General features: G+C 40.8%; 3 protein-coding genes and 1 pseudogene across 6 annotated transcripts in view; 2 read left to right on the plus strand and 2 right to left on the minus strand.

The window, feature by feature from the left end:
• The first annotated feature begins 31,219 nt into the window (after positions 1-31,219).
• KDM3A (lysine demethylase 3A) lies at positions 31,220-84,315 on the plus strand. 2 transcript variants are annotated; one of them, XM_082642177.1, is made up of 26 exons: positions 31,220-31,341; positions 31,881-32,095; positions 39,949-40,104; positions 41,548-41,658; positions 44,559-44,661; positions 45,357-45,481; positions 46,118-46,190; positions 46,295-46,383; positions 52,632-52,795; positions 54,567-55,078; positions 58,432-58,636; positions 64,335-64,549; positions 67,470-67,622; positions 67,761-67,856; positions 68,242-68,369; positions 70,100-70,295; positions 71,578-71,750; positions 72,146-72,382; positions 73,868-74,039; positions 76,441-76,528; positions 77,514-77,644; positions 81,071-81,190; positions 81,273-81,412; positions 82,673-82,849; positions 82,931-83,065; positions 83,628-84,315. In XM_082642177.1, the coding sequence occupies exons 2-26, from the start codon at positions 31,910-31,912 to the stop codon at positions 83,706-83,708; spliced, it is 3,966 nt and encodes a 1,321-aa protein (XP_082498303.1). In that variant the 5' UTR covers positions 31,220-31,341; positions 31,881-31,909; the 3' UTR covers positions 83,709-84,315. The 2 variants fall into 2 exon arrangements, with proteins under 2 accessions (XP_082498303.1, XP_082498304.1); XM_082642178.1 differs by having other exon boundaries at positions 81,276-81,412.
• Positions 84,316-97,411: 13,096 nt separating this feature from the next.
• CHMP3 (charged multivesicular body protein 3) overlaps positions 97,412-144,179 on the minus strand; it is a 65,256-nt gene continuing 18,488 nt past the window's right edge. For both annotated transcript variants that reach the window (XM_082642469.1, XM_082642468.1), the window contains exons 2-6: positions 134,654-134,714; positions 108,262-108,441; positions 101,581-101,702; positions 98,289-98,403; positions 97,412-97,939 (exon numbers count right to left, since the gene is read on the minus strand). In XM_082642469.1, coding sequence (XP_082498595.1) covers positions 97,797-97,939; positions 98,289-98,403; positions 101,581-101,702; positions 108,262-108,441; positions 134,654-134,714 — 621 coding nt within the window. In that variant the 3' untranslated portion in view covers positions 97,412-97,796. The remainder of the gene's footprint in view (positions 97,940-98,288; positions 98,404-101,580; positions 101,703-108,261; positions 108,442-134,653; positions 134,715-144,179) is intronic.
• Positions 106,079-106,538, plus strand: LOC309815698 (UPF0729 protein C18orf32 homolog; annotated as a pseudogene). Its single transcript has one exon. The product of its transcript is annotated as a UPF0729 protein C18orf32 homolog (transcript).
• Positions 115,655-119,757, minus strand: LOC309815572 (BCL-6 corepressor-like). Its single transcript, XM_082642466.1, has 2 exons — positions 118,611-119,757; positions 115,655-118,493 (listed from the first exon to the last, which is right to left on the minus strand). Exons 1-2 carry the CDS (start codon positions 119,499-119,501, stop codon positions 117,690-117,692), a joined length of 1,695 nt encoding a protein of 564 aa, XP_082498592.1. The 5' UTR covers positions 119,502-119,757; the 3' UTR covers positions 115,655-117,689.

The following is a 144,179-nucleotide window of genomic DNA, read 5'->3' on the forward strand; positions in this document are numbered from 1 at the left end:
GTTGGAGACTTCAATACTCCACTTACGATTATGGATAGAACAACTAACTAGAAGATCAAGAAGGAAAGAGAAGACCTGAACAACACTAGAAACCTAACAGGCATTTATGTTATACTCCACCCAACAACACAAGAATATACATTCTCCACAAGAGCACATGGAACATTCTCCAGGAGAGACCTTATACTAGGCCATAAAACAAAATAAATTAAAAAGTATAGAAACCATACAAAGTATGTTCTCCCACCACAGTGGAATGACATTAGAAATCAAAAACAAAGAAATTTGGGAAACTCACAAATATGTGGAAATTAAAGAACACATTCTTAAATAACCAATGGGTCAAAGAAGAAATCAAAAGGGCAATTAGACAATACTTTGAGATGAATGAAAATGAAGACACGATATTTCAAAACTTATAGAATGAAGCCAAAGTAGTGCTTAGAGGGAAATTTATAGTTGTAAAGAAGGTCATCCTCAAATCGTAACCTCATCTTCCATCTTAAGACACTGGAAAAGGAAGATCAAACTAAACTTAAAGTAAGCAGAAGGAAGGGAATATTGAAGATTAGAGCAGAACTTAATGAAATACAGAATAGAAAAACAATACAGAAAATTAAGTCAAAAGTTGTTTCTGTAAAAGCTCAAAAAAGTTGACAAATCTTTAGTAAATATTAGATTTACAGAGAAAAAAGAGAGAAGACAAATTGCTAGAATCCAAAATTAAAGAGGGGACATTGTAACTCACCATACAGAAATGAAAAGGATTATAATAGAACATTATGGGGCTTCCCTGGTCGTGCAGTCATTAAGAATCTGCCTGCAAATGCAGGGGACACAGTTTCGAGCCCTGGCCCGGGAAGATCCCACATGCCGCGGAGCAATTAAGTCCATGTGCCACAACTACCAAGCTTGTGCTCAGTAATTAGAGAAGCTCTGCACTAGAGAAGCCACTGCAATGAGAAGCCTGTGCACCACAACAAAGAGTAGCCCCTGCTCACTGCAACGAAGAGTAGCCCCTGCTTTTTCACAGCAACAAAGACCCAACACAGCCCCCCACAAATTTAATTAATTAATTAATTAATTAATTAAATTAATTTAAAAAAGAATATTATGAACAATTGTATGCCAATAAATTAGATGATTTGGATGAAATGGACAAATCCCTAGAAAGATACAAACTACCAAAACTGACTCTAGAAGTAATAGACAACCTGAATAGGCCTAAAACAAGTAAAGAGATGGAATTCATAATAAAAAAACTACACAACAAGGAAAAGCCCAGATAGCATCTCTGTTGAATTCTACCAAACATTTAAAAGGGAAGTAATATCAATTCCCCACAAACTCTTCCAAAAAACTAGACCAGGAGAGTACACTTCCCAACTCATTCTATGAGGCCAGTAATAACCAGACACCAAAGCCAGACAAAGACATCACAGCAAAAGAAAACTATAGACCAATATCTCTAATGAACATGGACACAAAATTTCTCAATAAAATATTACCAAAGAGAGTCATCAACATATAAAAAGAATTATACACCATGACCAAGTGGGATTTATTCCAAGAATGAAAGGTTGGTTTAACATCCAAAATCAATTAAAGTAATATACCATATTAATAGAAAAAAACAAAAAACCCATGATTGTCTCAATATGCACAGAAAAATTATTTGACAAAAATCCAGCAACCTTTAATGGTAAAATACTAGATAAACTAGGAGTAGAAGGAACTTCTTCAATTTGATAAAACTTATCTGGGCTTCCCTGGTGGTACAGTGGTTAAGAATATGCCTGCCAGTGCAGGGGACATGGGTTTGATCCCTGGTCCGGGAAGATCTCACATGCCGTGGAGCAACTAAGCCTGTGCACCACAACTACTGAGCCTGTGCTCTAGAGCCTGCGAGCCACAACTACTGAAGCCTGTGTGCCTAGAGCCTGTGCTCTGCGACAATAAGCCACTGCAGTGAGAAGCTCCCGCACCGCAATGAAGAGTAGCCCCCACTCGCCGCAACTAGAGAAAGCCTGTGCACAGCAATGAAGACCCAGTGCAGCCAAAAATAAATAAATAAATAAATTTTAAAAACAAATAAATAAATAAATAAAATAAAGCGTATCTACCTAAAAACCCACTGATGACATCATACTTAATAGTGAAAGACTGGATGCTTTCCCCTTACGATAAGGAGTGAGATAAGGATGCCTGCTTTCACTATTCCTAGTCAATGTTGTATTGGATGTTCTAGTCAGGACAATTAGGCAAGAAAAAGAAATAAAAGGCATCCAGATTGTAAAGGAGGAATCAAAACTATCTCTATCTACAAATGACATGATCTTGTAGGTACAAAATTCTAAGGAGTCCACTTAAAAAACTATTAGAACTAATAAATAAATTCAGCACAGTTGCAGGACATAAAGTCAATATAAAAAATTAATGATAGGGCCTCCCTGGTGGCGCAAGTGGTTGAGAGTCCGCCTGCCGATGCAGGGGATACGGGTTCGTGCCCCGGTCTGGGAGGATCCCATATGCCGCGGAGCGGCTGGGCCCGTGAGCCATGGCCGCTGGGCCTGCGCATCCGGAGCCTGTGCTCCGCAACGGGGGAGGCCACAACAGTGAGAGGCCCGCATACCGCAAAAAGAAAAAAAAAAAAAAAAAAAAAAAAAAAAAAAAAATTAATGATATTTCTATATTCTTACAATAAACAATCCAAAAAAGGAAATTAAGAAAACAATTCCACTTAAATGATAGCATTAAAAAGAATAAAACACTTGGGGTAAATTTAACAAAAGAAATGCAAATTTTATACTCTGAAAACTGTAAAAAATTGTTGAAGGAAATTAAAGGTCTAAATAAATGGAAAAACATCTATGTTCATGGGTTGGAAAACTTAATATTGTTAAGATGGTTAAACTTCTCAAATTTATCTATAGGTTCAATGCAATTTCTGTCAGAATCCCAGTGGAATTCTTTGTAGAAATTGACAAGCTGATTCTAAAATTTATATAAAATTGCAAGAGACTCAGAATAGCCAAAATAATCTTGAAAAAGAAGACACAAGTAGGAAGACTCAAATTCCCCAATTTCAAAACTTACAAAGCAGCAATAATACAGACAGTGTGGAACTGGCATATAGATAGACATAAAGTCATTATTGCTGCTTTGTAAGTTTTGAAATTGGGAAGTTTGAGTCTTCCTACTTGTTTCTTCTTTTTCAAGATTTTTTATTGTGCAAATCAAAACTACAATGAGGTATCACCTCACACTGGTCAGAATGGCCACTATCAAAAAATCTAGAAACAAAAAATGCTGGAAAGGCTGTGGTGAAAAGGGAAGCCTCCTGCACTGTTGGTGGGAATGTAAATTGATACAGCCACTATGGAGAACAGTATGGAGGTTCCTTAAAAAACTGAAAATAGAATTACCATATGACCCAGCAATCCCACTACTGGGCATATACCCTGAGAAAACCATAATTCAAAAAGAGTCATGGACCACAATGTTCATTGCAGCACTATTTACAATAGCCAGGACATGGAAGCAACCTAAGTGTCCATCGACAGATGAATGGATGAAGATGTGGCACATATATACAATGGAATATTACTCAGCCATAAAAAGAAACAAAATTGAGTTATTTGTAGTGAGGTGGGTGGACCTATAGTCTGTCATATGGACTGAAGTAAGTCAGAAAGAAAAAAACAAATACCACATGCTAACACATATATATGGAATCTAAAATTTAAAAATGGTTCTGAAGAACCTAGTGGCAGGACAGGAATAGAGATGCAGACGTAGAGAATGGACTTGAGGATATGGGGAGGGGGAAGGGTATGCTGGGACAAAGTGAGAGAGTGGCATGGTCATGTATACACTACCAAAAGTAAAACAGGTATCTAGTGGGAAGCAGCTGCCTAGCACAGGGAGATCAGCTCGGTGCTTTGTGACCACCTAGAGGGGTGGGATAGGGAGGGTGAGAAGGAGGCTCAAGAGGGAGGGATTATGGGGATATATGTATGCATATGGATGATTCACTTTGTTGTACAACAGAAACTAACACAGCATTGTGAAGCAATTATACTCCAATAAAGATGTATTTAAAAAAAAATTAATGGAATAGAATTGAGTCCAGAAACAAAACCATGTGTCTATTGTCAACTGATTTTTGAAGAATACCAAGATCATTCAATGGGAAAGGAATAGTCATTTCAACCAATGGTACCAAGAAAACTGTAGAGCCACACGCAAAAGATAAAGTTTCATCCTAACCTTAACACCACAGTCTCACATATCAAAATTAACTCAAAATAGATCAAAGACCTAAATGTAAGAGCTAAACACTAGAAGAAAACGTAGAAGTAAGTCTTCATGATCTTGAATTTGGCAATGAATGAATTCTTAGTTATGGCACCAAAATTGTGAGCAATAAAACATAGATAAATTGGACTTCATTAGAATCTAAAAGTTTTGTGCTACAAAGGACACCATTAGGAACTTCCCTGGTGGCGCAGTGGTTAAGAATCCACCTGCTGGGCTTCCCTGGTGGCACAGTGGTTGAGAGTCTGCCTGCCGATGCAGGGGACACGGGTTCGTGCCCCGGTCCGGGAAGATCCCACATGCCACGGAGCAACTAAGTCTGTGTGCCACAACTACTGAGCCTGTGCTCTACAGCCTGCAAGCCACAACTATTGAGCCTGAGTGCCACAACTGCTGAGCCCATGCACCACAACTACTGAAGCCCACATGTCTAGAGCCCGTGCTCTGCAACAAGAGAAGCCACCGCAATGAGAAGCCCATGCATCACAATGAAGAGTAGCCCCCACTCGCTCCAATTAGAGAATAAGCCTGCATGCAGCAACAAAGATCCAACGCAGCCAAAAATAAATTAAAAAACAAAAACAAAAACAAAGGACACCCTTATCAACTGAAAAGAAAACCCACAGAATGGGGGGAAATATTTGCAAATCATGTATCTGATAAGTGACATACTAGAACCTATAAAGAATTCATACAACTCAACAGTAAGAAGGCAAATAATCCAGTTATAAAATGGGCAATGGATCTGACTCCAAAAGATACACAAATGGCCAATGAGCACTTGGAAACACTAACATCATTAGTCATTGGGAAAATCAAAATCAAAATCACAGTAAAATACCACTTCATACCCAGTAGGATGGCTAGAATCAAACGGTCAAAGGATACCAAGTGTTGTCAAGGATCCTGGAAAATTAGAACCCTCATACACCAGTAGCAGGAACGTACACTGGTACAGCTACTTTAGAAGAGAGTCTGGCAGTTCCTCAGAAGATTGTGCAGAGGTTTACTTTAGTACCCAGCAAGTTCATGTCTAGGTATATATCCAAGAGAAATGAAACATGGACAAAAACTTGCATAGAAATGGTCATAGGAGCATTATTTGTAATAGACAAAAGGTATACACAACCCAAATGTCTATCAACTGGCGAATAGATGAAATATGGTATATCCAAACAATGGAGTGTTATTCACTTATAAAAAAAGAATGAAGTACTGATACATGCTACAACATGCATGAATCATGAAAACATTATGCTAAGTGAAAGAAGTCAGTCACAAAAGACCAAAAGACATTGTCTGATTCCACGACGGAAAAGACATTGTCTGATTCCACTCATGTGAAATGTTCACAATAAGGAAATGTAGAGAGAAAGTAGATTAGTGGTTGCTTAAGGCATGTGATGTGGGGATGGAGCATAGGGAGGTGATAACTAAAGGGCAATGGATATAGCCATTGAATTGTACCCTTTAACTGGGTGAATTGTATGGTATGTGAAATTATATCTCAATAAAGCTGTTTTTTTAAAAAGACCAGCTCCCTGCCTCAAAGTAGGACCAGGACTGAGGTACAATTTGTGCTTTTGGGGCCCCTGTGTGATCACACTGCTCAGGCTGACACTACATCCTTGCTGAGCTCCTTCCCCTGTAGCATCTAGCTTCCCTCACTCCCTCTCTTCTGAGAGCATACCCTCAATAAATTAGATGCACATGCATCCCTGTCTCAGGCTAAACTTCCAGGGAAATTGACATCAGATGATTGGTATCAAAATTGGTTCTAGGAAGCAGATTCTAAGGATGGTAATAGCTGATACATTCACTTGGGGTGAACTAGGTTGGGATATGCAGATGGAATGCACTAGCTCATACAACCTCTCTAGCATTTGAGAATACAGCTGTGTAACAAATCACCCCAAACTTAATGACTTAAAACAATAATTCATTATTTCTGACAATTCTTCATAAATTGTTGTGATGATTGTCATGGTATGCGTTGGCTGGGTGGTTTTTCTGTTCCATACAATATTGGCTGAGATAGGTGATGGGCTGGTGGGTCAGCTGGGGGCTGGGCTCAGTGGGGGTAGTCGGCTGGTGTATCTTGGATATTCTCCATGTGATCTTTTCAGGTGGATAGCTTGGGCTTCCTCAGAGCACAGTGGACTCAAGGCAGCATTCCATTGAAAACAAAAGTGGCAGTGCCCCTAAAACCTGACCTTGGAAGCCACACTGTATCACTTCCACAGCATTCAAAGCATTCAAAGTCAAACAAGTCACAGGGCCAGAGAAGTGTTTTCCTTTCTGGGTACATATTCCAATGGCTGAAGCTCTTCTTGGGCTCTGGAAGTGTCCAATCATCGTGACACCAGAATAATTTGCAAGTTGAGACACTGAGACCCAATCTCTCTCCTATTCTTGATTCTTAGGAGGCATTGAGAAATATGGGAAAATTGTTTTTTCATTTTTGTTTCTGTTTTGCACTGAAATGTGAATTTTATGTCATTTTCATATGTCATAGAAGGTTATTCTTCCTTTGATTTAAAAAATATTTACTGATTGATTGATTTTTGGCTGCATTGGGTCTTAGTTGTGGTGTGAGGGGCTTAGTTGCCCTGCAGCATGTGGGATCTTAGTTCCCCCACCAGGGATTGAACTCTCATCCCCTGAATTGGAAGGTGGATTCTTTACCACTGGACCATCAGGGAAGTCCCTCTTCCTTTGATTTTTTTCAGCCACGTAAAACTGTATAAGCCACTCTTGGCTCATGGGCCTTGTGTTTACTATGTATGTACCAGGCACTGTCTGAACACTTCGTGTCTTGTACTTACAACAAACAAACCTATCTTTTAGATAGATACCATTATTATTCCCATTTTACAAGTGAGAAAATATCGGCATAGAGATATTAAGTAACTTGCTTTCCCTTCTTGCTCTGGAGTAGAACCAGAAGTAACCCACATGTCTGCCATGAATTCTACCAGGAAGGGAAATTAATGGGCATAAACAAGGGCTTTGAAGAAATTTCAAATGAGAGAAGGGTCATCCCTAAACCCAAAAAGACTGTGGGGGAGAAGAGTGATGAGATGGAATAGTAATGGCCAGGGAGGGAGAGAACCTGTGGGTCTTGGAGGAATGGGTATCCTGTCTTTTTGTCAGCCTCAAAAAGATGCCCCTTCTTTAGCAGGTGTGGAGCAGGAGAGTGGCAGAGCCCCAGCTCAGATCACTGATGACCAGACAGACTCCAGGCATGCCCATTTCTTGGACCAGAGTAAGGCCCTCAAACCATGACACAACCTTGTGGTTGGGGACCCCAGCCAGGACTCAAGATCTTCTGCTAGGCTGGACATGGAATTTAAGGTGAGTTATAAAAAGTAAAGAAGCTTCCATTTCTTACATACCTGTATCTATAGACTGAGATTCACACCTACTCGCTTGCTGAAGACATTTGTTTCAGGAGCGTAAGGACCAAGAACATGAACATCAGTTCAAAATAATCCCTGGTGCACGCCTGCCGCTTGAATACGTGTGTAGTTCTGGTACTGCCTTGGTGGCTGTATGGGAGTACGCTGCTCCCCAAGCTCAAGGAAGGTGTCTGTTAAATCCATGCCCCTCAGCTGATGCACAGCAAGCTCTCCACGGCCAGAAAGGCGTTCATTTCAGGAGGGGTGATTTGTTTCTCTTACTGTTATTTTTTAAATCTTTTGAGTAGTGCAGGAGCATATGAAATCTATTAAGAGAAGCCAGAGGGACCTCTGTAGCCAGAGCCGAAAAGAAATCTCGCCAGTTTATGGTGAGAGTTTTTGCAGAAGCTTTCACCCTCCCAGCAACTTCTTGATGACCATTATGAAAAGAAACAGTAAAAAGTAGAAGTTAAGAAAAGAAGAAATAGATACAACTATTAAGATGAAGTTATCTTTTTTAAGGGAATAAAGAAATGAAATGAAAAGGAGGGGGAAAGAATCATGATTCAAATTCATGAAACAAATTCAAAACAAGGCAGAAGCTTAATAATTCATCTGGTGAAATCAATGGCACAGTTTAAATATAAAATTATTTTTAAAGGAATTTAAAATAATATAAAATATGAAAATAAATATCAAAAAAACCCCAAATAATCTTTAAATAAATCCCAAAGCTAATATAATGTGTTCAGATAAAAAGGAGACAAGGAGCTTGAGAATAGAAATTATAAAATAAATCAAAACAAGGAAGCCAATTAATTTAAAATGTAAAGAATTGGAAAAAAAATCATATATTGAAACAAGTAAAACCAGAAGATCAAAAATGTTGAAGATAAAATAGTGACTGCTAAAGGATAGCAGGGCAAAAAAAGAAAAAGATTAAAAGGAGAAAAACAGCAACAAAAAGATTAAAAATCAAACACAATGTTAGGAAAGCTATATATTTTAAAAATTGCATACAAAATAAAAGTTTAAAAAGAAACATTTTAAAGCAAAACAAATATGAAAAGATTAAAAAGATAAAATTAGAAAACTGATAAAGACTTGAGAGGTGAAAAAATAAGAGAATACCATTTAAAATAAGTCAGAGGGGCTTCCCTGGTGGTGCAGTGGTTAAGAATCCACCTGCCAATGCAGGGGACACGGGTTCGAGCCGTGGTCCGGGAAGACCCCATATGCTGCGGACCAACTAAGCCCGTGCGCCACAACTACTGAGCCTGCGCTCTAGAGCCCATGAGCCACAACTACTGAGCCCGCGGGCCGAGAGCCCGTGCTCTGCAACAAGAGAAGCCACTGCAGGGAGAAGCCCGTGCACCACAATGAAGAGTAGCCCCTGCTTGCCGCAACTAAAGAAACCTGCACACAGCAACAAAGACCCAACACAGCCAAAAATAAAATAAGTAAAATAAATTTATAAAAATAAAATAAAATAAATCAGAGCAACATAAATCAGAATTTAAAAACAAAGTAAGACAATACAAAAGTACAAAGGTAAAACTATTTCAGACTACTAAACCCTTAAAAAGGAAAGATATACTCATGAAAAACAGTCAAGGGTGAGTGTTTAAGAAGGAATCTAGGGCTGAAGCAGCCCCATAGGGAGGAATCTGGGTGGGGGGGGGCATAGAGCAAGAGAGCAGGACCCCTGTCCTCTGGCCCCAGTCCCCTGTGGGAGCCCCTTGCAGGCTGCTCTTTGGGAAAAACCACACTGCAATAGTAGGCAGCTGTCAGCTAAATCTGTCAAACCAGCTGGGCTGCCAGGAGGCCCCTCTCAGCCCCTTGCGCACATGAAGTCACAGCTGCAGCAGTCAATAATGGTCTATGGCAGAGGTCAGACACATTTTAACACCCCGGCTCACAAATAGTATAAGACTGGGGTAAAGACACACCAGCTTTGAAGACAGACCAACTCACCCTTCTTAGCTACATGCTCTTAGGCAAGCTTTCTAACCTTTCAAAGGCTCAAGTTTCTCCTGAGAAAAGTAAGAATGATACACCTACCTTATAAAGCTATCTTGAAGATTCTACAAGATAAAGCTTACAAATTATGTGATAAGCAATCAACAAAGGATAGCCTTCATTATTCACTCATTAGGAGAAAAGAGTTCATTTTCATGACAGCTGTATAGGAAAGAAAAGCATTTTTAAGGTATTGGGATTTTCTTGAGGGAGAAAAAGAAAAGGTTCAACCATGCCACTTTTTTGTTGTCTGTTTCTTTAAAACATAACTTTATTGTCTTACAGTTCTGAAGCTCAGAAGTCCTAAAATCAAGGTGTCAGCTGAGCTAAATTCTTTCTAGAGGTTATAGGGAAGTATCCATTTCCTTGCCTTTTCCAGCTTCTAGAAACCTCCTGCATTCCTTGGTTTACGGGCCCTTCCTTCTCCATCTTCAAAGTGATCAGAATAGCATCTTCAAAACTCTCTCTTTCTGTCTTTCTCATTTCTGCCATCACATCTCCTTCTCGGATCCTCCTGCCCCCTCTTATATAAGGACAATTGTGGATTACATCAAACCCACTTGGATAATCCAGGATAATCTCATCTCAATATCCTTAATTTAGTCATACCTACAAAGTCCCTTTGCCATGTGAGGTGACATATTTGCAGGTTTTGAGGATTAGGCCCTGGACATATTTAGGTGGTCATTATTCTATTTACCATATCCCCCTGTAAGGATTAACCTAGTGTCCATGCTAAGGTGTCCTAGCTCTTTAAGACCTAACTCTTACTAGGAACAAATTATTCAGATCTGCCTCGGAGGACCATCTAACACATCAAAACCCTGCTGTTGAGAATGCTGTCCCTGACTTCTGACGTATCATCACTCAGTCCAATAGCAAACAGAGACCCTTCCCTAAAAAGGGGTTGGAGGAGTGGGGTCTAGTTGTTCGTGATGAAAGCCAAGGAGACACTGTGCCCTGGACACGTTATTGTCCCAGCTCTCCAGGAAGTCACAGGAGAGGTAAAACAGGGAGAAAAGCCCATTGGAGCGAGGAAGAAAATTCAACCAGTTTTATACTTTTCAACCAGTCTATACTTTCTCAGTTCCAGTTACAGAGTTGTGTGTGTGTGTGTGTGTGTGTGTGTGTGTGTGTGAGAGAGAGAGAGAGAGAGAGAGAGTATGATAAAATTCACATAACATAAAATTCACCATCTCAGCCATCTTAAAGTGTACAATTCAGTGGCATTAGCACATTGACAATGCTGTTCAACACCACCACGATCTAGTTCCAGGACATTTTCATCACTGCAAAAGGATACCCAATTAGCAGTGACACTCCATTTCCCCCTCGTCCAAGCGCTGGCAACCACTAATCTACTTTGTGTCTATACAATATTATATTCTAGATGTTTCATATGAATGGAAAACAATATGTCATATTTTATGCCTGGCTTCTTTCACTTAGCCTGTTTTCAAGGTCCATTCATATTGTAGCATGTATTTCATTACTTTTTGTTGCCAGATAATATTCCACTGTACTTGTTCATCCATTCATCAGTTGATGGGTATTTGGATTGTTTCCAGCTTTTGGCTATTGTGAATAATGCTGCTACGTCCATATACAAACTTTTGTTTGAATACCTGTTTTTAATTATGTTGGGTATATACCTAGGAGTGGAATTGCAGGGTCATATGGTAATAATACGTTTAATGGGCCATCTTTTAAAAATACAACATAAATAGAACAAGTAAATTTAACAAAAACCATTATAATACTCCATTAGGAAGTAAAAGCTCTCAAGGAAAAGATGATGAAAGAGAGGAAAGAAGGAGGAGAAATGAAAGAGAAAAAATATAGAAGAAAAAACATGCATTAGTCAAGATACAGGTTTAGTTACTGTAAAAGAAGCCAAAATAACAATAGCCTGAAAAAAGTTTGTTTTTCAATTATGTAAGAGTCATGGAGCCAGAAATCCAAGCTCCTCTGTCTTTAACAGATTTCAAAATGGCTGCTCCAGTCTCTACCATCACATCCACATTTAGGGTGACCAACATGTCCCAGTTTACCTGAGACTCTCCCAGTTTTAGCTCAGAAAGTCCTGCATCTCAGGAATCTGTATAAACAGGGGCCATTGGTCACCCTATAATACTCCATCCAGCAGGAAGGGGAGAGGAAGCATGGAGGTCACACCTTCCCTTTAAAGGCATGACCTGAAGATGCACCTCATTTATTGTTTCTGCTCATATCCCATTAGCCAGCACTTAGTCACATGGCCACATCTAGTTATAGAGCAGGCTCAGTAATGTAATCTTGAGCTGGATGACTAAAACTTGGGGATTCATTACTAAAAGAGAGGATGATGGATATGCAGAGACAACTAGCTGTCTCTGCCAACATACTCAACAAAGGGTGGTGTGTTACATTACAGGGACACAATGTAAGCAGAGCTGTGCAGAGAAAAAGGGGAATGTGTCATTGGGTTTGCTGAGATTTGTAAGTTTGATTGTTAAGAGATTTTCTCATCTTTGGATACATTATGATCCTACCAATTGGCACTAGTACCAGATTGACAGTTTCCTCCCTCCCTCCCTCCCTCCCTCCTTCCCTTCCTTCTTTTTAATAAGGAACATCACTTTATCAGTCAGGATCCTGGCAGCAAATAGCACACTCAAGTAAGAAAACCAAGAAGTGCGTAATGAAGGCACTGTATTTACAGGGTCAGGGCAGGGTTAAAGTTAACCACAAGGACGGTGCAATACTCCAAGGCTAGCAACAAGGTGGAGGCATCACCACCCATTACCTCAAGGGGCAAGAAGAGGAAGGGGTCACTGGGGCCCAGAAGGAGAGGCTATGGTTGTAGGAGAGAGCCACCCAGCAGGAGATGTGACCTTCACTAAAGGAATGCAGTTAACCCAGGGTCCAGCAGGGAAAGAAGAGCCTGGGGAATACACATGCCAACTTCTCCCTCTCCCACCGTCCAATCTCTTACTGAATAGGAGGGTCAGCCTCCTGGGGCACAGAGACAAGAGATGGGCAGATCTGGAAGGGCAGATACAAAGCAGCTAGCCAATCAGCTTTTCATTAAAACAGCTCAAGTATACAGAGTTAATAAGAATTATTTAAGCAAATTAATAAACATTAAATAGAAGTAGTTACTTTACCTTTTAAATTCACCTTAATATTATTAATTGTAGCTTCATCTAATCCTGGTCTCATAAGGAGACTTCTATTCACAATTCCCTTTGGAACTCACCTTGAATCTTATTTTGAACCCTGATCTAGGACTTTGGCTTACCTACCTGACTCACTTATAGGTTGCTGTCTGTTTTCAGTAGGATTTTTTTTACCATATTGTGAAAAGCATTTTGTTGACCCCTGTAATCTTCCCCTTGACATGGCTTATTAACTAGGCATGCACTCCCCCCTCCAATAAAGACAAACAGGGACTTCCCTCATGGTCCACTGGTTAAGAATCCGCCTTCTAATGCAGGGGATGTGGGTTCAATCCCTGGTCGGGGAACTAAGATCCCACATGCTGCAGGGCAACTAAGCCCCGTGCCGCAACTGCTGAGCACACGGGCCACAGCTACAGAGCTCACGGGCTCTGGAGCCCGCGGGCCACAAGAGAGGCCCACACGCCACAGGGAAGATCCTGTGTGCCACAACTAAGACCCAATGCAGTCAAAAATAAAATACATAAATAAATATTTTTAAAAAGTTTAAAGACAAACAAACAAAACAAACCATGTGAGCACGTCTTTATTCTGGGCTTCCAGTAGGATATTTTAAAATAGATTTCAAGCTCCCAGTAAGTTACTGATCTTCAAAATTCTACCTTTCATTATAAAGAAGGCATATAGATCAGTAAGACAAGAACTAACTCCCTAACTCATCAATGGACAAATGATGTGAATAAACAATGTTTAGAAAGAGGATAAGAAATATTCAGACTTACTAGTAATCAAAGAAAAGCAGATTTGAAATAACCAGATTCAAATTTGGTTACTAGAAAATTAGCAAAAACAAAACTTGTAAATCTTCTCCAATATTATCAAGAGTGCAGGGAAAGACGTAAGTTGTCCATTTTTTTGGAAAGCATTTTGACAATATGTATCGAGACTCTTTATAACGTTAATAATATTTCCACAATTGAGCCTTTCCACACACTAAGCCCTTTTCCGGCAGGGTTTTTAGTCAGGTTTTCTGCAGTTAACAAGACATACAACAATTCTTCTCTTTCTGGTGGGTGAAAGAGGGTGAAGACGGATCATAAACAGGTAAATAAATAAATCAACAGGATAGTTTCAGGTATGATAAGTTTCAAAAATAAGATAAGTGTGTTAGTAGTGGGCAGGGCTGGGTAGGGAAAGCGGAGGCAATGCAGCGAGGGGCTTGCCAGGGAGGGCCCTTTAAAAGAAAGAAATGCTGAGTTGAAAACCAGCATGAGTAGGAGAAGCCAGTCTTAGGAATATCTGGGTGAAGAAAGCTCCAGGCTTGACTGCCAGTGGCATGGTCCTAGGTGGGGACCAGTCTAGGAAGTGGCTGAAGCCTTGTGTGGATGGGCCAGGAGGTTGGAGAGGAGACCAAAGGGGTGGCAGGGCCACAGCAGGAAGATGTCCATGTCATGGTAAGGGTTTGGGGTTTATTCTGAACAAAAAGGAGGTCATTGGAAAAGTGTAAACAGGGGAGTGGTGCAAATTAGGAAGATCATTCTGTAAACCTGTATCTACTAACTTAAAATTATGTCCGTGGTATAGTGTAGACCCAACCCTGCCCTGAAGTTTCTAGCCCCTCATGAAGTAGAGGCTTGAAGCAGAAGTGAGGCTGAATTCTTGCAATAGTTACGACCTATTGCTTACCTGAGCTGCTGTGGGCTGCAACTTTTGTGTTTGTACAAAGAGACAGTGTTACATATGGTGACCAATCAATAACTGTGGCCAGACTGTCTAGGTATGAGCCCCAGGAGCCCAGCAACCCTGCTTATTGTGACATGTCCTTAGGTGAGTCTATCAGTCAGGATAGGCTAGATGATGCTGTGGGAACAAACGACCCCCAAATCTCAATTGTTTACAGCAGCAAAGGATTTTGTTTGTTTGTTTTTGTTTTCTGGGTTTTTGTGTTCTCCCTTGGACTACATGTTTAATGAAGAGTAAGCTGTGTCTCTATTCCATGTTGTTTTCACTTCTGGACCCGTGCTGATGGGGCAGTCTCTGTATGGAATATTGTCAGTCATTGTGGCCAAGGGAGAGGAAGTGTGGAGAATCACGGGCTAGCTCTTAAAGCTTTGATTTCAAAGGGACCCACTTCACTTTTGCCAACAAATGTTACTCCTGAGTTCAACAGGGTGGGAGGGGGGCTTTCAGAGAGGAGAGAGAAAGGGGAAAATTTAGGGAGAATCAAAGAATTAAGTATTTCAAAACATCATTCAGCGTAAGAACAGAAAGCATGTGCTTCTTGAGGGTCATGGGAAGAGGATACAGAACATGGATCAATTATTCTGTGGTGACGTTAAAGACACCATAATGGGCACCATCAAGCTCAACTTTTCATGGAAATAGACTTTGTGGTGAACCACAGAAGTCAGCGCAGTCACTTAGAGAACGCCTCTCATGAAGTGCATCAGTGAGCGAGGCCACCGTGTGAAAACGAGGCAGTGTATCAGGATGGTTGCATCCCTGACTCTCCCCTTTCTCACACGCCTCACATTCAATCATTTAGCAGAGCCTTCAGAATACATCTACAACCTGACTGCCTCTCACCACCTCCACTGCTACCCCCATCTCCCACCTGGACCACAGCAATAGCCTCCTAACTGGACCCCCAACTTCCATTCTTGCCCCAAGGAGGATCCTGGATAAACATATATCAGGTCATCTCTCTCTTAGTCTGATAAACTTCCAGTGGCTTCCCATTTAACTCAGCTTAAAACCCAAGGTGTTTACAGTGCCTGTCAGGACTGCCACTGGCCTTCTGCTACCTGTTTAGATTTATTCTTCTTTGCTCCCTCTGTTGAAGCCACGCTGGCCTCCATGGGACACGCGGGGTACACGCCTGCCTCAGGACACTGTCTGGTCCCTCTGCCAGGAATACTCTTTCCCCGGTTACCCACATAGCTTGTTCCCCTAAAGCCTCAGGTCTCTGTCCAGAGGTAACCTCCTCACTTAGGACACTATTCTAGCTTTTTTTTTTTTTCTTCCTAGCACTTATCATCTTCTGATAACCTGTACAATATACTAATTTTCCTCCCATCTCCCCACTAGAATATAAGCTCCAGAGAGGCAAGAATTTTATTCTGTTTTATTTATTACTATATCCCCAGTGCCTAGAACAGGGTCTGGCACATAGTACTTGCTCAGTAAATCTTTGTTCAATGTTGAATGACTCCTCTGTAGCTGAGATCTAAAATTTTAAGCTCTAAAGATCTAAAATATTAGACCAACTCACATTTGCACAGTTTTCTTACCTGTCTCCTCTCTCACGGATAGTGTCACCATCCAACCCAGAAAACTGGGACCACCAGCCTCTCTCTAAGTATCCCCAAGTCCTGTTGATTATTCCTTAGTACTTTCCACACCCTTCCATTTCCCTCCAACTCCTCTTTGGCTCACCTACATCAAGCTACCATCATCTTCCATCTTGATTAAGAAAACAGTCTCCTTACTCACCTCCCTGCTGTTGTTCTCACCTCCTCTGTTTTATAATTCATGATACAGTTGATCAAAGTGATCTTTTGGAATGCAGATCTGCTTAAACTTGCTTAAATCCTTCAATGGCTGCCCTTTACTCTGAGCATAAAGTCCAAACTCTTTGACATGGCTCAGAAACTCCTTTCCACCTGGCCCCGGTATAGCTCTTCGGCTTCCTTTTTCTGGGCCTTTGCACAAGTTCTTCCCTTGGTGTAAAATTCTCTCTCCATCCCCTTTTGCTGGCTATCAGCTGCAGTGTCACTTGCATGAGACGGGGGCGCCACCAAAACCCTGTACTTTCCCACCGTAGCATTCACTACTCTCTCTGTTCACTATCCCCCCGCCTCACTCACCCACCCTAATCCATGAGCCCTGAAAGAAGGAGACAGAAGGCTTGGTGCTCAGCCCAGCCTAGGACTGTCAGAGAGGTGGCACTGGATCTGTGTCTCAAAGGTGAGCCGGAATTAGCGGGCTTTGGAGAAGTAATGGGTATTCTAGATTCTTGGAATAGTATACGCAAAACCATGAAATCAAGAAACATCAGCGTGAAAGTGTGGAACTACAGGTATGTTTATGTTAATCAAGATTAATATGTGCAGGAATTCCCTGGTTGTCCAGTGGTTAGAACTCTGTGCTGCCAGTGCGGAGGGTGAGGGTCCGATCCCTGGTGGAGTAACTAAGATCCCCCATGCCGTGCAGTGTGGCCAAGTAGAAAAGAAAAATTAATATGTGCAGGGCAGCCACAAGTTGGGGGAAGTATGGAAGACCTCAAAAGCCATGGTAAGGGTCTTCGACTTATTCTTTCCAGCCACTGAAATATTTTTGCTACAGCCGTTTCAGGAGGACCATTCTGGTGGGATTGTGTGAAAAGTTTTTTTGGTTTGTTTTTTTTTTTGAGACTCCATTTTTTTTTTAGATCAGTTTTAGGTCCACAGCAAAATTGAGAGGAAGGTACAGAGACTTCCCATGTACCCCCTGCTCCCAGACATGCATAGTCTCCCCTTTATCAACATCTCCCACCAGAGTGGTATGTTTGTTATAACTGATGAACATACATTGACACAACATAATCACCCAAAGTCCACAGTTTACATTACAGGTCACTCTTGGAGTTGTACATTTTATGTACAATGTATATATACTGTATAATGACATGTAACCATCATTATAGTATCATACAGAGTATTTTCACTCTCCTAAAAATCCTCTGTGCCCCGCCTGTTCATCCCTCTCCCTGCCCGTCTCAGCCCCAGTAACCTCTAATCTTTTTCCTCTCTCCACAATTTTGCCTTTCCCAGAATGTCATACAAATGGAATCATACAATAAGTAGTATTTTCAGATTGGTTTCTTTTACTTAGTGATATGCATTTACGATTCCTCCATGTCTTTTCATGGCTTGATGGCTCATTCCTTTTTAAGCACTGAATATTATTCCACTGTCTGGATATACCTGTTTATTTATCCATTCATCTTCTGAAAGACATCTTGGTTGCTTTCAAGTTTTGGCAGTTATGAATAAAGCTGCTATAAACATCTGAATGCAGGTTTTCAGGTAGACATAGTTTTCAGCTCCTTTGGGAAATACCAGAGAGCATAACTTCTGGATCCCATGGTGAGAGTGTGTTTAGTTTTGTAAGAAATTGCCAAACTGTCTTCCAAAGTGGCTGTACCATTTCGCATTCCCACCAGCAATAAATGAGTTCCTGTTGTTCCACATCTTTGTCAGCATTTGGTATTGTCAGTAATTTGGATTTTGGTCATTCTGGTAGGTGAGCAGTAGTATGAAAGATGGTTTTGAGGACACCACACGGCAGGTAAGTGGACCAGTGAGGGGATTTCACTTTTCTAGAACCTTATCACGGCAACAATATCCTCAAATCTGCCTTATTATTGGTTGTAACAGCCAAGGTCACTAAGTCAAATAATTAAGCCCATAATATGCTGGAGTTTGAGAGGTGAGATGTTCATAATAATTTCTCTGTTAGGAAATAAATTGAAGGTGGTCTATTAAATAGTTCATTTTTCACGATACATCCTCAAGATTCCAACATTAGGTATTATGTCCCTACAGCTCTTGTTACACGAGGAACTGCAAGGATGAAACTCATGTTTCTCCAAATATAGAATGGATAAAACCAGTTTTAATTTAGCAGAGCTCTGTGACAAGAAATGAGGGGGATGCTTCTCCTACTGTAGGCAAATGAGATGGAGTTCTGAAAGTCTATCAGAGTCCAAAATTAGTGACAGTGAAAACCCCTCACTCCAGCTCAATTTTTTTAACCCCTGAGCTCACCAATTCAACTGCAAGCCCCTGGAGAGTTAAAATGTGTGACTTAAAAATGTGTTTCATATTCCACAATGCAAACCATGTCTTCCTTGGTATGTTAGAAGGATAATTTTCCTCATTCTTCAAAGGAAAGTGCTATTTTAGAATTAATTTTATAAATATTGTGATGGAATATGTATGCATAAAATAAGCATAACTAAACATCTCTTCTTTCATAAAAATAAGATTACATATATGTTATTTTTATTTTGTCCTCATGAACAACCCAGTGTGGTAGGGATTACTGGGGCAATTTTATCTGTGAGGAAACTGAGCCCCATAGAGATTAGATAATGTGCTCAATCATCCAGTAAGTGATGGGAGCCAGGGCGCAAACCAGGGCTCATGAGTCAAGGCCCTTTTTCTTTCCACTGCACAACTGCCTCTCCTGTGTCTGTTGTTCCACAGTGCAGTTAAGAATCTACAGCAGCGCTATTAATAACACGACAAGAAATGGCCCTCACCTCCAGCTCTTAAAGGCTAAAAGGACTCTGCTGGATATGTACCTGATAACAAAAATAGAGACCCTAGAGGATAAGACTCAGAAGCACAGCTGATTTGTTGTGGATATTTAGTCATACAGATTAGAAAACTCTGTAGACTCTTTGAGACACCTCCCAGATCCTACTAGTACAGCCTGTGCCTAAGGCAGAGCCATTAAGTTGGATTTTATGTTTATTTCACAGGTCATCAGCATTTCATTGGTACATTTTAATGTTGTTTATATTATTTTATTATTTTATTTATTTATTTTTTTGCAGTACACAGGCCTCTCACTGTTGTGGCCTCTCCTGTTGCGGAGCACAGGCTCCGGACGCGCAGGCTCATCGGCCATGGCTCATGGGCCCAGCTGCTCCGCGGCATGTGGGATCTTCCCAGACCGGGGTATGAACCTGTGTCCCCTGCATTGGCAGGCGGACTCTCAACCACTGCGCCACCAGGGAAGCCCTATATTATTTTATTTTATTTTTGCTTTTTTAAATTGAAGTATAGTTGATTTAGAGTGTTGTGTTAATTACTGTTATACTGCAAAGTGATGCAGTTATACATACATATGCATTTAAAAATATTATTTTCCATTATGGTTTATAAGATATTAAATATATTTCTCTGTGCTCTACAGTAGGACCTTGTTGTTTATCCATTCTATGTATAAAAGCTTACATCTGCTAGGCCCAACCTCCCACTCCACCCCTCCCCCAGCCCCCTCCCCCTTGGCAACCACCAGTCTATTCTCCATGTCTGTGATTCTGCTCCTGTTTCATAGATATGTTCATTTGTGTCATATTTTAGGTTTTACATAGAAGTGACATCATATGGTATTATTCTTTCTCTTTCTGACTTAGTGTAATCTCTAGTTGCATCCATGTTGCTGCAAATGGCATTATTTCATTCTTTTTTATGGCTGAGTAGTATTCCATTACATATATGTACCACATCTTCTTCATCCATTCATCTGTCGATGGACATTTAAGTTGTTTCCATGTCTTGGTTATTGTGAATAGTGCTGCTGTGAACATAGGGGTGCATGTAGCTCTTTGAATTACAGTTTTGTCTGGATATATACCCAGGACTGGGATTGCTGGATCATATGGTAATTCTATTTTTAGTTTTCTGAGGAACCTCCATACTGTTTTCCATAGTGACTGCACCAACTTACATTCCCACCAGCAGTGTAGGAGTGTTCCCTTTTCTCCACACCTTCTCTAGCATTTGTCATTTGTAGACTTTTTAATAATGGCCATTCTGACCAGTGTAAGGTGGTACCTCATCGTAGTTTTGATTTGCATTTCTCTAATTATTAGTGATGTTGAGCATCTTTTCATGTGCCTATTGGCCATCTGTATATCTTCTTCAGAGAAATGTCTATTTAGGTCTTCTGCCCATTTTTCAGTTGGGTTTTAAGGTTGTCTATTTTAGATTTGTAAGTTCTTAGATACTTCATTAGAAGATACAGATGCAAAAAAGTAAGTAAAATAGGTTATTTTTCAGTTGTTCTTAGTCTTCTGTTAGTACCTTTACTGTTTTACTTTTTCCTGCTTAAGTCTTTGACCTTCTGGTGTGAGGTGTGAGACAGGGAATTCAACTTTACCTCTTTTTCAGATGATTATTCAGTTTTTGCTGTGGGATCATGTGTCTTATTTGTGGTCACCTAGTGTCATTTGAATCCCATTTCTATATCTGGGGATATTCTCCTGTTATGTGCCCTGCCTCCTCATGTGGCTAGGAAAGAGGATTCCCCAGGTTCTCTTGTGGCTAAGAGGAATATGACCTAGGTTTCAGTAACCAGGTATGCACGAGTGAGCTCTTGAGTTGGAAGAGAGCAGAATGAGGAGACAGTTTCCACCTGAACATATCTCCTGAAGAGGGTGATGCAGTGCAGCAGGAAGTCATGAAGACGTCAGGAGCAACAACAACACATCTGTGGTGGAAAGTATGGTGCCAGCACCAGAAATGGTGCCACCATCCCTTTGGGTAGCTGAACAAGCTAACTCAGTTTCCAAATGTTTCACTTCAAAGTCTAACTCTCCAACTCTTCTGGAAAATTTTTATTCTACTTCCTATTGCTTCATACAGTTATTTTCTGTTAAAACGATCAACAATGGACTCTATAACTGCAAATTAGGACCCCCAATTCATATATGTGTTGGCACCATTTATTGAACAATTCATCTTTTCCTCCCTGATCTGAATTGAACCTTTGATGGAATTCTGCTTCTGGAAAGATGGAGTATTGAGGACCATATTCACCCCTCCTTCCTGAAACAAATTAAAAAACAAGGCAAACTATATGAAGCAATGGGTCACAGACAGAATATTGGATGGTGCAGAACTGAGAGAAGGGAAACAAATGAAGTGTGCTCTACAATTGCCCCAGCTTACTTTTTCTGAGAGAAAAAGTTACAGTGGAAGGAGTTGGAATGCAGGCAGAGCCTGGAGGTCTCCTTTAGTTGAACAGATAGAGTTGGGTGACTGGGGAGGCCGAGGAGGCTAGAGTTCACAGGGCAGGGTACCAGAAGGGAAATAGTTGCACAAAGAAAAAGTTCTGGATAACTATAAAAGGTCCACCTTGAGTAGTTACTTAAATGCTGATCAGAGCATTTGAGTAAGTAAACTACCCATAGCTAGGGTAATAACTGTGTGAAAGGAACACAATCACCAGAGAGCTGGGAATAATCCATGGTTGTACCAGGCAAAGTAGAATGCATCATAATTCACTGGGCATTGGATAGGGTCCTCAGAAGGGCAAAATAAGCCTTAGACTAATTGCCTCAATAATGTGGTCAAATAAGTCCTGTGTAAGGACATTTTAAAAACAAGAAAATTATATCCATTGTCAAGAGAGAAAACAGTCAATAGAACCAGACACAGAGCTGTCTCATATGTTGGCATAATCAAAATCCATACTTAAATTAACCATGATATATATGTAAAAGATTTAGTGGGAAAAGTGGACAACATGTGTTAACAGATGGGGACTTTCCCCAGAAAGAGGAAAACTATAATAAAGGGCCAAGTGGAAATGCTAGGTATAAAAAAAAAATGATATAAGAAATAAAGAATTTTTTAAAGGGCAGGTTACACACAGGCATTAGATAACTTCAAGACAAGTCATTAGAAATTACCCAAGCCAAAATACAAAGAGGAAAAGAGTGAAAACAAAACAAAACAAAATATCTGAGTGTGCATAACAATACCGAACAGTTTAATATATGTGTGAATGAATTCCCACAAGAACAGAGACGGAATGATAATATTTAAAGACATAATGACTAAGAATTTTACTAAAATTAATTAAAGATTATTAGGCCACTGATCTAAGAAGCTCAGTAAAGCTACAGTAGTTTAAATACAAAGGAAACCACACCTAGGCACATCAGAGTCAAAATGCTAAAAATCAAAGGTAAAGAGAATATTTTGACAGCAGAGACTAAAAGGTACATTACATACAGGGTAACAATGATAAGAATAATATCTGACTTCTCATCAGGAATAATAGAGACCAAAAGATAATGTATTGGCATCCTTGAAGGTAAAAGGAAAAAAAAATCCCTGTCAATCTAGAATTCTATATCTAGCAAAAATATCCTTCAAAATGAAGGTAAAATTATGACTTTTTTTTTTTTTTGCCAAGCTTCATGGCTTGTGGGATCTTAGTACACTGACCAGGGATCAAACCTGGCCCCAGCAGTGAGAGCGCTGAGTCCTAACCACTGGACTGCCAGGGAATTCCCTAAAAGTATGACTTTTTAAATGGACAGAAGCTGAAAGAATTTATCTGCAGCACATCTGCACACTGTAAGATCTACTAAAATTAGTTCATTAGTGTAAAAGTGCTGGGCTCTACCTGAAAGCTGCAAAAATTAATGGTTTAGGTATATTTATAATTAACTGAATTAAACTTTTTCTATATAGGAAAATTAAGATCATTTATTTGAAAACAAAGATGAAGTCTTATCTTCCAATTTGCTTTCTCATTAATTCTTTCCAAAGTAAAATTCTAAATATCATTTCCCCCTTATGTTTTCTGTATTGTATTAATACTCCCCAAATCATTGAGCTGCTCTTAAGAAGAAAAAAGAAAAACAGCTTGACATTGTGTACATTATTTTTGTTGTTGTTGATCAAATCACACACATGGAAACTTGTAATACAACTGAGTGGAATATATATCAAATTCTTGGCTTAGCATTGTCAGTAGTCAGAATTACACAGTGAGCAATTACCAGATTATCAGATTATTTGACCTTATACCATCTAAATTACTGAATAAATTGTTAATCCATTTTAAAAAATTCATTAGGCTGAAGGGAAATAATATGAAATAGAAATCTGATTTTGCAGGAAGGAATGAACAGTAGCAGAAAGAGTTAAAATGTTGGAAAGTATAAAGGCAGAACAGATAAGACAAACAGAAATCAAACACTAAGAAAATAGACTGAAACCCAAACATATTCATAATTACTTTTTTTTTTTGGCTGCACTTCATGGCATGTGGGATCTTAGTTCCCCAACCAGCGATTGAACCCAAGCCCCCTGCAGTGGAAACACGGAATCTTAATCACTGGACTGCCAGGGAAGTCCCCCATAATTACATTATTCATAATAGCCAAGAACTGAAAACAATTCAGATATTTAACAGTGCACGAACATACAAAATATGGCATATTTAGACAGTGGAATACTACCTAGCAATGAATGGAAATAAACATCTTATAGATACAATTACATGGATAAATCTCAAAAACATGCTGAGTAAAGGAAGCTAGACACAAAAGATACATACTGTATTATGTCATTTAAATAAAATTCAAAAACAGGCAAAGTCAATTTATAGTAATAGACATTGGAACAAGATTTACTCTGGGCAGGGGTATTGACTAGAAAATAACACTTAGGAACATTCAGGGGTCATGGAATGTTCTCTGTCAGGGTTTGGCAGACTTTTTCTGTAAGGGGGTGAAGAGTAAATATTTTAGGCTTTGGGAGTCATACAATCTCTGTTGTAGCATGAAATTAGCCATACATAAAACAATGAATGGGTGTGGCTGTGTTCTAAAAATTTTTTTTAGGCACCCCAAATCATTTAACCATGAAAAGCCAGAACTTATCATCATTAAGATTTAAAATCAGTTAATCACTTTTTGTTGGGGGAGAGGGGTAGATATTAAGAATCCAAACATGTATAATCTTTTATTTGGAAAACTTCTTAGGGATGAATACTACCCTGTGATTTCTTAGGAGGGAGACAGAAAGATTTGCATAAAAGAATTGTTTGTTCAACTTTGATGAATTAAATCCCTTTAGTTCTCACTTTGTTTTAGAGACCAGGGAAAGATCCAAACTTCTTGATTATAGATTATTTATCATCTCTTTCCTTCAGGGAATATTTGAGATCCAAGAATGCCTGTTTTTCAAAATTAAACTCAAAATGATTGGAGAAAGTTGAAAATTGACAGGATATTAAATTATATTAGATAACAATACTATAGTTTTGTAAGAAAAGACTATTTTTAGAAGATGCACACTGGTGTATTTAGTGGTGAAGTTCAACGATATTTGCAAATTTGCGTGGTTCAGAAAAAAATTATATATATACATGTAAATAAAATTATATAAAAAAAGCAACCATGACAAAATGTTAATTGTTGAACTTAGATGGTAGGCACATGGGTAATATTTAAAAATTTTCATAATAAAGCATTTGGGGGAAAAACAAACAAGAGGTTGCATTTAGGAACTGTCCCATGTGAAATTTTCCCTCTTTCCCTTTTCCATTCATTGCACAGATTGTTGAGGTCGGAGTTGTAGAACAGAAAACAGCTGGAGAAATAACAATATATTCAGCCATAAGTCAACTAACTAAAAGACAAGTTCTAGAAAACTTTTGAAACAATATTTTGTCACTTACAGAGTCATTCAGCCAGATGGTAAGAAGTCAGCAACTGAAATATATGATTTTAAGAAAGAGATTCTTTTGTGGGGGAGGGCGTGGGGGGCGTATTAGCCTTTCCAGTGGACTTAATCCAGGGAATTTATCTAGAGATATTTAGGGACCACATTTTGAAGACATTAAGGAAACTACAGAAGAAAATAAGTTATGAGGTCCCTCTGTTTACAGGTTGTGTTCTAATTTTATGTATAGACACTGAAATTTGAATTCTGCACAGTTTTCATGGTCACAGAATATTACTACTGTTTGTTTCTTTCCCAAACATTAAAAAATGTAAAAATATGGAATTCCCCGGTGGCCCAGTGGTTAGGACTTGTTGTGCTTCACTACTGGAGCCCTGGGTACGATCTCTGGTCTGGCAACTAAGATCCCACAAGCTGCATGTCTGGGCCAAAACAAACCAAAAAAAAGTAAAAATCATTCTTCATAGGCTGTAGAAAATTAGGTGGTGTGTCAGATTTGGCCTGTAGCCTCTAGTTGGCTGACCTCTGTTCTACATCTTGATAGGGGTGTGGGTTATACGGATGTGTGCATTTGTAAAATTGAAGAAACTGGTCATTTAAGATCTGTGCATTTCTCTGGAAATGTTTCCTCAACAGAAAAATTCTTTAAAAAAAAAAGGAGGCAAGGAGCTTAGTATTGATGGTCTGCTTCATTAATTGTCACAGGTGCGATGCATTAACAGAAATAACATAAAACATTTAAATTTTCACACAAAACACTATTACTGTGCTATTTAAGAGAAGCAGATTTAGACAGAAAATTGTATTCTAATTGTTCTGCAATTGAGGAATCAAGGTCCAAATAGACTCCAAATTTCTAGTTGCTAACTTTCTTAAGGGCTTTTGGAAACTTCTGATGTCCCTTGGGGTAAAAGTCAACTCATTTAATTAGTGGCAGGATTTGGAAGGTAATGTTTAGGCTGGAGCTTGGATGATAGTGTTTACAAACTAATAGAAGTGATTTATGGCAATACCTCCAGGCTAAAATATATTTGTTGGAAGTGTCAATATCCTGCTTCTCAGTCCTCCATCTGCCTTGACTTCAGCTTATCCTTTGACCTCTGTGAATGGTTCTCCATACTGAAATTCTCTCCTGTCATGTTTCCAGGATGCACCTGTCTCCTGTTCTCCTCCTACTTCTAAGGTCTCTCTTAGTCTTCTCAGTGTCCTTTGCTGGTCCCTGAGTGAATGCTCTCCTTACCTTCCCCAGGCTCTAACTTCCAGTGCCATGCTTTCCCCCAACGAGAGCAGTCTATTCACCTTGTTTGGACTCTAACATACCACACCAGGTGACCCTCATTCATGGATGCCCGCCTCACCTTACTTGGGCTCTAGGTATCTCATGCCAGGTTGACCTTCTTTATATCTACCCTTTCCACCCCACTTGGGCTCTGGGATGACAGGCCATAACTCCTAATTAGCTCAAACATTCCATGCCAGGCAGCCTCTTCTTATGAAAACCTACCTTACTCTGCACTCCTAATGGCTTTAGGACTGAAATGTTCAGGAAGAGGAAGAGAAAGAGAAGGAGGAAGGAAAAGGGGGAGGAATCTTAAAATATTTTATTAGATTTTTTATATCAAGCTCTTTGATTCACCTGCAACTTATTTTTGTGAACTTTGATGTGGGGATCTGACTGTTATTTTTTCCTAATGGATAACAAATAGACCCCAAAGCATATATTGAATAGTTTATTGTTTACATTCATTTGAAATGCTATGTTAATCATAAATTAATTGTTCATATATACAGGGATCTGTTTCTGTATTCTCTTAATTATTTACATACAGTAAGTCCCCTACATACGAACCTTCAAGTTGCGAACTTTCAAAGATGCCAACGTGTGTTCACATGACGAATCATTTAAGTTAGTTCACGCGTCTGGTGTACGTTGTCACGTGTGTGTATCCTCTACAAGTGGTTGTGCTTTTGTGTATCTTACTGTACGGTACTGTGTAGAGCACAGTAGTAGGGTATCTTTATTTCAAGCTAGATCTGCAAGAGGAGGACTTCACTGAACTCCTTGCTGTGCAACATGAGGAGCTTCACTGAAGACCTGATGGAATTGGAGGCCCAGAGAAAGAAGGAAGAGAGACAAGAGGAAGAAGAAGTAACTGAAGAGCCAAAGAGATTCACGATGCAGGAAATGGCAGGGGAGTTCCTTTACTTGGGAGGCACTGTTAGTGTTTGAGGCACAGGACCCGAACGTAGAACGGTACACGAAGTTTGCAGCAGCCGTTCAGAATGCAATCCAGTGCTACCATCCAGTGCTATGATGAGAAAAAAAAGAGCTAGTACCCAGACATCACTGGATCATTTTTTCAAGAGGGTAGATAGAATTGAATCCAGCAAGGAACCAGAACCTGTGCCATCCACGTCAGGAGTGACTGAAATTGCAGCTTGTCCACCATCTCCTCTTGCTGATGATCCTTCAGCTCTGCCATCTCCCACCTCCCCTCCCTCCTCCAGTCAGTAACTCTTCTTGCCTGTTCTCTTGATGCCAGCCCCTGGATGCCAGCTGTTGTACTGTACTACTGTACTTTTCAAGGTACTGTACTGGTAAGATTAAAAATGTTTTCTTTATTTTGTTTGTTTGTTTGTTATGTATTATTTGAATGAAAAGTATTATAAACCTATTACAGTGCAGTACTATATAGCCGATTGTGTTAGTTGGGTACCTAGGCTAACTTTGTTGGACTTACAAACAAATTGGACTTACGAATGCGCTCTTGGAACGGAACTCGTTTGTATGTAGGGGACTTACTGTATTTCTATTTTGACTCTTTCATTCACTGAAAGAAATTTAATTTGAAAGTAGTTTAATTTTAGGAGAAATGACATCTTTATCAAGTAATATAAGGAAATGGAATTTTTGAAATCTTTTTTTATGCATACATTTTATGGCTATCTTTCCATTGGTAAAGTTCTATGGTTTTCTTCATACAGGTTTTGTTCATTTCATGTTATGTTTTTTTCCAAGGTATTCTGTAGTTTCATGATCATAAATGGTTTCTTATTGTCTGTTTTCTGTTGTAATTGATGCTTGTTGAGGAATAGGAATTCTTTTGATCCTTTTTTGTTGATTTTTTATTGCACCACCTTCTTGATGTTTGTATTAGTTCTAATAATTTGTCATGAATACTCTTGAGTGTTAATGTAGTAAACTACATTCATAGGATTTAAAATATAGCTTTAAATTTCAAAAGTAACATGAATACTTTTGCCTTATAAAAATGAGAGAATTACAAACAATGCTAAATCACCTTTGACCAACACCCCCAATGCTAGTGTGCACCCTCCAATACTAGTAACCATCATTATGAGTCTCAATATATATATTTCATGGAACATATATAGTGTAATTTTTGTGTATTTTCAAATATTGCCAAATGCAACTTTCTTTTTCATTCAAAATGTGTTTTGCTAATCTATCGTTATTGGTACATCAAAATATATTTCATTCCCTTTCAAATGCTCTACAGGTTTTCACTATATGTATCACATTTCATTTATTTATTTAATTGAAGCACATTTCAATTATTTCTAATTTTTCACAGCCACAAACAATGCTGAAATGAACAACCTTGTTGATGTCTCCTAGTTCATATTTGCAGGTGTTTTTCTAAGGTGGGTGTCTTATATTCCTAGGTTTGTAGGAAGTTTAAAATTATTTTTTAATCATGAATAAGCATTAAATATGTGTGTGCTCTTAATATTCCTAGTTTTCATGGCAGTTCAGTGTTCATTGTGAGTGTGTGTTCTTTTCAGCCTCTACTAAAATGAACACAATTTTTCTCTTTTAACCTGTTGTGGTGATTTATAGTAATCTTCTAATCTTGAAATATCCTCATATTCATAAAATAATCCTAATTAATCATGGTGATTATTTTAAAAATATACTGCTGGATTTAACTTGCTGATATTTTATATAAGAATTTTCTATCTCTGTTCATAAGTGTGATTGAACTATAGTTTTCCTTTCTTGTACTCTACTGGTTCAGATTGGATAATAGGGGTTTGCAAGTTTTATAAAATGCATTGGATAACTTTCCATCTTTCCCAAGTTCTGGAACCATGAATGTAACCTAGGAATTTATATGTTATTTGAAGTTTCATAGAACTTGTTCCCAGCTATTGTTTTTCAAATTAATAGTTAATTATGTAATCTAGATCCTCCATACCCTCACTTATTTTAAAAATCTGAGACGCCTATTTCTGGGGTAGATGTATTTATAAATATCTTCACTGTACTTTTATTACGAATTGTCAAAAATTTCTCATAAGTTTAGTCTTAGCATAGGCTAGAATATGTTCCCAGAGTCACAATAATTCAAGAGTGTGTGTTATCTTTGTGGACTTTATCCTTTATTAGTATAAAATCTTTTTCTCTTTGATGCCTTTGCTTTCAATTATATTAACATTGCTATATCACTTTCCTTCAATTACCATTAGATTACAAACTCTTTTAACCCACTATTTCCAAGCTTTCTGTGTTGTTGTTGGAGTTTGCTGGTGGTCAATTTATAGATGGATTTTATTTTTAATCCAGTGTGTCTTTTTAAGGTCTGAGTAAATTAACCCACTTATATTTATTGTAAATACTGATATTTAGACTTACTCCTCTAATTTTATTTTATTTTTTTTGTATTTATCGTATTTCTGCTTAGGTTTTTTTTTTCTTTTCTTTTTTTATTCCTCCCTTCTTCCCATTCTGACTTATGTTGTACTGGACAAGTTTTCTTTGTTCCATTTTCCCCCTTTTCAATGGTCTGCAAATTACAAATCAAATTAATTCTTCAATGTTTACTCTTAATTAAAATTTTTATTTAATGTCATGTATTCAGAACATATATGTTGAAAATCAACACCTGCAGTTAACTTCTATCTATAATTCCTTGAATACATTTCTGAACTTTTTCCGATTCTCAGTTTTCACACTTGTAAAATTGGGAGCTTGAGTTCTTCACTTAATCTTCATTTAATCTAAAGATTAAATGTGATGCCAGGTCAAGCACCAGCCTTTATAAAATAAGAGATCTTCAATTACTTCATTCCATTTTTTTTTTCGTTCAACCAAAAAACTTCAGGTCCAAAAGACACAATCACCCCTCAACTCCTTTGTCCTTCAAAGTCACCTCCTCTTCATATCTCTTACATCATTATGACCTTGATCTAGTCTTTCCATTTCATTGTAAGACTCAGAATATCTTTTCATCCTCCCTTTACATTAACAAACAAAAAGAAAAAAACCCATTCTGCATTGTACTGAACGGCATCTTTTGCTTTAGATTTAATTAACGTCATTTCCCAGGGACTCCATGCCTTTCCTCATGTTTCCTTCAAAATGGCGGACTTTAGACATTCCATGATCAGCACCACGTGCGCCTGCGCCTCCCGCGGCCATTTCGCCCAGCAGCCCAAGCTCCAGCCTCTGCTCCGCGAAGCGCCTGCGCACGAGTCTCCAGAGCACCATCGCTCCTCCCTCTAGCTGAGTACGCTTCAAACCGCACGTTCCTGTCCCTTCCCTCCCCCGCTGACTCTGCACCGCCCTCACCCCTTTCCTGTGAGATTCTTCCGCCAAGTGAAAAGCCTATCTTCGGTCGACAGCCCACGCACTTGAAAAGCAATCCAATAAGCACTTACAGCCGTGGGGTTCGCCATTCAGTCTTATCTGTGCACCGGTGCAATTTTTCTCTGGGTCCTAAAGTTGATGACCGATTTCTCTGGACTTTTTTGCATCCCGTGAGGCAACAAATGGAAAGAATGGCTGTGGCGGAGGGATCCCTCGCTTACGCTCGGTGTACTTTAACCTAATGGGGGTCGTCCGGGAGTCGGAAGGGGGAGGGGAAAGGGAGGAGGCAGCCGAGGAATTGTTTTTTTCTTTCGCCCCGCCCTCGCCGGGGCGGCCAATGGCGATGGGCTCCTTCCCCACGAGTCTCGCCCACCTCCTTGGACTCAGCCAATGAACGATGGAAGCGGCTCCGAGGGGGCGGGCCCGGGAGGCTGTGCGTGTCTTGTGAGAGCTCTAGAACCAAGTCAGAGAGCTAGAGTCGGCTGGGCGGCTGGAAACGGTGGCCGCCGCCGGTGACTCAGGGAGGCGGGAGGCGGGGTAAGAGCGCCGCGGCCTCGGCTGAGGGGAGCGGAGGAAGAAAGGTGAAGGCGCCAAGCCCGCGGCCCCGCCGCCCCCGCGCTGCAGCGCAGATTGGGGGTCTGCGGCCGAGTAGAAGGGTGTCGGGGCGGGGCGGCGGGGCAAGTGCGGAACGGCGGGCTCACCCCTCCCGCGGGGCTGCCCGGGGCGGGGACCCGGCCGCCTGGGACGGGCCCTCTGCTTCGGGGCCTTTTCTTTTCCGGGGTGAGGGGCGAACACTTTCAAATCCACTTAAGCCACAGATAATTCTCCCCTCACTCTGTCTGCGTTTAGGTTTCAGGTTTTGGAAAAGCGAAAGTTGGGAGAGCCAGGGTCACGCGACGCTTGGGCCAGTGTTTGCGGTGGGGGAGGGATCGGGGAGCGGGGAGGGCGCGGGTGGAGAGATCGGGTGCGGGGTCCTCCGTCTCACCCGCCGCCGCGTGGGGTCCACTCCTCCGATCGGGGTTAGGACGCTTTCCTCCGCCCTGGCCTCCCCCACCGACCTCTCTTCCCGGCCCCCTCCCGCCGGCCGCCCCCGTTGCATTTTGTTTTTGTGTTTTTGCAGGGAGGAGCCCTGCCTGCAGCGTTGGAACCATGGTGCTCACGCTCGGAGAAAGTTGGCCAGTATTGGTAGGGAAGCGATTCCTCAGCCTGTCCGCAGCCGACGGCAGCGACGGCGGCCACGACAGCTGGGACTTGGAGCGCGTCGCCGAGTGGCCCTGGCTCTCCGGGACCATTCGAGCCGTCTCCCACACCGACGTTACTAAGAAGGATCTGAAGGTAAAACCGGCTCCCGGGCCTCGGCAGTCGGACGTTTCCTAGTTACCTTGGTAACGAGACAGCCAGCAACCCTCCCTCCCCTTTTCTGAAAAGGCGACCAGAAAGTTGGCATCTGATCTGAAGGTGCAGAAAAGTAGACCTTGAAAGTCTTTGAAATGGTGTGTAGAGCGAGGTGTGTTTGGCCTAGAGTTGCCCGTGTTTAATGATGGGCTTAGGGTTGCTCAGACATGATTAGTTACTGCACGCGCTGTGCCTCATTAGGGCTGTACGATGATTTCTGCGAAGGGGGAGTGTCGTTGGGCAAGTGGGTGACGTTTGGAATCATTGAGAATTGAGCGGTAGTGCTTAGAAGTGCTTTCAGTCGGGTTTTTTATTGGTTCCTTCTAATTTCTTCACCCAGCTTCTTAAACTTTCAGACTTAGAAGTGTGAGTGTAGAGGAAGGAGCTTAATTCTCTTCAGTATATTAAGGTGGGTATTTGTCCGTATATGGTGGGTCAGGGCAGGAATTGGTTCCTGGTTGTCTCTGATGAGTCTGTGAGTGGGTGTGGGATATGACCATATATGGAGGGCTGGGGTGGAGCTGCCCCTTATATGGTGTGTTGGAGGGATGGCTTTGAAATATTCCATTTGAGTGTTTGAGGGGAGGGAGAGAAATGGGAACAAGTGCGGCCAGTGATTTTTCATCAGAATGACACGCAGAACCTTTTGCAGTTAGATCTTTTCAAAAAGAGATGAATTCTGATCGTACTCCCTAGTAGAAGTATTGGTGTGAAAGGATTGTGTGGAAACTACCAGTGAGGAAGCCATTGTACCAACAAAGACTCCTTTGTGCAAAAATAACTGAAAAAAGGTTCCCAACAAAGTCTCCGAAGTGGTGATAACTTGAAGGAAGCTTGTCAGAACGGAAGAGCTTTCCATCCTGGGTAACGGATATGTTTCAGTATCTTCTTCACTTGGTCATTATCTTTGCTTTTTCTTGAAAACTGCTCAAATAAGGGAAGCAAGTTTTCGCATTGGCAGTTGAATATGTGTTGGTTGCTGAAACACTGTTCAAGGAATTGGCATAACCTGTGTTCTGACCCGGAAAGTTTTGACCCTTGAGCCCACCTTCTTAATCACAGTGCTCCCTGATCAAAGGCTCTGCCACCAGAGGACTCCTGTCGTACGCTGTGAAATTTCGTTTCACTCCTAGCAAGGTGCGTTCTGATGTTTACAGAAAGAAGGTAATGCGGTACAGCCTATTTGCTTAGGCTAATAATCTTTCTCAATAAAATGGGCTTTGTGTAGCAGATTACAGTCATAGTTATGGCGGTTTATTTCACCTGCCAAGTAAAATTTTCTCTAGTGCATTTGTTTTTACCCGATTTGAGTGGAAACAAGATTAATCCTTACAGTCTTTAGTTCTTTGGCAGATGATGAGAGACTAGGTGTTTCCTTACTCAGCAGTGATTGCGGACCTGTTGGGTTAGGAAGGGAATCTAGGAGGTCCTTTATGTGTGTTCTTTTTAATCTCCACATCTCCCCCACCCCCAGCCTTTGAAGTGGTGGTGATATCTTCATTTTCAGAATAAAGAAATAGATTTAGGAAAGGAAATCTTGTCCAGACTTGCATAGTTAGCTGCCAAGTGACAGAGGGAGCATTGGAATCCAAGTTTGGCTTTGTGTGTCTTCCACTGCACTAAGGTGCCTAACCTGGAGATGACGGAGATTTTAATTCAAGAACAATTTTGACTGTAGTGGATTTTTTGCTTTACCTACAGACTTCACAACTCAGCCCTCATGTAAGAAATCTACTCAGTTTCTCTTTTCGAATCATGATTTATTGCTGCATTCCTTAATTGAGTAGCGGATAAAGTAATTGGTGTAAGTTTAAGGGCATGTTGTGTTAGCAAAAACAGTTTCTGAAACATTGAAACCAATTGTGTTCTGTGAGATGCAGGCAGGAACTGAGTAACTAAGACAATGCCTAAGACCTGGGCTTAGGGATATTGAGTTTTGGGGAGTGGGTTGGGGGGCCGCAATGAATATGAATGAATGAAATTCAAGTAGTGTGCAACTGTTTTAGTACTGATAGAAGTACAAGTCTGTCTAGACTGACTTGCTTCCTTAGTTGAGGTTGAAATTAATGAGACCAAGTCTTGTTAACTTTGTTTCATCTAGAGAAAGACTTTGTAACAAAGACTTTGTAACAAAGTCACTTACTCAGATACAATGTTTAGTAGTTGATTACAAAGAAGTTAGGTGAAGACATAATAGATACTTATCATGCAGTAAATACTTTTATCACAAAAATTCTAGATAGTAAACCACATTTTTTAGTGTTAGAAATTGAGGCTTAAACAAGTTAAATAACTTGCCCAAGTTTGTCCCCAGACCTTAAACACTAGGTTTTAATATTCAGATAGAGTGAGGTTAGGGCAACTCTATTTTGCTGGGTTCAGTATCCCCAGCACTGAGAACATTGCTTGGCATGTAGTTTTTGCTAAAATATTTGACCAAATGAAGGAATCATAAAATTATTACTTGTATATAGAAAAGCAGTTTAGAAATTATCTTCCGATGGAGCATTGGCATTCTCTTTAACTGGGATAACAACAGATCTTAATTAGGTGTGATTACAAGGACTTCTTTTTTTTTTTTTTTTACATCTTTATTGGAATATAATTGCTTTACAATGGTGTGTTAATTTCTGCTCTATAACAAAGTGAATCAGTTATACATATACATATGTCCCCACATCTCCTCCCTCTTGTGTCTCCCTCCCTCCCTATCCCACCCATCCAGGTGGTCACAAAGCACCGAGCTGATCTCCCTGTGCTATGCGGCTGCTTCCCACTAGCTATCTATTTTACGTTTGGTAGTGTATATATGTCCACGCCACTCTCTCACTTTGTATAAGGACTTCTTTAACCTTATTTTTATGCTACTTGGTTTACTGGAGTGTGAGGCAGACTGCTTCCTCACCGGCTTTGTTCTGCGCATGCTGGGAACGCCTTCCTTCCCCAGCGTATTTGTCCGGGTCTTTTCCTTGCTTTGAACCTACTTTTTCCTTGAGTCTTCTGACCCGTCTTCTTCTTTTTTTTTTTTTTTTTTGTGGTACGCGTGCCTCTCACTGCTGTGGCCTCTCCCGTTGCGGAGCACAGGCTCCGGACGCGCAGGCTCAGCGGCCATGGCTCACGGGCCCAGCCGCTCCGCGGCATGCGGGAACCCCCCCCCCCCCGGACCGGGGCACGAACCCGTGTCCCCTGCATCGGCAGGCGGACTCTCAACCACTGCGCCACCAGGGAAGCCCTCTTCTGCCCCTTGTTAGTTCTTTAGGATGTCCTTAGCAGATCACTACTGCTTGCCGACTACGTGTACCATTTCCTGCTGTTAAAACCCTTTTTGGCAATTGGATGCCTTGACCAATCAATGCCTGTTTTTTTCATCCTTGCATACAGTTGAAACTTGAATGTTGGTGGATTCTGTTGTCAGTCAACCCATGTAAAATGAGAAACTCTTAGCACAGTGTAATAAAAAGTGTTTACCCCTATAATTGAATGCTAGACTCTGGGATTTTAGGTAAGAGTCTAGGTATAAGAAGACATAAATGAAGCATAATGAATTCCTAATTTGTGAAGTAGTGAAATAAGTGGTATTCTGTACTCTGGTACCGGGCATAGAGTAGACATGTCATTAAAAACTTCGTGATTAAAAACCATGCCATTGTGTAAGTGCCTACTTTGAAACTTGGAAACATTTTACTTGGCCATTCTGATAGTTTTCATAATCATATACTTAGGTAAGATTAGTGTATACTAAAATTGGAGGTTTTGAGGTTAGCTTGATTAGATAATATTAATTCATATATCTTAAAGGAAAGAGATTGAGCTTTCTGGGAAGAACAGCTTGAACTAATTAACTTGAAATATCCAACATCTGGTCAAGAAATTTTGTAGGCTAATAGGCACGTATTTACAAAATGCCCTATTTTTTATAGTGTTTATTTATTTTTACTTGTTGACAGTTTGCTTTATTTATTTATTTATTTATGGCTGTGTTGTGTCTTCGTTTCTGTGCGCGGGCTTTCTCTAGCTGTGGCAAGCGGGGGCCACTCTTCATCGCGGTGCGCGGGCCTCTCACTGTCGTGGCCTCTCTTGTTGCGGAGCACAGGCTCCAGACGTGCAGGCTCAGTAGTTGTGGCTCACGGGCCCAGTTGCTCCGCGGCACGTGGGATCTTCCTGGACCAGGGCTCGAACCCGTGTCCCCTGCATTAGCAGGCAGATTCTCAACCACTGTGCCACCAGCGAAGCACGCCCTATTTTTTAAATAGGAAATTTGGGAATTATAGGTAGTAAGTTGTAATTAATAGGCCTTAAACTGGCCTTTGGAGTCAGACAGCACAGATAACATCTCCTTTGTGGACCAAGGGATTGTGGAGGAAAGCACACAATTTAGAATGAGAACTAGTTGTATCTGTCACTTTGCAGGAGCTTGGTCAAATCACATTAGTTCCCCCTGAATTTGAACTCTTACCGTTGATTTTTTTAAATAGAAATTTCTGTAAAAGAGGCTTTTGATGTGGGGGGGGTGTCCTTATATATAGAACTTCGGGTCTCAAGGCACAAATGAAAGATATGTGGTTATGATAAATAGGAAACTTTTTAAAGAATGTTTAAGAAAGCTCACAACTTGTTGGTTTCATTATATTTTTTTCAAAGTCATCTTTTTAAATGTGAAGTTTTGACCAACACAACCTAATACTTCAAAGTATTATTATTTATTTTTAAAGAACTAAACTTATTTATTTTTAAAGAACTAAACTTAATTTTCAGATTACTCAAAAATTGAGATATAGGGACTTCCCTGGTGGCACAGTGGTTAAGAATCCGCCTGCCAGTGCAGGGGACACGGGTTCGAGCCCTGGTCCGGGAAGATCCCACATGCCGCAGAGCAACTGAGCCTGTGCGCCACAACTACTGAGCCTGTGCTCTAGAGCCTGTGAGCCACAAGTAATGAGCCCGTGTGCCACAACTCCTGAAGCCCGTGTGCCTAGAGCCCGTGCTCCGCAACAAGAGAAGCCACCACAGTGAGAAGACCGCGCACCGCAGCAAAGAGTAGCACCACTCGCCACAACTAGAGAAAGCCTGAGCACAACGAAGACCCAAAGCAGCCAAAAATAATAAATAAATAAATTTATATTTTAAAAATTGAGATATAAAGAGGGACCTTGTCTAAAATTTGGTTTAGGGTTGATCATAAGCTTTATAGATAGCTTATAGATATGATAAGAATTGTGATATTGCATACGATTTGGGAAGCCACTTAAGATCTTAGATTACTTTTTTTCTGAGTAGATGTTAGATAATCATATTGAAGTCTTCCTCCCTCCATTCCTAACTGAAGAAGTGATACTCTGATACATTAAGATTTGAATTACCGTGGAGGTCTTAAAACTACCTAGTCTCCTTGCTAGATACTTAACATAAACTGCCTTTAAAATCTACCTAACAATTCAGTGAAGGGTGGGTGTTAGTACTTTCATTCTGAAGCTACCAGAACACAAGATTCAGAGAGCTTAGCTTCTTGACCTGGGTACAGTTAATTGGTTTCCTTTGTAATCCTACATATTTTATTTTATGCATGTAAAATCATTCTAAGAAAGCTTCAACATAGCTGGTATTCAAACCCAGATCTCTCTGGTTCTGATGTGTGTAGATGTGCATTCCTCTTACACTACATTGATGGGAAAACTCATCCAAAGCTAAGTTGGATTTGAGGTTGATGTGCTGTGTGGCAAAAAGACTAGGGGAGATGTCAGAGGACCTGGATTCTGTGGCTAGGCAAACAGAAAGGAAGATAGGCAGTCTCTGAAGCCCATGTGAAGGACCACTGGTTGGTTATGGTGATGGGTGGAATACATAGAACCAAGGTAGAGTACGCAGGGCCTTGTCACATAGTAGGTGCTTAACACATTTACACTTATTCTGTAATAACTGCAAGGTTAAAAGCCTGCCATACCAAGAAGATATGCAGCTTCTCAGCGGAAGTTGCCTGGGAAATTAGGGGTGCCTGTTTTGTGGTTGGGGGAGAAGGATAGGATGGGTCTCAAATTTCATTGATTTTAAAGATTGATAGTCTATAGCCATAAAACTGGAAAAGTTTGGCATTGAGGCTAGTGGTATATCAGTTGGGAACTTCCTGCCTTCCAAATGGATGAGAGAAACAAGGTAAAAGCCCAATTCAGAGAGAAATTTATTCATTCAACAAGTATTCGAGTACTGACTGATGAAACACATGGTAAGTAAAAGACAGACTTTGACCGATTAGAGTGTTTAATATGTCAATCAGTTAACCACAAATAAATAATTCAAAATGTGGATTAGTGCTACGAAGGAAGAGTACAGAGTTCTGAGTACAATTAGCAAGGGACTTCTCTTGGGAGAGAGAGGGGCTCTTTGGTAAGGGACGGCTTCCTTGAGGAAAGGATTTTTGAACTGGGTTCTGATGAATAAATGGAAATTAAATAAACTTTTTTAAGTTAAAGGTTGAAAAGGGAGATAGGATTGTCTATGAAATTATGAAGTGTTGATAGATTTATTAACTAATTCTTTGAAACCAAAAATGAGGCATCACTCTATTAAGAGGAGAGCTTTTAAATCAAATTAAAATAGTGATTTTTTTTTGGATTTTTTTTTGGGGGGGGTACGCGGGCCTCTCACTGTTGCGGCCTCTCCCGTTGTGGAGCACAGGCTCCGGACGCGCAGGCTCAGCGGCCATGGCTCACGGGCCCAGCCGCTCCGCGGCATGTGGGATCTTCCCGGATCGGGGCACAAACCCGTGTCCCCTGCATTGGCAGGTGGACTCTCAACCACTGTGCCATCAGGGAAGCCCAAAATAGTGATTTTTTACACTGAATATTGAGGAAGTTTATTGTATGTCAGTTAAAACATAAGAAACATTTAAAAAGACTTAGAGTAAATTAAAGGGTAGCATATTCATAATGGGTTAAGGAAGCTAAGGTGTTTGGTACATTTATATGACTTCTAAGGTTTTGTGACTGATTCCTACTTATGGGTTACTGTCAGAGACCCACTTTTGGACTGAATTCTTTTTTTATGTTTTAAAATATCTGTACAAATTAGAAGGGTTTTAACTTTAGGGCTAAAAGGTATTTTGCAGATCAGAAGCAGAAAACTTCATAGTTACTTGGAAAATAGTATTTCAAAGGGAGTTTAACTTTCATGTAAGAAGTTAGAGGTAGTTTTGGAAAATTCTGGAGTCCCTTATCAATTACTTATTTCTCTATTTAGCAAAGTTGTCTTGGATTTCAAACTCTGAGGTAAATTTCCCAGTTTATTCAACTCAAAGCATTGAAAGCGCCTCGTGCTGAGTCCTGCTGCTACCAGAGGGATTCAGAAGCCAGTGGTGGATTGTGTTGATGGGCGGTCATCTTAAACTCACTGACAATGTCAACATAGAATTACAATGCCCTGCGAGAAGTACTTCGGGTTTCAGATTTCTGTCTTTCAATTCTCAGAGCTCTGATGTCTAATTAACATATGTAAAAACCTTCTACTTGGGGGTTCCTTTTTGTTAAGGCTTCCCAGAGGTTACTTTGAGGGCAGTGACTGGTCTCCATATCCCTTGACTCTGCTTCCCAAAGTGGTTTGGGAGCCAAAGCTTGTTGGTTAGACTAACAGATCTGGTTAGTTTATTGTGGGTTTAGAAGGGAAGTAAGAGAGCAGGAGTCGGGGGCAGCATATTCAGATACAAGACTCGAGTAGAATGGTGAGGGTATAATTCAACTTAGGCATTTTTCATGTTTATTTTTGTTAATCAAGTCTGCTTTCCTTCAATTCTGTTTGTTTAGGTGTGTGTGGAGTTTGATGGGGAATCTTGGAGGAAGAGAAGATGGATAGATGTCTACAGCCTTCTAAGGAGAGCCTTTTTAGTGGAACATAACTTGGTTTTGGCTGAACGAAAGTCTCCTGATGTTTCTGAACGAATTGTTCAGTGGCCTGCGATAGTGAGTAAAACTCGGGCTTATTTGAACTCCTGAGTAGAGGGTATTTCACCTGTTATGAATGAAACAGGGAAAATCTATACGTAATGCCTATATTTGGTCCTCTGGAAAATAATAGTACAGAGATATGACAATGTAGAAGATTCAGAAAAACCCCCAGGACCTCCTGTCAGCCCTGCTAGGAGCCCTGCAACTCTGACCCTTGACTTTTCTTGGGCCTCAGTTTCTTCACTTGAAAAGTCGGGGGTGGAGGTCATGGGGGGAACGTCTAGTCTAGGTCAGTGGTTAGAAACCAGCAGATATATACAGACATACAGATCTTTTTGGTTTGACCCTCAGTGTTTTAAGAAAATCTAAATTAGTTGCCTACCTTTAAAAAATGTAGAGAATGTCCTTAAAAATCTAGAGTCCCAGTTTTTCTTGGAAAAATGGCAAGATACGGCAACACTGGAGCCTCATAGCAATTCCTTATCGCAACAGTAGGCTGAAGGGGAAAAGTAGCTGTTGCCTGGCCCCTGTAAGGGTTTCCACTTTTGGTCTCATGATCTTTTTTTTTTTTTCTTTTTTTGCGGTATGCGGGCCTCTCACTGTTGTGGCCTCTCCCGTTGCGGAGCACAGGCTCCGGATGCGCAGGCCCAGCGGCCATGGCTCACGGGCCCAGCCGCTCCGCGGCATATGGGATCCTCCCAGACCGGGGCACGAACCCGTATCCCCTGCATCGGCAGGCGGACTCTCAACCACTGCGCCACCAGGGAGGCCCTGGTCTCATGATCTTTAAGGTTCCCTCTGGCTCATAGTTCTTTGGCTTTAAAGATGCTGGCAGTCAGTATATGACTATGCCATTTCCACACCATAACGTCTGGTGCAGTTAAAGGAAAATAGTGATCAGGAGAGGACAGTTAAGGCTATTTGAGACATGAGCTGGGGCTTGAAGGAGGAAGGGGCAGATTGGATAGTTGAAAGGCTAAGAGGGTGATTGAAAGGCTGACCAGCTTGTGAAGGGCCTGCATGCCCGTATGAGCAAAGTTAAGATCTTGCCCATGGGTGAGAAGAGCTGCTGGAGATGTTTGAGTGACGTCAGGTTTTGTTTAAAGTTGTGTTTTGCTCTTTGTATTTTTTCCCCCATCTAGTAAGAATTTGCTAAAAACATGGCCCTGTCGCCCCACAAAAATGTACATAAGGCAATATTTTGCATAAATTTGGGGGAAGCCATACATCTGTGGACCCAGACCTATATGTTAATGACTCAAATGTGTATCTCATTTAAATTATTGATTCTGGAGTGCTCCTGTTGTGGTTGCATAAATAGTTATTATTGAGATACTGGTAGTAAATAAACAACTGAATGGCTTTATCTCTTTCCGTGTGTATGGAAAATTGCCCGTCCCCATTTTCAGAATTATGCTGGCAGCAGTTATGATGCCAAAACATTTTCTTTTGTTTCAGATGTACAGATCTCTGCTGGACAAAGCTGGTTTGGGATCCATAACGTCTATTCGCTTTTTAGGAGATCAACAAAGAGTATTTCTTTCTAAAGACCTTTTAAAGCCTATACAGGTAAAACTCGGAAACAATCTTAAACCCTAAAAATAGAAATACAAACTCCTTTAATATGAGAACGAACATATTGACGTTGATTGCTCTCATTCAGATATCTAACAGAGAAAAGGACCCATCTTATGAGCAGCTGAGTTGTCGGACATCACTGCTCAGTGTTAGCCGTTGGGTTGGTACTGTTTATTTGGGGTTGGAAGGACAGACGTACTACAGTTGATGATGTGTGTGTATAGAAACACCTAGGTGATATGAAGATAATTTCTAAGACTATCATTCATATATATACATATATCTGTATATATATATATATATGTCAGTCCTGATTATTTAAGGATTCTGTATTTGGGAACTTGCTTACTTGCTAAAATATATTTGTAACCCCCCAGTCAGGACTTTGGTGCTTTCATGGTCATTCACAGACATGTGCAGAGTGGTGAAAATTTTCAGTTGTCTGACACACGTTCCCAGCTGAGGTTGAATAAGGTGACATTCTGCCTTCTTATTTCCTCTCTTCTACTGTAAACAAGTGTCCTTGTCAAGGTCTATTTAGTACTGCATTTTTGTGCTTTTTGGTTGGTGATCTCACTGTTTAAAGTGGCCCCCAAGGGGAGTGCTGAAGTGCTCGCTAGTGTTCCTAAGTGCAGGGAGGCTGTGATGTGTCTTAGGGAGAAAATACATGCGTTAGATGAGCTGCATTCAGCCATGAGGTGTAGTGGCCATGGGTTCGAGGTTAATATTGCAGCAATATATACTAAATCATGTGTTTTTCAACAGAAACACATAAAACAAGGTTATGTATTGATTGGTTGACAACAGTGTTGTGACCAGAGGCTCGAAGGAACCTAACCCCATCTTTCCCCTAGGAATGGTTCAGTGTTCACTAATGCAGTGTTTGTGGTGACTTAACATAACTACCACAAACAATGTGAATCGTGTGTGTTTGTGTGTGTGCGTGTTCATATTCTTTCCAATTAGCTTGCAGAACTCCCTCCTTTTTCTTGACAACATTTAGGCTCTTGGGTCTTGCTCGTGTGTGATTTTTTTCCTTAAATGTTGGGAGGGAGGGGAAGAACACACAGATTACCGCCACACATCACTACCTTGGGAATAATGTTGGTCTTATAATAACATTGGGTTTTTTTGTTTCGTTTTGTTTTTTTGCGGTACGCGGGCCTCTCACTGTTGTGGCCTCTCCCGTTGCGGAGCACAGGCTCCGGACGCGTAGGCTCAGCGGCCATGGCTCACGGGCCCAGCTGCTTCACGGCATGTGGGATCTTCCCAGACTGGGACACGAACCCGCGTCCCCTGCATCGGCAGGCAGACTCTCAACCCAATGCCACCAGGGAAGCCCTAACATTGGTTTTTTTATGTGTCATTTGTGAAGCTTAGTAACCCCCTTTACCCACTTCTGTTTTGTGACCTGACTTGTTTCTATGGCCTGTAGAACAATTAAACCAGTTTATTTGCTGAAAGAGTTTAGGACCAAGGGTCATTACCATTGCTGGGCCTTGGCGTTGACTTTTCTCTACTCAAGTCTTACTTTTACTTCCATGTCCTCGAAGTGAGTGAAAACAAGATTCACACTCTGAACCCTATTTTATAATGTTTAAGTAAATGGAACAGAGGAAGATGCTTTTACTTAATTGCAGACACAAGTTATCTTCATATGTCAAATAGGCATCTTGATATTTTTCCTACATTAAAAGGCAGAATGACTGCTCTTAAGGACCAAGGAGCATACAGCAGGGGCTGTGGATGTCTGCTTCACTGAGCAGTAGAGTAGTTTTTACTTCTTAGTATTGTTTTCGGGACAGTTCTGTTTTATATCTTTCATGGGTTTAACCTTTTCAGTTTTGTTTCTTGAGGTTGAAAAAGGTCAGTAAGTTTTATTTATTTAAGAGCCCTTTGTGGCTCGCCCCATTAACATGATATTTTACCTTGTAGTAGGAATTGGAGAACACATTTAAATTTTTTGAAATTGCAGTAGCATGAAAAAAAAAAACACGGCCCGTTCTGGTTATTAATGTTGAGCTCTTACGAAACCCCTAGTTTAAGTCTAATGTTATTTGGCTTAAGAAATTTTTCCAGCATGGCCTCTCTAAAAGACTATTCTTTCCAATGGGAGAAATGGATGAACTGTTTTTGGCCACTGTGTACCCATTTCACATGCAGAAAAGCATGAAGGCCTGATATTGGAAGGGCTTCTGTGCTATACAGTTTGGCTTTGGCAGGTTCCTCCTATTGACAGTCTGTATACATTTATCATAACTGAGTGTACACACAAAGCCAGAGCACTGTGGAATAGTGCCAAAAATAGAGCTGCCAAGAATTGAATGTTTCAAAGCTGGCTTGCTGAAGGCTTAACGCTATTCATTCAGATTTAGTCCTTCCTCACCCCCACGCCCCCCTTCGTAAACAAGAATGCATTTGGAATTCTAGTTAGGGTAAATGAATCTGTGTGAAATGATGTTTGTTAAAAACAGCAATTTCAGTGAATTGAGTCTATGGATCTAAGTGATTTCTATGTATGTGTCTTTTGCCCCTTGCATTTGGAGCTGTGATTTCCCTAATCCATAGAGTTTGGGATACAGAGTATTTTTGACATGAACTGACTAGCTAGTTTGTTTGCTTATTATACTTAAACTTTGAGCCACTCTTAGTATCTGTCTTGCTCTTAGCTTGGGGTGACTTCGCTTCTGTCTACCTTATATTTGTGATGGTTTGATGGTTTCCTACTATTTGACCAGTCTAATTCATTGGAGTTGCAATGGTTTGCTGCCATCAAATGGCTAAGTGACACTACTTTAATCCCTGTGATTAAACTGATTGAAATATCCACTGGAATTTAAACAACTCTTCTTACTTGTTACCTTAAAATGTAATGATTTTCCCTTTTTCAGGATGTAAACAATCTTCGACTTTCACTTATCGATAATCATAATGTCAGTAAAGAATTTCAAGCTTTGATTGTGAAACATTTGGATGAAAGCCATCTTTTACAAGGTAAGAAGCTATGTTTTAGCGCTTCTCACTCATTTGCTCATTAAAAATTCTAATTTGTTAGAAATTCTTTGGCTGCTTTTCCCATGCAACTAGATGAGTGAAGGACTTTATTCTGTAATGTATTCTAAAGCCTGTGAAATTTGGAAAGCTCAGGGATCATGTGAAGACTATAAAAGTGAAGTAGATATTAAACACGCTCAGCTGTATTTTGACATGGAATTTGGTATGTTTGGAATTTCAGTCTTATAAAATTAAAGCATTAATTTGGTAATCTTGATCTTGCCATTTACTGTTATTGATTTTCTTGGTCAATTTCACAATTGTAAGTATTTTATCAGACTTAGCAGTTTTGCTGAGTGAGGTTCCTGAATTTGGATCCTCTAAAACTCTGCATAGGAGAATGAGTTACGTCTCAATGTGTTATCTGATACTACATGGTCTGATACAAATGCTAGAATAAATACATTGCAAGTCTAAGATAAATCAGTAGAAAAGTGAAGCTTAAAAATAGTTTAAATTTTCTCCTAGCTTTGCTGAAATGCCTGTCTTCTTGGATTTATAGCAGTATCTTTTAATGTTTACTTTTTGTCTACTGCATTTTTAAAGACTTGGGAAAAGATGATCCTGGATAATGGTGCTGTTGGGAGATAATGCATATTGCTCTAAGGATTTTTTTTAATTTTTGCTTTTTTAAGGTGACAAAAACTTAGTTGGTTCAGAAGTAAAAATTTATAGCTTGGATCCATCTACTCAGTGGTTTTCTGCAACCATTGTAAATGGAAACCCAACATCAAAAACTCTTCAAGTCAACTGTGAGGAGGTAAGGATGATGATAATTGTGTGTAAGATAACTTGACAGGGAAAGATAATTATAAAAAGGAATTATAGTATCTTATAGGAGCTAAACACTTTTATTATTTTATATTAAAATATCAGAGTAGAAAAAAATCTCAATTATTTTTAAAAGAAATTATATGTAAGAAGCCCCTATTGTTTGTTTTTTTAATAAATGTTAATTAATTAATTAATTTACGGCTGCGTTGGGCCTTCACTGCTGCACACGGGCTTTCTCTAGTTGCAGCGAGCCGGGGGGCTACTCTTCGTTGTAGTGCGCGGGCTTCTCATTGTGGTGGCTTCTCTTGTTGCGGAGCAGGGGCTCTAGGTGTGCGGGCTTCAGTAGTGTGTGGCGCACGTGCTCAGTAGTTGTGGCTTGTGGGTTCTAGAGCGCAGGCTCAGTAGTTGCGGTGCACGGGCTTAGTTGCTCTGTGGCATGTGGGATCTTCCCGGACCAGGGCTCGAACCCGTGTCCCCTGCATTGGCAGGCGGATTCTTAACCACTGCGCCACCAGGGAAGTCCCAGAAGCCCCTACTGTTATGTTGATAGAGCTAATTTCTGGTGTGTTCCTGAGCATTTTAAAATTTCCCAGTATCTTTGTTTTATTTATTTGTTTTTAAGATTCCAGCACTGAAAATTGTCGATCCATCACTGATTCATGTTGAAGTTGTACATGATAACTTTGTGACATGTGGTAAGATACACTGTTTGATTAAACTCTTTGTTCTCCTTCCCCCTTTATCCTTCTCACATTAGGAGAAACAGGGACGCCTACTTACCTGTTTTTAAATATTTTAGGTAATTCTACAAGAATTGGGGCTGTAAAACGCAAATCTTCTGAGAATAATGGAAGCCTGGTTTCCAAACAAGCAAAATCTTGCTCTGAGGTAACCTTGATTTATTTTTGTCACTTGTGTAGACCTTTCTTTGATTCTCACAGTGCACGGCCAGTTTGTTTCGTGGTAATAAAGCTGTCTTTTCTGCTCTTCTGTGCTGTTCTGTCTGCTCTTTACTAGTCCCAGATCTTGGCCGTAATTTCTATACTCAAGCAGATGGAGATAATATAAGTTTCTGGTTCACTGTTTTTGTCAAGAAAAAGTTTTTAGTTCTGATGTTTCCTGAAAATTGTCAATAGATTTGACAGTTTCACCATATGGAGGTGTTTTTGAAGATAAATTGAGTTGTGTGTGTCAAATCAGAAGAACGCCTTGCATGAGAAGAGGGGAGGAACCTTAGAATTCTGAGTAGATTTGGTGTTGAAATAGGACTCCCACCTCAATAATTGAGAGGTTTGATTGGTCATTTATGATTGGGTGAACAAACATACTCACTTTTTGAAGGAAGTGGTTGGTTTGCCATTGCTAATTTCTGCCTAGAAAACTACAGGCTTCTGTGAATGGCACTGTTGAGTTCAAGTGCTGGATTTAATTCTATCGTGAAATAGGATTTGGATCAAGAAACTTAAGGCTGTCAGCTTTGCCCTCTCCTCTGTGTTGTAGAGAAGCTGGCCTTCTTCAGCTCTTCAAGTCCTCGTGCTTTCTCCAACCTTAGGACTCACTGTTCTCCTTTCTCTTCTAATCCTATCTTCACTCTAATTAACTCCCATTTATCTTTCTAATGTGATGTTGCTTCCTCCAGGAAGCCATACCTAACATCTTTACCATCATTTTAACCTATATCCCAGACTAGGTCAAATTCCCTAATTTATTATGCTTTGTAATTACTCGTACATGTCTTCAGGACATCACAGTGTACACAATGGGGCAATTTTATTCAGAATTCCCAAAAGATTAGGCTAGACAGACTAGCCTAATGAGGGGATGGGGGACTGGGGTAGACTTCTCAAGGGAGGGTATAAATGACAGGGTCAAATTTTGAAATCTGGGGGGAAAAAAAGAAACTTACGGCTTTTTCTTTTTTAAGTGAGTTGAATCCTTAGGTCCTGTTACAGTACAGGTTACTTTTCTCACAACTTAGGTATCCAAATGCACTTGTGTTACATGGAAAGTTTACTGTGTTATAATTGTCAGAAACGCCTTTACGATGTTCTGCTCCAGGCTGGAGTTTAGAATTTTATTTTATTTTATTTATTTATTTTTTAAAATACTTATTTATCTGGCTGCACCAGGTCTTAGTTACAGAATGCGGGATCTTTAGTTGTGGCTTGTGGGATCTAGTTCCCCGACCAGGGATCAAACCCGGGCCCCCTGTATTGGGAGCGCGGAATCTTAACCACTGGGCCACCAGGGAAGTCCCTGGAGTTTAGAATTTTAAAATTGATCAAGTGGATATTGTCGAGATTGTTGGCAGCATTGTAGAGGGAACTTTGGAGCCTGGGTGGGGGCAGGGCAAGGGGAGATGGCATGAGAATGGGTCAGGGTCAGTGAATGCATCTAAGGCTCTGGATCAGGGCAGGCTGGACTACAACATCAACTAGAAACAAAGCAAGCACACGCTACACAAATACCAAAGAATCTGGGTGGCTAAGATGATTGGCTTTCCTGAGTCTTAAGCCTATGTACAGGCCACAGGAACTTTGATACTTGATGAGAAACTTTGTAAACCAGGATGTCTAATACCTCTGTCTTCCAAATGTGTAGGCTTGACCTCAGGTGGTTCAGGAAAGAATGAAGAGGTAATTACAGAAATTAGCATGACTACCTTTTCATTTTGCCTTAAAGTTTACGGAGGGGAAGTAATGTAGTAAGGACTGTGAATTGAGGATGTCAGGCAAGTGATTATTGCCTCTTAGAGGCAGACTCACAGGGGATACTGTCAAGTAATCCATGGTATTAGAAGCTGAAAGAGAAACAGAGCAGAATGGTAACCTGTCAGGTTTTGTACTGGATAAATTGTTAACAGTCTTGCGTAGAAGTAATAAAGGGCAGATTGGAGAAGTTGACTGCATGTTGCCTGTCATGGAGAAGGCATCACTGTAAACATTCGATAAGCTGAAAAGGAGAGCCACGTGACGTTATGTTGAGGTGGGGACCAGACCCGAGGACATGGCATCTTGATGGATCATGGAGAAGTCACCCTGGGGTACAAGCAGGACTGGGGTCAGTGGGGACCTCCTGTTGGGGAAGGTGCCAGTTCTTCAAAGTGTCCCGTTTATCAGTGATGTGATAGGCAATTGAGCAAGTAAATGGATAACCTTGAAGGACGTGCTTGTAAAATATGGTAACATATACGTATGTAAGTGATCCTCTCTTCCTCACTCACGCTCTTGAAGGGCAGGGAGCTTGTGTCTTTGCTGTCTGTCAGCATACGGTCCAGCTCAGTAGGTTTGTGTGCTACTGATCACTGGACACAGTAGAAGCTGTTTTTCAAAAAGGCTTGAACTTTGGTTGGGAGATAAGTTCCTCAACCTGTTTGAGCCTTAACTTCAGCATCTAAGATGTGGAAATAAATTTGATTTGTTTAAAAAATGTCTGTTTCAGCTCTTAAGAACTATCCTAGTCATCTTCACATTCTAAAGGAATTTGGAGATGGTAAATTTTTACCTGGGTATTGACGTTTTAGAAATTATTATTATTTTTTTAATTATAAAAGTTATTCTCCTTTTATATTGCACTTGTTTTCAAAATAAAGATTCTTACATTTAAAAACAAGTTATTCTCATTTAAAAATATTTAGGAAACCCAGAAAAGCACAGTAAAGAAAAGAAACGTCACTCATAATCATACTTCCCAGAGACTCTCACTCTTCACATTTTGGAATACCTGTCTTCCTCCTGTTTTTTTTCTTTTTCTTTTTCCTGTATATTCGTGGAGGCTTTTTTTTTTTGTAAACTAAAAGCCATACTCTTGTGTAGCTTCCTTGATTCCTTTACAGTATACTGTGAATATTTTTCCATATCCTGGGTGATCCTTGTAATCAAGCAAGTTTTTGGAAACACTGGCCTAGCCTAGATTTCAGGGGAGATGGAGAGGTAAAGGAAGAAGTGGGGAAAGAAAGAGAGTTCATTTACATGTGTGAGTGAAAGGTGAGTACAGTAACACACTTGGTGCACGTCTCACTGTGTCTGCACTTTCCAGATGTGTTGGACTGGCAAAGAGTTTGGTGCTCTTTGGATGACAGGAGTTTAGGTTGAGGTTGACAACACTCTTGATTGCTGGGGTGAATACCTTTGGATAAGGTAAACCTGTTCGCCAGGAACATCTGGCTCCTTGAAGGTCTTCTCTGCCTAGCAGACTACTCCTCAGAGTTAGGACGTTGCCTGGTTAATGGAGAGAGTCTGCTGAGGATTGTGAGCCAGCACTGTCCTTTCTGGAATATCATTATACGCTCAATTATATTATCTCCGTCTGCTGGCAGGGAGGAACTATTGCCATGACTGGTATAGAAGACCTTCAGGGAAAACTCTTCAGGTAAGAAGAAACTTTGACCCTTGTCAAGTCAGAGGCCAATGCAGTGGTGTGCACGTGGAGATGGGTTTTGGAATCGGAGCCGTATCCCTGTTGAGCTAAACCTCAGTCAAGTTGTAGCGTGATATACTTCGTTTTCTTAAAGGAAAAGCATCCAGGTTATGATGATTCTAACACATGGTGACTGCACCGAGAAACTTTTCAGGATATTTTTCTGCTTTGAGACAGCTAATCTGTGTGCCAGGCACTGTGGTGAAGCACAGCCCTGTACAGTATGCTTCATTACTCTCCTTTTTTTCTCATTACTGTCATTCATTACTCCTCATTATGAGGAAACTGAAGCTTAGAGAGGTTAAATAATGTTCTAGGAAGTGTCGGAGACTGGATTCCAACCAGGGTCTAACACCAAAACCCACTGCTCTTAGCCACCGTGCTCTCGTTGCCGCTCCTCTACAAAACCTTTCCTCGGTGTGGTGAGGCGCCATTGTAAAAACGGCAGAATCCCCCTCCCTTCCCTCTATTCCTCCATCCTGCTTTCCAGCAGATATTTATTGAACACTTAATATGTGCTAGACATTGGTGAGCATCACTGCCTGGTTCTTGAGGTATCTCACAAGACTTAGTTGTAGCTCTTTGAAATATTAAGTGCTAAGAGCATTTATTCATTCATGCATTCCACCAGTCTTTTTTATTGAGCGTCTGCTATGTGCCTGGCTTTAAAAGGTATAACAGTGGATACAAGAGCAGGGTCTGTGTCCATAGGGGTTTACGTTTCATTGTGAGGAGACTGACAGTAAAAAAAGTAACTTAAGGTATTTTCACAGTGTGGTAGTACAGTGAAAGATAGAAACATGGCAATATAATAAAGCATAAGGCAGTGGCTTGTGGGACACTGCTTTGGAAAGGGTGATCAGAGATACTGAGGTGACAGTTGAGCAGATTTGAGGGTGAAGGATGGAACCAGCCAACCACACGAAAACTGCCCAGACAGGGGGGATAGCAAATACACAGGGGCAGGCAAGAAAGAGCTTACAACATTTGAAGACCAGAAAGGAAGCTGGTATAGTTGGAGCACCGTAAACAAATGGAGTGAGATGAGGGGCAGGGGTTGGCAGAGACCAGACCATGCAGAATTCTTGTAGGCAGTGGAGTGCCACCATCTGATTGATTTATATTTTATAAAGATTGCTCTGTGGTAGAATACATTTCAGATAGGAGGCAAAAGGTTTAGGCAAAAATGGAAGGGAATCAGGCCAGTTAGTATAAACATAGTAGTCTAGGGGAAAGATGGTGGTAATGGTGGCCTGGAAAGAAATTTATAGATTCCAGAAACATTTTGGAAATAGAGGCAGGATTTCCTGGTTCATTGATCGGATATGGGAAATGACTTGGAGGGTTTTTTGGCTCGAGCAGTTCAATGGATGTGTACAGAATAAAAATAACTGATTTCCTCACTTTAAGGATTAGGAAGCTGAGGCCCAGAGAGGTAAAGTTGGCTAGCCCAAGGATGTCCTTAGAATAGCCAAAGCCTCCCCCAAAAAATCCTTCTGGGGAACACTAAGCTGCTAATATTTAACCAAAACTGAGCTAACGTAGTGTAATATATGATCAGATGATTTAGCATTGATACCTTAAAATAGTTGGAAGCTATGCCGAAACTGTAATAGTGATTAAGTAAATTCTTATTTTTCAGATATTTGTATTTAGCATATACTAGACAGTATTTTCAAGGCTGTCAGAGTAAATGCGAAAAACTACATAGTCTGCGTTCAGAATTGTGAGGTTTTAAAAATTTACTCAGGGAAGTTTTGCAGAAAATTTTAGAAGTTAGTAACTAGAAGATGAAACTTTGAAGATTTTGCAAGTTTAGATTTGGTAAGGTGAATGTAAAGGTCATTGTGGTGTGAAAGAGACGCAGTTGAAAAGGAGAACGTGACTTTAAATTTAAGCACATAATGAAGAGGCTGGTGAAGATGGTCAGTGGGTTTCACCTGGTTAAGCCATAGACTGTTTAGTTGTCTGGAGTTGAGTTTAATCTCTTCCTTCTCTTTCCATGGTGGGAAAGTATAAACTGGATAGTATAAACTGGGAAGAAGTTGGTCCGTTATTAATATTTTTGTAAAGTTAAAAGTACACGAAAGTGGAAGGGGACAAGTGTCCTAACTTTGTCCCACAGGCCTGTCATGACTTGACATTTTTTGCAGCTTGGGATGACCTTTGTGACTTGATGAGCCACATACCAGCAAGAACCATGTCCTCACCCTTTATTGCATTGTAAAGGCTTAAGTTGGTACCCAGTAGGCACCACTGCCTGTAAGAGTCCTATGTGGTCTGGTCTCCTGCCAGTCTACGCAGTAAGTGGGTGGTGGGCACTTAGTAATGTCGAACTGAATGCATGTGAAGCTGCCACCATTTGAAGACTGTTGATTAAAAGCTCACTTCTGTGCATTGCATTAGTAAAGTAATTGCCACACGGCTGCATTTTCCCGGCAGAATGATTCAGAGGTCTGTAAAAGATGAGCTTGTGATCTTTTGTAGGAAGACGCAAGTTTTGTGAAAAGCTGGAGTGACTTATTTAATAGCTCTCAGGTATAAGTCCTTAATTTGTGATTTATTACTTGTTCTACTGTCCTGTTCTTTTTATTCGGTGACTTTGGTGTGCTTGTTTACTGCTAAACCGAGCAAATAGACTTGAATCTTGCTAGCATTTCGTAATGTCTCCACTAGGGGCTTTCCTTTTAATATCTGTTTGGTTTGGTATCTTTTAGGCCTCTCCCAGTGTGTGTCCTGTACAGTCTGTTCCCACAACAGTTTTTAAGGAGATACTGCTCGGCTGCACTGCAGCAACTCCGCCAAGTAAGGACCCGAGACACCAGAGTACCCCCCAGGCTGCCCACTCTCCACCTAACCTTGGAGCAAAAATTCCTCAAGGGTGAGTAGTTATGATTTTAAAATGTTTAATCATAATACAAAGAACGGTTATTTTAGCCATGGTTCTTCCTGTCTGAGCTGACATTGCTCAGGTGGCAAGACTGACCCCGCATTCAGTGTTTATAGAGAGGCTATCAGTGCAGCTAAAATTTGATGTAATTACCTGCCGTTCAGCGTATCTCAGGTTGTCCCGGGAGGTTAGAGTTTCCAAGATGGTCAGGTGCCTTCAGAGGTGGTAGGTGTGGTAGGCACACAGGACAGCATTTAAAAGGTTACAGGAAAGAAGCGGGTGTGAGGAAAGAGGCGCTTTCTTGACGTGATACAGGGAGAACGGTCAATGAAATACTACCGACAGCTGTAGAATAGATGTCCACTTGCAAGGAAAAGGGAGCAGATTGGTTGTATGTGGAAGACTGAGGTCAGTGGGAGTGTGGAGAAGAGGGAGACAGGGTTCCAGTGAGTGGTTCTCATCAGCCCAGGCCTCAAGTATAGGTGAGAAATGTGGCAGTAGAGAAAATACTAAGTCATGAGGCATAGTTACTAAGTTACAGATGAAGATAATAAGAAATGCAAAATTTGGGCTTCCCTGGTGGCGCATTGGTTGAGAGTCCGCCTGCCGATGCAGGGGACACAGGTTCGTGCCCCGGTCCGGGAGGATCCCACAGGCCGCAGGGCGGCTGGGCCCGTGAGCCATGGCCGCTGAGCCTGCGCGTCCGGAGCCTGTGCTCCGCAACGGGAGAGGCCACAACAGTGAGAGGCCCGCGTACCGCAAAAAAAAAGGAAAAAAGAAATGTAAAATTTGATCAGATATTTAAAGTGGCTACAAGGTTAATGGAGAGAAGGGTTTTAAGGGAAGGATCTCTTTTAGGAGGAGTGGTGGCCTATGCAGGCAGTTGATAAAAACCTAAGATAGGGGTCAGAGACTGGTGTAGAAAGGTAGGCTTGGAAGACCACTGCAGTACAGTGGGAGAGTGGGTGAGCACATCGGTTCACTGGGAGGACAGCGGGCTGCTTGGGAGAGAGCTTGGAGGAGGGACACATAGCAATCAGAGAGAGGGCGGAGTGGTCTTCAGAGCAGAAAGGGGAAGCAGTAGGAAGATCGATGATACCCAAGCAAAGATGTCTAGTGTGGGTACTTAAGTGAGAACAGCTTCTCCAGGATGAGATCCTTTGTTAGAGGCAGGAAAACAAGTGTAACAGGAAAAAAGGACTTTGCATTTTTCTGGGGAACTTTAGGATGAATTTCAGAGAAACAAAATTTCTTTAAGGATAACCCCTATCGGGGGTGGAGGGAGTACCAGATGGTTCTGTGAACAAGTACGTAACCAGCTGGCTCTTCTCTTTGCTTTGGGTCTTGATCACTGACCAAACAAGAGTGAAATAGTCCAGTGCTAAGGCTGGTAACACATTCATAGATAGGGTTTTGCGCTGCTGGTGATTTTGGTTCCATGTGATACTCAGTTTGTTTTGAGGGAAAGCTACGGTTCATTTTGCTATGAGAAGTAGAACTAACTTGAATCAGTTAAAGATTTATGAGAACATGCAAATAGTATTTAGGGTTATCTTTTCCTTAGTGTTTAATATATTTTTGCAGAGCCGTTGACTGATTACTTTTAACTTCAGCCCACAGAAACCTATGATAAATTCTCTAATATAAGCGGTTTTCTTTTCTCTTTCATACTGGTTACTTTAGGGAACCAAACAATTATTTTTGGAAGGTGGGAAAGAGATAAAAGAGCCTAGATGCTAGTTTACATATTACTCTTTTTCAGAAGTCATAAACAGATTTTACCAGAACTTTCTTCCTGTCTAAATACAAAGCCTGAAATACTGAGAACATCAGATGTTGTCGGCAAACTAGGGTTGCTCTCTTCAAAGTCCTCTCAGATTGGAACTGGAGACTTGAAAATCCTGAGTGAACCGAAGGGAAGCTATACCCAGCTGAAGACAAACACTGACCAGGAAAGCAGCTTGGAATCTTTTCCTCCATCATCGACTGACCTTCCTAAGGAGTGCTTACCTACAAAGGCTTCTTCTGCGGCAGAATTGGAAATTGCCAGTACTCCTGAACTGCAGAAGCATCTCGAACATGGACCTTCCACATCTGATGTCCTTTCAAATAAGCCAGAAGAGAAAGCAGATGTCAGTAGTAATAGTCCTCGTTGTGTAGAAAAAAGGGTAGAACCTTCAACTTTAGATTGCCAGTCACAGAATTTAAAGGAGTCTTCAGCAAAAGTAGATACTGAAAGCTGCTGTACAAGAAGCAACAATAAAATCCAGAATGGTGAGTGTTTCTGCATATCTTTATTGGTAGAAGGTAAGAAATGGTTGTCAGTACGTACATATCTTCTTACCTTATGAGAAAATAATAGGAAAATGTAGAAAAAGTTCATACAATCAAAAAAGTTCAAAGAAGAAAGTAAAATCCCTAAATCTTCTCAGAAATGATTACTTTTAACACTTTGGTGGACTTAGTTCCATATATATAGAAACACAGATAAACTATTACACAAATGGGTTCATACCGACAGTTTTACCCAGTGCATTAGTGTAGGTGCCTGTCAACATTTTAAAGTCTGCAAGGATTCCATTATATGCATTTACCATATGACTTAGGTGGTTCCCAATTTTTGGTTTAAGAAAATAATTTTGAAATAAAATCTAGAGCGATCTGATGATTGCTTTATCTTCAGCCTATTACTTATCTTTCTGTGACATCCAGGTTGGAGTGAAGGAAGTGATTGAAATTTTATGCTCACACAGGTAGTCCAGATTTGTAATTTTTTTAAAAAGGGAATTGCATCACCACCTCTAGAAAAGGGATTTTTAGTTAAAGAATTTAAGGACAGTGCTGAAACACCAGGCAGAGTCTCTTTGCTTAAGGGGAGGTCTGGCTGCACCCACAATTTAGAACTAAGTACTCTTCTTATAGAGAAAATGGCACATGTATTTCACACGACTTATGTTAAGTTTGAGGATGAATATCAGTGATGGTAGTTACCAGATGCTCTCTTACTAGAATTAATAGAACTAAATGGCTTCAGTATGTCAGAAGGTTCAGGCCTATTACAGTTTAAAAATAAACTTGATAATTGTCAGCTGTGTGGGAAAATTAACTTAAAAAAAACTTAATAAAAACGCTATTCATTTGGGTAAGTAACAAATGAATAATCCACACTCTAGCTTTTCCTACAGGCCTCTGAAATTGGAGGTGGATTTGACTGGGGGTCTTTTTGAAGTAGAGTTGGAGGAATTGAAAACAACTTTCCTTGCTGAGTAATACTTCTAACCCAGCTTGTTCATTCTTGAGGCTTAAGTTGATATAGCTGGTAATTTGCACAAAATTAATTGCATAAGGTTCTACTGTTCCTCAGGAGTTATGTAACTCCCCAAAGAAAGTGAATATTCATAACCATGTCCCTGTTCTATTTCTTAATTCTTTTTGAGTCATCAGCCCTCACATTCAGCTTTTTTTTTTTTTTGCCGTTTGCGGGCCTCTCACTGCTGTGGCCTCTCCCGTTGCGGAGCACAGGCTCCCGACACGCAGGCTCAGCGGCCATGGCTCACGGGCCCAGCCGCTCCGCGGCATGTGGGATCTTCCCGGACCGGGGCACGAACCCGTGTCCCCTGCATCGCCAGGCGGACTCTCAACCACTGCGCCACCAGGGAAGCCCTCAGCTAGTTTTTAAGGCAAATTATTTTAATATGTGAAGAAACAAAGTTCTGGACCGGTAAGCACATTATAGGTGTAGAAGTGAGTTTCAGAGTCCAGCTTTGTCTTTCTTAATATGTTGTGCAGCTGTGCTCCAACTAAAATGATTTTAAGAGAAATGAAAAGCCTAGTCCACATCCTGGGGCATGCTGTCTACTGGGACTTTTGGCTGAGGAGTAAGACAGTGTGATCAGAAGTCTACCAGGATCTCTGTGCTGTTTCCACCAGTATTGCTTGTGGGTATGGAGGGACTCGACTGGAAACTGTTCCTCTGCCGTGTGTGTCCTTGCTTGCTTAGGGGTTAGAAAACAAAAACAAGCTGGAGTTGAACAGCTGCCCTTTCTCTGTTTAGTAGATGTGTGGCTCCTCAGAAGCTGGTGTTGCTTTTTTCCCTGGCTCTGCTCTGAATTGAGTCACTGACTGGGGATCAACTGTCCCTCTCCTCCCTGAAGGGCTAGATTTAGATAGTTCAACTTGCTTATTTCTAGGTATTTCCTTTTTTAAGCCCAGGCAGAACAGATAAGATCATCTTTGGACTCGATCTGGGAAAACCTGGTCCAACTCAAAGGATGATGTGTTTCCAATATCTGAGTAATTAAAATTCCATCATGAACTACTGATTTCTTTATTTTCCCTCCTTTCTTGCTTTACCTTCTCTTTCACTAACTGAATAAGAATGTTTAAGGGGTCAAGGCCTGATGGCATCCGTTTAGCATTTTACAGTGTGCTGTAGTCGTGCTTTAAATGAGAGGTAAGATTAGAACACCTCTAAGGTAATTATTAAAGATGCTTATTTTATTTAAAGCCTTCTTTGGTTTGAGATCTTTCTTCTAGTTTCTTTCAAGACTTTCAACACTACTTACCACCGTCTCCTACCCATCTCTTGACTGGTTCCCCAGAAGTTGTGTTTTCGTTTTTTGTTTGCCTAAGAATCAACTTTCCTCTTCTCAGCTCCCTTGGACCCCGAGAAAAGGTCTTTTCTGTCGGTTTTGTATGAAATACAGTCCCTCAGTATCTGAGAGGGATCAGGCCCAGGACCCCCTGTGGATACCACAAACCCACCAGTCCCCTACAGTTAGCCTTCCCATTCCCATCTGCAGGTTCTGCATCTGCAGATTGAACCGACCACAGGTCGTGTAGTATTTTCAACCCATGGTTGGTTGAACCCACGTATGTAGAGGGCCCACTGTATGTATACCTTACGGCTCTTGACTTAGAAATGGATTCCTTTCTGGGTTATCTGGTCTGACACAGTGGTTGCTCATTAATGTTACATCTCTATTTTTGTCTCCCTTTTTCTTTAGAAACCATCTTAACTTTTCCTTTCAAGTTCACCTGCCCATTACAAGTTAAAACTTAAAACATGCATTTACTTAGAATCAAAATCCTCTCTTTAGCCAGTGCTCTTAATCTTGAATGGAACATATGTGTGAAGGAAATAGAAGATATGTCAAGGGTCAAGTGGCATCTCGTAGAAGCATTTAGAGGATAACTCTTATAGGCCAAGGGGCCTGTGACATTTGGAATGGTTAGCTTTTGCAGAATGCTTTGGAAAACACATCTCAAACCAGTCTTTTTGAGTGTGAAAACTGACACAGTTGACTCCCGCACGGTCCTCTGTTGAAGCGTTCTTCTTATCTAGGGTTGTGAATAGAGGTATGCACTAACTTGGAATTGTGGGTCTGGGGTTTTAAGTTGCCAAATGGATTCACCAAATGAGATGTATTTTATAAAGAGAATAAAACTTCCAATTGTTCTGATAGTTGTCTTCTATTACGCCATTTTTAGAAATTACTACAGTTGAACCAGTAATTGAGAAGAGGAGTTCTCCCTTTGGGAAAACTGACCTTTTGAATAGAATTCAGTCAGATATTGATGTGATTTTTTAAATTTGAGGTCCCATTTTCCTTCATCTTTTTTTCTAGCCCCATCCCGGAAGTCGGTTTTGACAGACCCAGCCAAACTCAAGAAGCTGCAGCAGAGCGGTGAGGCCTTTGTGCAGGACGACTCTTGCGTGAACATCGTTGCGCAGCTGCCCAAGTGCCGGGAGTGTCGCTTGGACAGCCTCCGAAAGGATAAGGAGCAGCAGAAAGACTCGCCCGTGTTTTGCCGCTTCTTTCACTTCAGGAGGTGAGCCATTTGGGGAAAAGCTGAGATACCCTGGGCCCTATAATGTACTTTTCTCCCTCTTCTCCTAGCAACAGTAAGTCTAAAACTGAAAAGAGTACAGATTACACTTTTTAATCTGTGGATTTAGGAATCTAGATCTTATTACACATTCTTTCCTTCTCATTCTCCTTTTCGGGTTTTTTTTTTTTAAAGCAAAGAAGCTTAAAAATATAAACTTCCATTTTTTTTTTAACATCTTTATTGGAGTATAATTGCTTTACAGTGTTGTGTTAGTTTCTGCTGTATAACAAAGTGAATCAGCTATATGCATACGTATATCCCCATATCTCCTCCCGCTTGCGGCTCCCTCCCACCCTCCCTATCCCACCCCTCTAGGTGGTCACAAAGCACCAAGCTGATCTCCCTGTACTATGCGGCTGCTTCCCACTAGCTATCTATTTTACATTTGGTAGTATATATATGTCCATGCCACTCTCTCACTTCGTCCCAGCATACCCTTCCCCCTCCCCGTGTCCCCAAGTCCATTCTCTACATCTGTATCTTTATTCCTGTCCTGCCCTTAGGTTCATCAGAACCATATTTTTTTTTGAGATTCCATATATATGTGTTAGCATACGGTATTTGTTTTTCTTTTTCTGACTTACTGCACTCTGTATGACAGACTGTACATCTATCCACCTCATTACAAGTAACTCAATTTCGTTTCTTTTTATGGCTGAGTAATATTCCATTGTGTATACGTGCCACATCTTCTTTATCCATTCATCTGTCACTGGACACTTAGGTTGCTTCCATGTCCTGGCTATTGTAAATAGACCTGCAATGAACATTGTGGTACATAACTCTTTGAATTATGGTTTTCTCAGGGTATATGCCCAGTAGTGGGATTGCTGGGTCATATGGTAGTTCTATTTTTAGTTTTTAAGGAACCTCCATACTGTTCTCCATAGTGGCTGTATCAGCTTACATTCCCACCAACAGTGCAAGAGGGTTCCCTTTTCTCCACACCCTCTCCAGCATTTACCGTTTGTAGATTTTTTGATAATGGCCATTCTGACCAGTGTGAGGTGATACCTCATTGTAGTTTTGATTTCCACTTCTCTAATGATTAGTGATGTTGAGCATCTTTTCATGTGTTTGTTGGCAATCTGTATATCTTCTTTAGAGAAATGTCTATTTAGGTCTTCTGCCCATTTTTGGATTGGGTTGTTTGTTTTTTTGATATTGAGCTGCATGAGCTGCTTGTATACTTTGGAGATTAATCCTGTGCCAGTTGCTTCATTTGCAAATATTTTCTCCCATTCTGTGGGTTGTCTTTTCGTCTTGTTTATGGTTTCCTATGCTGTGCAAAAGCTTTTAAGTTTCATTAGGTCTCATTTGTTTGTTTTTATTTCCATTTCTCTAGGAGGTGGGTCAAAAAGGATCTTGCTGTGATTTATGTCATAGAGTATTCTGCCTATGTTTTCTTCTAAGAGTTTTATAGTGGCCTTACATTTAGGTCTTTAATCCATTTTGAGTTTATCTTTGTGTATGGTGTTAGGAAGTGTTCTAATTTCATTCTTTTCCATGTAGCTGTCCAGTTTTCCCAGCACCACTTACTGAAGAGGCTGTCTTTTCTCCATTGTATATTCTCGCCTCCTTTATCAAAGATAAGGTGACCATATGTGCATGGGTTTATCTCTGGGCTTTCTGTCCTTTTCCATTGATCTATATTTCTGTTTTTGTGCCAGTACCATACTGTCTTGATTACTGTAGCTCTGTAGTATAGTCTGAAGTCTGGCAGCCACATTCCTCCAGCTCCGTTTTTCTTTCTCAAGATTGCTTTGGCTATTCGGGGTCTTTTGTGTTTCCGTACAAGTTGTGCAATTTTTGGTTCTAGTTCTGTGAAAAATGCCATTGGTAGTTTGATAGGGATTGCATTGAATCTGTAGATTGCTTTGGGTAGTAGAGTCATTTTCACAATGTTGATTCTTCCAATCCAAGAACATGGTACATCTCTCCATCTATTTGTATCATCTTGAATTTCTTTCATCAGTGTCTTACAGTTTTCTGCATACAGGTCTTTTGTCTTCTTAGGTAGGTTTATTCCTAAGTGTTTTATTCTTTTCATTGCAGTGGTAAATGGGAGTGTTTCCCTAATTTCTCTTTCAGATTTTTCATCATTAGTGTATAGGAATGCAAGAGATTGCTGTGTGTTAATTTTGTATCCTGCTACTTTACCAAATTCATTGATAAGCTCTAGTAGTCTTCTGGTAGCATCTTTAAGATTCTCTATGTATAGTATCATGTCATCTGCAAACAGTGACAGTTTTACTTCCTTTCTGATTTGGATTCCTTTTATTTCTTTTTCTTCTGTGATTACTGTGGCCAAAACTTCCAAAACTATGTTGAATAATAGTGGTGAGAATGGGCAACCTTGTTTTGTTGCCCTGAAAAATGGTTTCAGTTTTTCATCATTGAGAACGATGTTGGCTGTGGGTTTGTCATATATGGCCTTTATTATGTTGAGGTAGGTTCCCTCTATGCCCACTTTCTGGAGAGTTCTTTTTTTTTTTGCAGTACATGGGCCTCTCTCTGTTGTGGCCTCTCCCGTTGTGGAGCACAGGCTCCGGACGTGCAGGCTCAGCGTCCATGGCTCACAGGCCTAGCTGCTCTGTGGCGTGTGGGATCTTCCCAGACCAGGGCACGAACCCGTGTCCCCTGCATTGGCAGGTGGACTCTCAACCACTGCGCCACCAGGGAAACCCTCTGGAGAGTTTTTATCATAAATGGGTGTTGAATTTTGTCAAAAGCTTTCTCTACATCTATTGAGATGATCATATGGTTTTTCTCCTTCAATTTGTTAATATGGTGTATCACATTGATTGATTTGTATATATTGAAGAATCCTTGCATTCCTGGATAAACCCCACTTGATCATGGCGTATGATCCTTTTAATGTGCTGTTGGATTCTGTTTGCTAGTATTTTGTTGAGGGTTTTTGCATCTGTGTTCATCAGAGATATTGGCCTGAAGTTTTCTTTTTTTGTGGCGTCTTTGTCTGGTTTTGGTATCAGGGTGATGGTGGCCTCGTAGAATGAGTTTGTGAGTGTTCCTCCCTCTTTTATATTTTGGAAGAGTTTGAGAAGGATAGGTGTTAGCTCTTCTGTAAATGTTTGATAGAGTTCACCTGTGAAGCCATCGGATCCTGGGGTTTTGTTTGTTGGAAGATTTTTAATCACAGTTTCAATTTCAGTGCTTGTGATTGGTCTGTTTATGTTTTCTGTTTCTTTCTGGTTCAGTCTTGAAAGGTTGTGTTTTTAGCCTGTGAGATCTTCTTGGACCAGGGCTCGAACCTGTGTCCTCTGCATTGGCAGGCAGATTCAAAACCACTGAGCCGCCAGGGAAGTCCCTATATACTGTTTTGAATTTTACTTTCTCCAGTGCATACTTTCCCAGTTTGTAATAGGAACCACTTGATCATGTTAACTTTTTTTTGCAAATACTTTAGAATAACTATGCAAGAACCCATAATAACAGTGTTGGAAAATTCACTTAACCAATTCCCTTGTTGGCGTTAAGATTATTATGTATTTTTTGCCACTAAAAATAATACAGAAATGATCATCAGCTTGTCCACATCTCTGATTATTTATTTTGGAAAGGTTATTGGAAGTGGCGTTACTGGGTCAGAAGGTGTGTGTGTTTTAAGGCTTTGATACATAAGTTCTGCCAAACAGCCCTGGAGGAAGGTTGCACCTGCATCCATGCCCACTGGCAGGGTTTGAGCATTCCTGTCTCCGTGTACCTTTGCCAGCCGGTGTATCTTTAAAAAATCTTCTGCTTTTATAGGCAAAAACTTTCATTTTTACATTGAGTTTTTTTTTTTTTCAAGTCAAATTAATTTTCTTTAAATCCTTCCATCCTGAGTGAAGAGAAAGGTAGCCTTCTGGTCTTTTTGATATATAATTGAGCAGTGTTGTTGTGGATGTAGGTGAGCTTTTAGATATCATACATTGTTTCAGAAATCTAGGTAGTTTCAGTCTCAACTAGTTCTAATCATAAACCGCAGTGTTGACTTTAATTTCTTCCTATTCTCCTCTCCTTTAGTTTTATCAAGATTAAAGATTTTATCAAGATTAAAGATTGCGGGTGAATGCCCATCATGGGCATTCTAATGATCAGTAATGATGTCTGTGCTGATAACTTTCAGATTCAGCATTCTTTAATGAAGAGTTTATTTAAGAGTTTTTTAGATGGTGGTCTGCCCCATTCGTTCCTGAGTACATTGCAAAAGCACCATGATAATCCGTGTGTATAGCATTTAGAGCTGCGATAACTGTCAACAGAAGTCAGTGTGTTAGAAACTCAGACAAGCTCACGTCTTTGGTGTGTTAGAAACTCAGACAAGCTCACGTCTTTGGTAAAAGGAATATCATGGTTGTAAAAGGAAAGCCTTTTTTTCCTGGTGTTTAGAGTGCAGATCGACACTGTCATTAGTCTTATCAAGGTTGTTTCTCATTAAATTCTGCAGATGAAATGGGAGGGGGTAGGGTCTCAGTGGTGAAGCTCAGTTGCCAAATCCTGTTTTCCATCTCCTCCCCATTTGAAATAACTTCCAAATTTATTGTTTAGAACTATGACTAGCTCTAATTTGGGCTATCAGTTAAAAGCTTGCATCTCTCCCTTGGACTCCTAGAAATACATTTGCATCTGTTATGCAACTCCCAGTGTCCTTCCAGTTCATTCTACACAGTTCTGGACAAATGCTTTTTCTAAAGCACAACTTTATGTGTGTCTCGTGGACTCAAAAAGTTTCGGCAGCTGCCCAATGACTAGCAAAGAAATCAAGGTCCCTGCATTTTTCTTGCAAGGCCAAGCTTAATTATTGTCTCTAACATGAGTCTTCTTTATATAAGATCCACAGAACTCATAGTCAGCACTTCTTCCTCTGACTCCTGTAAGACTCAGTGACTGTTACGATACCTGTCATACCCTACTTCCCTGGGTGTTTTATGTCTACTTCTGTGTCTCCAGCTAGATTGACATATAATGTTGTGTTTAAGCCCAAAACTATTGCATGGCTTAGAAAAATCATTGCAGATGTCAAAGATGCTGAAAGAGAATGCTGAGAAAATATTCTGCTTTTTGCTCCACCTTCTTAGGTACCAAGGCCCATCTTAACACTGCCTCTTATTCCAGAAGCTTGCATGGTAATTTGTAGCTAGGATTCCTGAGGGTGTTGAATACCTCATGGATCTGTATGGTCATGGCTTCAGTGTTGTCTAGGGTTAGCCTTCCCCTCCTGAGCATTATTCTTGAAGCAGTAGGTGTATTCAGATTTGGTCAGATTATTTGTCACCTTCTGTTTGTTATCAGTTTACTTCTGTGGTGACCTGCGATTATTCTCGCTATTAAGTTCCGAGTCAGGCAGGTTCAGTAGCTGTCCTTGGAAATGACGTGAGTAGATGTTGGTTCGAGTGGAGAGCACAACCCCCTCTCCCTGCCAACCCCCCATGTCTTTTGGGGGAAAACTTGGAAGTTTTAAAAATCTTTCTATTGATGTTGCCAAGTAGCAAGTGGCTGTAATTAGCCATGGAGATTATAGAAAACTGGGAAGGAAATGCTTGATTTAAATAACATTTAAAAAGTAACAACAAGATGTAAATCACTATTTCATGTATGTAACATCCTTTTTTTATTTTTTCACCCCCTCTAGGTTACAGTTCAACAAACATGGTGTATTGCGGGTAGAAGGCTTCTTAACACCAAACAAGTATGACAGTGAAGCAATTGGCTTGTGGTTGCCTTTAACCAAAAATGTTGTTGGGACTGATTTGGACACAGCAAAGTATATCCTGGCCAACATTGGAGATCACTTCTGTCAAATGGTGATTTCTGAAAAAGAAGCTATGTCAACTATTGAGCCACACAGTAAGAGCATCTCTTAGGGGGTAGGATTTTTGAGTCCAACTTGATTTTTGTTCCTAAATGACACCTAAGTCCTAATTGCATGGATTTCATTTTCACCCAGAAGTGTAGATGTCTTTGGTATAATGAAGTTGCATTTTTCCTTTTGTAACAGATTCTACCTGTTGATTTCATCAGTCAGTCATCTATCTGTGGGGTTTGTTTCAGGGCAATTACTAAATTTTCTGTTAAGAAAGGTAAAGGTGAGGTGGCGGTGGAATTTGCATAGCCTTACCAACAAGTGTGGACTCACCAAAAGGGGTTTATTTTAAGACAAAGGTTCTTAAGAAAACATTTCAAAGAAGATAATGGACAGGTTGTACCCTAGACCTACTGAATCAGGGTCTGAGGAGGCTGGGACCCAGGCACGAAAATGGGAACAAGCGCAGATGAAAATGATTCCGTTAGAGTCAAGGTTTTCAGGGAAAACTTGGAGGTTCCAGCCGGTGTGTGCAGTGTCCCCCCTCCCTGAGAGTGCTCTCACACTAACCTGGCAGCCCAGTGAACCACAGAGGTCAGTGTGGGTGACACATGAGAGCCAGACCTCCCTCGTGACATCTCAAGGTACGGTGTCGAGGAGGACAGCACACCTCTTGTGTGTGTGCCCTTAGAAGTGAGATATCCAGCCAGAAGCACCAAGGGGCATCTTATCTTTTTAAGTCTCACACTTTGTTCCATCATTTTATCTTTTCCAAATGGTGGCAAGTTAAAAGTGAAGCCTTTCCATCCCTCTGGTAGATCTCTTTTCAGACTTTGCATAGCCAAATATGTTTCGCTATAAGCATCCACACATACTGATCTTAAGAATTTTGGTTGTAGGTCCCAGGAACTAACTAAAGCTAGCTTAAGCACAAAAATAACTTACTGGATAAGTTTGAACACTGTTATATCTCAGAGTCCAAGGAATGGGAACTGACATTCCCAGGAGCAGGAATTCAGATCTAGGTGGGGTATGGGATTGTGAGCTCCATGGGCAGCCAGAGTCCTGCTAAAGTGAAGAGAGCTTTATAATCACTGTTCTGTTGGGGTAGTAGAGACTCTGATAAGTCAAGAATCATATTAAAGTTGTTTTTCCTATAATCTATTTAGGACAAGTGATACTGGTTTTCCATTTTCAGTAGAGATACAAAAGTTTTCTTCTTACGTACTTTTAAAGTAAGAGAAGATTTAAAGAAAAGTTCTTAAGTAACTGGTCTAGAGGTAGTATATGAATGACTGGGTTGCAAAACCAATTTTTTGGAATGTATTAGTAGCTTCCTGAATCGGAAGGGCTGTTTTAAGCTACTGATGTTTTTTCTTTGCTCAGGGTGAGTCGTCTGAAAAATGTGTCTTTAAAGATGTAATTGTGATTAACCTTTCCTCCTTGCCTATTTGATTATCCTGTTCCTCTTTATTTCCTCTGTGACAAGCTGGTCAGCTGGAGAGAGGAACTCACTGTGAGTGGTACTGAAAGATGCCATCACAAGGTGTCGCTAGAGAGGGGGGTGGAGGGTACCCTCTGATCCTGAGATTAGGAAGCAGGTCTCAGCTTTTGCACATTTATTCTGTCTTTTCAATGACAAATAATCATTAAATAGGTGGCTAAGAGATCTAAGACTACTTTCTAATAAAACAGTCTAATCCAAGTGACCAAGGTGAAGTTCATAAAATCTCGTGTAAAATGCCTAAAGTTCTATGTATTGTGTACTGAGCTTTTACATTGTAATGGAACGGCAGAGGTTCACTCAGCAGTTGGATTAACTTAAAGCAAACTGAAGTTAGTCATTTCTTTTGGGGGCAGTCTGAAGAAAGAAGTAACCGCTGACTGCATTAGGAAAAGATGTTCTCCGTAGAACACGAATGTGACAGTATTGATCCTGTCTTGTTCAAGAGAGACAGACAGACAGACAGAAAACAGTCTTCTGCTCAGCAGACGTTGGGCTTTTCTGTGACGCAGGAAAATGTCCTCCCTTTGCTCTTACTCCGTGAAGCTTTCTAATGCCGTCTGTGGCACTCCTCCATGGTCGGGGGGTGGGGTACGATTTCTTGCCCAGTCCTGGAAGGCCCGTCTCTCCAGTTTTCAGTGTTTGGCCACTGGAACAGAAGATGCGACTTCATAGAATTCTTGATTGTGCGTCAATCTGTTGGCTGCTTGGTTAGTGTGAGTCAGTCCCGGGTGCCTGCATCACTCCTGGCTCTGAAAATTGAGTTTTGGACACTGGCCTATGAGGGAACCGACTTTGGACCACTGTGCCCCCCACTAGTTAATGCGCTGCTCCCTCCAGGTTCCCCTCAGCGCCCTGGGGTTTGTAATGGGCAGTCTGAGTGGTTTCGGGGCATCTGTGAATAACCTGACACTCGACACTGAAGGTTGGGTTTGTGTACTTGAGTCAGTTGTTTTTCCTTTGGAGAAAGCATGGTCCTTGTTGCCTTTAGAGTCTCAGACGGTCTCATGACCCAAAATGTGAAGAACCACTGCTCCTTTATATTTGTGTCTGAACTCCAGCTTGTGTAACCAATGCTGCTTTTTTCACTGACTTACTCAGCAGGACTTACTATGCAGAGCTCCTTGGAGGGTGGGCTGGGGTGTGGGGCTAGGGCACAGCCTGAGCAGGGATTCTGCTTGCATGGACTTTAATCTCCTAGAGGGAAGCAAAACCGCACCTGACTGCGAACAGTGTGAAGAGGCCTGAGTCTGAAGTACAAATACAAGTTGATGGGAGTGCTGAAGGAATCCAGGAGAGCTTCATGGCGGTGGTGGGGGATTTGAGATGGGCTCTGGAGGCTGAACAGTTAATGGGAACTCCAGTGAGAGGGAGGAACGGCATCAGCTCCCATCCCACTTCATGTTTTATTTCAGGAGCCCTCTCGTCCCCAAGACTAAGTGATTTATTGATTTTTGTAGGACAGGTTGCTTGGAAGCGAGCTGTCAGAGGTGTTCGAGAAATGTGTGATGTGTGTGACACCACCATCTTCAACCTGCACTGGGTGTGTCCTCGGTGTGGGTTTGGAGTGTGTGTGGATTGCTATCGGATGAAGAGGAAAAATTGCCAACAGGGTGAGAACTGACTTGACTCTTCTCCAAGCCCCTTATACTCTTAAATTAAGCCTTTCATTGATTTGTGGTTGATGGATTTCTGAAACTTTTGGGACCAGAGTCCATAAAGAGCAGTTACTACAGATCAGTTACTTGCAGGCGCTGCCTACAAGACTTTCTCTTGGCTGAGATGTGTGAAGAGCCAGATACACGAACCAGAGAACCTCATGCCGACGCAGATCATTCCTGGAAAAGGTATTGCGTGTGGTACAGTGCTTTTCCTTTCCCTGTGTTTCGGGTAGCTCGTAGAGGCTGGTAGTTCGGTTTTACTTTGTGCAGTACAATCACTTACTGACTTTATTTTAGTATGTGCCATAAATTGTCGAGAACTGTATTAAATAATGCCCCCAAACTTTCTGGTAAAGGCCTTGTAAATAGTTTTGTAAAAGGAAAGAAAATGGCACATTTGGGGCAAGGCATACTTAGGATGTAAAGGGGGGAGTGTAAGCACTCTAAAAAAAAAAGAAATGCTGCTAAAAAAAAGTTACCCTGTTAGAAATATAAGCTTTTGCTTTGTAATGTTGAGGTTGAAAGTACCTAATATCCTTGTTCAGGTGTTTGCCTGTGCCCTTTTTTTTAGCCCTCTATGACGTTGGAGACATTGTTCATTCTGTAAGAGCGAAATGGGGAATAAAGGCAAACTGTCCCTGTGCAAACAGGCAGTTCAAACTCTTGTCAAAGCCAGCCTCAAAGGAAGACGTAAAACAGGTATTACTGTTTATTGCTAGATTCACCAGCCTTGTGATTGTTGCGTGTCTGTTTTCAAATAACCCAAGGATTTCTATAGTATATTTGAAAGGAACATGGGGAGAGCTGTCAGTGGAAAGAGATAGTTCATATGGTTCATGTGATACTTCTTTTTTTTTTTGGCTGTACGCGGGCCTCTCACTGTTGTGGCCTCTCCCATTGCGGAGCACAGGCTCCAGACGCGCAGGCTCAGCGGCCATGGCTCACGGGCCCAGCCGTTCTGTGGCATGTGGGATCTTCCCGGACCGGGGCACGAACCCGTGTCCCCTGCGTCAGCAGGTGGACTCTCAACCACTGTGCCACCAGGGGAGCCCCATGTGATACTTTATAGACCCATTCTCAAGTTTCACATTATTTTTGTGGACCTCATTTGTAGCCTCTTTTAGTAGGCTTTTAATTTTGTTCCTTGAAAAAGCAAAACCCTTTTTCTATTATAGTCTACCTAATAAGTTGCTGTCAAATTTGTATAGGTTTTATAACGTCTCATGTTTTACACAGTGAAAATTATTCAGATAAGCTTTAAAAATATTTTAATTACTAAATATGTTTTACCCATAATATATATGAAGAATTGAAGGAAATAATACTGAAACTAACCTTTATGTAGCTCTCACTCCACATAAAAAAGGTGCATTTCCTTGGTGCTCACATGCCTCTTCCTGGTGACATTCCCTTACCCTTCACCATCCCATCTACCCACCAGCCGTCTCCCTTTTTCTTCCTCACCCCAATAATCATTATCCCACATTGTTTTTAGTGATCAGAAATTAGTTTACATTTCGATAAAGCTGTGGTGGTGAAGGCAGCACAGGTAGAAGAGTTTTGATCTTTGTAGTCAGGACTGAATTTTTTCTGCCACTTTCCAGTTGTATAACTTTGGCTCAAATGAACTGATGTATATATGCTTCAGCTTCCTCACCAGTAATAGAGAAATAGTAAACAGTGCTGGTAATTAGGCATCACAGAATTATATCACATGTAAAGTGAGGGCCTGGACCACAACAGGAATTTGACTCTCCTTTTTCCTTATGTATGTATAAACGCGCTAGCTGAGTTGTCAAGGCAGTTTTTTAAGTAATAGAAAAATAAGTGGCGTGTTCTGTCTGTCCAGTTTTTGTTGTTCTTGTTCAGTTTATGTTTTGAATTCTTTTTAGGGCTGTTCATCCATTTTTAAAGCCTACTACACTATGCTAAATCAAAAGAGCATTTTCTTTTTTCTGCATCCCACTTCCTTCTGAATTCACAGCTGTATTTCCTACCTTGCCTCATTTATTCATTCACACGCTCAGCCACTGGGTCTTGAGTGCCTATTCATGATACAGGGGTGAGTTCACAGGGGAGATGGGCACAAACTGGGCGTTCCAAAGCAACATGGTGAACGGAGCGATAGGGATATGAGCAGCATGAGATGGGGATACGAGGGTGGGGGTGGATATCTTGCTATATTTACATTCTTCACGTGCATCTTATATTTTTACTAGTAATCCTTAAAAGCTAAAAGATTAAAATTTCTCCTACATAGTTCTGCTTGATTGTTGAGAGACTACTGCAGTGGTGGTGATGTCCAGGGCTATTAGGTGGTTTTGTTTTGGATATTTCTCTCTTACTGGTGAGCAGTTAGGGGAGAAGGTAAGAAATGGGAAACGTAATTTTTCAGCTTGTGTAAGATTCTCCTCCTGTACTCACCGCAGACTTCCCTGGTTGGAGAAAAATCGACTCTTGGTGCCGGGCTCCAGCAGAGCCCCTCGGGGTTGGAGCCCATGGCTGTAGGTGGGGAGGCTGCGTCCAAGCCGGCCAGCAGTGTGAAGCCTGCCTGTCCAGCCAGCACATCTCCTTTGAACTGGCTGGCAGACCTGACCAGCGGCAATGTCAACAAGGAAAACAAGGGTGAGTGTTTCCTGCCTCCCTGAGAACTTCCGTCTGTTCCCAGAGGGTCCTGGCAGCCTTAGTTACGGTGAGAACAGAGCGGTTAGAAGTAGTGTGGAGTGGAAGGTAGTTCCCTATAGTCGCCCTGAGACCTGACACACGTGCAGCGCCAGAGAGAACTTCTGCTTACGATACAACTCTAGGTAAGGTTGAGATTGTGTCTGGCAGGAATGGAGTGGGCTGAGACGTGTGTGTTTTAATAGTGATTTTTGCCTTTCTGCCTTTAACCCTGTGTATATTTCCTGTTTCGTCTAAGTTGCAACGTCCTGGCTTCAGCTTTATTTTTCTCATCTGTGCTGTTGTCTTGGGATGCTTGACGATAGTATAAAGAACACGGGTTTGGAATCAGGTAGTTAGATTAGGATTTTGGTGAGTCTGCTCTCTGGCTGCGTTAAAGAAAGGAAGGTTGCAGATCAGTTTCTTTCATGCAAAGATCCTAAACAACATCTCAGTGAATAGAATTTAGCACTATAAATAAAAGAATCATACAGGGTGACCAAGCAGAGCTTCAGAAATGCAGCTGTAGTTTTAACATTAAAAAAGCGGGGGAAAAGTCATGTGAAGAGATACAGAAAAAGAGTAAAATTCAAAGCCTATTTATAATTTTTTTTTAAAAAAACCCTTAAAATAGGAATAGAAGGGAATGTCCTTAATCTAATGAGTTTCTATAATAAAACTAACAGCAAACATCCTAAATTGTGATTGAATTTTTTCATCGGTTGAATAATTTTTAACAGTTTCCCTCTGTGTTCAGGCATGAGACAAGGATTCCTGCTTGCACTCCTTTATTAAACATTGTATTGGAAGTTTGGGCTATTTAAGTCAGTAAGGTAAACAAACAGAGATGTTAGGATTGGAAAGAAAGGGATAGAACTGTTGGTATTTGTAAGCAATCTAATTATACATAAGGAAAAGTCTTAGGAGAATCTGTATTTGTAAACATATCTATCAGGGTTGATAGTTACAATGTTAATTTACAAAACTCAATTGTATTTTGTATACCAGGAACAAACAAATAAAAAATGCAGTTTACCATAGTATCACCTTGGATATTGGATATTTATTTTTTTAATAGCAGTTGGAAATCCATGTCTAAATCAGTAATGTCATTTATCCTCTTAAGTTGTTTGGGTTCTAGTAAATGAAAACCAAGTTCCAAAGTAACTCTGTCAGTACAAGACTAGTAAGGGATTTGCCTTTTCAGAATGCTTTTTCCATCTGGATGTTTTTGATTTGTTTTTAGAAAAACAACCAACGATGCCAATTTTAAAGAATGAAATCAAATGCCTTCCACCTCTACCCCCCTTGAGCAAATCCAACACAGTCCTCCACACCTTTAATAGCACAATTTTGACACCTGTAAGCAACAACAATTCTGGTTTCCTCCGAAATCTCTTGAATTCCTCTGCAGGAAAGGTACGCCTTTATTTTACTGTTTATTACTTCACCTTGTAGAGATGAATTGGAGTTAGGGTAGGGAGAAACTGAAATAGAAAGTAGAAAGAAGGATGAGTCCCATGCATTCCTTCATGGGTACAGAGGCTGTGTCATTGGTACATGGGCTTCACATGGTTAGAATTCTGGGCTGGGTCATTTTCACCTGTTAACACTTTTTCCTGTACCCACTTCTGAGAGTTGTGATGTCAGGTAGAGGAAGAGGACTTACCCTTTTGAGGGTAAGATTCTTTCGTGGTTTAGCTTCTTTCCTGGATGTGTAATGTAGGCTCATCCTACCATAATAGGAATGGGTTTTTTGATGGTAGGGAATGATATATTTAAAACTCGTGGTTTTTTTTTTTTTCCAAATTCAGACAGAAAGTGGACTCAAGAATACACCAAAAATCCTTGATGACATCTTTGCCTCTTTGGTGCAAAATAAGACTTGCTCCGATTTATCTAAGCGGCCGCAAGGACTGACCATCAAGCCCAGCATCCTGGGCTTTGACACTCCTCACTACTGGCTGTGTGATAGTCGCCTGCTGTGCCTGCAAGATCCCAACAACAAGAGCAACTGGAATGTGTTTAGGGAGTGCTGGAAGCAAGGGCAGGTACGCGGGGCCTCTGCTTTCCAACCCACTTCACATCCCCTTCTTGGTGCCTTTGGTAGACTCCTGACAACCCCCCCTCCCCTGCCCCCTTCCTGGATTGTAAATGGCATATACTTTATCTCTTTTTATTGTTTTCTGTGAATACAGTTAGAGCAGAGTGTGGCCATGAGTCTTATTTCTTATCGCAGACATTCCTGAGCTGTATTCTCTGATGAGGTTTTGATTGCTTCCAACCAGTCATCCTTGGATTTTTTTTTTTTTTTTTTTTTTTTCGGTATGCAGGCTTCTCACTGTTGTGGCCTCTCCTGTTGCGGAGCACAGGCTCCAGACGCGCAGGCCCAGCAGCCATGGCTCACGGGCCCAGCCGCTCCGCGGCATGTGGGATCTTCCCGGACCGGGGCACGAACCCGCGTCCGCTGCATCGGCAGGCGGACTCTCAACCACTGTGGCACCAGGGAAGCCCCATCCTTGGATTTTTGATGAGAGCATTCTGGGCTCTTGGTGACTCTTGTGTGATAAACTTCAGTAGGAGAAGTGGGAAGATGACTCAGGCTGGTGGGGTTTGGGGGATTACACAAAATAGGATAAAAATCAGGCATCCCTCTTCCATGAATTAGAACCTTGTGCTAAAGACAATCTTAGGTGGCCCTGAGCCATGTGGTGTCAGCCTGGAATTGGTGTGTGGTCTCCCAAGGGAAGGAGCCTGCTTTCTAAAGGGCAGTGATGTTCAGTCTTAAGGTTTGCTTGATAGTTTAGGAGATGCGTGGCTTCGTAGACCTGTTCCTCTGTTTTCTTGTTTTGGTTTATGTTTTCTGGATCTTTGTCTTCTCTTCTGGGCCACATGGAGGCCTCACTAAAGGAACACTTTGCTCTTGGACAAGGCCAGGACTTGGGGAATTGCCAAATAGAAAAATGTATGTATTTAACCAAAAAAAAAATGATTCTTTTCAGTCCTGTGTTCTAACAAGATTTGCTCACGATGACAATGACAGACCGAATACAGTCCACCAGCATGTTTTGTTTAGATTAGATAATGTTTTTTAAAAGTTGAGCTTGTTGCCAGTATTTTAGTCAGGCTCTTTCGCATGAAGATCAGGATTTCTGGCTTGTCCTGGGTAACCCGAAGGCGTGGCGGTCCAGGGCCGTGTTCCTGCCTGCCCGCCAGGGGCAGCGTCCTCTTTGGACAGGGCACTGTCGCCGCCTGTCTCTGCTTCACATCCCCTGCGTAGCCCTGAGCCTTGGCCTTGGTGTTCCGTGAGCAGTGGGATCTGAGTTGGAAGGTGTGATCCTTGCTCTTAGGAGCTCACTAGTGTAGTCTGAGGGGTGTGTGTAGCAGGTGACTCGGGACTAAGCTGCCACTTTGGGATCTGAGACTGAGGACCAGCCACAGAGAAACACAGCAGCAGCGGTTTGAGGAAGGGCTGCCTCGGGTGAAGGGACGGAGCTGGGGGAGCTCAAAGTAAAGTCTTCGTTCTGTCCTCGTAGCCGGTGATGGTGTCAGGCGTGCATCATAAACTGAACACTGAACTCTGGAAACCGGAATCCTTCAGGGAAGAGTTTGGAAGTCAGGAAGTTGACCTCGTTAATTGCAGAACCAATGAAATCATCACAGGAGCCACAGTAGGAGACTTCTGGGATGGATTTGAAGATGTTCCGAGTATGTATTAGAGACCTTTTAAGGGGGTTGAGGATGTGAAAGGAGGGGGCACGGGAGTAGCAGCAGTCTGCGGCCCTCCAGCGGCAGCGACAGCATTTTCTGTGACTCTGGAGTTTAAAATCAGTGTCTTATCTCCTCTTCCCCTTTCTTTTTACAAAGTTTGTGCTTTTGAACGGAGGCCAGTTCGCTTTGTGGTTCCTTAGAGAGTGAGGGTTTAGTCACCTCTTCTGCACGTGGCTCCAGGTCTGTCCTGTGACAGAAATGTGCCCACGGGGAGGGGAGCACGGAGCCGGGGCTCGTGGTTTTCTGTAGCCTCGTTCTTTAAAAAATTTTAATTATGTTTAACACGATAAGTAGAACTGAAAGTGCCAGAGCACGTGGATCCGTTGAACGCAGGTTATCCCTGGGCGAGGGGGGCTGGTGGTGGTAAGGAGGCTGGAGTGTCTGGTGCTGAGCTGGGGCCCTTTCCGTGGACTGGCCAGTCAGTAAGCTGTTTGCAGGAAGCCCTTCATCGGCACAGGCACCTGGCCTCGTGCTCCCACCCCCACTGGAGGGCTTGGCCAGTTCATTCTCAGACTCAATAATTCAACTTTGCTGATTTAGCATTCTCGTTCTTTCACGACATGTTTTTACCTTGTAATCTCCTGCTTCCTTATTTCCCATTACCCACGTTTACAGGTTATGGCCCGCACTTTCAACGAACTTTAGAACAAAGGTATAGCTAACTCTAAGTAGGGCATGATGGGGGTTTCCACATGTAGAGGTTAAGGTTGGGTTTCAGACGTAAGGTGTTTCCCTGGGGATCAACGTCTGAGATGGAGGAGGAGGAAGCAGGACTGGGCTGCGGGAGGGGCGGGCTGTGGCGGAGGCCAGCGGAGCCTCAGCCAGTCTGGCAGGGAGCTCTGCAGCAGGCATCGCCTCTCATTGTCTCAGATTGGGCTGAAGTGGGGAAAGTCAGGGCCTTTATCCCCTCACCTCCCTCGGCCTCCAGGTGCTGGTGCCCCAGGGAGGGCATGACCTGGCAGGACAGCTCTCTGCAGCTGACGCAGACCCCAGAGCTGTGTCTGGGCAGCAGGTCCTTTGAAAGGGGATCGAGGGCCACACATACTACAGTGTGCTTTCCACTTAGGCCTGGGTTCAAATCCTGACTCTTGATATGTGCTTGCTGTGTACGTGAGCTTGGTAGTTGCATTTTTCTGGGGCTCACACTTCCTCATGCCTGCAAATGGTTAAGGCAGCCCAGAGTCCACCGCAGCCTGCCCTTTCCATACTGATGATCCTGCTGCCCAGACCCCCGGTACACCACCCACGCTGAGACGCCACTGGTGTCCTGAACATACACTGTACCCGTATTTTCCTGTGTTTCTCGTCTCCTGGAGTGTGCACCTGTTCAAACTAGGTCATGGGATTCGGTTGACTATAGGACGCTATACAAATGTTAGTCCTCATGGATATAAGGTTTGAAACTGGGTTCCAGTTTCAGTTCTGCTGTTTAATTTCAACAGCTGGATGGCCTCAGGCATCTGTCAATTTCCTCATCCAAAAGTAGAAATATTAAATAGTGCCAGATCTCACTGGGATGTTGGATTTAGGTGTAAGGACTAAATGGTTAAAACACTTGAGCAGAGACTGGAACACAGCAAGAAGTGAAATAATAGTTATCATTGCTGTTAATCATAATTGTCAACATATTTTTTTCAGTTAGAGCTCCTTGGTTCTTGGTTCCTTCACATTACCTGCAGTGGGTAACTGCGCTATTAGAAGAACATAGTTCTGACTAAACCCTGTATGTGTCACCTAGAAGATGGGGAAGCGGGGGAGAGTGGGCCCTATTAGCCCTAGTTGTCCCTGGATAGAACATCAGGTAGCTTCAGCCTCTCTGAGCAAAGTAAGTCATTTCTATTTCGTGCTGGCCTCAGAAAACTGGGTTTTCTAAAATCTGTGGCCCTTTGATTGTTAAATTGCTGTTTGTTAGTTGGGGAGCTGCTCACTTCTTCTAGAACATTGTATAGGAGGAGGTTGGATCTGTCAAAACACTGCCTATGTGGAATAGACAAAAGGGAGTGGCTGAAATCTCAAAGAAGGAGTAGCAGTTGAATAAGCATTTAGAAAAGACAGGGCTGTAATACAAACTAGTTGGTGGTCTTCATTTTGCTACCCCTTGCTGCTTCCTGGGTATGAATGGATCTCTCGGCACTGCAGAAATAAAATGATTGGCCATTTGCAGGAGGGGAATATTAAAAATAGTATTTGTATACCAACTGTATCAGATTATGAAGATCTTGCAGAGATAAGTTTTATTTGCATTGTTAAGGCTTAAAGTGCTAATTTGCCATCGATTTTGGTCTGTTTCCGAGTTATGAATAGTAGCAATTCAGTAATTCCGGTTACCTTCTTGCAGACCGCTTGAGAAATGAAAAAGAGCCAATGGTGTTGAAACTTAAGGACTGGCCCCCAGGAGAAGATTTTAGAGATATGATGCCCTCCAGGTACGATTATGGGGAGGGGAGAGATGATCCTGTCCTTGACTTGGTAGGATAAACTTTTTTTAGGTGGTAAGATGAAGTTACTGACTTTTAAATCTGGCTCACTGGTGAAAACTCCACGCGTTTCCACTGTAGTGCTCCGCCAGAGAAGAGGCTGACTCAGACGTGCACGCACTGATTTGGAGGCAGGGGTGAGATCAGACATGCTAGGGTTGCGTATAGTACAGTGATATCATTGCTTTAGACAAGACAGCGGACTCGCTAGATCCACTTTCCTGAATTGAGCTTGAACCTTGCAGAGAATCCTCAGAACTAATGAATAATATATCCCTTAGTGTCACTACTTATCATCAGGAACTTGTTGCTCAGATCTTTTGTCTGCAGTATTCGAGCTCATTTTGATACATATGTGTGTGGTAGGAGAGAAAGAAGATGTTTTTGTTCATAAGCACTATAATTCTAATCTTAACTATTGGGTTTTTAAAATTTATTGTTTATTGAAGTGTAGTTGAATTACAGTGTTGTGTTACTGCCGTACAGCAAAGTGAATCAGTTATACATATCTATACACTCTTTTTTTATATTCTTTTCCATTATGGTTTATCACAGGATACTGAATATAGTTCCCTGTGCTCTGCAGTAGGACCTTGTGGTTTATCCATTCTGTATGTACCAGTTTGCATCTGCTAACCCCAAACTCCCACTCCTACACCTTCCCAGCCCCCTCTCCCTTGGCAACCACCAGTCTATTCTCTATGTCCCTGATTCTGTTTCTGTTTCCTAGATAGGTTCATTTGTATCATATTTTAGAACCCACATATAAGTGATATCATACGCTAATCTTAAATGTTGTTAACGATAGCTATCTCCATCTTCACGAGCACAGATAGTTTTGTCGTTCCTTTTGGTGTAAGAAGGAACAAATCAAATCCCACGATATATTAGAAACACAAGCTCCTTTTGCAAATTCACGGTTCTCTTGTTCTAGGTTTGATGATCTGATGGCCAACATTCCACTGCCTGAGTACACCAGGAGAGATGGCAAACTGAACTTGGCCTCAAGGCTGCCAAACTACTTCGTTAGGCCAGATCTGGGCCCCAAGATGTATAATGCTTATGGTAAGGAAGAAATGGCTCACTTGAAACAATTATTACAGAAGTAAGGCAAGACAATGCTTGGAACATTGATTTTTGGGGAGGGAGAGATGGAAGACATCTATAACCCTAACCCTTAACACAGCAGTAGTCTTCATTTTTGCATATTTCCTTTCACTCCTTGGCCACGTGTATGTATATTTCCGTTTCACAGCTGCAGTTGTAGGGCGTATGCCATTTAAAAAGTTTCTCCTACACCCAATATTACACCGTAAAGTCTTCACATGTTGCTTAATGGTTTTTAGTGCGATGATGTTTAACGGTTGCGTGGTACATGACTGAATGAATGTAATTTTATTAATGTTGCCGGACGTTTAGGTCAGTCTGCTAGCATTCCAGCTGTTTCAGCATCTGCTACTCTTTTTTTTTTTTTTTTTTTTTTTGCGGTACGCAGGCCTCTCACTGTTGTGGCCTCTCCCGTTGCGGAGCACAGGCTCCGGACGCGCAGGCTCAGCGGCCATGGCTCACGGGCCCAGCCGCTGTGCGGCATGTAGGATCTTCCTGGACCGGGGCACGAACCCGTGTCCCCTGCATCGGCAGGCGGACTCTCAACCACTGCGCCGCCAGGGAAGCCCCAGCATCTGCTACTCTTAAATTCAATGTTCTGTGTTGGTGGGTAGTAGTTAGTTACTTAAGTTAGTACTGAGAACACCCTTGGAATTGTATTTCTCCGATTTATTTCCTTCCTTCCATACTGATCCCAACTGCAGTCTCTCAGACTTGAGGGTGGCAGGCCAGAGTCTTCTGGCATCTTTGCCACGTTCTCCAGATGCTGTTGGGAGGGCTTGGACCTCAGCCCCCCACTTCTTCTGTTCCGGTGGGGTCGCCCGGGGAACCGCCTGCAGTGAGCTCAGGGGACATTCCAGGAGGGGAGTTTATCTTGGGAAGTTGCCACAGTCTAGATGCCCAGGATGTTCCCTTCCCCCGAGCCCTTCAAAGAAGCTGGATGGCTGGGACTTCAGGGCATATTCTGTTCACAGGGAAGATTTGCAATGAATTTATGTAAATGGAAGCATTTTTCCACTAAAGCACATGGTGTAATGTTGCATAGTGATTATCCATGCCTTATAGAAATTATGCAGCTTCATAGGGTAGAAGTGGTTATCTGAGAAGTTTTCAAAATAAATAGTCTGCTTGGTTTAAATGGCTTGACAGCAACTCTCTTCCTCCTAGATACCAATAGATAGAGGGCAGTGTTACTCTATAATAGCTTTTCCTATCAACATTGTTCCCGTTCAGAGTAAGCAGTTAGGGATGGAAAATAAAGAAAACGTGTTCATTTTCAAACACCTCACACCTTATCGTAAACATCGTTAAAGAGCAGTCGTTTTTCTGAAGTTGGGTGACTGAGCTGTGACTCCTCCACAGACAATGCAGAGTGAAAGGCCCCTTGGAAAGACCATACAGTCACCGTCTCTCCAGCTCCAGCCCCAGCCCCAGCACCAGTTTTACACATGGGGACCAGGACTTCAGGACGGTAGACGGGACGGTGACCTGATCAGGATATCCAAGGGGCATCTAGTGGCAGGTCTGGGAGGAGGACTTAAGTCTCCTAATTTCTAGGCTTGGCCCAGCCTCCAACCCCAGTACTCTGTCACCCAGCAGCCCCTCCTGTGTCCGCTTGTGTTCTTTTCATAGAAGTCCATGGTGTGTTTTGTTTCAGGATTTTCTATTTTCTGGGAATCCTTTCCCTGGGACCGTTGTTTTTCGTTCCATCTGAGTTCAGGCTCTCTCAGTTTAGAGCCTGGTTTTATCGGTGTGCAGTCACCCGGAGCTGGGATTGGCTGCACTTTGGGCTGATGGCTGGGTAGGTGTCGTTTCCTTCCTCTTTGGCGGGACACTTTACTCAGTTTGGCAACGGCCAAACCAGCAGGCAGCGTCCGACGGGGCTCTGAGACATGCTGCCCTTCCCTCCCTCCTCCCAGCTCCGCTCCTTCCTTCTGCCCCGAGTGTTAACCACGTCCTGAAGTTGGTGTTCATCGTTTCCTTATGTTTTTAGTTTTACCATATATGTTTGTGTTCCTGCAGAATATTCTTTAGTATTTAACCTGCTTTTGAGCTTTATATAAATGCAATCAGACTTCTGGATATTCCTCCGCGTTGTCGTGAATAACTGTTCATGTCATTCATTTGCCTTCTATCATGTTAATTGCTTTTTTCTCTTCTCAGATTTTACTTATTTTTTACTATAGAAAATTTGCCAAATGCACTGAAAACGTGAGAGTCCAGGACAGTGACTTCCCATATACTCATCCCCCAGTTAGAACAGCTCTCAGGTTCTTTTTCCATAATTATTTCCTCCCTTTATATTTTTCCTTTACTATTTTAAAGGAAATCTCATATATCCTATGATTTTTGTCCAGTATCTGTTGCTTTACCTCCTCCTAGGGCTGATATTTCAGCAAACTGGGAAGAAAGGAAAGTGCAGCAGAGCCCTAGGGCCATGGTCCACGGTTGAAATGATAAGGTCCCCTGTCCTGTGTATAGCTGCTCCTAAACCACAGGCCCCTGCAAGCCAGAGAGAGGTTCCTTGGCCTCCGAACAAGACAGGCTGCTTCAGGGCCTGGCAGGTTAGGAAACAGCCTCAGCTTGCCAGCCCTGAGCTATGCTTGGCTCCGCTGCCCATTCAAGAAGCAGTGAGTGCGTGTCAGGATGTGCGTCCAAGGTAACCGCAGGGCTTGACGAGCCTCAGGGTGAATGCTGAACAAAAGAGCCTTCTCCTGGGGTCAGAGGTTAGAGTCTCGGATTATGAGTACCAGCGTGGACCTCATGCTCAGGCTCACCTCTTTCACAGTTGAGGGATCCAAGGAACATGTGGGCAGCGTTCCTTCTTGCACTGAATGCATAGTCATTTGAGGCCCCAGCTTTACATGTTTCTGAGGGGGGTTTCTGTTAGACTCCCCATCGTACGTCTTACCCCAGAGTCCCTCTAGTCTGTGTCAACCAAAGCTTGAGTTCACCTGCTTGAGCAAACATCCTTTTGGCAAATCCCAGCCTCAGTAGTCCACTGTACCGTTCCCGAGTCCTGCTTTCTAGTTTTGGCTTTCTTCTTTTCTTGCCAGCATATTGACTCATTAAAAAAAATTTTTTAAAAATAATTTCATCAAGGATTTTTAGTTGTTCTCAGCAGGAGGAAACCTATTTTGCCTATCACCAGAAACAAGTGCTAGTATTAGGAGTTGGTTTTTTAGTCTTACAAATAAATATTTAATAAGAACTTTTTCCCCCAAAGTTGAAAGGATAAAATAACTTAATATTAAATATTGTTCCATTACATTTACATGATTAGAAAGGTAGCTTTTAAGTTTTGTGACCACGTATTCCAGGGAGTGGGAAAGACTGAGACAGTCTTTGCTGTCTCAGTAAATTTAAGGCATTTTCTGTTTGCAGGATTAATTACTCCAGAAGATCGGAAATATGGAACAACAAATCTTCACTTAGATGTATCTGATGCAGCTAACGTCATGGTCTATGTGGGAATTCCCAAAGGACAGTGTGACCAAGAAGAAGGTAGGATGCTGAGCATAAAAAAGTGGGGCCTATTCTCTGAGCTGGGACGTTGTGGTCTGATGTTTGCTTTCTCTTGCTCCAGAAGTCCTTAAAACCATCCAAGATGGAGATTCTGATGAACTCACGATAAAGCGATTTACTGAAGGAAAAGAGAAGCCAGGAGCCCTCTGGCACATATATGCTGCTAAGGACACAGAGAAGATACGAGAATTTCTTAAAAAGGTGTGCTCCTCACCCTATGGCATGTGGAGAGAGATATGCAGAATAGCGGTATTATATACGACATGTCGAGACCTGACTGGATTACTGGAGAATAATCACAGCTTCAAAAGTTAGATCTGTGCATCTCAGATTGGATAGGCTGAAGCTGGTTGCTAAGGAACAACGATTTCTAGATGATTAGGCTCACACGTCTGAGAAGAGGGAAACTTATCTTTGTTCTTATGTCTGTGTGTTACGTCATAGTGCATTTGGAGATTTTTGTGCTTTCCCTTCGAGGTCGTTCCTCTGATGATCACGTAGTGTCTATTTGTTTTTATTGCCTTAAAAATCTAAGCACTTCAGAAGTCCATGTATCACTTCTTTGCTCTTGATAGCTGTGTTCCAAGTGAGTTACTAAGGTCCCTGTTGGTTTTATCCACCCTCATTTAGTAGTAGGTCAGGAAGACCTCACACCCTACTGTGGCCATTAGCTTATGCGGGAAAGGGATACAGGGACTTTGAAGATTCCAGGTCTCCAGTAGTTAGCAGGCTGTTCAGCAAGGGTTCTGTGTGGAAGTTCTAGGCAGCTGGAAAGATGAGCATATTCAGTTTTTAACCTGTTCGCCACTGAGGCTGCTAGTTGCAGCCCAGATATTTGTGGCTGGTATTCTTCAGTTGTTCATGAGGAGTGGATATGAACGCTCCTAGCCTGCTGCCTGGTGCCAGGTTAGACCCTTAACTAGCATTTGCTTCAATCAAGATGTTTCTAGCTAAGGATAACTTGACTCTTCCAGAAAACCTGCTGGTCACCATATTGTTCCTTTGATAGTGTCACCCTGAGTCTGTGCTGCCAGATACTGGGTCTAGAGTAAACGAGTTTAACCTACAGCCAACTTTGGGACTGTTTCATAACTCAAATTGTTAAGTGAATACAGATTTTTAAGAACTGCAGTGTAGCAAGTCTATTTCTAAGGCGCTTAAGTCTACTTACATTCAAAAGCCTAGGCCAAAATACTGTCCTAACACAGTGTTTACAGAAATATGCAGCCTGCCAGTCACGGTTTACAGGAAATGACAGCAGGGAACCCACATTTTCTTTCAGTCTCCTCTTGGGTCACTCCGTTAACGTCTTTGAGTACTGTTTTCTCTTTCTGCCAACAGGGACACACGTTAAAGAAGGCCTGACATTTACTGACTGACTGCCCACTGTCCAGGGGGCAAAATGCCCTCATGGAGACCCAGCATGTTACTCAGTTTCATAATACTTGGAATGTATTCTAGGTTTCAGAAGAGCAAGGTCAAGAAAACCCCGCCGACCACGATCCCATTCATGATCAGAGCTGGTATTTAGACCGATCACTAAGAAAGCGTCTTCATCAAGAGTATGGAGTTCAAGGCTGGGCTATCGTGCAGTTTCTTGGAGATGTGGTATTTATCCCAGCAGGAGCTCCACACCAGGCAAGAACCATTAGTTTAGTCTTTATTTTCCTTACGCTGTAAACTTTGGCATGTGTTACTGTGTGGCTTGTTGTTTTCCAGGTTCATAACTTATATAGCTGTATCAAAGTGGCTGAAGATTTTGTTTCTCCAGAACATGTTAAGCACTGCTTCTGGCTTACTCAGGAATTCCGCTATCTGTCACAGACTCATACAAATCATGAAGACAAATTACAGGTAAAAATGGCTGTGATTCCTGGCATTCTCTGACTCTGGCTTTGTAGCCCATTACTGACCTTATAAAAATAATCAGCAAACTTGGCCATACCACACTTGGTCCAGTGAGTTCATGAACTGGCTTTATGTCTAGTTCTGCTACCTACTTAGGCAAAGGAGGAATAAACATGGAGGAAATCTCATTTTGGTTTAGAGGCTTTCAGTAGTGAATCATCTAAATATGATTCCATGTTTGGAAAACTAGAGAAATAGATAAACTCTGAAAAATAGAGCTGTACCTTGTGTCTGCACTCACTGGGGGCAGGGCCACGTAGGATCAAAGCCTCTGGAAGGGCGAAAATGAGCTTTTAGGTTCTTCAAAGGAGGCATGGGTTTAAAATGTGTATAAAATAACAGCCTAAAGGAGCCCATGGGGCCTTTCAAGTATTATTAACCTTTCATATTGGATTTTGAGTTTTAAATTTCAAGAGCATGGTATAAAATTGGTGGGGGGGAGGTTTATTCTTACTGACAGATTTTAGATCTCATGGTAAACTGACCATATTTTCTCTCGTTTTTTCAGGTGAAGAATGTTATCTACCATGCAGTGAAAGATGCGGTTGCTATGCTGAAAGCCAGTGAATCCAGTTTTGGCAAACCCTGAGGGTCCCAGAGGCGCCTTACCCCTGCACATTGGAAATGAATTACTGGCAGCTGTTCAAACTCTTCAGGCAGGAATCCTGTGGACTTTGAGACTCATGTTACCTCATCTTTTTTAAACTGTACCCACCTAGTAAGGGTACTCTGTCTAATGTATATTTCTAGTGTTTACAGACACTAAATGTGTATATGTAGTAACTATTTACAGAACATGCATCCTTAAACTGTGACTTCTCACCTAGTGCAGAGCTTCTACCCAGCTGTAAAAACAGAACCCCTTATCAGCTCCGGAACAAGACCTGCAGTTATTCCCCAGCTGTGTGGTTGGACAGCTTAGTCAAATGGGTTATAACTCTTAGGAATCGCCACGCAGTTTATTTGGGCTGTGTTTTGTTGTGTCTGAGTACCCTCTCCCCGACCCCTTAGGGTTCAGAAGGGCAGTGGAGGAAGCGACCACCGACGTTTGGACGTTGTACTGCCTTAGGATTGGCATTATATAGCAGAGGTCAACTGCTGCACCATTCTTGGGGTTCAATGGAGTTTTAATGTAAATGAAGCTTTGCTGATTTTCAGTGTTAGGCATTTTGCATTAAAGTATCCATATAATGTTTTGACTCAGTTTACTGGCACATTCTTCTCTGGTTGCAGAGTCAACACACACTTCATGAGTGTTACAGGTGTGAGAGCTTGCACCAGGAACTCATCTGAAAAGCACAGGAATTGGACGCTATAGTGATTCTTGAGTGGTTATTACAATGCCAACATGGAAACAAGTTTCTCCCCAGCCAAGGTGAAACTCCTGTCACACTTCTGTAAAGAAACACCACTGATCGCTACCTTTAGAAGTGACAATTAACCAGAACACCAAATAGTGATGGGTTAAATGGTTCTAAAAAGGTAAGAGATCAAAATCCTTTGTCTCTCTTCTGACCCTTTATAGTTTAAGAGTTTTCAAAGGAAAATGAAATTACTAGCAGTTTTAGAACAGTAGTATCTAAAATAATCATCTCTATGAAGGAAGAAAATAAAGAAGCCACTTGTCTATAGCTCGTTGATTCTCCTAGACAGCTGTAGCTGTACTAAAAGGAATTAAATTGAAATCAAGTAGCGTAGACAAGGCCTAGAGCCTGGATTTTTACCTGTGAGCTCAGAGTAGGAGATCAAAGATCCCCGCCTAATGTCAAGCCCACTTCAAACCAAAATCTTTAATGGAGGAACTTTCAAAAACAAAGTTTTCTGAAAAGAATAAGTACAAATATCTACCTATCTTAGTGGGAAACGTCTTCCCTGGGAATTTCTTACCAGAAGCTTCTTTATACAGTTTTGGATCTAGAATTGGCACTGTTGATTAGAAATCTCCAATAGGCAAAAGAAGAGGAAAACTTGGATTCTCTATAGAGGAAATCACCTTCAAGCCAGGCCTCAAAGGAGTCCCACAGATAGTTCCAAGGACTGTTATTCACAATCAAATGCATTGTATCGACAAATATGAAAACTGAAAGCTACCATGAGCAAGAGTCAATGCAAACCTGAAACTGCCATATTAAATGTGCAAACTTTGTAGGTTCTGGAATGATCCAGCACTTATTTTATATTCTGAAATGTTTAGTATGTTTGAAGAAATGAGAGTATAGGAATATGATGAAAGAACGAGATTGCCAGAAATGACCAGATTTGGAAAGAAGCTGAATAGAACTTAACAGAAATGACACGTGATGGTTAAAATTAGAAATTCAGCACACGCGTTAAGTGGCAGAAAGAAGCTCTTTTACAAACTGAAAGATTGGTAAAAATAACGCAAGACAGCATTGAGTAACAGGAAACTGTAAAGAAGTGTTAACTTATAAGGCGGGCACAGAAAAGTCTAGGTTTGACCATCAGTGACAGAGAATTAAGAGACTGGTGAGGGAGGGTGACATTCTGAGACTGAAATTTTTCCAGTACTGACATGTCAGATCGAAGAAGCCTAACTAAAGCAAGCAAGATAAATAAAATATCCACACCTGTGGGTAGTAAGTAACAGTAATAAGTTAAAAGAATACCCAAAACAACTAGGTTCTTAAAAGTACCCAGAATGGGGAAAAACATGATCTTCAAAGAGGTGACAGACTTAACAGCTGACTTCTTAACAACAACAGGGGGAGTCAAGAAAGTAGATGCCACTCTTACTGTGCCAGAGAACATGCCTGAAAATAAGTCTAGACACAGCAAAATTATTTTCCCTGTTCTTACTGACATTTTCAGATAAAAGCCAGAGTTTTTCTTCAGGCACCTGCTGAAGGAACTTTTAAGAATATCCTCAGGCTTAAAAAAAATAATAAGAAAAAGAAAAAAAGAATATCCTTAGGGAAAAAAAGTAACCCACATCATGATGCAAGAAAAAACGGTGTACAGGGGAAACTAACTTCATGGGTAATCTTAAGCAGCAGTGGGACTGTATTTTTAGAAGTCTGGATAAAGTTCCTCGAAAAGTTAAACATAGAATTAACGCACGATCCAGCAATTCCACTGCTATGTTTATACTCAAGAGAATTGGAAGCAAGGATTCAAGCAGGTACTTGTAGACTCATGTTCATAGCAGCATTATTCACAAAAGCCAAGAAGTGGAAACAACCCAATAGATGAACAGATAAACAATGTGGCATATCTATACAGTGGAATATTTTTCAGTCTCTTAAAAAGGAAAAATTCTGACACAGGCTACAACATGGATGAGTCTTGAAAATACACTAAGTGAAATATGGCAGACACACAAAAGGACAGATATGGTATGATTCCACTTATATGAGGGACAGTCATGTTCCTAGAGCAGAGACAGGAAGTAGAATGATGGTTACTGGGGCTGAGAGGAAGGGGAACTGGCAGTTACTGTTTCACGGTTACAGACTTTCTGTTTGGGTGATGAAAAAATTCTGGAGACAGATGGTGGTGATGGTTGTACCACATTGTAAATGTCCTTACTGCCACTGAATTGTACACTTAAAAATGATTAAGATGGTCAATTTTGTGTTATGTATATTTTAAGCAAAATAAAAATTAACTCCAAGTAGGAAAAGCTTTTGGAGTTGAATGAGAAAATGACATTCTTATTTTTTTAATTGATTAAAAAGGTAGGAAAGAAGGAAGAAGTGGGACTTCTCTAAATGCAAGTTTCCCCCACTATTCGGAAGTATTGAAAGTAGAGGTTTCCTCTGAAACCTTTCGCAAGCGTAGAAGCAGGTACCTGAGGACACGTCTTGCTAATGGATGCACAAAATAAATAGACATAGCAGATGCTCACAGACACAGTTCAAAGCTACGGCGCCTTGATGCTGAGATGCTGAGCGTAGTTTCCTGGGAAGGAGCTTGGCAGTACCACTTTCACTGCTCAGGATGCATGCTGCCTCCGTAACACCTCTCTGCAAAACAAACGCTGAATGCTGTTTTCACATTTTGCCTTTTTTTTTGGTAAAAGCAAAAATCCTCTTCAGATTTCTTTCAGTTAGCAAAAACAGGTACTAATGTAGGTATTTCATAAAAGTGAAGTGTAAAGCGAACTTTCAACAAGTGGACGATACTTGTGCTCCAGTTGCAAGATAAAGATGGTCTGACTGGATTAAGTAAAAGGCTTGACTATATAATACTTACAAAAGATACAGTTCGTAGGTTAGAAGTAAAAGCACGGAAAAAGTTATATCATGCAAACACTAATTGTATGAAAGCAAATATGGCTATATTAATACCAAAGTGATGTGAAGATAGGGTTTTACCAGAGAGAAGTTGTTTTCACAATTCAGCAGGAAGATATAATAATCCTAAGTATGAACCTAATAACAGAACTTCAAAGTAATATGAAGCAAAATTTGACAAAATTAAAGGAGAAAACAAGTTCACAATTACAGTTGAAGATTCTCACCCACCTCTTTCTGTAATTGATACAATAAACATATAAAACCAATACAAGTATAAAATATTTGAACCTATCAAACAAATTGACATTTATTAGAACACTAAAGCCAGTGGCTACAAAATACACATTCATTTCAAGTGCACATTGCTTATTCAAGAACCATACACTGCCCCAAAACAAAGATAACTACGAAATTCTCAAATGTCGAGAAATTAAGCAGCATACTTCTAAGTAACCCATTGATCAAGAAAAAATCAGAATGGAAATGAGATACTTGGAACGGCATAATAAAAATACAACCATTCAAAAGTGGTGGAATTCAGTTTACAACAGTGCTTAGATGGGAATTTATAGCTTTAAATGTATGTGTACGGGGCTTCCCTGGTGGTCCAGTGGCTAAGACTCCATGTTCCCAATGCAGGGGTCCTGGGTTCGATCCCTGGTCAGGGAACTAGATCCCACGTGCCGCAACTGAGAGTTCACGTGCTGCAACTAAAGATCCTGCACGCCACAACAAAGATCCTGCCAGCCACAACTAAGACCTGGCACAGCCAAATAAATAAATAAAATTTAAAAATGCATGTGAAGTAATGTTTCTAAAATGTGTAGTAGAAGCACTTCATCAGTGAAAACATGCAGTAGGATTTTTAACAGAGGATTCAGTTTTTTCAACAGATCTAAGACTATTCAGATTTTCCTTTTTTATTTTTTACTATATGTTTTATGTTAGCTATGGCCTTGTCATATATGACACCATATATATTCAGGTGTGTTCCCTCTATATTCACTTTGTTGAGAGTTTTATTAGAAATGGATGTTGATAGCTCCCTGTCAGCCATATGATCCTGAGGGTAAACAACCAATACTCTTCAGTGTACTGTGTTGCTTGCATTTTTTACAGATTGTGGTTTGTGTTTTCACATCCTGTAATGTCTGCAAAATGCCCATCTGCATCTGCTGCTTCTAGTAGGAAGAAGAGGAAGGCAGTTACTCTTGAGATGAAACTCAAGGTAATTGTCCAGCACGAAGGTGGCAAAAGCCAGTAATGATCATCACACATGAGTTAGGAATTTTCCATTGATGATAACCATCTTAAAGGATAAGAAGTGAATCAATGATGCAGTGAAACAGCATCAATTAAATATACCATCATCACGAAGAAAAGAGCTGGGCTAATTGGTGATATTGAAAAATTACTTGTCACGTGGAAGACCAGATACAGAAACGTACACCACCTAGCTGACTGATGACCCAGGCTAAGGCAAGAAGTCTTTTCAATTCACTCTTTATACACAAGTGTTTACAGCAAGTCATGGGAGGTTTCAATGCTTCAAAAGCATCATAATTTTCATAATGTGAAATTCAACAGTGAGGCAGCAAGTGCCAATGCTAAAGGTGTTGAAGCTTTTAAGGAAGAGCTATATAGGATGATTGTGGATGAGAAACATTTGCCAGAACACAAAGTGAATATTGATGAGACAAGCTTGTTCTAGAACCGTATGCCAGAACATACATACATTCATAAAGAGTCCAAGACAATGTCAGGCATTCTGAGACCACTTAACACTGCTTTTGGGTGGAAATGTTGCAGGGTTCAAATTAAAGCCTTTCCTAATGTACCAACTAGAAAATCCTAGAGCATTCAAGAATGTGAGCAAGCATACACTTCCCATTTGTTTTTACCATAATAAGAAAGCCTGGAAACAGTAGCATTGTTTGGAGACTTTTTTTAAACTGTTTGTCACAGGCAAGAGAATATTGTAGGCAAAACAACATCCCATTCCAGCTGATCTTGGACAAAGCTCCAGGGCATCCACAGCATGTCTGTGACATGCATCCTGATGTAAAGGTGGTGTATTCGCTTCCAAACACAACCATGCTCTAAATGTGAACCATCACTGCAGCATGGGAAGAAGTCACACAGCAATGCATGAATGGCATTTGGAAGAAAGTTCTACATGGACGCACGGAAAGGCTTTTAACAAAGATTCTACTGTTGCCGAAATAGTAAAGTAACAAGCTTCTAGTGCTTGGGAGGCAGCTAGAATTGGACGTTGATAAAGAGGATATTCATGAGCTTCTCAGCATCGAGGCTGAAGAGCCTTCCAACGAAGAGCTGATTGAACTGGAGGAAGAAAGAAGAAGTTGAGGCAGAGGAAGTTATACCCGAGGCACCAAGAAAGTTCACAGCAAAGAAACTGGCAGAGGCGTTTGCTGCCATCACCAGTGGCGTGTGGAAGTTAGAAGAAATGGATGTGAATTACAAGAGACTGGCAAGACCTGGCAGGCAGATACAGGAAGCTCTTGCTTACCACAGAGAAGAAAAACTGTGCAGTCAAAACTGGTTATCTTCCCGAAGAACAAACAGTATGCCTGCGAAACCAAGTGTCAATGCCCCAGATCTTTCTACCGGCTATTCTCAAGCCTCATCAGAAGAGGGACTGATGACCTGTGGCTGTAGCATCCCCATCATCCAGCAGTTAACTGTAGCTCAATCCTTCAAAATTCTTCAAATCCAGTGTGCTTTCAGCTGGGTACACTACTGGTCAGTACCCTCACAGCCATTCTGTTTTTCACTTTCAAGTACAGTATTCAATAAATTACATGAGATATTCGACACTTTATTATTAAATAGGCTTGTGTCAGATGATTTTGCCCAACTATGGGCTAATGTAAGTGTTCTGAGTACATTTAAGGTAGGCTAGGCTAAACCAGTAGGTTAAGTGTATTAAATAAAAAAAAATTTTTAACATCTTTATTGGAGTATAATTGCTTTACAATGGTGTGTTGGTTTCTGTTTTATAACAAAGTGAATCAGTTACACATATACATATATCCCCATATCTCCTCCCTCTTGCGTCTCCCTCCCTCCCTCCCTCCCTCCCTATCCCACTCCTCTAGGTGGTCACAAAGCACCGAGCTGATCTCCCTGTGCTAGGCAGCTGCTTCCCACTAGCTATTTTACACTTGGTAGTGTATATATGTTCATGCCAGTCTCTCACTTCGTCCCAGCTTACCCTCCCCCCTCCCTGTGTCCTCAAGTCCATTCTCTACATCTGCGTCTTTACTCCTGTCCTGCCCTTAGGTTCTTCAGAACCATTTTTCTTCTTTAGACTCCACATATATGTGTTACCATATGGTATTTTTCTCTTACTTCACTCTGTATGACAGAGTCTAGGTCCATCCACCTCACTACAAATAACTCAATTTCGTTTCTTTTTATGGCTGAGTAATGTTCCATTGTATATATGTGCCACATCTTCTTTATCCATTCATCCGATGATGGACACTTAGGTTGTTTCCATCTCCTGGCTATTGTAAATAGAGCTGCAATGAACATTTTGGTACATGACTCTTTTTGAATTATGGTTTTCTCAGGGTATATGCCCAGTAGTGGGATTGCTGGGTCGTATGGTAGTTCTATTTTTAGTTTTTTAAGGAACCTCCATACTGTTCTCCACAGTGGCTGTATCAGTTTACATTCCCACCAACAGTGCAAGAGGGTTCCCTTTCTCCACACCCTCTCCAGCATTTATTGTTTGTAGATTTTCTGATGAATCCCATGCTAACTGGTGTGAGGTGATACCTCACTGTAGTTTTGATTTGCATTTCTCTAATGATTAGTGATGTTGAGCATCCTTTCATGTGTTTGTTGGCCATCTGTATGTCTTCTTTGGAGAAATGTCTACTTAGGTCTTCTGTCCTTTTTTTTTTTGCAGTACACGGGCCTCTCACTGTTGTGGCCTCTCCCGTTGTGGAGCACAGGCTCCGGACGCGCAGGCTCAGTGGCCATGGCTCACAGGCCTAGCCGCTCCGCGGCATGTGGGATCTTCCCGGACCGGGGCATGAACCCGTGTCCCCTGCATCAGCAGGTGGACTCTCAACCACTGTACCACCAGGGAAGCCCTGTCCATTTTTTGATTGGGTTTTTTTAATTTTGAGCTGCATGAGCTGTTTGTATATTTTGGAGATTAATCCCTTGTCAGTTTCTTCATTTGCAAATATTTTCTCCTATTCTGAGGGTTGTCTTTTCGTCTTGTTTATGGTTTCCTTTGCTGTGTAAAAGCTTTTAAGTTTACTTAGGTCCCATTTGTTTATTTTTGTATTTATTTCCATTACTCTAGGAAGTGAGTCAAAAAAGATCTTGCTGCGATTTTGTTCTGCCTATGTTTTTTCTAGTTGCGGTGAGCAGGGGCTACTCTTCATTGTGGTGCTCGTGCTTTTCATTGCGGTGGCTTCTCTTGTTGTAGAGCACAGGCTCTAGGCACGTGGGCTTCAGTAGTTGCGGCTCACGGGCTCTAGAGTGCAGGCTCAGTAGTTGTAGCGCACGGGCTTACTTGCTCCGCGGCATGTGGGATCCTCCCGGACCAGGGATCAAACCCGTGTCCCCTGCACTGGCAGGCGGATTCTTAACTACTGCACCACCAGGGAAGTCCCTCTCCTTCATTCTTGAAGGATAGTTTTGCTGGATGTAGAATTCTTCATTGAAAGTTTTTTCTTTCAGCACCTAAAATACGTCACCCCACTGCCTCTGGCTTCTATGGTTTCCGATGAGAAATTAGATGTTAATCTTATTGAGGATCCCTTGTACATGAGGAGTTGCTTCTCTTTTGCTGCTTTCAAGATTCTCTGTCTCTTTTCAACAATTGGACTATAATGTGTCTTAGCGTGGATCCCTTTGATTTTATCTTGCTTGGAATCTGTTGAGCTATTTGCATGTATAGGTTAGTATCTTTCAGATATGGGAGGTTTTCAGTCATTATTTCTTCAAATATTCTTCTTGCTCCTTTTTCTCTGTCTCTTATCCTTCTGGTCCTCCCATAATGCACATGTTGGTGAGCTTGATGGTCTCCCACAAGTCCCTTGGGGGGTGGTCATTTTTCTTTCTGCTTCTCAGACTGGATCATTTCAGTTGTTCTATCTTCAAGTTTCCCTATTTTTTCTTCTTCCTCCTCAAATGTGCTGAACCCTTTAGTGTATTTTTTTTCATTTCAGTTTTTGTACTTTCCAGCTCCAGAATTTCTATGTGGTTCCTTTTTATTATTTCTCTTTACTGATATTCTCATTTTGTTTGTATATTATTTTCCTGGTTTTCTTTACCTCTTAAGCATATCTGAGACAGCTGGCTTAAATTCTTTGTCTAGCAAATGTGGTATCTGGGCTTCCTCAGGGATGGTTTCTGTAAATTTAATTTTTTTCCTTTGAATGGGCTGTACTTTGCGTTTTCTTTGTATGCTTTGTGATTTTGTTGTTGTTGTTGAAAACGGGACATTCCAATATTCCAGAATAATTCTGGAAATCAGAATCTCCCCCTTCCCAGGGATTTTTCTGTTCTGAATTATTGAAGGCTTAGCTGTGTCCAGCCAGTGTTTTGACAGAAATTTCCTTGAATTTGAGAACCTTAAAAAACAAACAAAAACACCTCTCCCAATCTTCTATGGATTGGCTCTGTGCTGGGACACTCTTTAACACTTAGCCAGACCATTTATGATTCTGCCTCAGCCTTCACTTTCTGAATGCACCAAGCCTATAGGTCAAGCAGTGGTGAAAACTGGGGTGTTTTCAGGTCTTTTCTGAGCATAATTCCTGTCCTGCTTTTCTAAATTCCCCAGTATACACAATTGCTTTTGAATGCACTAATATCCCAAAGAAATCCTCTCCCTGGCTTTTCCTCCCAGGTTTTGAGCAGTCTCTTGTAATCTTTTGCCCCAGGTAGCTCTGCACATTAAAAAAAAAAAAAAAAAAAAAAAAAATCCTTAACATGTTTTCAAGCAAAGCTTGCTGCTTTTCCTCCCTGAATAAATTCCAAGATAGGCAAACCAGAGATGAGCACCTTTAGTCTTTCAGGATGGCCCTTAGATTGGGGCAAACATGACAATTCAGGAATAAGGTCTCCTCTCTTTCCCTGGGACTAGGGGACCAGGGTCTCACATTTGAGAAAGTGGGCTGCCATCTTCAAGACCACTGCCAAGCCGGGAGAGAGGTTTGTCCAGGGCAAGTAAAAATGCCACAAAGCTTTCTTTCTGTTTTTAAGCTTCTTTTTTCTTAATACAGCATCTTCTTGGTTGCTATAAACCTTTGTTTTCCAGAGTTCTGACAAAGTTGGTTCTGACAGTTTCTGGTACTTTTTTCGGTGTTTCTTTGGAAGGATGGGTGTTTGGAGCTACCTACTCCTCCATTTTGCTGACAACTCTATAAATATATTATAAAACTATAATTAATTATATGTAAATGAGAACTTCCTTAAGAAACAGTATTTCCCTACTGGGGTTCAGACTTGGATTTCTGAAATGGTTCAGTGGCTAGGAAATGTTCAATCTGGTATCTCAAAAGGAAACTGCTTGGTTAAATAAATTGGTAAAAGCATATGGAAAGACTGTGAAAAGTTAAAAAAAAACTGCTTTATGTTTATTTCAACCAAACATTTCGCAAGTTTATTTTCACTTATGAGCCTCTCTTATTGGTAATACAGAATAGCATTTGAAGAGCATCTGTCACTAGGGTAGGACAAGGAAAACTGTCCAGTTTTTCAAAGCTTTGATTTTTCACAGTTGTTTCCATAAATACAGTTATGGGGTTGGATTTTAGGGAGAGGTGCAGAGGCAGGCATGACTAGTACTATTTTGGAACAAATATGAGTCATAACCCCTTCTCTCCAGGAGTTCTGAGACACACCTTTAAGTATATGACACGAAAAAGGGCCTAAGCCCGGGTGAGCAGTACACTTGGCAAGGGCTCAGGAAGGTGTCTTTGATAGACAACATGGGGAGAGTGGGGAGGGACCGAGAAAGTAAAGTTATCATCTGCCTGGAACGAACTGCTGGGTGATCACCATGAGCTGGACAGTGATTTTTAAAGAGTCAGCTGTGCTTGAAGACAAAACAGATGAGTTGGCGGCGTGGAATGCTATTCTGGAATGCAACCCTTTACACTGGGTTTGTTGGGCACCAAGTAAATTCATCTGTGGATGGGGTGGGGAGGGTGGGAGCTGGTGCTGCTAGCGCTGGGCCTGAATCAAGGGCCTGAGGTCCAGAGGAAGGCTTGTATCGCAGGCGTCGACACCACGGTTTCCCTTTCCGGACTGCAGACCTTTCCAGGTCCAGGAGAGTATCTGACTCACCTTGCTTCCAATGATACCCAACAGAGCATTGAGGGAAAATGGAATATGCGGCCTGATAACGAGCCAAGAATGCTCTTTCCTTCGCCTGAAAACAGGAATGGAAAAATCAGGACCTCTTCAAACAATTACAACAAACCAACCCTACATTTAGATCACTTTATTTGAATGGTGGAAACAGTGCTCATCATTCTTCTGTCCATCCATGCACCTGGAGAAACTTTGATTATCCACATAAGGACAAAAATGCTCAGCGATTATGAGCAGTCCTTAATTCCAAAATCATTCTGTGAATAAAATAGCCAGATACATGCGATCATAAAACTATATCCGGTCAATACGTCGGTTCCTCTCGACTTACAGATTCAAAGCAGTCCCAATCAAAATCCCAGCAAGTTTTGTGGATATTGACAGATGAATTCTGAAGTTTATATAGAGGCAAGAGACCCAGAATAGACAACACTACTGAAGAAGAACAAAGTTGGAGGACTGATGCTACCTGACGTCACGACTTACTATTACGCTACAGTAATCGAGACAATTTGGTATTGGCAAAAAATAAGCAAATACATCAGTGGAACAGAATAGAGAGCCCCAACATAGGCCCACATAAATATAGTCAACTGATCTTCGATGAAGCAGCAAGGGCAGTGTCTTGCAGCAAAGACAGTCTTTTCAACAAATGGCGCTGGAATAACTGCACATCCACATGCAAAGACATCAATCTAGACACAGACGTTACGTGCTTTACAAGAATTAACACAGATCACAGACCTAAATGCAAAATGCAACAACTATAAGACTACTAACAAAATAACACAGAAACTCTAGGTGACCTTGGGTATGGCAATGACTTTTACGATCCAATATCAAAGGCACTATCATGAAATAAATAATTGGTAAGATGGACTTCATTAATATTAAGAACTGCTCTGTGAAAAACAGTGTGAAGAGAATAAGACAACAAGCCATGATTGGGAGGAAATGTTTGCAAAATGTATTTCTGATAAAGCACTATGATCCACAGTATACGAAGAAGTCTTAAAACTCAGCAATAAGAAACAACCCAATTAAAAATGGGCAAAAGTTCTAAACAGATACCTCACCAAAGAATACATACAGATGGCAAAAAAGCACATAAAGAGACGTTCAACATCATATATCATCAGGGAAATGCAAATTAAAACAAGATACCATTACACACTTATTAGGATAGTCAAACTCCAAAACACACCACCAAATGCTCATGAGGATGTGGAGCAAGAGGAACGCTCATCATTGCTGGCGGGAATGCAAAAAGATACAGCCACTTTGGAAGACTGGCAGTTTTTTACAAAACTACACATACTCTTACCATAAGATGCAGCAACTGTGCTCCCTGGTATTCACCTAAATAGTTGAAATGCATGTCTACACAAAGACCTGCACACAGACAGTTATGGGTTTATTCATAATTGCCAAAACTTTGAAGCAACCAAGATGTCCTTCCATAGGTGAGTGGATCGTGTGGTGCATGCAGACAATGGAATATTATTCAGCACTAAAAAGAAATGGCCTGTCAAGCCATGAAAAGACATGCAGGAAACTTACATGCATATTACTAAGTGTAAGAAGCCAATGTGAAAGGGCTACGTACTGTATGATTCCAGGAGTAAATGTACTTGTGGGGTGTGAGATGTCAGTACATATAAGTGGGAGACGGTCCCTGTGTCAGGGCCAGAGGTGTACAGGGGAACTCTATTTTCTGCTCAATTGTGCTCTGAACCTAAAACTTCTCTGAAAAATAATGTTTACTTAAACAACAAACTGTATCCTAAAGATGAAATCAAGAGCAATAGGATGGTCCCCTGGATTGAAGATGCCCATTTTGCAGGATGAGACTAGAAGGCCCTTGCTGCAGCACATCTGATACACTTGGATTTCTCCATACAATCTACAAAACCAACCTGGGAGAGAGTGGTTGGGTTTTTTTTTCCTACCTGTTTAGGGCACAAGACTTGGACCAGAGGGACCTGGGTTGAACCCCAGTTCTGCCACTTCGTGACTGTGATTTAGGATATGTCACTTCAGCAAGCTGAGCTGTTTTCCTGATTTGTGAAGACTGAATGATTACATATGTTAAACAGCTTTGTAAACGGTCAAGCCCACACAAATATAAATTGCTACTGCTGAATTATTTCAAAATATAACTTAGAAATGTGTGAGTTGTTTACAATGCATGACCACACCATGCCTCTTTCACCGGTCAGCTCCTGGCTTTGAGAAAGCACTGAAAGGTAGGCCCATATCCCATGCATCCAAGATAATCAGCTTAACGCAGGGAAAGGCAATCAGAGGGTGAGAGAGTCCTCATCTCACAGCTGTCTGCAACTTGCAATGGGAAGGAAAGGGAGGAAAGCTACAGACACACACACCCCTCAGGACACACATGATATAGTTACCCAGCCAACAAGACAAGGGGTCACAATTCCCAAGCATACTTTTGCTTACACAGATGACAAAAAGCAGAAGAGTAGCTCACACAGCACATCTGTGAAGGCTGGGGAGCAGGTCCACAGAACAGAAGCCCTTTCAGCTGAGCTTCCGAATCCCATGTGCCGCGCTATAGCACCTCCTCTTTCCAAGGCCAACATATAAAATAATTTGGGACAGCGAACACCTTGAAAGTTCATTGCACCCAACAATCTACAATGAGACCAAGTGTTAAAGCAGAAGTTTATTAAAATCCATTTATATAGTGTTTTACAGACAAAAAAAAATATATAGAGTCCTCAACATTCAGGCAATCGACTCTATTCTCAGAAGTGCTTCGTGAGAAGACAGACTTCTTTGCCCTCATCCCCCAAAAGATACTTCTGTTTATTCTCCTGAAAATGATGCATTTATTACACCACCTCTCAAAACGATTCCATTGAGATCCCCAAACCTCTGCAGAGAGTGAAGAGAGATTAGCAGAGAACGTTCTCCAGAACGCAGTGCCTCACCCAGAGGTGTAGTGCAAGAGATACAGAAAATGGCGGAGGCTTCGAGGAGTGCGCGCCTGATGACAGGGCCGGAGGAGAGCCTGTGGGCCTGGCTGGGCAGCCCTAGCTGCGGAGTGTGGCCAGACGGGACTGCATGGCCTCCAGTGCCTCTTCCTCCTCCTCATCTTCTGAGGCAGCCATCGCTCCTGGAATTTCAGGCTCTGGGAGGGCGTCGGTCACCTTACTAGGTGCTTTGCCCAAGGCCCCTGGAAAGGAACAGCACGCAGATCAACAAAACATCAGCTTAAGCAAGTGGCCCCTCATTTTCTCTGTCTTTCATACCTGGTTCAGTTTGACAAGAAACAGAAGAGGGGCAATAAAACAGCTGTTCTGGTGGGGTTTTCTCACTATGACAAATGTGTGCAAACACCAACTTCTAATGACATCAAAGTCATAATAACTAAGGATTGTGATTGTTAGAATTTTGGTTCTAATCTAAAATAAGATATGTAGAAGGGAGTTATAATCTAAAGAAAAAGCTGCTAGTTAATCTTGCGAATGCAAGAAGAACGGCCATAAAAGGAGAGGGGAAAGAGGAAGGATCTTGGGTCATACCTGCGGTGATTTCAAACAGAATTTTGTCAATTTCCATTTCTGCTGCTTCTTCCATTTCTTCTTGATCATCCATGCTTTCAAAAGTGTCCTCTAACATCTCTTCTATGATCCCAGCCTAAACACAGAATAAACCATGTCACTTCCCACAACTGTTTTTTTTTATAACTTTATTTATTTTTTGTTTATTTATTTTTGGCTGCGTTGGGTCTTCATCGCTGCGTGCGGGCTTTCTCTAGTTGCAGCAAGCGGGGGCTACTCTTCGTTGTGGTGCGCGGGCTTCTCATGGCGGTGGCTTCTCTTGTTGCGGAGCACAGGCTCTAGGCATGCAGGCTCAGTAGTTGTGGCATATGGGCTCAGTAGCTGTGGCTCGCGGGCTCTAGAGCGTAGGCTCAGTAGTTGTGGCACATGAGCTTAGTTGCTCCGCAGCATGTGGGATCTTCCCGGACCAGGGCTCGAACCCATGCCTCCTGCATTGGCAGGCGGATTCTTAACCACTGCGCCACCAGGGAAGCCCCCAAAACTGTTAAATCCATTCCCAGCAGGTGCCCCTGTGGGCCCAGCATCAACTGAGCTTTGATGTCTCCAAGTCCTGTCCACGCTTTCAAGGGCTAAGCCACAGACAGCTGGCTGCAGGCAACACCGCATGCCGTCTGCCCTCTCTGGAGGAAGCAAAAAGCCAAACGGAAATTGCTCTCCAAATTTAGTACCCAGGTTGGAGGGGGGTGCCTCTATCAGCAGAGCTTCACAAAGTAACTCAGACGATAACGCAGCACGTGGGGAACAACTTGCTGAGATGAGAGGGTGCTGTCTCGGGAAGCATTTGCCCTGACCTTGCAAATCTATGCGTGCAGGAGTTGAAGTACAGTATGGAAACTGGCTGGAGTCACAGTAGACACTACGATAACAAATACCAAGAGCGGGATGGGGCTCCACAGAACCCCGAAAAGGCCTGTACTTCAGCACATCCAAGTTATAGCTGCTGGCCCAGGGTCTGCAGGGTCCTGGCAAGGATCAATCAATTCACCAAAGCCTAAAAGAACTGATAAGACAGTGTTTCGGGGCCCAACAAGACAGTGCCTTCCGCATTCCCTACTGGAAGCCCCGTGCCTGGTAGCCTGAAGCCAGCCAGTCAGCCTCCTTCGTTCTCAAGAGCACAGCGCCACTGAGGGCACGAGAAAACCGCTCTCTAACACCAGCCAACGCAAGCAGACCCCGCAGTCTTCCTGGCTGAGCAGTGTCATGCGAGCGCAAGGTCACGTGTGGCAGCTCCAGCCCTGGCTCCCCTGCACTCAGCCAGGGCATGGCTCTCACCGACCATGCTGATGGTGTCCGATTTAAAGCAAGCCCTCTCTCCTGCCTGTCCTGCTGTCAGACCACTCAAGTGACTCTTAATGGCGTGAATCTAGCTAGTTCCATATTCTGCCCATTCTCAGACCTTTTGCTCCCAACCAAAAGGAACAAATTCACATTCAAGGATACAAGTGGAGCCCTGTGGCCTGGGTGAATCGATCTTAGTGCTGGAGGCTAGTGTAAAAGAGGCTCAATACATACTCACCATCCCAGTTAAAAGAGCCTAGGGCAGCCTGACTAATAGCCCTCCACATCGTGGAGGGACAAGTGGCCATTCACTTATACATTCATCCAACCAGCAAACATTTGTCAAATGTATGCTCTGTGCCACACGCCAGGCCAGGGTCTGGGGACAAATAGAATGACTGAGATCATGTCGTCACCCTCAACACGCTGTGACCCTGCCAGAGGCTTCAGTTTGCACCTGGAGATGAACCCTTGGTTGAATTCAGGAAATATTTACTATCTACTACATGCAGGCCCTCCTCCAAATCTATACTATGCTCAGTATTCAGAAACTTTTGTGGAAAAGATTCCAGATTCTAAAAAAAGACTCCGCCCCTCAGATCCTGGTGGCTACGTTAAGTCAGAGTGAGCAGGCCTGAAGTCATTTCAGAATTACCTTGTTACCCAGTTCTAGATGGACAGGCATCGCAACTTGGGGGATGAGACATCCACACACCACTTGTAAAGGACAGACCCCGCCAACCTGGTGCCCTCCTGATGACTGCCCAAGGGTTTCTCATTCCAAAGACCTGGGCTCTGGGCTTTGTATGTTGCCTTTCTTTTCTATCCATTTTCTTCTCCAGTTCCTCTCTCCCATGCCCTAGAGCCCTGTTTAGAACTCAAGTTCATACATAAAATTCCCTAGTAGGAAGAGAGGCGGCTTCTATGCACAAGCTGCAAACAGGAATGTGAGGTGGACCATCCGGGCTCTCAGGCCACGGGTTCAAAGTGTGAAACAGCACCTGAGGAGGCACCTCTTATCACCACGTCCTCTGAGGCAGCTCAGGCATCTGTGCCCCAACCCCAGATCTGTCACCTCCTACCAAGGTCACTCAGATAAGTTACCTGGCAACTTGAAGACTCAGTTTCCTACTTCTGTATAAAAGGGGGAAGAAACTACCTCCCTCCCAAGGTGGCTGGGAGGACTTTCCAGGAGAGGGTGTGTGCTGCACGCACACTGGCAGGCGGGGGCTCAGTACCGACGCCCTCCTGAGCCCTGCCCCCCATCTGAAGGCCACCAGGACAGGTCCCTGCCCGGCCCCGGTCCCGGGGCGGTAGGTGTTTACTGCATTCTCTTTGGTTCTCTGTTTCCTTTTCTAGTCTCAGACAGGGGTCAGCCAACGACAGCCTGCAGGCCACACCCAATCCACTGCCTACGTCCATGAATAACGTTTCCTAAGAACCCAGGCATGACCACTTGTTTACACATGATCTACGGCTGCTTTCATGCTGCAAGTAAGGCTGAGCAGTGACAACACAGACGTGTGGCCCACCAAGTAGAGACTACATGGACTATCCAGCCCTTCACAAAAAAAGTTTGCCCGTCCCCGGTCTTGACACCTCCCTTGCCAGCTTTGCTAACTCCCCTGGGACAAACGGAGGAACCTGGGTTTCTTTCTGTTTCCTTGTTCATGTCACAACCCATAAATCCTAGGTCCCCGAATCCCACGCAGTTGCTTCCTGGGTCTCCCACCTCCCCTAGAGCTCTGGGTATACTATCGCTTCTTCTAAGGAACACCCTGGCCATCTGACCCAGCCTCTGCCACGCTCAGCTCAGACGGTTTCAACCGGTGTTAATAGCTGCTCCCCTGTCCTCAAAATCATTTCTGTCTGGCAACAGTGGCCTGTCTACTCCTGCCCAGCCCTGGCCCTCTAGCCCCTGCCGCTTGCTGACTCTTAGCGCTTTGGAACAGGACATAGGGTGGCCCCAGGGCACCTTCATCATCTCTTTGGACAGCTCCCGCATGGTGGCCTGGATTTCTGGGATCTTCACAAGACTCTGCATGGCCTTCATCACTTCTGTGCTCTTCTGCAGGGAACCAGCCACTCGCAAAACCGCTGAAAGGGAAAGATGACAGTCAGGATTGCTCAACAGAATGTGACGCAGGATGGAATAAAGTCAGTCAAATCACAAGCTATTCCAGTAAAAGTCAGCAACAGTGGGTGGACCCAAAGCTATTTATGTACCTGTAGACTACATTACTGTCCTGGGACCAAGCCTGACTTTCCTAAATTGTGTGCTACTTTGGCTACAATAGGTACAAATTCTCCGAGCACCCACACCAATCAGCTGATCTGGAGAATGGCCTGAAAGCCTGCATCTGACCTTTAGGGAAGGAGGCCAGCTAGGAATGATGTCACCCCCAGGACAAGTCACACACGGGAGGAATGGCTCTAGGTAGGCCTTGCTGGGGCCACTCTGGAAAAGTGGCTTTAAGCAACCCAAGCAGTGCTCCCCACACACCAGCCTATGGAGGGTGGCTGCCCGGGAGGGGCCTGCTGCTGGTCCACAGGAAAATGAGAGTGAGTATGTGTCAGTGTAAGACGGCTACAGTTCCTTGTTACAAAAAATGTTCTGTTGTCTGAGATCATACACATACTATATATTCTTTATAAGAAATCGTGGTAGTAACAAATGATCATTTCTCCCCCCTAAAGTCTTTAACATGTCAAAATAAAGAGCTGGCAACCCTTGAAATCTGTTTTGAAATTTCATGAGACTTAAAAGTTCTGAGAAATGCCTCACGTTCAGCTGTTCACCAAAACCAGTGCACAGGGCCCCCCAGCTACCCCAGGAATCACCACCAATCCACCTCTGTATGAATCCAGACTCCAGGAAGCTGTCATAGTTAAGGAAAACAAGGGGCAAGGAAACAAGAGGAACCAGAGAAATGCCTGTCTGACACACACAGCATTTTGTGATTTTTCTAAAGGAGGAAGGAAGTTTGCTAGTTGCAGAGAATACTTCATTTCCCTTGACACTGAAAAGGGAAAGTAAAATATTTATCTATTTATTAAGATCAGTCTAATTATAGAGAAGAAGTGTTAAGAATCTGTATGGCTGAAATAAGCAATAAATTATATATGCCATTATAATGATATAAGAAAGATAGAAATTCTACAATGTTAAAGTTACTATTGATTATTGTAAAAAGGTAAGTGATGGGAGGAAGAGAAGAAGCGTAAAAATAAAGCAAATTCCGGGCTTCCCTGGTGGCGCAGTGGTTGAGAGTCCGCCTGCCGATGCAGGGGACACGGGTTCGTGCCCCAGTCCGGGAGGATCCCACATGCCGCAGAGCGGCTGGGCCTGTGAGCCATGGCTGCTGAGCCTGCGTGTCCGGAGCCTGTGCTCCGCAATAGGAGAGGCCACAACAGTGAGAGGCCCGCATACCGCAAAAAGGAAAAAAAAAAAAAAAAAAAAAACAGGAAAGATAAAAAAATTAAAGGATCAGTCTGGGAAATCTAACAACTGACTAAAATCTCTCCTAACAACTGACTAAAATCTTTTCCTTTCAGAAAGAAATAGAAAATATAGTGGAAATGAAATGAACACATCGACATACCCAAGAACTGAAGGACCAAGAAACAGAAGGGATAGAATCCTTGCTTTTTAGAAACCCATGTCGAAATATCTGCAGATGAAATTATATGCTGTCTTGGATTCCCAGGGGAAAATATAGGGAGAAGGCAGGGATACAGATGAAGTAAGACCAGCCAAGATTCTTGGACGGGCATATTAATTTTGACGTATCCATTAAGATGTGAGTGGAGATGTCAACTATACACTGATAAAGTCAGGCCTGAAGATAAAGATGTGGAAATCAATGGCATTTAAAGGCATAAGGTTAGATGAGATCACCTATGGGGAGAGAGGAAAGATGGAAACGAGCAGAGGGTCTAGAACAGAGCCCTAGAGTATTGTAACATACAAGTATAAAGCAGCAGCTAGTTTACTTTTCAGGTGTGATAAAGCCACAATATAATACATATTGGAAACAACATAATATATTATTATGGATGTATATTTAAGGGATAACAGGCTCTTGATATACGTTGTTTATGTTTACAGTTATGTTCATTACTGACAGTACATGCTACAGGAGAAGAGATAATTTTCATGTAGATTAATAAATATTTGTGAGCTATAAATCTTTGAAAAGATATTTTGGAATCAGTACACAGGAAGAAAAGGTGAACAGAAGAGACTGGTCAAGGCCACTAGTTCCCAGGGAAATGTTATAACATTTCTCAAAAATTAAAAAGTCTGACAAAGGTTGGTGGAAAGGTATGGAAAAAAGAACCCTTATCCGCTGCTGGTGGGAATACAAATTTGTCTCTTTGGAGAACAATTTTGCAATTCTAGCAAAATTTAAACCCAGCTATTTTTAACCCAGCAATTCTACTTCTGAGTATATAACTGTCCTAAAGAAACACATGTGTAAAAGTGAAAAAACATTCACAGCAGCACTGTTTCGTAATAGCAAAAACTGAAAACAGCCTAAATGTCCATCAACAGGGAACAGAAAAATAAAATGTGATACATTCACAGGATGGAATACCACCCAGGAGTTAAAAACATATTTATTTATCATATCAAACTATATTTATCATTATATCAATATATTTATCAAAATATATTTATCATCATATCAAGATATATTTATCATTATATTTATGGGTATATTTCAACAGGACAATGGTAAATGGGAAAAAAAAGATGCAGAATGGTACACACAGTATAATACCATTTATACAAATTTTAATATTCATGATAGTGGTTACCTCTGAGGAGGCTGAAAGAGAAGGGAATGGAACTGCGAAGGTGTATTAAAGAAGCTTCAACTTTAGTAATACTGCTTTCTTTTACAATATAAAAACTGAGGTGGGGGGAAGGGGGGGTGGGATGAATTGGGAGATTGGGACTGACATATATACACTACTATGTATAAAATAGATAACTAATGAGAACCTACTGTATAGCACAGGGGACTCTACTCAGTGCTGTGGTGTGGTGACCTAAATGGGAAGGAAATCTAAAAAACAGTGGATATATGTATCGGTATGACTGATTCACTTTGCTGTACAGCAAGAAACTAACACAACATTGTAAAGCAACTATACTCTAATAAAAATTAATTTAAAAAAAAACTGAGGCAAATATAACAAAATGTCAAATTGTATTGGTTCTGGGTGTTAGGTACATAAGCACGCACTATATTATCCTGTGTACTAATATCTTTGCACCTGGGGAGAAAAAGAGTCTGTGAATACAGTGCTTTATTCATAGGGGGAAAAAGGGCAAAATAAGCTATATGTTTTTTGATGTTGATTCAGTAAAGGAAATGCTGAAAAATTTTAAAATAAGCTTATCATGGTCAACTGAACATGTATCTTTTCAGCATGTTGCAGAAAAAATAGGGAGTAAATATGAAGCTTTCAATGATGGCTGTAAAAGTCAAGTATATTTAGTTAAGCTTTCAAAATAACAGATAAGATTAGACTGTTTCTCCACAGTACTGAATACTTGGCTTGTCCAAAAGTCATATCTCTAGGTTATATATCCAATATTTAAAGAGCCTAAATACATCACTTTAGGGCTGAAATAACACAGTTGTTAAAAGTTAAGAAGATATGGTACAAACAGTTGTCTTATTTTTTTTACTCTTTAATTCATGGATTGTTTTCTTCAGTATCTGGAGAAAGAAACTGATATATTCACTATTAGGCACATTAAAAAAAAACACATTCAAATGTTAAAACTGAACATAAAGAAATACCTTCAGAGCCAAGTACGACCAAATAATGAATTAAGTACTCATTTGGCACCAGCACTTAAACTGAAACATTCAAGTCTTCTAACTTTTGAGTGTGAGGTACTCATCAATGTAGTAACTGACAGAGTTGAAGATATTCTTTTTTTTTTTTTCTGCTGCACTGTGCGGCTTGCGTGATCTTAGTTCCCCGACCAGGGCTTGAACCTGGGCCACGGCAGTGAAAGTGCAGAGTCCTAACCACTGGACCGCCAGGGCATTCCCTGAAGATATTCTTTAGTGAAAAATTACCCTGTAATTCCTGAATCTGTACTCAGTCTAATTACCTGATAGTTATTTGCTGCCATTCTCAAAGAACTCTAATTCTGAGTTAGGATTTCTTCATTTAACCGAAAATAAGTAAGAAAAGAAACCAACTGGATGTAAAATTTAACCTGTGCCTCAAGCTGTCAGTGATCTGGAGACAGATGCCTGTGGAAGATCACAACAGTATTATACTGGACACTGAAAGGTAACTAAATTATGTTTATTTTTGAAGATTATAATGAGTTTTTGAAAATTAAATCGGGCAGTGCCCACTGGGTTGGCTGTGGCATGTCCCCCTGTGACCTCCCCTCTGGAAGCATGGACACTGCCACTGGGGCTTGGTGGTTGCGGGTCAGGATCTCAAGCCTGGGACAATGGTGTGCATTCCCTGCATCGTCATTCTAGTTCTGCTCTGGGTCTACAAAAAGTTTCTGGAACCATATATATACCCTCTGATGTCCCCCTTTGTTAGTTGTATGTGGCCTAGGAAAGCTATATGAGAATCCAATGATAAAAACAAAGGCAAAATAGACTATAAGGGTGCAGACATAAATGGATTACCAACAAGAGGACCAACAGAAATCTCTGATAAAAAGACTTAAGTGACTGTCCCAAAGGATCTCATTGTTTTAAAACTGGATCTGATAGTATGAAGCCCCTTCTTTGTACTTGTCTCTGATCTTTTTCCCTAAGACAAGAATTTGGGCTAGATAGTTTACATATTTACCTGACACTAATCAGGAAATACCTGGTATTTGTATTTAAAATGTAGCTAGTTATATTTAATGACCTCATTCCTGAGTTCCTTTTTCATTAAAGTAGCTTTCATTTCTTTTATTTAAGTTTTAAAAATATGAATAAATAAAAGGTTCATGCCAGTAGGCACTGTTACTAAATCAGCCCCTAAAAATCCTTGGGCCTCTAGTTTTTATTCAGGCTCTTCAAATTTGAGGAGTAGACTGTTTTACTGTGAAACAGTGCAGTGAGACTGTGCAGTGAAACGAAAGGTAGTTTTTCAAGATGATAATGACTTGAAACATAAAGATGTAATTACTGTCTAACTCAATGGAGCAGCTTATCTATGAGAGTAGTAATTACTGTTTATTGCTCTGAGGAAGATAGAAAAGACGGGGAAATGGGGTAACCTCTCTGAAAAATGGAACATCTTTAACATAAGTGGCTAATGTATATTATAAAATTCTAATCCTTGTTGTATTCCTTCTATTCCTACGAATGTAGTAAATATTCAGTTTAGCTTGTTGTTCTTTTTTCTTTTAAAATATAAATATTTAAAAGTAAGATTTTTTAACCACATCAGAAATCAGGATTGTAATAGTGTGATGGCATCAGGATAGTTATGGAGCAGCAACATTTTTTTCTTCTTTTTTTTTAAAGTTTAGATTGTATCGGTTATTTTGTTCCATAAAAAGACACTCAAATTCATGGTTTTCAGCAACAGGGACGTGACTGCACAATTATTTGCTGGTCTGGGCCTCTCCACATGATCTTTCATCCCGGGCCTCTTCACTTTAGTGTAAGGATCTATAATATTCAAAGACAATGAGACGTATCTTTATAGAATATTTATTTTCTCTGAAACAAGGAGAAGTTATTAGAAAGGACTCCCCGCCTCGGGTCCCCAGTGAAGTCCTGGGTCCTAACTGAGGTTCTGTTAAGCTGTGTCTGGTCAAGTCATTGATCCACCTTGGACTTCCTTTGACATAAATGTGTTTCAACTTTTCTGCCCCAGCCTACCTGAGCGATAAGATAAATTCTCATTAGCAACTAAATCCAGTTGATTAATTTAGTTTGTTTTTTAAGGTATTAAAAACTATATTATGAAAATAGCAGATGTTCATCGTAGAACAATGCAAGGGCAGGTTAAATGAAAAGTTCATGTTCTTTCTCTACTCTCATTTCTTTGTTCTAGCTCCACAGATGTAACCGCTATTAGCTTTTTGTATAGCCTTCTAGCAACCTTCTTAAAATATATCATTAAAAAAAAAATTAAATTGATAGTTCACATGTATGCTGAATACCCAGTACAGGGCCTGCAGGTTCCTAAGATGTAAGAAAGCATTCGGTTGAGAGTCAGAGATGAGGCAGAAAAGGAGGTGAGCGAAAGCCAAAGACAAACTTGGACTATTTAAAACCCTGCCTGGGGCAACTCCGGGCGAGGGCAGAAGAAACCTCCCTTCATCCTCCTCTAAGGTGTGGGCGTACTGCTTATGCGTCTGACTCAACCCTCAGGTCACTTTACCACACTGTTCACATGAGGAGATACAGTCTGAGTTCTCAACAAAGTACATTTAGATGGAGATTTTCCCATTATTTCAACAACCCTGGCAAAAGAAAATGAGTAACAATAAAATAAAAATGAGAGTAATAAGTATATTTTGCTTTTGTATAACACTCCAATTAAGACAATGTAAGGAATAAAAACCAGAGCTAAGACTGTCCTTCCTATTCAAGGAAACCAGTGTTATAATAACGGCAAGAGCATCAGCTAATGATGTGGCTGGAAGGTACCGCCGTCTTACCCAGCTGGTTCTTCATCCCCATGAGCACGGAGTTCATGTGCGCTTTGGATGCGTAGAGCTTGCTCACGGCCCTCCTCGACCTGAGCATCTCCTTGGCCAGGACCACACACACATCCTTCTGACCCTTCTTGGCAGCATCTTTCACAGATCGCTTCACTTTTTCTTCTTCTCTTTGGATATCTAAATTTAGAACCGAAGACAGAACGTCAAAAAATTAAGGGTAAACCAGGAGAGTTATTGGCCCTGAAATCTGTTCTTACTGTGATCTAAATGTGTCTATCAAACAGGAAAACAGATAGGAGGATAGAAACTAAATAAAAATAATTAACGTGGTCAGTATTCATTATTTCCGGAAACATTAAAGTAATATAAGAGTAAACAGAAAAGTAAATCCTATTACACTGGACAAAATTTCAAAACTGCTTTTGCAAGCCCATTCTAACACCTGTTGGTACTGGTACTAAGGAACTTTAAAAATACTGTAAATGTGGGGAATTCCCTGGTGGTCCAGTGGTTGGACTCAGCGCTTCACTGCCATGGCCCTGGGTTCAATCCCTGGTTGGGGAACTCAGATTCTGCAAGCTGCATGGCATGGCCAAAAAAAAAAAAAGAAAAGAATACTGTAAATGAATTCCAGAGCTTGCTCTCATAATCAATAAGTAGTATTCCCACAATTACAGGAGTACAATCTCAGTACATCTATTAATGATTTATAAAAACCTACAACTAAAGGAAAGCCTGAACATACAAAAAGTATCACATCAGTATCAACTACAGGTAAGATATGTCTAAGTTACGTGCTTTATGGTTAGTAGAGATTTTTTCCAATTGTGGTAAAATACACATAACATCAAATTTACCATCCTAACCATTTTTACGTACACAGTTCAGTGGTATTAAGTACATTCATATTGTTGTGAACCATCACCGCCATCCGTCTCCAGAACTCTTTACAATTTTCAACACTGAAACTCAAAGGCTTTAAATAATAACTCCCTATTCCCTCCTCCCCCCAGCCCCTGGCAAATACCATTCCAATTCCTGTCTTTATGAATTTGACTACTCTAGGTACCTTATGTAAGAGGAATCCTACAGTATTTTGTGTGTGTGTGTGTGACTGGCTTATTTAACTTAGCATAGTCTTCAAGGTTCAGCCATGTTGGATCATGTATCAGACACCCTGCTTTTTAAAGGCTGAATATTCCATTGCATATATATACCAAATTTTGTTTATCCGTTCAGCTGTTGACAGACACTTGGGTTGCTTTCACAACCTTTAGCTATTGTGAATAATGCTGCTATGAACATGAGTGTACAAGTATCTTTTTGAGACCCTGCTTTCAAATCATTTGTGTATATACTTATATTACCATAGACCTCATGGCTTAAAAAATATGAATTTATTTCTCATAGTTCTGGAAGCTGGGAAGTCCAAGATCAGGGCTCCTAGTGAGAATCTACTTCCTGGTTTGCAGGTGAATGCCTTCTTGCTGTATCTTCACAGGGCAGAGAGTTCACCTCTTGTCTCTCCTCTTATAAGGGCACTAATACCATTCATAAGGGCCACACCCTCATGACCTAATTACCTCCCAAAGGCCCCACCTCCAAATACCATCACATTGGGATTAGGGCTTCGATGTATGAAATTTCGGGGCACACAAACCTTCAGTCTATAGCATTCTGCCTCTGCGTACCCCACGCCCCCAATTTATGTCCTTCTCATATGCAAAATGCATTCATTCCAACCCAACAGCCTCAAAAGTCTTAACTCATTCCAGCATCAACTTTAATGTTTAAGTCCAAAGTCTCATCTAAATATTCTCTAAATCAGATATGGGTGGGACCTGAGGTATGATTCAACCTGAGGCAAAATTCTTCTCCAGCTACGAATTTGTGACAGGCATAGAATAATCATTCTTACTCCAAAAGAAAAAAACAGGGAAGAAGAAAGGGGTGACAGGTCCCAAGCAAGTCCAAAACCTAGCAAGGCAAACTCCATGAGCTCTTAAGACTCAAGAATAATCCTCTGTGAGTAGAGCCACAAAGGTAGAAAACAAACTTATGGTTACCAGGGGATGGCGGGGTGGGGTGGGGGAGGGAGGACAAATTGGGAGATTGGGATGGACATATACACACCACTATATATAAAATAGATAACCAATAAGAACCTGCTGTATAGCACAGGTAACTCTACTCAATACTCTGTAATGGACTATATTGGAAAAGAATCTATAAAAAAAAGAGTGTACATATGTATATGTATAACTGATTCACTTTGCTGTACAGCAGAAACTAACACAACACTGTAAATCAACTATACTCCAATAAAGAACAAGCAAACAAACAAGAAAAATATGAATAAACCTCTCTGGTTTGATATTCTGACTTTCAGACCCACAAGGGTGGCAATGTCACCACCATGGCTGGTGGGGTACCACCTTGCTGCAGCTTTCTGTGGGGGTCCCACCCAAGCTGAGGCTCTGCCAGGCAACGGGTCTTTGGTTGGAGGCAGCTTAGCATATATAGGAACTGAGGTAGTGGCCCTGATGATGTCTGAATCATATTTGGGGACATTCTTTCCTTTCCCTGAAGAAAAGTGCAAGTTAAAAGCCTAAGTTTTACAGCCTTGTCCTGTAAAATCTAAGAAGTCAGACAGCCTTCCTTTACTCTGACCTGGATCCATCCCCATCAGTTCAGACTGGCAGTGATCTCTCTGGAGTAGCTGATAAAATCCATGGGTCACACCCATACTAATCTCCTTATCAAATGGTCAGATAGGTCAGCCATATACTTGGTGTCTTCTGAACCAGCTTTCTCAGTTTTGCAATATGGACAAACAGAGATTATTCCAAATCTCTAAGTTCTGGTTCCACTTTGCTTAACAATTCCTTCTTCATTTCTCTCTCCTTGCATCTTACTATAAGTAGTCAGGAAGAACCATGCCACTCCTCCTATATTTTGCTTAGAAATCTCCTCAGCTAAACACACAATTCATTGCTTCCAAGTTCTAATTTCCACAAAACAGTAGGCCCTGAACACACTTCAGCCAAGTTCTTTGCCACTTTATCAAGAATTGCCTTTTTGCCACTGTCCAATAACATGTTTCTCATTTCCGTTTGAGATCTCATCAGAACGGTCTTTACCATCCATACTTCAACTAACATTATGTACATGGTTATTTATGTGTTCTCTAAGAAGAGGGAGGCTTTCTCTCTAGTTCTGTTTTTTTTCCCTTAAGCCCTCACCAGAATCACCTTTAAAGGTCCACTCCTGGAGAACTAGGGTTTTGCTAGCATGCAACTCCAAATTCTTCTAGCCTCTACCCATTAACCTAGTTCCAAAGCTGCTTCCACATTTTATGTGTTTGTTACAGCTTCTTGGTACCAATATCTGTATTAGTCAGATTAGTCAGGCTGCTATAATAAAAATACCATAGATTAGGTAGCTTAAACAACAGAAATTTATTTCAAACAGTTCTGGAAGCTAGGAAGTCCAAGATCAAGGTGCTGGCAAATTCAGTTCCTGATGGAAGACCCCTTTTCCTGGTTTGCAGATGGATGTCTTCTTGCTGTGTCCTCTCACATGGAGGACAGATATTATTTGTCTTGTGTCTCTTCTGATAAAAGCACTAATCTCGTTCATGAGGGTTCCACCTTCATGGCCTAATTACTTGCTAAAAGCACCCCCGCCCCCCCACCAAATGCTATCACATTGGAGATTAGGGCTTCAACACATGAATTTGGGAAGGACACAAACCTTCAGCCCACAGCAATACTCGAAACTGGAATTTCTGGTTCACATGGTAATTCTATTTTTAACCTTTTGAGGAACAGTTGTTTTCCACAGCTGCTGCACCATTTTACATTCCTGCCAATGGTGATCAATGGTTCTAACTTCTCCACATCCTTTGCCAACATTTGTTACTTTATGTTTTGTTTTGACTGATAGCAGCCATCCTAATGGGTATAAGGTGGTAGCACATCCTGATTTTGATTTATATTTCCCTAATGATTAGTGATGTTGAGCATATTTTCATGTGCTTACTGACCACTGGTATGTTTTCTTCAAAAAATATTCCATAGACTTGAAAGTCTATTCAAGTCCTTTGTCCATTTTTGAATAGGGCTTTTTAAAAAATATTTATTTGGATGCACCAGGTCTTAGTTGTGGCACACGGGATCTTCGTTGTCGTGTGCAGGATCTTTAGTTGCAGCACGTGGGGTCTTTAGTTGCAGCGTGTGGCATCTTTTAGTTGTGGCATGCAGGATCTTTTAGTTGCGGCATGTGGGATCTAGTTCCCTGACCAGGGATCGAACCTGGGCCCCCATTATTGGGAGTGTGCAATCTTAACCACTGGACCACCAGGAAAGTGCTTGAAAAGGGCTTTTTAAAGTTGAGTTTTACAAGGTCAGTTCTACGTATATTCTGCAAATATTTTCTCCCAATCTATGGGTTGCCCTTTTACTGTTTTCTCTTTTTACTGTGTCTTTTGATTCACAAACTTTTTAATTTTCATGAAGTCTATGTGGTCTGTTATACATTTTTGTTGCCTCTGGCTTTCAGGTCATATCCAAGAAATCACTGCCAAACCCAATGCTGTGAAGCTATGGCCCTGTTTTCTTCTAGGAGTTTTCTAGTTTTAGCTTTTACATTTAGGTCTCTGATCCATTTTTAATTAATTTCCACATATGGTTTTAGGTAAGGGTCCAAACTCATTCTTTTGCATGTGGAAATCCGGTTTACACAGCACCATTAGTTGAGAAGGCTGTCTTTTCCTCACTGAATGGTCCTCACATATATTTGACCATATACGTGAGGGTTGATTTCTGGGCTCTCTATTCTACTTCACTGGTCTTTATGACTGTCTTCATGCCAGTAGCATACTGGTTTTATTTAGACAGTTTTGTAGGAAGTTTTTTTCCTTACAGTTTTATTGATATATAACTGATATACAGCACTGTATAAGTTTAAGTTACACAGCATGATGACTTACTGACAGAGATCATGAAATGATCACAGTAAGTTAACATCTATCATCATATAGATAGAAAATAAAACACAGAAAAAATATTTCTTCCTTGTGATGAGAACTCAGGATTTACTCTCTTAACAGCTTTCATATATAACCTACAGCAGTCTTCATTATATTCATCCTGTCATACATTATATCCCTAGTACTTATCTTATACTGCAAGTTTGTACCTTTTGACCACCTTCATCCAACTCTCACTCCCCCCAAACCCCAACTCTGGTGACCACAAATCTGATCTCTTTTTCTATGAGTTTGTTTGTGGTTTTTTGAACTATAATTGACCTACAACACTATGACAGTTCCTGGTGTACCGCACAGTGATTTGGTATTTCTGTACATGACAAAATGATCACCACAATAAGTCTAGTTACCATCCATCATTATACAATGATACTATATTGACTATACTCCCCACTCTGTACATTTCACCCTGTGACTCATTTATTTTGTAACTGGACGTCTGTACCTCTTAATCCCCCTCACCCATTTCACTCATTTACCTGCGCCCCTCCCCTCTGGCAACCACCCATTTGTTCTCTGTATCAATAACGGTTTCCGTTTTGCTGTGTTTGTTCATTTGTTTTGTTTTTTAGATTCCAAGTACAAGTGAAATCATATGGTATTTTCTTCCTGTCTTAACTTCACTTAGCATAATACCCTCTAGGTCTATCCAGGTTGTCACAAACAACAAGATTTCATTCCTTTTTATGGTTGACTAGTATTCTAACTTATATATGTATATACACACACCACATCTATCCATTCATCTATCAGGGGCACTTAGGTTGCTTCCATGTCTTGGCTACCGTGAGTAATGCTGCAATAATCATAGGAGTGAATATATCTTTTCAAATTAGTGTTTTTGTTTTCTTTGGAAAAATACCTAGAAGTATAATTGCTGGATCATATTGTAGTTCTAATTTTTTGAAGAACCTCCATGCTGTTTTCTGTAGTTGTTGCACCAATTTACATTCCCATCAATACTGCACAAGGGCTCCCTATTCTCCACATCCTAATCCAACACTTGTTTGTTGTCTTTTTAATAATAGCCATTCTCACAGGTGTGAGACGGTATCTTACTCTGGTTTTGATTTGCATTTCCCTGATGATTAGTGATGCTGAGCATCTTTTCTTGTGTCTGTTGGCCATCTGTATGTCTTCTTTGGAAAAATGCCTATTCGGGTTCTCTGCCCATTTTTATTGCCTATTTGAGGTCTTCAGTGTTTCCATATAAATTTTAGAATTATTTGTTCAGTGAAAAATGCCACTGGAATTCTGATATGTACTGAAATGAATCTATAGATGGCTTTGAGTAGTATGGCTATTTTAATAACATTAATTCTTCAAATCCATGAGCATGGTATATCTTTCCATTTGTTTCTGTTGTCTTCAGTTTATTTCATCAGTGTCTTATAGTTTTCTGAGTACAAGTTTTTTACCTCCTTGGTTAGATTTACTCCTAGGTATTTTGCTCTTTCTGATGCAATTGTAAATGGAACTGTTTTCTTAATTTCTCTTTCTAACAGTTTGTTGTTAGTGTAAGAAACACAACAGATTTCTCTGTATTAATTTTGTATCCTACAACTTTACTGAATTCATTTATTATTTCTAATAGTTATTTGGTGGCATCTTCAGGATTTTCTACACATAGTATCATGTCATCTTCAAATAGTAACAGTTTTACTTCTTCATTTCTAATTTGGATTCCTTTTATTTCTTTTTCTGGTCTGACTGCATGGCTAGGACTTCCAATGCTATGTTAAATAAACAGGGCAAGAGTGGGCATCTTTGTCTTGTTCCTGATCTTAGAGGAAATGCTTTCAGCTCTTCAACCTTGAGTATGATGTTGGCTATAGGTTTGTCATAGATGGCCTTTATTACGTTGAGTGATGCTCCCTCTTCTCTCACTTTGTTGAGAGTTTTTATCATAAACAGATGTTGAATTTTGTCAGAAGCTTTTTCTGTATCTATTGAGATGACTATGATCTTTATTCTTCAGTTTATTAATGTGGTATATCACAACATCTAATTTGCATAAACTGAACCATCCTTCCATCCTTGGATAAATGCCACTTGATCATGGAGTATGATCCTTTTAAATGTACTGTTGAATTTGTTTGCTAATATTTTGTTGAGAATGTTTGCATCTATGTTCATCAGTGATATTGGCCTGTACTTTTCTATTTTGTGTGATATCTTTGGTTTTGATATCAGGGTGATGATGGCCTCATAGAGTGAGTATGGAAGCATTCCTTCCTATTCAAATTTTTGGAATATTTGAGTTTTTTTATTTTGTTGATGTGGTGTATTACATTGATTGATTTTCATAGGTGAACCATCCTTGCATTCCAGGAATAAATCCCAGTTGGTCATGGTGTATAATCCTTTTGAATCCTGTTGGCTTGTATTTTGTTGAGGACTTCTGCATCAGTGTTCATAAGGAGTATGGTCTGTAGTTTTCTCTTCCTGTAGTGTCTTTGTCTGGCTTTGCTATGGGAAATGCTGTCCTTAGAGAACAAGTTAGATAGCGTTCCCTTTTCTTCAATTTTCTGAAGAAGTATGAGAAAGACTGGTGTTAGTTCTTTAGATGTTTAGTAGAAATCACCAGTGAATACATCAGGTCTAGGACTTTTCTTTGTTGGGAGAGGTTTTTGATTACTGATTTAATCTCAAGAGTTATAAATCTATTCAGATTTTCTACTGGTGTTTCAGTATTGGTAGATTTTATAATTCTATGAATTTGTCCATTTCATCTAAATTATCCAATTTTTTTAGTGTACAATTGTTCATAGCACTCTCTTACATTTTTTATTTCTGTAGAATCATGGTAGTGCTCCAACTGTCATTTCTGATCTTAGGAATTTGATTTCCTCTCCCTCTCCCTCCTCCTCCCTTCTTCCCTCTCCACCACCATCAATCTAGCTAAAGGTTTATCAGTTTTGTTGCTTTTTTGAAGAACTCACTTTAAGTTTCTTTGATTTTTCTCTCCTGCTTTTCTAGTCTTTATTTCTTTTTCTCTGACCTAATCTTTCTTATTTCCTTCTTTTTGTTAGCTTTAGGTTGAGTTTTTTCTTCTTTTTCTGTAAGTTGTAAAGTTAGGTTGTTGATTGGTATCTTTCTTCTTTTTTAATGTAAAGCATCTTTATAGCTATAATTTCCCTCTGAGCTTTTGCTGCATCCCAAAAGTTGTGATATATAGTGCTGTGGTTTTCACTCATCTCTAAGTATTTTCTAATTTTCCTTATTTTTTTTTAAACTGGTTGAGACTTGGTTTTTGGCCCAACACGTGGTTTATCCTGGAGAATGTACCATGTGCCCTTAAGAATGTGTATTCTGTTGTTGTTGCATTGAGTATTCTGCATATGTCTATTCTATATATGTCTATTAGTATTCTGTATGTGTCTGTTAGTTCATTATAGTGTTGTTCGAGTCCTCTTTTATCTTATTTATCTTCTGTCTGGTTGTTATATCCAATTTTGGGAATGGGTACTTCCCTTCATATATTTTGACCATCTATTATTAGGTGCATAGATTACATCTTACTGTATTAAAACTTTTATTAACATATAATGTCCTTCTTTGACTCTTATAATCTTTTCTAATTTAAAGTTGATTTTGCATTATATCAGTACAGCAATCTCCACTCTTTTGGTTACTATTTCCATGGAATATCTTTTTCCTTCCTTTCACTTTCAACCTATTTGTATCTTAGTATACACTAGGGTCATTTTGCCCCCATTCTGCCAAACTCTGCCTTTTAATTGGAGAGTTTAATTCATTTATATTTAAAGTAATTACTGATGAGGAGGGGCTTAATTCTGCCATGTTGCAATTTTTTTCTGTAGGTTTTACAGCTTTTTCATCCTTCATTTCCTGCATTAATGTCTTCTTTTGTGTTTATCTGTTTCTTTTCTTATGGTGAAACTTCAAGTCCCTTTTCATTTGCTTTAGTGTATAATTTATATCTACCTTCTTTGTGATTACCATGGTGAATGCACTTAATATCCTTAAGTTATAACACTAATTTGAATTTATATCAGCTTAACTTTAACAGTATGCAAAAACTTTACTTCTATACACTTCTTTACTTCTTTTTTTTTTGCATTGAAAAGTAAAGAAACTTTATTAACAACTTCATAAAAACTGACTTAAAATTTTGTAAAGAAAAAAACATGTTTCAAAGTCCTTCCGACTGGAGTCGTGTCTCATAGTGTCCTTTCTTTACAGAAATAGTCATATTATGACACATATGCACAAGGATTAACACCATGACACACTGTACACGGCGGGCCCCGGCGAGCTCACCAGTCGTCGTCTGAGTCCAGGTCTCTGGGGAGGATCCACTCCATGGATGAGCCCAGCAGAGTCTGAAGCTCGTTCGTGAACTCCACCAGATCTAAAGCTCCTTACTTTCCGGATTAAAGGACTCCAGGTCTTTGGGGCAAGAGAATAAGAGACTTGCTGACACTTGCCAGTAAAACTCGGCCTCCGCGATGGTGACAATTTCCACATTTGGGAAATTGCAGCGGAATATGCAGGAGGACATTTGCAGTTTCTTGAGCAGGTCTGAGAGCAACAGCCAGTTACGAGGCCCCTGAGCGACGGACACCTGGACGTTATAACACGGCAAAAGGGGGTCTTTGGAAAATTCAAATTCCAATAGGTTACCATAGGCCTCGTTGCTGTCATCCTGGTCCTCCGGTCCTGGGGGATTTGCTAAAACATCGTAACCACTTTCATCATCTGGTTCTGTTAAGAACTTCTCCAGAAGTTCGCTGTGGTTCACTTTCTTGATGGTTCTACCTGAGTACGTAGCCAGGGTAGGAACAGCACCGTAGGAGAGGAGCAAGCGGACAATTTCGAGATGATCATTCTTGACAGCATCGTGGAGAGGCCTGGTTCCATCCTGGGCACTGCAGTTGACATCGGCGCCATATTCAAGGAGGTGTCGTATGATGTTGAGCCAACCTCTTGCACAAGCCTCGTGCAGGGCACAGTAACCCGCGTTGTCGCGGTGGTTCACATCACAAATCTTGTTCTCCAGGCAGTACAAGACCACTTCCTCGTAGCCAAGCCGGGAGGCCTGCTGTAGGAGGGTCTCGCCCGCGTTCTTATTGACAATAAGTCTCCGCGCTTCCGGTGGCATCGGGCGGGACTGGGTGGTCTCTGGAAGGGAGCTTGAGCATGTCAGCTGCGAGGCCTGGGAAGCTGGTAACAATTGCTGCAAATGGTCCAAGGGCTTCTGGTCCTGCTTGGCTGGCGAAAGATCATAGTCGGAACTGGGCTCAGGCCGCTTTCAAAATCTCCAGACGGTCACCTTGCCATCCGCATTGTCCACGTAGGAGTCCCCTGGCAGCGGCAAGCCCCGCCTGGGCTCCTGAGGGATCAAATGCTTGGTTTTGCACGGTCGCTTCCCGGATGGTTTCTCGCTGTTGTCAGTGTATTTCTGCAGCAGGGGCGAAGGCTGCCAATCCATTTCTCCGTCCATGCACAGCACATCTTTGGAGACCCGTCTCCGCTTGCCTTTCAGCAGAGAGTCCTCCGGGAGCACAGTGGTCTCAGTGTGGTTCCTATCGCCAGACACCTTGCGCTTTCTGTTCAGCCGGAGGGTGGGGCTGCGTGACGCGTCCGGGGCCGCCTGGTCGGCGGGGGACTCTCTGGGGGGCTCCGTGTCCATGTCCTCAGGAAGATCACTGTCTTCTGGGGCTTCAAAGAGGTCAGGTTTGCTTCCATCATAACACTCCCATCTCTCACTGTCGTTCTGGTCGGCAATGGCCTCCTCCGGGGCGACCGACTTTGGCTTTTTGTCCTGACTTCCTTTCAGCCTTTCCCAGTCAGCGGGGCTGAATTTGCGCACCTCGGAGTCTTTGGTCGTGGGGTGGCCACCTTCTCGCTCTTTCATCTCCAACTCTGAGAAGCGCATCACTGCACCCTCACAGTAAGCAGCGGGTAGACATAAAATACTGTCCTCTTGTAATCCTTCCATCTGCAATGCCCGCTGCTCCCGGCCGAGCTGACTGGAGTCTGCGTACAGTCTGGTAGCGACACACTTGAACCGGGCACCCACGTAACCAGCGGAGTTTGCGATTCTCTTTGCCAGCTTAGATGGCTTCGGTTTCAGAACTTTGCCATCGGTTGATCCTGCCTCGTCAGCTCCGTCTTTGGTGTAGGTGGGGGTGACGTCCACACTCGGTGGGGCACTGCCCATGCAAAATGGTTTGGGATCCTCTTGGGTTTTCCCGAAAGTGACCGCAGAGCCGTCGCTCCCCAGGGTCGGCTCCAGGAATGGAGTCGAGACCAGCGTCGCCAGGTTCTCCTTGTTGGTTACCGCTGGAACATTCCCCTTGCTTAAGCCGGAAACTGGCTGGCCCGGAGCCTGTTTGAAAGTATAGGCTTCGTGGAAGTCACTGATGCGCCCCAACTCCTCTCTCAGGGCAATGAAATCCCGCTGTGGCTGTAGGGCCACATTTTACTTTTTTATTTATTTATTTTTTTTTCTTTTTGCGGTATGCGGGCCTCTCACTGTTGTGGCCTCTCCCGTTGCGGAGCACAGGCTCCGGATGCGCAGGCCCAGCGGCCATGGCTCACGGGCCCAGCCGCTCCGCGGCATATGGGATCCTCCCAGACCGGGGCACGAACCCGTATCCCCTGCATCGGCAGGCGGACTCTCAACCACTGCGCCACCAGGGAGGCCCTACTTTTTTATTTTTAATATATGTTCATATGTTTCCATAAAGGATCCAAGGTGCCCCATAACGTAAGGAAACACAATATTAGCATTGATGTTCAGGAAGGGGAAGGCGTCCTGGATGGGAACGTGGTGCTGTGACTGGTCCAGCTCATCTTCCTCATCTTCTTCATCCACATCATTATCTTTCTCATCCCAAGGAGCAGATCCAGTGGATCTCTTCTGCATGTCAGTGGACTCTACTGCCATCTCTTCCTCCACAATGACGTCACTATCGCCATCTTCAAGATTCATTTCTGTCTCATCTAGAACACTGTCTTCTTCCTCTTCCTCCTCCTCATCTTCCTTGGAGACATCCTTTAATGTGGCAAGTAGTCTGTTGTAACCAGAAACTTGTTCTGGTTCACTCTATGCTTCACTTTCAGAACTTGAAGTATCTATAAACTCTCTGACAGTTGACAAGTCTGTGGTTTTGCTTCCTTTCTGGAAACCCTGTCATAGAAGGGATGCTCCTCGCCGAAATCCCTTAGATGCTTCTTCTGCTTTTTAGTTAGGGAGTTGAGCAGCTGGCTCTGGCTCCGGCTCCGGCTCCGGCTCCCGCGTTTGACCATGGGGAAGACGTCAAGTCAGCCAACCTCCAAGAATCGCATTTTTCACCTGGAAGTCCCACTTCTTTACTTCTAAACTTTGCTTCTATACTCCATCCCCATACAGCTACTGATGTCACAAAAGCACATCTTTCTGAACTGTGTTCAAAAAATACAGCCTCATTTTTTAAAAATGCACATGCCTCCTAAATCATGTGAAAACAAAAGATGAAGTTACAAGAATACTACCTTTTATAATTGCCCATGTATTTACCTTTAATGGAGGTATTTATTTTTTCATATGGTTTCCAGTTACTGTCTACTGTCCTTTAATTTCAACCTAAGTACAGACACCCTTCAGCATTTCTTCCCAGGCAGGTCTAGTGGTAACAAACTCCCATAGTTCTTGTTTAAGTGGGAATGTCAAAATTTCTCCTTTATTTTGCTGGGTATAGGATTCTTGGTGTACAGGTATCTTCTTTCAGCATTTGAATATATCAACCCACTGTCTTCTGGCCCTCAACATTTCTGATGAAAATCTTATTCGGGATCCCTTGTATGTGACAGGTCATTTCTTGCTGCTTTAAACATTCTCTTTGTCTTTCTATAGTTCGATTATAACGTGCCTTGGCATGGGTCTCTGAGTTTATTCTACGTTAGAGTGTGTGGACTTTCTTGGATGATTATATTCATGTTTTTCAGGAAATTTGTTAAGTTTCTGTCTTTATTTCTTCAAATAATCCCTCTTCCCCCTTCTCTCTTTCCTTTCCTTCTGGGACTCCCACAACGTGTATGTTGCTCCAATTGATGCTGTCCAACAGGTCCCTTAGGCTCTGTTTGCTTCAAATTTTTTTCCTTCTGTTCCTCAGACTTGAACATTTCAACTGTATTATTTTCAAGTTCACTAATTCTTCTCCCTGCTCAAATTGGCTTCTGAATAACTCTAGCAATTTAAAAAATTTCAGTTATACTTTTAGCTGCAGAATTTATTTTTGGCTTCTTTTCATGTTTTCTATCTCTTTACTGACACTTCCATTTTGTTTATACATAATTTTCTTGACTTTGTCGACATCTTTCTTTAGTTCTTTGCATGTTTTTTTAAGGAGATGTTGGGGGTAGAAGTTTATTAATTAATTAATTTATTTCTCCTGTGTTGGGTCTTCATTTCTGTGCGAGGGCTTTCTCTAGCTGTGGCAAGCGGGGGCCACTCTTCATCACGGTGCGCGGGCCTCTCACTACTGCAGCCTCTCTTGTTGCGGAGCACAGGCTCCAGACGCACAAGCTCAGTAGCTGTGGTTCACGGTACGGGCCTAGTTGCTCCGCGGCATATGGGATCCTCCCAGACCAGGGCTTGAACCTGTGTCCCCTGCATTAGCAGGCAGATTCTCAACCACTGCACCACTAGGGAAGCCCTGCATATTTTTAAGATCACTGTTTTAAAGTCTTTATTTAGTAAATCTGTCACCTGGTCTTCTTCAGGGACATTTTCTATTCATTTATTTTCCTTTCAATGGGCCATACTTTCCTGCTTCTTTGTATGCCTTGTGATCTTGTTGTTGTTACTGTTGAAAACCGGACATTTAAACTTTTTAAGATGGTAACTTTGGAAACCAGATTCTCCCACTTCCCCAGGGTTTGATATGGTTGTTTTGTTTTGTTTTATTGCTGTATGATGTCTCTGTACTGGAGATCATCCTGAGGTGTAAAGTTAGCCTTCTCAGGTCTTTTCAGAGTCTGTGTATTTCCCTGGGCATGCACAGTGACCACCTATATTCCCCTGTAAGTGTGGTTGCTTCTGAATGTCTTAGCCCTTGATGTTAGGAATGTAAAACGGTGTAGTGCTGTGGCAAACACTATGGTGGCTCCTTAAAAATTAAATAAAGAATCATCACTTGATCTAGCAATTCCACTTTTGGGTATATACACAGAAGGACTGAAAGGAGGGGCTTGAACAGATATTTGTATACTCATGTTCATAACAGCATTATTCGCAATAGCAAAAGGTAGAAATAACCCAAATTTCTAGTGATAGATGAATAGATAAACAAAATGAGATATATACATACAATGGAATGTTATTCAGCCTTATAAAAAGAAGGAAATTCTGATACATGCTATAACATGAATGAGTCATGAAAACATTATGGTAAGTAAAATAAGCCAGACACAATGGGACAAATACTCTGTGATTACACTTATATGAGGTACCTGGAACAGTCTAATTATACATAGAGACAGAAAGCAGAATGGTGGTTACCAGGGGATGTGGAGAAGGAAAAATGGAGAGTTACTGTTTAATGGGTACAGAGTTTCAATATGAGATGAAGGAAAAATTCAGGAGATGGATAGTGGTGATGGCTGCACAGCAATGTAAATGTACTTAATGTCAATGAACTGTGTATTTTAAAATGGTTTAAATGATCAATTTATGTACATGTGATATCACTTATATGTAGAATGTGAAATATGACACAAATGAACATATCTACGAAACAGAAACAGACTCACAGACATAGAGAACACACCAGTGGTTGCCAGGAGGGTGGGGGGAGGGAAGGATTGAGAGTTTGGGATTGGCAGATGCAAAGCATTATATATAGAATGGATAAACAACAAGGTTCTACTGTATAGCACAGAAAACTATATTCAATATCCTGTGATAAACCATAATGAAAAGGAATATGAAAAACAATATCTATATAACTGAATCACTTTGCTATACAGCAGAAATTAACACAACATTGTAAATCAACTATACTTCAATAAAAATTTTTTTAAATAGTCAACTTCTGTTATGTATATTTTAATGTAATAAATAAAATGGCAGCAAGAATACTATGATTCATTTATAAACAAGTATTTATATGTAAGTATAAATACAGACAGAAATGTATCTGAAATGATGATCACCAAAATGCTGTGGCTGTTATCTCTGGGTGGTAGGATTTCAGCGTGATTTTAACTTTCTTATTTATACTTTTCTGCATCAGTGTGTGTATTATTACCTTTATAGTCATGGGGGTAAAAACGCAAGCTAACTATGTTCATTTGAGGAGAGGGCAAAATAAATGTTCTAAATTCACTCCAGTATTGCCTATTATGAGTGCTCTAAATGTGTTACATTTGGCTGAAAGCTAAAAATGTGGACTACCTTGAGTCCTCCATAAGAAGAACTACTTGTAGTTATACTTTGCTTTAAGTTACTATTGTTTTTCTTTAAATGTTTTACTGAAGTATATCACATGTACATACATATATCACACACATAACCATAAAGCCACATAAAGTGTCACAAATTAAACACACCCATGTAACTAGGTATCAGATGAAGAAACAAAATATTACCAACATAACATGAGGTCCTTTTATGTCCCTACTAATTCACCATGCCCCCAACAAGGGAAACAAATACCCTGACTTCTAACAGCACAGAACAGTCTTGCAGATACTCTTTTTTTCACTAATATATTCTTTAAATCCATTCACCTTGACTGCTAACATAAAACCAAATGAGGATTGGTTCAAGATGGCGGAGTAGAAGGACGTGTGCTCACTCCCTCTTGCGAGAGCACCAGAATCACAACTAACTGCTGAACAATCATCGACAGGAAGACACTGGAACTCACCAGAAAAGATACCCCACATCCAAAGACAAAGGAGAAGCTGCAATGAGACGGTAGGCAGGGCACAATCACAAAAAAAATCAAATCTCATAACCGCTGGGCGGGTGACTCACAAACTGGAGAACACTTATACCACAGAAGTCCACCCACTGGAGTAAAGGTTCTGAGCCCCACGTCAGGCTTCCCAACCTGGGGGTCGGCAACGAGAGGAGGAATTCCCGGAGAATGAGACTTTGAAGGCTAGAGGGATTGACTGCAGGACTTCGATAGGACTGGGGGAAACAGAGACTCCACTCGTGGAGGGCACACACAAAGTAGCGTGCACACCAGGACCCAGGGGGAAGGAGCAGTGACCCCACAGAAGACTGAACGAGACCTACCTGCTAGTGTCAGAGGGTCTCATGCAGAGGTGGGGGGGTGGCTGTGGCTCACTGCAGGGACAAGGACACTGGCAGCAGAAGTTCTGGGAAGTACTCATTGGCATAAGCCCTCCCAGAGTCCGCCATTAGCCTTACCAAAGAGCTGTAGGCTCCAGTGCTGGGTTGCTTCAGGCCAAACAACCAACAGGGAGGGAATACAGCCCCACCCAACAGCAGACAAGCAGATTAAAGTTTTACTGAGCTCTGCCCACCAGAGCAACACCCAGCTCTACCCACCACCAGTCCCTCCCATCAGGAAGCTTGCACAAGTCTCTTAGATAGCCTCATCCACCAGAGGGCAGACAGCAGAAGCAAGAACTACAATCCTGAAGCCTGTGGAATAAAAACCACATTCACAGAAAGACAGACAATATGCAAAGGCAGAGGACTATGTACAAGAGGAAGGAACAAGATAAAACCCCAGAAAAACAACTAAATGGGTGGAGATAGGCAACCTCCCAGAAAAAGAATTCAGAATAATGATAGTGAAGATGATCCAAGACCTCAGAAAGAGAATGGAGGTGAAGATCGAGAAGATGCAAGAAATGTTTAACAAATATCTAGAAGAATTAAAGAACAAACAGGTGAACAATACAATAACTGAAATGAAAAATATACTAGAAGGAATCAACAGCAGAATAACTGAGGCAGAAGAATGGATAAGTGACCTGGAAGACAGAATGGTGGAAATCACTGCCACGGAAAAGAATAAAGAAAAAAGAATGAAAAGAAGTGAAGACAGCCTAAGAGACCTCTGGTACAACATCAAATGCATGAACATTCGCATTATAGGGGTCCCAGAAGGAGAAGAGAGAGAGAAAGCACCTGAGAAAATATTTGAAGACATTATAGTTGAAAACTTCCCTAACATGGGAAAGAAAATATCCACCCAACTCCAGGAAGTGCAGAGAATCCCAGGCAGGATAAACCCAAGGAGAAACACACCAAGACACATAGTAGTCAAATTGACAAAAATTACAGACAAAGAAAAATTATTAAAAGCAACAAGGGAAAAATGACAAATAACATACAAGGGAACTCCCATAAGGTTAACAGCTGATTTCTCAGCAGAAACTCTATAAGCCAGAAGGGAGTGGCATGATATACTTAAAGTGATGAAACGGAAGAACCTAAAACCAAGATTACTCTACCCAGCAAGGATCTCATTCAGATTTGATGGAGAAATCAAAAGTCTTACAGACAAGCAAAAGTTAAGAGAATTCAGCACCACCAAACCAGCTCTACAACAAATGCCAAAGGAACTTCTCTTAAGTAGGAAACACGAGAGAAGAAAAGGACCTACAAAAACAAACCCAAAACAATTAAGAATATTGTAACAGGAACATACATATTGATAATTACCTTAAATGTGAATGGATTAAATGCTCCAACCAAAAGACACAGGCTCGCTGAATGGATACAAAAACAAGATCCGTATATACGCTGTCTACAAGAGACCCACTTCAGAACTAGGGGAACATACAGACTGAAAGTGATGGAAAAAGATATTACATGCATATGGAAATCAAAAGAAAGCTGGATTAGCAATACTCATATCAGATAAAACAGAATTTAAAATAAAGAATGTTACAAGAGACAAGGAAGGACACTACATAATGATCAAAGGATCAATCCAAGAAGAAGATACAACAATCATAAATATATATGCACCCTACACAGGAGCACCTCAATACACAAGGCGAGTGCTAACAGCCATAAGAGGGAATCGACAGTAACACAATAGTGGGGGACTTTAACACCTCACTTACACCAATGGACAGATCATCCAGACAGAAAAATAAGGAAACAAAAGCTTTAAATGACATAACAGACGAAACAGATTTAATTCATATTTATAGGACATTCCATCCGAAAACAGCAGATTACACTTTTGTCTCAACTGAACATGGAACACTGTCCAGGATAGATCACATCTTGGGTCACAGATCAAGGCTCAGTAAATGTAAGAAAACTGAAATCCGACCAAGCATTTTTCTGACCACAACGCTATGAGATTAGAAATAAATTTCAGGGAAAAAAACGTAAAAAACACAAACACATGAAGGTTAAGCAATACATTACTAAGTAACCAAGAGATCACTGAGAAATCAAAGAGGAAATCAAAAAATACCTAGAGACAGATGACAATGAAAACACGATGATCCAAACGATGCAGCAAAAGCAGTTCTAAGAGGGAAGTTTATAGCAATATAATCCTACCTCAAGAAACAAGAAAAATCTCAAATAAACAATCTAACCTTACACCTAAAGGAACTAGAGGAAGAAGAACAAAAAATCCCCAAAGTTAGTAGAAGGAAAGAAATTGAGATCAGAGCAGAAATAAATGGAATACAAACAAAGAAAACAATAGCAAAGATCAATAAAACTAAAAGCTGGTTCTTTGAGAAGATAAACAAAATTGATAAACCCTTAGCCACACTCAAGAAAAAGAGGGAGAGGACTCAAATCAATAAAGTTAGAAATGAAAAAGGAGGAGTTACAATGGACACTGCAGAAATACAAAGCATAAGAGACTACTACAAGCAACTCTTGCCAATAAAGTGGACAACCTGGAAGAAATGGACAAATTCTTAGAAATGTATAACCTTCCAAGACTGAATCAGGAAGAAATAGAAAATATGAACTGACTAATCAAAAGTAACGAAATTGAAACTGTGATTTAAAATCTTCCAACAAAGAAAATTCCAGGACCAGATGGCTTCCCAGGTAAATGCTATCAAACATTTAGAGAAGAGCTAACACCCATCCTTCTCAAATCTTCTAAAAAAACTGCAGAGGAAGAAACACTCCCAAACTCATTCTATGAGGCCACCATCACCCTGATACCAAAACCAGACAAAGACACTACAAAAAGAGGAAATTACAGACCAATATCACTGATGAATATAGATGCAAAAATCCTCAACAAAATACTAGCAAACAGAATCCAACAACACATTAAAAGGATCATACACCCTGATCAAGTGGGATTTATCCCAGGGATGCAAGGATTCTTCAATATATGCAAATCAATCAATGTGATACACCATATTAACAAATTGAAGAAGAAAAACCATATGGTCATCTCAATAGATGCAGAAAAAGCTTTTGACAAAATTCAACCCCCATTTATGAAAAAAAACTCTCCAGAGAGTGGGCATAGAGGGAACCTACCTCAACATCATAAAGGCCATGTACAACAAACCCACAGCAACAACATTCTCAATGGTGAAAAACTAAAAGTATTTTCTCTAAGATCAGGAACAAGACAAAGATGTCCACTCTCATCACTATTATTCAACATAGCTTTGGAAGTCCTAGCCATGGCAATCAGAGAAGAAAAAGAAATAAAAGGAATACAAATTGAAAAAGAAGAAGTAAAACTGTCACTGCCTGCAGATGACATGACACTATACATAGAGCATCCTAAAGATGCCACCAGAAAACTACTAGAGCTAGTCAATGAATTTGGTAAAGTTGCAGGATACAAAATTAATGCACAGAAATCTCTAACATTCCTATACAGTAATGACGAAAAATCTGAAAGAGAAATTAAGGAAACACTCCCATTTACCACTGCAACAAAAAGAATAAAATACCTAGGAATAAACCTACCTAGGGAGACAAAACACCTATATGCAGAAAACTGTAAGACACTGATGAAAGAAATTAAAAATGATACAAACAGATGGAGAGATAAACCATGTTCTTGGATTGGAAGAATCAATACTGTGAAAATGACTATACTACCCAAAGCAATCTACAGATTCAATGCAATCCCTATCAAATTAGCAATGGCATTTTTTACAGAATTTGAACAAAAAATCTTAAAATTTGTATGGAGACACAAAAGACCCCCAATAGCCAAAGCAATCTTGAGGGAAAAAAATAGACCTGGAGGAATCAGACTCCCTGACTTCACACTATTCCACAAAGCTACTGTAATCAGAACAGTATGGTACTGACACAAAACCAAACACACAGATCAATGGAAAAGAATAGGGAGCCCAGAAATGAACGCTTAAGGTCAATTCATCTATGACAAAGGAGGCAAGGATATACAATGGAGAAAAGACAGTCTCTTCAATAAGTGGGGCTGTGAAAATTGGACAGCTACATGTAAAAGAATGAAATTAGAACACTCCCTAACACCACACAGAAAAAAAAACCTCAAAATGGATTAAAGACCTAAATGTAAAAGCAGACAGTATAAACTCTTAGCGGAAAACAAAGGAAGAACACTCTTTGACATAAATCACAGCAAGATCTTTTTTGACCCATCTCCCAGAGTAATGGAAATAAAAACAAAAATAAACAAGTGGGACATAATGAAACTTAAAATGTTTTGCACAGCAAAGGAAATCATAAAAAAGATGAAAAGACAAGCTTCAGAATGGGAGAAAATATTTGCAAACACATCAACAGACAAAGGAGCAATCTCCAAAATATATCAACAGCTCATGCAGCTCAATAAGAGAAAAACAAACAACCCAATTCAAAATATGTAGAAGACCTAAATAGACATTTCTCCAAAGAAGACACACAGATGGTCAAGAGGCACATGAAAAGCTGCTCAACATCACTAATTACTAGAGAAATGCAAATGAAAACTACAATGAGGTATCACCTCATATTGGTTAGAATGGGCATCATCAGAAAATCTACAAACAACCAATGCTGGAGAGGGTGTGGAGAAAAGGGCACCCTCTTGCACTGTTGGTGGGAATGTAAACTGGTACAACCACTATGGAAAACAGTAGGGAGGTTCCTTAAAAAACTAAAAATAGAATTACCATATGACCCAGCAATCCCACTACTGCACATATACCCACAGAAAACTGTAATTCAAAAAGTCCCTTCAGGGCTACAAGGAGAAGAGCTCACAAACTCAAAGGAAAACTAGTAGAGCGTTTCTAATAGTTAAAAGCTAGGAAAGATTAGGACAACTTTACAAATGAGCAATTAAAAATAAAAGAAAAAGGATATGGAAACTAGTCTGAGCTGAGAGAAGGGCAGCTGTTTACAGGTCTGTACACTAAACTAAGACACAGACAGTCTTCTAGAGAGGCAGGATGCTGGTGGAGAGAAGCGGAGGATGTGCAAAGACTTGTGCCACAACGACTCCTCCCCAGGTCCACGGTAGGATACATACAACCAGTTTGTGTACACTAGGCCTGCCAAGTGTTTCCCGCCCCCCTCGCCTCCGGACAGAGTTTTTATTGGGTACTGCCCCTGCAGCCCATCCACCCCCCCACCCACAGGTCCCCTCGGTGTGCCCCAGAGGGGAAGCCCTCTAGGAGGTGCGCAAGAGGAACTCCATGGGGCACTTGGGACAGACCCACCAGCCAGCGAGCAGAGAGGACGGGCTCTCCCTGGCTCTGAAGCGGCCCTGCCCCCGGCTCCGCTCCTCCACGTCTCCTCCCGTGAGCTCCGCAGCAGCCGCTCAGCCTCTGTCAGAGCCCAGCCCGGGCTGTCACCCCGGCCGATGCTGGAGCCTTCCACGGCCACATTGGGTCTGCTCATGCACCCCAATGTTCATTGCAGCACTATTTACAATAGCCAGGTCATGGAAGCAACCTAAATGTCCACTGACAGACGAATGGATAAAGAAGATGTGGTACATGTATACAATGGAATATTACTTAGCCATAACAAGGAACGAAACTGGGTCATTTGTAGAGATGTGGATAGACCTAGAGACTGTCATAGAGTGAAGTAAGAAAGAGAAAAACAAATATCGTATATTAACACATATATGTGGAACCTAGAAAAATGGTACAGATGAACCGGTTTGCAGGGCAGAAATAGACACAGATGTAGAGAACAAACGTATGGACACCAAGGGGGAAAGCGGGGGGTGGGGTGGTGGTGGGATGAATTGGGAGATTGGGATTGACATATACACTAATATATATAAAATAGATAACTAATAAGAACCTGCTGTATAAAGAAATAAAATAAAATTCAAATCAAAGACTAAATAAAGCTATGCATGCTATCTAAAAAAAACACAAAAAAACCAAATGAAAGACTTTGGAAGTGTTTCAGTGGTAAACCTTCATATGCAAGTAACGTTTAAAGTAATCACATTATTTCAAAGTTATACACTGTCTAAAGTAACCCCTACCCTCCTTTCTTGGTATCACCATAAATGTTGTAAATTGTCTACTATATGCCAAGTACTGTCCTAAACATTTTACATACATTCACAGATTTGTCAGTACAGTTCTGTGAGATTCAAAGAATTTTCATAGGGACAGGTGGCTAATTGATAGCAGCGATGGTTGAAATCTGGTACTGTAAGGACTCCAATACCCACTACTATTTTTCTGATATCATGTTGGTTAGTTAACTAATAAATTGCTATGAATGAGAAATAACAGGAACCACGAGGAGAAAGACAGAGCTTGAAGATCATCTAACCAGATAAATGAGCTATGGATGTGAGAAGGTATACAATAAGCAACGCACAAACCAGGAAGAAACAAGGTTTGTGAGACACTAACTGAAGTTATGTGGTTTCTAAAGATGACATTCATCAATGGTTGGTGCTAAGATTGTCATACTGCTTAGTTCTACATATGTTTTATGCCCCATATTATTATTTTTACTTTACACAGTCAATAATTATTAAAAAGAAACTTTTAGAAGAGAAAAACATTCTATTTACTTACATACTTATAATTTCCAGCATGCTTCGTTCCTCTGGGTAAACCCACATTTGTATCTGGTATGATTTTCCTTCAGCTTACAACGTCCTTTAACGTTTCTCATACTGTAGACCTACTGGCAACAACTTCTCTTGGCTTTTGTATACAAGTATCTTTACTTCACCCTTGAATGCTGCTTTCATTGGACACAGGATTCTAGGATAATGTGGGGATTGTTCTTCTATCATATCAAAGATGTTTCGGTTCGTATTGTTTCTGATGATAAAATTTGAATCATTACCCTTTCCTCAGACTGTTTTATCTCTTTATTGTTACCTTTCAGTAATTTGATTATGATACGTCCTGGCAAGGTTTTCTTTGTTTATCCCGTTTGAAATTGGAGTTCCTTGGATCTGTGGGTTTACAGTTTTCATCAGCTATTATATCATGTGATCCTTTCTGGACTCTTTTCCTTCTGAGACTCAAATTACATGTTGGATCATTTGATTTTTTTTTTTTTTTTACTTTTTTTCTCTCAGTACTGCAGTTTGGATAGTTTGTATTACTATCTTTGATTTCACTGATCTTGTTTTCTGTAGTGTATAATCTGCTTGTTCAACCCATTCAGTGAAGCTTTCATTTTACTTCACTTCATTCTAGATCTTTCATCTAAGTTCTACTTTGTTCTTTTCAATATCTTCTATTTACCTCTTCATTATGCTCATGTTTTCCTTTGAAACATATGTTCATTATGTTTTCCTCTAAATCCCTCAACATATTTATAATAGCTGTTTAAAATCCCTGTCTGCTTATTCATTTGATCATCCATTTTTTTTCTGGGTCTATTTATATTTCCTGATTTTTCTCTTGATTTTGGGTCACACTTTCCTAGTAACTTTTCATTGGATGCTGAACACTCTAAATGTTTCATTTTGGGGTATCTGCAATTTTGGTAGTTCAGCCTTCAAGAGCTTTAAAGAATGTTCAGCTTTAGTTTGGTAGTTCAGCTTTCAAGACTTCTTTTAATTTTTATTTATTTTTATTTATGTTTAATTAATTTTTATTGGAGCATAGTGGCTTTACAATGTTGTGTTAGTTTCTACTGTACAACAAAGTGAATCAGCTCTACATATATATATATATATCCCCTCTTTTTTTGGATTTCCTTCCCATTTAGGTCACCACAGAACACTGAGTAGAGTTCCTGTGCTATACAGTAACAGATCTGCTTTTAAGCTTTGTTGGTGTGGGCGTATGGTAGCTTTTATTAAGGCATGACCCTTCTGCAGTCTCTACTGAATGCCCCAGATAGTCAACAAAGTAACTCTACCATCTCTCAATCCTCTGTTAACTCTGGGAACCGTTTAGCTTACAGCCTCCTCCGGGTAGCTGCTCTGTCCCCAGTAACTGTTCTTTGCCTCCTAAGATCTCATTCTAAGTATGCACAGCTTAGCAGTCGGCTAAAGACTCAATGGGACCCTATGTGGATATTTACAGCTTGGATATTGCTCTTGTTCTGATACTCTGCCCCACAAGTTCCAGCCACTGCAGCCTCCTGAACCCTAGTCTCCTTCTCCTCAATTCAGTGAGAACACCACACTCTGCTTGGAATCTCCTTCCACATGCTATGACCCAGAAAGTCTCCCTAGGCAGAAAATGAGGACCATATTAGGGCTCTCTCCTTCTGTTTCCCTTTTCTCACTGATCAAAATCCTGCACTGACAGTTATCCAATGTTTGAAAACAGATGTTTCACAGCTTTTGTCCAGTTTTTTCTTTATTTACAATGGAGTGCAAGTTCAAATCCATAACCATTACTCCATCATGGCTAAGAATGTAATTCCCCTCTGTAACTATTTTTTATTTATTTACTTTTGGAATATCTTATTTACAAGTATTTTTTCCATTTTTATTTTTTTAATTGAAGTATAGTTGCTGTACAATATTATATAAGTTACAGATGTACAACATAGTGATTCACAATTCGTAAAGGCTTTACTCCATTTACAGCTATTATAAAATATTGGCTATATTCCCCATGTTGTACAATATATCCTTGTAGCTTATTTTTTTTCCTTGTAGCTTATTTTATACCTAATAGTTTGTACGTTTTACTTCCCTACCCCTGTATTGCTATTCTAATTCTTTTTTAAAAGGAGTGATATGGTGATACCTGTTATTTTCTCCAATCATGAAAGTGTTAAGAATCATAAAAGTTTTAAATGTTACTCTTTGCAAGTCACCTTAGTTTTAAGTAGTACTCAACAATAATCAACTTTATTTAGAAACATATTTTGCTCAATTTACAGCCATGCTAAGATAAACTGTGGTGAAAATGGAACTGCATTCCTCACATACAATTTATTTAATTTGAATTCCATAAAACCATTTCTTTATAAGTAGGAAGAGGTTTCTTTACTTTTTTTTCTCAAATGGCTTAAAACAACAAAAATTTATTCTTTAATTGTGGTGATCAGAAGTCTAAAATTGGGACTTCCCTGGTGGTCCAGCAGTTGGGACTCCATGCTCCCAGAGCAGGGGGCCCGGATTCGATCCCTAGTCGGGGAACTAGATCCCACAAGCCGCAAACTAAGAGCCCGCATGCTGCAACTAAAAGATCCCACATGCGGCAAGGAAGAACCTGTGTGCCGCAACTAAGACCCGGCATAGCCCAATAAATATTAAAAAACAAAAACAAAAAAGAAGCCTAAAATCCAGGTGTTGGAAGGGCTGTGTTTCTTCTGGAAGCTTCAGGGAAGAATCCATTTCCTTGTCTTTTCTAGTTTCTAGAGGTCAACTGCATTCCTTAGCTTGTGTCTTCTTCCTCCATCTTCAAAGCATAGCACTCTAACATCTGGTTCTGTGGTCACATCTCCTTTTCTCTCACTTTTTCTCAACACACTGCCTCCCTCTTATAAGGACTCTTATGAGCCCACCCAGATAGCCCAGGATTAATCTCCCCACCTCAAGATCCTTAATTTAATCAAATCTGCAAGTTCCCTTTTGCTATGTAAGGTAACATATTCACAGGTTCTGGGGTTTAGGACGTGGACATCTTTGGGAGGCCATTATTCTGTCTACCACAGAATGTGAGCACCTGCTTTGTTTCCAACAGTAACCTGGACTCTAGGAAATCACAGATGAATGAACATGGCCTCTCCCCCTTGAATAGCTCAATGCCAGGCTGGAGGAAAGATTTTAGTTCTTATCAAATGTAAAGATCTTTGAGTTGATTATATCTTGTTTTTCTTACTATAATTAGAAAGCAAATAATTAGGGCAGCCATAAATAATAAATATAAACTATGTTTTATAGATGTAGATACAGTTTACTTTTATGAACTAATGCAAAATACACCAAGATAAAGAATAGGAGATGTAAAATAATAATTTACCTCTTATTTGCCTGTCAACAACTCTCATTTCCTTTCTTATCTTCAATGACCATTCGTTCACCTGGGAAAAATTTTACAAAAGGAATTATAAGAGAAGTCAATACCCCCAGTTCACCACATTTTAAAGAATTTTATATTAATGCTACATTTATTCCTGACACAAGCTAAAAATAATATAAACCTATTTTGAAAGAAACAGCCTTAGGGCCAAATTCTTTTTTTTTCTTCTCTGGCCAAATTCTGGTTTTTTTCCCCATCTTTTCATTCACGGTACATAGAAGTCTCAAACTATTCAAAGATTCCTATCTGAAGGCAGTATGAAGCACTTTATACAAGCTCCCCAAGAAAGTTCAGTACCCTGCAGGTATATAAAAATTTTTCATGAGGTGCCATGGGCATAGAGAGGTTTTATGGGCATCAGATGATTTTCAATTTCTATACATAATTATTTTTAAAAAACTGCTCTGCCTGTGTGATAAGAATTCACCTTTTCCTTCTCCCCTTTAACAATTATACTTTTTCACTTTACAAAAGAAATATATTCCTCTAACCTAGGTGTCTCTTCTTACTATGATAGGTTTCCCTGAGAGGCAAAAACCTCTGAAGCCCTAAACATAGGGACAACTAGAAATACTGCCATAGGTGTTGAAAAAGTAGTGAATGACTCTAATAATTACCAAATTCTTATGCATTTCTTTCTAATTCTTCAGTTTCAAAAATGAAGGAACATCTGAGTTATCAGTTGATAAATCATTAAAACTAAATTTTACATTTAATCAATTATTGCTTTTGGCCTATGACACAAGTTCAAAAAACTAAGTGACACTGACACAGAAAAATCCTTTCCGCTACCATCTACTTATTTATATTAACAATGTTTCTCATCATGTGAGTCTAATAAAACATAAAATAGGGCTTTCTTCTAGTTGAGGCGTCTCACGATGAGGCTGTCTTCTCTACATCACAGCCATGCCACCCAAGGACCCTCTGCAGTTGGCGCAGCCCTTCAGACACAAGAAGATGACCACAGCCATGGCACACTGGCTCCTTAGGTGAATGGGTTACCCCCAGAGACGATCCAACCACGCACAGCTACAATACAGCTACAAGTTACCGGTACCGGTTCTGCTTCTGGACAAGGAGCAATTTGCTGGCATGGACCTCAGTGTCTGTGTGAAGGGTGGTGGTCACACAGCCCAGCTTTTGCAATCCACCAGTCCACCTCCAAAGCCCTGGTGATCTTACTATCAGAAATATGTGGATAGGCTTCCAAAAAGATGAGAGACATCCTCAACCTGTATGACTGCACATCGCCAGTAGCCGCAAATTCAAACATTTGGAGACCCTGGTGTCTGCAATTACTACTAGAAATCCTACAAATAAGCCTATCATGAGGATCAGGGTTCACCTTTATAATAAACAATGGTTGTGAGATTTAAGGTAAAAAATAATAAAACAGGAATGGAATTGATGCTGACCCTTTCATGCATTCATCCATGAATACAGGAACTAAATGGCATTAAAAAATTCATATCCTTAAGATGTATTTCCAATAAATTTCACTTTTTAATGACTTTAAAATCATTATTTAACAAAATCTGTAAAATATTTATTATTCATCAACTCTAATAACTCCACCCAGATGATATATTAAAGCACTTAAAATTGTATGGTTATACAATTTTAAAAGTTAATGTTAGGTTTAAACATACATTTTTAAGTAAAATTCACGTAACTATACTTAGCCATTTTTAAAATAAATTTTATTTATTTATTTATTTTTAAAATTTTGGCTGCTTTGGGTCTTTGTTGCTGTGCACAGGCTTTCTTTAGTTGTGGCGAGTGGGGGCTACTCTTTGTTGCGGTGTGCGGGCTTCTCATTGTGGTGGCTTCTCTTGTGGAGCATGGGCTCTAGGCACACGGGCTTCAGTAGCTGTGGCATGCAGGCTCAGTAGTTGTGGCACATAGGCTCTAGAGCGCAGGCTCAGTAGTTGTGGCACGTGGGCTTAGTGGCTCCACAGCATGTGGGGTCTTCCTGGACCAGGGCTTGAATCCGTGTTCCCTGCATTGGCAAGCAGATTCTTAACCACTGCGCCACCAGGGAAGCCCTACTTAGCCACTTTAAAATGTGCAATTCAGTGGCATTTAGTGCCTTTACAATGCTGTGCAATCACCAACTCCCTATAGTCTAAGAAGTTTTTCAATATGTCAGAAGAACACGCTATAACCTATAAATAATCTTCCCCTATGACCATCCTCCCTCCCATTCCCTGGCAACAACTAATTTGCTTTTATGTCTTTTGATATGCTTATTTTGATATTTAATACAAAAGAAATCATATAATATGTGGCCTTTTGTGTCTGGCTTCTTTCATTTAGTATAGTGGTTTTGAGGTTCATCTATGTTGTACCATGTATCAACATTTTTAATTTTTTTTTGATGTGGACCATTTTTAAAGCCTTTATTGAATTTGTTACAATATTGCTTCTGTTTTATGTTTTAGTTTTTTGGCTGCGAGGCATGTGGGATCTTAGCTCCCTGACCAGGGATCGGACCCTCACGCCCTGCACTGGAAGGTGAAGTCTTAACCACTGGACTGCCAGGGAAGTCCCTATCAACATTTTTTATGGCTGAAAAACATTACATTGAGTGTACATAGAACACAAATTGTTTATCCATTCACCCAGTGATGGACATTTGGGTTGCTTCCATGTTTTGGTTACTGTGAATAGTGCTGCTATGAACATCTGTATACAAGTATTTGTTTGAGTACCTATTTTCAATTCTTTTGGGTATAAACCTAGGAGTGAAATTGCTGGGTCATATGATAGTTCTATTTTATATTTTTGAGGAACTCCAAAACTTTTTTTCAAAGGGGCTTCACCATTTTACATTCCCACAAGCAATGTACAAGGGCTCCTATTTCTCCACATCCTTATCAACACTTGTTATCTTCCATTTTTTTGATTACAGCCAATCTGTTGGACCTGTTGAAAGAGCATCTCATTATGATTGTGGTTTGCACTTCCTTAATGACCAATAACGCTGAATATCTTTTCACGTGTTTGTTGGCCATTTGTGTATCTCCTTTGGAGAAATGTCTATTGATGTCTTCTATCCATTCAGCTGTCTTTTTATTGTTAAGTTATATGAGTACTTTATATATTCTGATAGTAAACCCTTATCAGATATATAATTTGCAAATATTTTCTCCCATTCCATAGGTTATCTTTTTACTCTCTCGATAATGTCCTCTGATACACAAAAGCTTTCAATTTTAATGAATTCCAATTTGTCTACTTTTTTATTCTGTTGCTTGTGGTTTTGGTGTTATAGCAAAAGAATCCATTTCCAGATATGAGGTCATGAAGACTTACCTTTATGTATTTTCTGAGTTTTACAGTTTTAGGTCAAAGACTTTAATTTCGGTCTTTGATCCAAGTTAATTTCTGTATATGGAGTGAGGCAGGGGCCCAGCTTCATTCCTTTACATGTGGATATCCACTTGTCACAGACCTTGTTGAAGAGACTATCGTTCTCTCACTGAATGATCTTGGCACCCTTACAGAAAATCAACTGGCCACAGATGTATGGGTTTACTTCTGGGATCTCAATCCTATTCCACTGACTGATCTATACATCTATCCTTATGCTAATACCACAGTTTTAGTAACTATAGCTTTACGGTAAGTTTTGGAATCTTGAACTGTGGGTCCTCCAGATTTGTTTTGCTTTCTCAGTATGGTTTTGGTTATTTGGAACCTGTTGTATTCCATGTGAATTTGCGGCTCAACTTTTCCATTTCTGCAAGAAAGGCATTTGGAGTTTTGACAGGCACTGCACTGAATCTGCAGATCATTTTGGTGGTACAGCCATCTCAACAACATTAAGTCTTGCAATCCATAAACTTGGAATTTCTTCCTGTAATTTTTTGTAGTTTTCAGTGTACAAATGTACTGTTTCCTTGGTTAAATTTATCCCTCAGTATTTTATCGTTTTGGATGCTACCATAAATGAAATTTTAAAATTTCCCTTTTAGATTTTTCATTGCTAGTGTAAAAAACACAACTGATTTTTTACATATTTACCTTGAAACCTGCAACTCTGTTGAATTCACTTATAACTAATTTTCTGGTGCATGAGGAATCTTTAGCATATTCTATCTGTGGAATCATGTTATCTGCAAATGAACAGGTTTACTTCTTATCAGTGTGGGTGCTTTTTATTCCTTTCTCTTGTTCAACTGCTCTGGCTAGGACTTTTAATGCAATGTTGATTAGTAGCAACAAAACCTGGTGTCTTTGTCTTGTTCCTGATCTTAAGGAAAAAGCTTTCAGTCTTTCACAATTTAAAATGAAGTATAAGGTTAGCTGTAGATTTTCATAAATGCCCTTTATCATGTTAGGGAACGTCCCTTCTATTCCTAGTTTGCTGAGTGTTTTTATCATAAAAAGTATTTACATATTTTTGTTCCAAGTATAATTATTTCAAGCATAAAAGTATTACCTTAGGAGAAATCTATGGGAGAAAGTGGAATAGAAAGAAAATAGATTTTCGTTCAAAGAGAAAAAAATAATGAAAACTGTCTGACTATAAATAACAACTTGTGCATGTATGTTTGAACACTGATAGGTATCGAATCACTGTGATACTTTTAGAAGTGTTGTAACAATTCTACTCAAACACAACAACATTTACTATATACAAAAAATCATACCATTTGCAACTGTTTAAACTCATGATAAAAATATAAAATACTGATTTACAAATGTCCAAGGGGAACACAGGTACTCAAAATTACTGTAGGTGATACATCCAGAAATATGAAGACACTGTTATAATCTAACCAGAACTTTCAGAAAGAGCAGGAAAGAAAATTCAACGTTCAAACAGTCAAATGTTTACTGAGCACCCACTACAACCTGTTCAATGTGCTAGGCGCCACTCAATGTGCTAGTGATACAGCAGGAGACAAAATAAAGGCTTATGAACCTACATTCTAATGAGGAAAAACAGACAATAAGCAAATAAACATGTAAATGTATACTAGGTCAGAAAATTAGTGCTAGGGAAAAAACAAAGCAAGGAAGTAAGACAAGGGGAGTTGGAAAAGGATTACTTTATATGTGAAGATGAAAGAAAGTTCAGTGGCTGAGGTGACTTTTGAGACCTGAAGACCTGAAGACACCTGCAAGGGAACCATGTGACTATCCACTATCCAGATGGGGGAGGGGCTATGGCATTATACTCTGTGTAAGAACAAAAGCCACTAAGAGACCTAGGCAAAAGAGTGTCCTTCAATACAGACTAAGGAATGGGGGTACAAGACCAGGTGTGATTAAATAATTTTTTAATTAATTAATTTATTTATCTTTGGCTGCACTGGGTCTTCGCTGCTGCGCACAGGCTTTCTCTAGTTGAGGTGAGCAGAGGCTACTCTTCGTTGCGGTGCGCAGGTCTCTCATTGTGGTGGCTTCTCTTGTTGCGGAGCATGGGCTCTAGGTGTGTGGGCTTCAGTAGTTGTGGCACGTGGGCTCTAGAGCACAGGCTCAGTAGTTGTGGTACACGGGCTTAGTTGCTCCGCGGCATGTGGAATCTTCCCGGACCAAGGCTCGAACCCATGTCCCCTGCATTGGCAGGTGGATTCTTAACCCCTGAGCCACCAGGGAAGTCCCTGATTAAATTTTTGTTTGAACTAGCAACTTTAATAAAACTATTTCAATTCAGGTTTATAGAAAAAATATTTATCATCTATTACACATAAATAATCACATAAGGCAGTGAATTACTCCTAATCCTGTATATGATATAGCTAAATCTGTTTAATTTTTTTTTCATGGATCAAAATACTGATTAGCTCCCATTATTTCTGCTTTCAATTGGTAATCTTTGATGATAGCCAATCTACTGGAAGCAATTCAAATTTCAGCAGTTACTGGAATTCCAGGAACAATGCCTAGTATAAATTTCACAATGCAAATTTAAACCTGAAAATGAGGCAGAATGAACAACTGCAGTGGTTTTTAAGCTTGTTTTTAGTAGCAGAATCCTTCAAATAAATGTAACATGGAACTCCACAGATACAAAAAAGATTATGATAATGTACATTTATCACATAGGTTCAGGTTCAAAACTTTTACTAATATAAAGCAAATAAATGAGAATACTCTGTCTGTCCCGATGAAAGATAAAGCTCTAAATTAGTTGTTACGATGTTATACCAACTTCAGCATCCAGTGTCTTCCGTATTGTTTTACGTGTCTAGTATTGAAAAATTCTAATTCAAAGAGATTAAGAAACTATTTTATTACATCTGTTTACCATTACAGTTACTTAACAATTTGCCTTTTAAGGCTGTCCATTGTTTAAACGAATCCAGAAGATTGAAAGCAAAGTCATTTAGAAATGGTTGTTTCAAAATTTATCATTACATTATGTAACTGCTCATGTTCATTAAGGGGTGAACATTCAATTTAAGACAATAAATGGCAACAGTGAAATGAGTTTTTTAAAAAGGCACTGCTGCATTGTTTGCAGTAGCGAAAGTCTAGAAATTACCTAAATGTATATCAAGAGGAGACTAGCTAAACACATTAGAGAATTTCCATAAGTGAACAGTATATTCTAATTAAAGAGAGAAAGGCAATGCACTGAGGACTACCCATGGAATTAATTCTCAAAATATAAATGAAAATAGCAAGGTAAAGAATGTGTACAGTATAATATTACATATGTTAAAGGAAGAGAAGAGGAAAGAGAGGGAGAGGCTAAAGGAGAGAAGGAAGGAGCAGGAAAGGGGAGGAAGAGAGGGAGGTGAAAAAAAGGGAGAGAGATATATAAATATGTCTCTATATATTCATATATTATGGAATATCGACAGAAAAATCTACAGGAAATTAGGCTGCCTTCAAAGATAGAAACTGAATTAATTTGTGAACAGGAGTGAAAGGGAGATTTACTTTTTCCTGTAATTTAGGATACACTTTGCTGCCTTTTGAATTTTATAATATGTGCAAATATAACCTATTTCAAGAAACACTTCTTTAAAAAATAACATAAAAAAGAATTATGAAAAAAGTCCAGGTTCAGGAGCTGCTTTAAATCATCCCTGTTTGGAATAAATACTTTAAAATTCTACCTTGTAATATTAGAATATTCATTAAGGCTATTTTTTAAAAAATTGTTTTAGATGCCACACAGCCTACTCTGTTAGACAATTACCCAAAACTTTAAAATAGTTCAATGTGAACCCAAATTTTGTTTCACTTTCGTAAGTGACAACCAGCAGTTTCTAACATTAAAAAGTTTAAAAAAGTAAAATGTATGACAAATGATGATCATTGAAGACTGAAGTCAATCTGTCTTCATTATAGGGAAAAATAGTAATTAATTTACCTACTTTTATTTCCAAACCAGAATAACAAGTTTTCTGATTTAGTGCAAAATGTATTTTCATCTCTGTAAAATGACTTCAACGTTACAAGTAATACACTTCATTGTGAAGGATCATTGTATATCATATATGGGGTAGCAGCTCAGGAAAACGCGAGCAAGAAAGAGAAATGTGCAAATGATACAACACAGAGAAGAATATAATACGCTCTTAGTGAGAAAATAAAGATTCAAACAAAGACATTAAAGGAAGGTTTAATCTAAGGGGGGATAATTTCAAAAAGATTTGGAGAGTTCCATCTCTGCCTAGGTATAGAAAGCGGAGAAGACTCTCAAGACGGTAAGACAAAGCTGAATGAACTACAAAATAACTTTTCCTGAACCTGTTGAAAAGCTCAGGTCACAAGGCAACAGTACAGCATGAAATCTAAAGAAAGGCACTTTTAAGAAAAGAGGGAACACCAGCACTGAATCATCTGTGGTATAGCCTGGAGGGCAGGCACCTTAAAAGCAACTGAAGAAACTTCAGTTAAAGTTCTAAATAAATTGATAAAATCCAAGTGTGGGTTAGTGGACAGCAAAGAACCTCAGGAGCCACAAGTACAATGGGAGTTCACGTCAACTTTCGGGTTCTTCAAATGGAAATGGCATAAAAATGCCGAAATGTGCACAAAGAACGCCTTCATTGGCTCACAAAACTTGACACAGCTGAAGAAAGAATCAACACACTTGAAGAAAAGTCAATAGAAGTTACCCAAACTAAAAAAAAGAATAAAATAAAGCAAAGTATCCAAGAGCTATGAGATAATAACAAATGGTCTAACACATGTGTAACTGGTATCCCAGCAGGAAATGAGAGAAGAGAGCATACATATTTGAGGAAATGATGGCTGAAAATTTTCCAAAAATAATGAAAAATATCAAACCACAGATGCAGGAAGCTCAGAGAATCCCAAACAAGATAAATATCAAAAACAAAACAAACAAAAAATACAATGTAACACCACACAACACACCTAAACACATTATATTCAAGATGTTGAAAATCAGAGATAAAATCTTAAACCCGGCTAGAGAGGAAAAAACTACGCATTGATGACAAAGGAACGAAGACAAGAAGTACATCAGACTTCTCAAAAGAAACTATGATCAGGAGATAATGGAGAGACATCTTTAAAGTGCTGAGAGAACTTAAAAAATCCTCTCAATTCAAAATTCTATATTGGTGAAAATATCATTCAAAGTGAAGACAACTTCCAGATTCAGCTCTGATATATAGAGATTGGAAGTCATCACTCCCATCCATAAAACAAGGGAAAAACCCAACAACTTTTCTTTGATTCAACAGAAAACCAAGGTTATAGGTCAAACGGCCATCCTGCAATGTGGAGACAGAGGTGAATACAGAGAGTGACATTTGAGATATGCTTACCTGGACCACTGGAAGGAACATTTAAATGGTAATTTCGACTAATTGCTGGTAGATGAGTGTAGACTACCATGAGAATGAAACTCCTAGGTCCGCCAAAACTTTCATGGGCTTTACCTCCAAGAACCACAGAAGTTTCTCATTGTGAAAAAGCAAGAAAGATACCCCTATTTCTCCGGCAGGGAGAAAAGAAAAGTAACCATTCTGAAATATTCACACAGTGTTGTTCTTTGTAAAAAAAGGCCTATCCTCCAGTAAAACAAACCTTACTAGAGCCTTATCTCACTCTGGAGAAGGATGTTTATCTGACATTATCTGCTTTCTCCTAGTCTTCCTATGTCACTGGGAGTGGGCAAGAAGCTAAGAAACACTTGTGAACACCACGTCCAGGGACACAGGTCACTAAAACACTGAGTTTTAATAAGATTATAGAATGCTTCCAGTCCCCCACACCTTACCACCACACCAATAGGGCTCCAGTTTAACAATGCATTAGAGATAAAAGAGATGCAAGATGCATGCCCTATCTAAAGAGGAGTTTTTGTGGATGCCCAAGATAACAAGAGAAATAAAAACAAGGACAGTAGAGGAACTTTAAGCCTCTGGCACCTATAGCCACAGCAAACATTAACAAAGCCAAACCTCTAGCCTGATCACCATAAAACCTCATACTGAAGACCTATTTACCTCATTTCCTATTACCC

Source organism: Mesoplodon mirus, assembly GCF_964341445.2.
Source record: "Mesoplodon mirus genome assembly, chromosome: 14".
Taxonomy (NCBI): domain Eukaryota; kingdom Metazoa; phylum Chordata; class Mammalia; order Artiodactyla; family Ziphiidae; genus Mesoplodon; species Mesoplodon mirus.

What these genes read in the sequence shown, in the direction of transcription:
- LOC309815572 (XM_082642466.1), bottom strand. Translation starts at nt 119,501, where the DNA reads ATGGGCAGTGCCCCACCGAGTGTGGACGTCACCCCCACCTACACCAAA. An exon ending in TGGACAATGCGGATGGCAAG is followed by an intron (nt 118,494 to 118,610) that starts GTGACCGTCTGG and finishes CCAGCTTCCCAG; the next exon opens with GCCTCGCAGCTGACATGCTC.
- KDM3A (XM_082642177.1), top strand. Translation starts at nt 31,910, where the DNA reads ATGGTGCTCACGCTCGGAGAAAGTTGGCCAGTATTGGTAGGGAAGCGA. An exon ending in AGTGCTGGAAGCAAGGGCAG is followed by an intron (nt 72,383 to 73,867) that starts GTACGCGGGGCC and finishes CTGTCCTCGTAG; the next exon opens with CCGGTGATGGTGTCAGGCGT. An exon ending in AGAGATATGATGCCCTCCAG is followed by an intron (nt 76,529 to 77,513) that starts GTACGATTATGG and finishes CTCTTGTTCTAG; the next exon opens with GTTTGATGATCTGATGGCCA.